The sequence below is a fragment of the Saccopteryx leptura genome, chromosome 2 (genome assembly GCF_036850995.1).
Source record: "Saccopteryx leptura isolate mSacLep1 chromosome 2, mSacLep1_pri_phased_curated, whole genome shotgun sequence".
NCBI classification, from domain to species: Eukaryota; Metazoa; Chordata; class Mammalia; order Chiroptera; family Emballonuridae; genus Saccopteryx; species Saccopteryx leptura.
In genome coordinates this window covers 383289875-383418174 of record NC_089504.1, presented here as the reverse complement: position 1 = coordinate 383418174, position 128300 = coordinate 383289875, and the positions used below count along the sequence as shown (strand labels likewise).

At 47.2% G+C, this 128300-nt stretch overlaps 3 protein-coding genes, 1 long non-coding RNA gene and 1 other non-coding gene across 13 annotated transcripts; 3 read left to right on the top strand and 2 right to left on the bottom strand.

The window, feature by feature from the left end:
• Positions 1 to 6733: 6733 nt before the first annotated feature.
• On the bottom strand, positions 6734 to 27812 carry LOC136393855 (uncharacterized). Its single transcript, XR_010749143.1, has 4 exons — positions 27389 to 27812; positions 13635 to 13762; positions 6962 to 7060; positions 6734 to 6811 (listed from the first exon to the last, which is right to left on the bottom strand). It is a non-coding gene; the product is annotated as an uncharacterized lncRNA (long non-coding RNA).
• An 8800-nt stretch (positions 27813 to 36612) lies between these two features.
• On the top strand, positions 36613 to 73315 carry UPB1 (beta-ureidopropionase 1). 2 transcript variants are annotated; one of them, XM_066365512.1, is made up of 10 exons: positions 36613 to 36812; positions 43485 to 43656; positions 45417 to 45504; positions 58803 to 58897; positions 61752 to 61913; positions 63828 to 63997; positions 68070 to 68151; positions 68937 to 68979; positions 70197 to 70351; positions 72371 to 73315. In XM_066365512.1, the coding sequence occupies exons 1-10, from the start codon at positions 36709 to 36711 to the stop codon at positions 72452 to 72454; spliced, it is 1155 nt and encodes a 384-aa protein (XP_066221609.1). In that variant the 5' UTR covers positions 36613 to 36708; the 3' UTR covers positions 72455 to 73315. The 2 variants fall into 2 exon arrangements, with proteins under 2 accessions (XP_066221609.1, XP_066221610.1); XM_066365513.1 differs by lacking the exon at positions 61752 to 61913.
• A 9271-nt stretch (positions 73316 to 82586) lies between these two features.
• GUCD1 (guanylyl cyclase domain containing 1) lies at positions 82587 to 100382 on the bottom strand. 7 transcript variants are annotated; one of them, XR_010748988.1, is made up of 7 exons: positions 99520 to 99736; positions 93557 to 93641; positions 92567 to 92732; positions 91036 to 91127; positions 88974 to 89215; positions 87631 to 88263; positions 82587 to 83026 (listed from the first exon to the last, which is right to left on the bottom strand). XR_010748988.1 is itself a non-coding variant. In XM_066365507.1 (7 exons), exons 3-7 carry the CDS (start codon positions 93565 to 93567, stop codon positions 88172 to 88174), a joined length of 603 nt encoding a protein of 200 aa, XP_066221604.1. In that variant the 5' UTR covers positions 93568 to 93641; positions 98493 to 98611; positions 100246 to 100382; the 3' UTR covers positions 85874 to 88171. The 7 variants fall into 7 exon arrangements, 5 of the variants coding, with proteins under 5 accessions (XP_066221604.1, XP_066221606.1, XP_066221603.1 ...); XR_010748989.1 differs by having other exon boundaries at positions 82587 to 82966; XM_066365507.1 differs by lacking the exons at positions 82587 to 83026; positions 99520 to 99736 and adding exons at positions 98493 to 98611; positions 100246 to 100382 and having other exon boundaries at positions 85874 to 88263.
• A 162-nt stretch (positions 100383 to 100544) lies between these two features.
• SNRPD3 (small nuclear ribonucleoprotein D3 polypeptide) lies at positions 100545 to 116974 on the top strand. 2 transcript variants are annotated; one of them, XM_066365511.1, is made up of 5 exons: positions 100545 to 100677; positions 101217 to 101259; positions 102169 to 102312; positions 114256 to 114448; positions 116765 to 116974. In XM_066365511.1, the coding sequence occupies exons 3-5, from the start codon at positions 102187 to 102189 to the stop codon at positions 116824 to 116826; spliced, it is 381 nt and encodes a 126-aa protein (XP_066221608.1). In that variant the 5' UTR covers positions 100545 to 100677; positions 101217 to 101259; positions 102169 to 102186; the 3' UTR covers positions 116827 to 116974. The 2 variants fall into 2 exon arrangements, with proteins under 2 accessions (XP_066221608.1, XP_066221607.1); XM_066365510.1 differs by having other exon boundaries at positions 100559 to 100681; positions 101225 to 101259.
• Positions 108855 to 108930, top strand: TRNAA-GGC (transfer RNA alanine (anticodon GGC)). The gene has a single exon. It is a non-coding gene; the product is annotated as a tRNA-Ala (tRNA).
• Positions 116975 to 128300: the final 11326 nt, after the last annotated feature.

Here is a 128300-nt window from a genome sequence, read left to right as displayed (position 1 = left end):
TCTCTCTTCTCCTCCTGTAACCAAGGCTCCATTGGAGCAAGATTGGCCCGGGTGCTGAGGATGGCTCCATGGCCTCCACCTCAGGCACTAGAATGGCTCCCATTGCAGCAGAGCAACGCCCCAGATGGGCAGAGCATCACCCCTGGTGGGCATGATGAGTGGATCCCGGTCGGGCGCATACGGGAGTTTGTCTGACTGCCTCCCCGCTTCTAACTTTGGAAAAATACAAAAAAAGGAGGGGGTGGGGAAGATAGGGCCTAATCATATGATTGGAAGGTTGGGGCCTTATATAAACTGTAGTTATTTTCTCTAAGGAAATATCATACAGATGACAACATGAATGGACTCAGTAGGTCCAACACTGGTTCTGTACTCCAAACTAAATTTCTTTTTTTTCATTTCAGTGAGAGGAGGGGAGGCAGAGACAGACTCCTCCCACATGCACCCACCTGGGATCTACCCAGCAAGCCCACTAGGGGGCGATGCCCTGCCCATCTGGAGCCCTTGCTCTGTGTATCTGGAGCCATTTTTTAAGCACCTGAGGCAGAGGCCCTGGAGCCATCCTCAGCACCAGGGGCCAATTTGCTCTAATTGAGCCTTGGCTGCATGAGATGAGGAGAAGAGAGAGAGGAAGAGAGAAAAGCGAGAGGAAGAAGGGTGGAGAAGCAGATGGGCGCTTCCCCTGTGTGCCCTGACCAAGAATCGATCCTGGGACTGCCACACGCCAAGACAACACTCTACCACTGATCCAACCTTCCAGGGCCCCAAGCTAAATTTCCTTAGCTATTCCTAGAATATGCTTCGAATCTCTACCTTTTGTGCCAGTGTTCATGGCTATTGTCCTTCACCTTGCTTTTAGTACAGCAAATCTTAATGATAAAATTCAAATTCAGCTTCCTCTTAAAATATCCATGGGTCTTTTTAATTCTGACATTACAAATGAGAAAAACAAGACTGCAAAGGTCAAGTCATGCCAAGTTCACCTAGCAGGTGAGCGGCAGAACTAGAACTGGAGTCTGGTCTTACCACCTAAGTCTACAGGAAATCTCAGAAAATGAGAAATACAGAACTCCTCCTACCTCCAAGCCTGGGACACTCTGTCCCTCAGACACCCCTGGATAGCTTTAGTCTCAGCTGCTACAACCCCTTAAAGATGGAGAAGTGTTTAGATCTGGCTTCACCACTAAATCTCTGCATGACTCAGTAAGTCAAACATTCTGTGCCTCAGTTTCCTCATCTGTTAGATGCCAATAATCTCAGCCTCGCTATCTCGCATGAGCTCATTGGTAGAATCAGGTGAGATAAAGGACAAGAAACTATAATATAATATAGAGTAAATGAGAAATCATTAACTTTTTATAATTCTCAGGATGCAGAAATGCCTCCTCTCTAAAGGATAATGGGAATCCTAATCTGGAAATAAATTTGATATGGACAATTTTGCTACTGAAGATAAATGAAGCATGGCAGAGGAGTTGGGGGTGCTGGCCTTAAATTCCAGAAACAGGACTCTGGAAGCTCTGCTCCCTTCTCCCGCCTCCCTTGCTTATAGTCTCTGTGCCACTGAATTCGCTGGCACAGGGGGACTAGCAAGCAGCCTGGGGTCCTTGGAGGCAGGGCCGTTCAGCCCTGACAAAATATTGACGTTAGCCAAGATGGTCTTCAAAATCTCTTCCCTGTGCCCTTTCTCCTTGTTAGCCTTCACGACATCTTTCCTGGGTTACTGGGGGTGTGTGTGTGTGTATAACTTCCTCCCCTCTACCAACCACGGTTAGGCTCCCCACTATTCAGGACCTACCAGGACCCCAAGGTTGGGGACCGTGCCTGGCCCCATCTTGGCAGCGAGTTTGTACTCAACAGATGCTGGACTGAGTCAAAGGGATGCCTGTGTGCCTTCCTCCTTAACCACAAGCTTTGTGCTGAGTTGGGCCTCCTGCTCACCAAGAAAGCATCTGATGGGTTGCTTCCCACACACTGTTGGGGACCGCTGCATGTGCCCTCCCCTCCCAGGCTCTGTGGATTTTCCAACAGACCTAAGGAGTGCGCTGGTAAACCTGGGGGGTGGTGACAGAGGGCAGAGCGGGGAGGAGTGCATGCGCCCTGACACCGCTCCCTGCCCTGTCCTCTGTGGCAGCCCAAAGGGTTCATGTCACTGTGTCCCCTGACGTGGGCAGGCAGGTGGCCTGGGGTCCCCAGGGACAGGGCTAGCACCAAGAAAGGCTTTAATGTTAAGCAGGTTATGCTACCTTTCTTTTCTCATTCTTAAAATGGAAAATTTCCTGTCTTCCTGCTTTACAGAGGCTGCAAGAATTAAGTGTGAATTAATTAACGAAGAATTAAAGAGTAAATGTGAAAATGAGTAAGAAGGGAGACAGGCAAAGCATCTCCCAAGCCAGGCTGATGTGCCAGGCTCTCCCGCCTGTGATTCTTGGGCTACCGCCAGCTTGGACTTAGGTCTGGCTGCGTGGGGCCACCTCTGGCGGCCTTCCTCTTGCCTGGAACAGGGACATAAGGGCTAACATGGGAAACCCTGCCCTCCTGAGTGACCTTTTATCTACACAGGATTGTTTCTCTGCCAAATAGACCAAAAGGAAGGAAAGCCAGTAAGATATTGGTTCTTTTCTTAGCTCCTAAATGGCTGACATTTCAGGAAACCCAAATTCTGAATGGGACCAAAGGGGATTTCAATTCATCCTGCCTGTCGGCAGGCATGCTTAGCCTTGTGTGAGGACTCAGCTACACAGAGCGTGCTTTTAGAGATTCAGGGAAGGCCCTTGTCCAAAAACCTCTTCCAGACTTACTTGCTCATGCTTGGAAATCCATCATGCAAGCTTTATTATTTCTTTGGCATAAGCCAAATGTGGTTTTTTGTCTTCTGTACAATAGTACAAATTGCACACATAACATCATATCAGTCACTTCAGTTGTGACTAGAATAAATTGGCCCTTTCCTCAGAGCAGGCTCAGACAGAGAGGAAACTAGAACATTGCAGGCAGCCCCTGGGGCTGGAACATGGGAAGCAGGTAGACGAGAAAGGGTACAGGGGGAGGTAGAGCTAATGACGCCTTCCATCTGGACAGTCAGGCATGGGCCCCAAAGTACCCACAAATCTATATGTAAAAACAAACAAACAAAAATAGATCACTTTTCTGATTCTGTTTATGCTAGCCAATGCAATTAATCTATAGTGGCAGCAAGCAGATCAGTGGTGGCCCAGGCAGGGCTGGAGGAGGCAGTGGGGAGCAATAACCAAGTTACATGGGGGAATTCTGGGGTTGAGGAATATCTAGATTATGATGAGAGTTTCAGGAATGTATATATGGTTAAAACTTATTAAACTGTACACTTCGGCCCTGGCCGGTTGGCTCAGCGGTAGAGCGTCGGCCTAGCGTGCGGAGGACCCGGGTTCGATTCCCGGCCAGGGCACACAGGAGAAGCGCCCATTTGCTTCTCCACCCCTCCGCCGCGCTTTCCTCTCTGTCTCTCTCTTCTCCTCCCGCAGCCAAGGCTCCATTGGAGCAAAGATGGCCCGGGCGCTGGGGATGGCTCTGTGGCCTCTGCCTCAGGCGCTAGAGTGGCTCTGGTCGCAACATGGCGACGCCCAGGATGGGCAGAGCATCGCCCCCTGGTGGGCAGAGCGTCGCCCCTGGTGGGCGTGCCGGGTGGATCCCGGTCGGGCGCATGCGGGAGTCTGTCCGACTGTCTCTCCCCATTTCCAGCTTCAGAAAAATGAAAAAAAATAAAATAAAATAAAAAATAAACTGTACACTTCAAACATGTATAGTTTATTTATAGTGTGTCAATTATATCTCAATAACACTTTAGAAAAGAGAAAAAAAAAGCTCCATGGCCCCAGCTGGATAGCTCAGTTGATAAGAGTGCTGTTTGGACATGCTGAGGTTGTGGGTTCGATCTCCAGTCAAGGCACCCACAAGAATCAACCAATGATGACATGAATAAGTAGAACAACAAATTGATGTTTCTCGCCCTGGCCAGATATCTCGGTTGGTTAGCACATTGTCCCAAAGCACAGAGGTAGCTGGTTCGATCCCCCGTCAGGACACATACAGGAACAGATTGATGTTTCTGTCTCTATTTTTCTATCTCTCCCCACCCTGCCTCTCTCACTAAAATAAATAAATAAATTGATGTTTCTCTGTCTCTGTCCCTCTCTCCCATCCTCTCTTTATCTGAAAATCAATAAATTAAAATTAAAAAAAGAAAAGTTACGTGAGTACAGTGTGTCTGCTGAACGGCTCATTTTACACACCTCCGGTTAGTTCCATCAGGAATGAGTGTTTTCCAATAGGACACACACCTCTCTGAGAATCAGGTATTTTCTCTGTAAGGTGGTATAGATGAATTAGATGTTCCTAAAGTTCTATCCAGATATCACAGTCTAGGTTGTAAGAGTCAAATATGTTAACTGATAGCAAACCATTATGAAGGCTCAAAGGCTTTGATACAACTATAGAGTAGGAATTATTAAATAACCAATTAGCCTGACCTGTGGTGGCACAGTGGATAAAGCATTGACATGGAATGCTGAGGTTGCTGGTTCAAAACCCTGGGCTTGCCTGGTCAAGGCACAAACAAGAAGCAACTACTCTGAGTTGATGCTTCCCATTCCTCCCCCCCCCCTTTCTCTCTCCTCTCTCTAAAATGAATAATAATAATAATAATAAGTAGCCGATTATATAGAGATACTGGGTAAAAATTATGGCTTAAACACATGCATTTAATTTCACTATATCTAAACCACCACCAGTAGGGATTTTTCTCCAGGGGTAAAGTCTCCAATGGGAGCTCTTAGAAACAAAAAGTATACCAGAGCCCTGGTCTGGTAGCTCAGTTGGTTAGAGCGTCATTCTGATGTGCCAAGGTTGCAGGTTTGATCCCTGAGCAGGGCACATACAAGAATCAACCAAGGGAATTTCCCAGAAAGTAGAGTAAAAAGAGACTAGAGACCAGGAAAGAACAGATGAGAAATTCATTCCAATAGCTGAATAACAAGAGTTTTAGAAACACAACAAAGAATATAAAATACTTCAAGAAGACACTCCAGAATCAAAGGAGAAAGATTTCAGATTGAAAAGGCCACCAAGTGGCCAGCACAGTACCTATATTACTGTAAAATTTCTTAACAGTGGGAACAAAGAAATCCTACAAGGTCACGTGCAAAGAAGCTTTGGCCTCAATAGCAACCCTAGAAGCTGGAAAACAATAAGCCACGCTATCAAAGTTCTGAGACAAATTGACTTCTTATCAAGAATTCCAGCCCTGGCCAGATGGCTGGGTTGGTTAGAGCATCATTCCAATACACAAAGGTTGTGGGTTTGATCTCTGGTTGGGAATCTCTGTCTGTCTGTCTCTCTTCCTCTCTTTCTCTCTAAATCAATAAATAAAATTAAGAAAAAAATTTCACATAACCTACCAAAAGTTGGACGTTTTCAGACATGCAAGATTTCAAAAAATTTTCCTCTCAGGCACTCTTAGGAAGTTCTAAAAAATATATGTCATCAAAAAGAGGGAAGAAAAGAAATGGGATCCAGGAACAGGGGAATTGACACAGGGCAGGGGCAAGGGGATTCCCTGGAAGACGGTCAAGGGGGCTGTAGGGTGGAGCCTGCTGCAGCACCCCACAACAGGAGAGAAGGCTGCGGAGACTTTCCCAGGAACATGTTGAGAGGAAACCCGGACAGCTGGCAAAATTTAGGGTTAATTTGTGATAAGAGTTTAGAAACCTAAGTGTGTGAAAAAACAAGATAATCAAAACAAAGATGTTGGAACGGAAAAAGGCGTCATAGTTGACGATATGGCTTAGTTGTATGTGGTATTTGCATTGCCATACTAGCACGTGCACTAATTACTGATCTAGCAGAAATGACACTATAACTACACTGGGAAGGAGGGGGCCTGGGAGGTGTGTATGTGTACAGGGTATGAGTAGAGACCAGGGCAAGGGTGCTGAATCCTCATCTCCCACTACAGGAAGTCAACAGATAATGCTGGAACTGAAAAATTAGGAAGTAGCAATATAAATATGTTATTTATAGATAGATAAGAGAGTTAGTTAAACAAGTTGAAAATGGTCCCTTTAGAGAAGGAGAAATGGGGGTGGGGGTGGGGGTGGGGGGAGGCTGAGGACCATGCTTTGTCTTGATAAAACTTGTAGAACTTAAGTTATGTGCCTATAAAACACTGATAAAATTTTAAATACAGTAATAATTTTAAAAATGAGTATGGTGCAGGGGTGAGGAAATTAACTATTGTGCAAACAGGTGTTCCACATATAGGTACCGACCTGCTATCTCTGGCGTTATGCCTAAGGGTGCTTCCATCTGGAAAGTAACGTGGGACCAGTCCCCTACAGGACTCGCTGACTCCCCAGTAAGTTCCATAGCCTGAATCTCAGTGTCTCCCCTTGAGGACCCAGATATAAGGAATGGTGAAGGTTTTGTGAGCAAATGTCTATAGCAGCGGTTCTCAACCTGTGGGTCGCGACCCGCTGGTCTATAGGATACCGAGTAGGCAGAGCCTAGATCTACAGCAAGCTGCTTCGGGTCCTCTGGAGAAGAGCCAGGGGTAGAATTGCAGTGAGTAGGACAGAAAAACATGTGATCTGCTAGTAGCAAACATGCTAGCCCCAGCAGCATGAGGAAAGCAAGGAGGAGGTCCTGCCTGTGGCTTGGCTGGCACCCTGTGTAACAGACCTTGATTCCTGTATACTTACTTGGGCCTTAAATTTCAGTGGAAACTGGAGCATTTCTGCTTCAGGATGTTGAAATAAGGACTGCAGGAGGGTGGTTTCTGAAAGAGAATCTTGTTGTCAGCACTGCGTAGGGCTCGATCACGGGCACAAACACCCTCAGGAGAAGCCACACTCTCATTAGCAAGCTGAGACAAACCATGCTTCGGGAAAACTCACAAGACAAGGTATAGTGTGGAAGAAAAACACACCCAGAACTAGGAACTCGGCTTCCAGGTCCCCTAGCCACTGCTTGCTTTGTGACGCCGGATAGGTCATTCATCCTCAGGATTCACATTTCTGTAGAAGGACTAGACAAGGGGTTTCAAGGGTTTATTCCTGGCACATAAGAAGGTAAACTCCATGAAGACAGGGACTGTGTCTGTCTTGTTCACTGTGGATCACATATTGCCCTCTGTAAACCTGTATGCTCCCATGCTGGGCTAATTTGCATGGTGGAAGAAGAAAGCAGAACCTTTTGTGGGAGCTTTTTTTTCTCCCTCCCTCCCTCCCTCCCTATCTTATTTTCCTTCCTTTGGGTTTCCTCTTCTTTTGTTGTTTCTGTTGGCAAGATACATCCAATGACTGTTTTTTTTTTTAATGAAAAAAAGGACCTCGCACAGTGCCTGCCACATAGCAGTTATTCCAACCATTTGTCCAATGAATAAAATGGAAGATAAAGACAAAAGACAGTTTATTAGACTCTTAAAACTGAAAAATGAGCCCCGTCAATGAAATTAATCCCAGATGAAGAAACAAAAGTCTAGTGAGGAGGGAAAATGTGTTTGTGGTCACCCCAGCTAAGTAGAAACGGAGCTAGCCTCAAGTCCCAACACTGGGAGCTCAAAGGAGGGTAGGTCAGGACAGACTAGCCAGAAGGGAAGGAGCCACATCTTTCACTATTTAGAGGAAAACATCAGTGTATAAAAAAATCTGAACTAGTAAAATTTGGAGCAAGATGTAATGAGAAGAGCATGCAGTACTTGCTTCAAGTCCCATCTGTGCTACTTAACTGTGTGACCTTGAGCTAAACTACCTAATCTCTGAGTTCATTTCTTTCTCTAAAAAGCAGGGGAAATAATAGCATCTATTTTACAGAACTTTCATTAAAATAAAAATAAGTTAGATATGGTATGTGAGGAAAATATTTTGCAAGCTACAAAATATCATATAGAGCAGTGTTTTCAACTACTGGCCCACCAGAAATTCGGTGCCAGTGTAGAACAATCTTCATACAACATCAAGGTGGTTAAGTCTTCTGCGGACTGGCGGTTCAAAACCACAGATACAAAATGTTAGTCTGTTTGGCCATGATCCCTCCTGAGTAATTTCTCACTCACTAACTAATCAACATGGATTATTAATGATGATTGTTTTTTTTTTCAGCCAGTTGTCACTTTTAAACACAAATGGTAAGGACCTTGGTGGGTGGGTAAATTTTGATGGAGTAGAGCAGGAGAAAGACGTGGGCAGTTAGAGTCTACGGGAGTTGGTCCTGTGTAGTTAAGAGCAGATAAAACTAAGGCAGACAACACCACAGAGAGGGCCGACCCAGGAGCCAGAACACTGTGATTGGGAGGAGGACCTGTGAATCCTCCTGGTTGGTCTCATCTGTTAAGGAGAAGTAACATTACCTCTGCTAACTTGGAGGCAGGCTATTGTAATGTCATGTGAAATGGTAGATGTGAAGAATTTTTAAGAATTATCCATCACCATCTCTGCAAATGGGAGATTAACATTTCTTTAGAAGAATATGGACGAGGGAATAGGAGGAGTCACATGCCTAATAAACCTTGACTACCATTATGGATGGAACTGAGTCCACTCCCTTACCCCCTCCCAATTCTTAGAGTAAAGCATTAACCCCCACTGTGACTGTATTTGGAGATAGGGCCTTTAAAGAGGTAATTAAAGCTCAGTCTTCGAGGTATTGGTGCTCTGTGGTGTTGGAATCTTGTTGCGTGTTAGCCTGTGTGCACATGCACCAACATGGCAACAACTATGCCCAACAAGCAACCCAAAGCTATGGGGCCTACCCCACCCAGCCTGGGCAGGTTTACTATCAGCAGAGCAATCAGCCCTATGGACAGCAGAGGTATGGTGGCGACAGCCAGTCAGGGGAGGCTTTAGGCTATGGCTAGAGTACCTGTGGTTCCAATGGACAGACCCAGGACACAGGCTATGGTACTCAGTCAGCTCCCCAGGGGTATGGCTCAACTAGTGGGCTATGGTGATGGCCAGAGTTCTTAGTCGTCTTGTGGGGAAGGAGTCCTACCCTGCCTGTGGCCACCAGCCCGCTCCTAGCAGTTATAGCAGTAGATAACTAATACACAAGACCTGGTTAAAATTGCGCCCCTGAGTTTTCTTTTACCCACCCTGGCCCAGAGCAACTTCTGCCTCCTTTGAACTTGATGTAGTCCTGTTCTTCTCATTGGCCATTTTATACTTTAACAACATTAGTTACCTTCTGTCCTCTGTGTTACTGGTCCTTTCCAAGTAACTCAAGATCAAGAACTGCTTAAATTTCCTGTGCTCCTGTTCAGAAGTATTTGGCAAAGTAGAGAAAGAGGCTTTGAGAAGGTAGAATTTTGTGTCAGAGAAGGGCTTGTAGTTCATGTCTGGTGGCGGATTGAAGTGTAAGTTAGAACAGGGACCATAGCTTGGGAAGAGCTAATTTTTGGTCTCTATCAAAGTGAGGCGTGAGCGGCCAATACTAACTGGCTAGTCCTCCTTGTAAACTCCTTCTGGCGATTTCCTTCTTATTGTGAAGAGCTTAGCCTTTTGTTGGTAGTTGGGAGAGGCAACAGAGAAAAGGCCGTTCTGGGGCATGGGGGTCAATTCAGAGGAGGGAAGCCAATTGTTTTCTCAGGGCCCCCGTCTCACGTTTATTCTTTCCAGGGCCTCTGCCTCAGGACTGTGCTGAGGCCCATTTCCTACACATAGCACCATTTATTGAAAACACACACCACATATACACAAAAAACCAAATGCAAAGGAAAAAGGGGGGAAAGGGCTGCTGAAGACCAGAGTCACAAAAAGTTCAGTCTAAGAATAGACAAGAAACTCTGAGAGCCGCTTGGCTATGTGACCTCCTGCAGGGGCCTGGCAAGAAGCCCAACCCAGCTTTGTTTTCTCTACAGCTTTACAAAGAAAGAGCACTAGCTTGGGAGTTGGGAGATCTGGGTTCTAGGCCTGGCTCTGCCAGTGCTTTCTTCTGTGGCCTGGGCGAGGCCCTTCTTCTCCAGGCCTCCGTGTCCCATTTGTGAAATGGAAGGGTTGGACCGGACTCCAAGGCATTCCAACTCCGATATTGAGAAGAACACAAAGGAAAACAGAAAGAATGCTGGCTAGCCTGAGAATCAGGAGACCTGACTTCATTTCTCCATTGCTTCAAAAAATATTTCTTGAATACCTACTATGTATCAGGCTTGGTGCCAGAGATATGATGGTGAGTCAACAGACATGGTCTATGTTCTCATGGAATTTCCAACTACTGGGGGTGCAGGGGAGGAGAAGGAGATGCACTGTAATCAGTCACAGCAATGAGGGTATTATTAGTGCTAAGAAAAGCACAACAAAGGAAAGATCAACTGGGTTCTTGGTGACAGGGATAGTTACAACCTTTATCATCAACTTCAATGTTCTGTGATCCAATCAATAGGCATATCTCTCTGGAAGGCTCAGAGACACTTTGAAGAACTCACATCTCATACCACAGTCTTTTTTCAGCTCAATTAGTCCAACCAACCAACAGCCATCTACTGGGTTCCTATACAAGGAATCAACAACCCAATTCCTGTCTTCCTGGAGCTTACCCTAGTGTGCAGAATGAACTCATTAATTGACAGAGCTATAAAATGTCTCACACCATTTTCTAATTGTCTGCTTTATTATTTTAAAATTTTTATTGATTGATTGATTTTAGAGAGAGAGAGGAAAGGAGGGAGGGAGGGAGGGAGAGAGAAATATCACTTTATTGCATTCATTGATTGACCTTATATGTGCCCTGACCAGGGATCAAACCTACAACCTTGGCATAATGGAATGATGCTCTAACCAACTGAGCTACCTGGCCAGGGCACTAATTGTGTGCTTTAAATAATAATGTTTATAAGAGTTAAGAATCAAATAGGGATTGGAATGTGCTAAGCAGGGGTCTCCAAACTTTTTACACAGGGGGCCAGTTCACTGTCCCTCAGACTGTTGGAGGGCCAGACTATAAAAAAAATATGAACAAATCCCTGTGCACATTGCACATATCTTATTTTAAAGTAAAAAACCAAAACGGGAACAAATACAATATTTAAAATAAAGAACGAGTAAATTTAAATCAACAAACTGACCAGTATTTCAATGGGAACTATGCTCCTCTCACTGACCACCAATGAAAGAGGTGCCCCTTCTGGAAATGCGGTGGGGGCCGGATAAATGGCCTCAGGGGGCCGCATGCGGCCCGCCGGCCGTAGTTTGGGGACCCCTGTGCTAGGGTAATCAGAGACACTTTCTTGGAAGTCAAAATTTACATATGAGCTGGAGGTTTGTTGCATGGTTTCAGGTAAGCAGAAACTATGATATTGGGGTACAGTTGCCCCATTCCCCACTTCTATACATTATAGGTACATAGGACATACAGAGAGATCTAAAGGGGGATATTCCTAAACCCTTTTTTTGGCAGGAGGGAGTCAAACCCTACTTTTGTCAAGAAGCAAGAGACCTTTTCTGTGACTGACTCTGAATACTGTCCCTTGGAGTGGGAGGCTTGCTTCTGAAGGACTTCCTGACTTGGGGTGGACACCTCACCTTTGTGAGTCTGTTATCTGATAAAGGGCTTAGATGTATCCAACATCCCTCACAGCCCCCATATAGATGGCTAAAATCTGAAACTTTTAAAGAATTATTATTATTATATTATAAAACTTGTGGTTACTGCCATGGAGTATGAGCTATGGGATCTCAAACAATTTATTTATTTTCTTTTCTCTTTTCCTTTTTATTGAATTTATTGGGGTGACACTGGTTAACAAAATTATACAGGATTCAGGTGCACAATCCCACAACACATCATCTATACACTGTATTGAGCATTCACCCCCCAAGTCAAGTCTCCTTCTAAGACCATTCATCCCTCATATCCTCCTTCCCCACCCCCATCCTCCCGGCAACTACCACACTGCTGTCCGTGTCCATGAGTCTTTTTCTCTTTTTTCTCAATCCCTCCAGCACACCCCATTCAGCCACCCGACACCTCCTACAGCTGTCTTAGTTTTCTAAACCTGATTTACTTTCTTTTTTAGTTTTAGAATAAAAAGTAATACAGGCACATGATTTGAACAATCAGACATTACAAAATACTATATAAAATGGTTGTAGTTTCTGTTTGAGGGATAGAAAAGGTTGGAAATAGTAATGATGGTTGCACAACATTGTGGATGTAATTAATGCTATGATAGGTATGCTTAAAGATAGTTAAAATGGCAAATATCATGTTAAATATATTTTACCACAATTAAAAAAAAACCAATGTAATAAAGAACAAACCTAAATGGCACACTTTAAATGATGTATTATATGACTTGTATCTCAATAACATTGCTGGGACAGGGAGAGAGTACACACACAAAAAAGAGCACCTTTTCTATCCCCACCCAGAACCTCTGTCCTGCTTCTCAAGAGGCAACTATTTGTTTCTTGCCTCTCTTTCTAGAAATAGCTTAGGCATAAACTAGTATGTTTTAAAATCTATCATATATTTTTCTTTGAAGACAAATGGAAGAAGTGGTATTCTGATTGGGACTGAGTTATTTCACTTAATACTGTATCTCAGTTTGCTGCATATGAGCACATGAAAATCCACGCCATTGCTTTCTGCTCTTGTGTCACCTTCCACTGTGGGGACCTATCACAATTTGTTTAATGAATTCCCTAATTGATGAACATTCTGATTGTTCTTAGTCTTTTCCTATAGTGAACAGTGTTACAACAAACACCCTGGCACACGGGGCTTGAGGCCCAGGCACAAATATGTCACCTATAGGATAAACTCCCCATTCTGCCATTGCAGGATCAGAAGGCCGATGTGTATTAAATATTAACATTGCTAAATTGACTTATCTAGAGTCTATACCAATTTATACTCTTGCCAGGAATTCATTCATTAACATTTAAAAAATATTGGAGTGCCTACCACGTGCCAGGCACCATTCTAGGCCCAGAACACTCAGTAAATGAACAACCACCACCAACAACAAAAGCAAAATCCATTTCCTAATGGAGTTTACAGTCTTGTAGGGAAAAGAGGAAATAAAAAAAGTAAAACACATAGTATTTATTTAGCTATGGCTAAAATAAAACTGAGAAAGGAGCATTGGTCAGGGGTGGGGGTTGATGATTTAAATAGGGTGATTAGGGCATGAGAACACTAAGCTTCAGTTTCCTTATCTATAAAATAGGATAATAACAATACCTATCTCATAAGGCTATTGAAAGAATTCAGTTAAATTATATCTGGTACATAATAGTAAACATTTCAGAAATAACAGCTATTGTTACTATAAACAACCTTACAGCTGAGAAAACTGTGGCCTAGGGAGGGACAATTTGCCTAAGGTCCCAAGGAAAATTAGCGGTTGGGTAAGAACCGGAACCCAGGCCTCCTGCCCCTCCACACCGAGTGCTTCTGAATATAGCGGGGGACCAAAAGCGCTAAGAAGACGTCCTCACAGAGCTATTAATGGGCAACATGATTTTAAGTTGAAGAGCTCTCTGAGAATGTGATTTTCAGTATCAGCAAAAGGGGAGGGAAGATAGGGGAGTACATGCGGTACTTCTAGCAGAAGCAGGCCAACTTCACTGCAGCCGAAGGCTGAGCCTGCTGGGGTTACTCACAAGACGTTCAGATCCAGGATGCTGCTCTCCGCCAAAGGCAACAAGCTTTCTGGCGGCTGCTGGCCCATCTGCTCTGATGAGACTCTCCCAAACCCTGATCTCCCATTGGTTTCATTCCAAGGAATCTCCTGGAGAAAAGATAAGCAGTAGTTAAATCACAGCTGTAGAAATATGTTCCAGAGGGGCACTTGTATCTGTTTGGCTGTGTGAGATTTTCAAGTGAGCCAAGTTTGTGATGGTTGTCTCTCAACTCTCTCTGTGCCTTTTCCTCGCCCTGTGGTGCCTTCTCTCTCTGTCCACAACCAGGTACCCGCTGCCCTCCTGCACCTTCTACATTCACAGAGCCCTCTTCCTGCCTGGGTTTTAACCTTCCTTCACCCCCATCCTGTCTTCATTGACTGTCTCATTCCCTCCACTCACCCTAAGCTTTTCTTTAAAAGAAGATGCTCATCCTGGCGGAGTAGCTCAATTGGCTAGAGTGTCATCAGCTATGCCAAGGTTGTGGGTTCAATCCCCAGTCAAGGCAAATAGAAGAATCAACCAATGAATGCATAAATAAGCGGAATAACAAATCACTTTTCTCTCTCTTTCTCTGTTCCCTCTTCTCTCTCTCTTTCTCTCTCTCTCTCTTAAATTAATAATAATAAAAAATGGTTACTAGTTTAACAGAAAGTATGGAGCAGGATTCAGAGAAGTCAGTATTCTGGGCTTGACCTCTGTATGAGTGCTCGTATGAACTTGGGCAAGTCAATTACATTTTCTGGGCCTCAATTTCTTTATCTACAAAAATGTTGTATATCATCTCACATTTCAATATCATGGAGTAGATTATTCTGCAAAGGGCAGAGACCCCACTGATCTACCTAAAGACAGAAGAGTACACTGGAGAGTAGTGAGGCCAAGGGAAGCAATGTTCAGAGTGGAGGCACCAGAACCAACAAACTGCTTTTAGAAGGTGTGTTATAAAGTTCACTAACTGGCAGACGGCATCCGGTATCTAATTCTGGGTCAGCGATAAGGGAGTTTGCACTTGGACAAGAGGCCTAGGTTTTGAAGTCTATTCTTGTATGTTACATGAATTGTACCACATTAAAGACTTCAATTCAAGACCTTGCCTGTGGTGGCACCGTGGACAGAGCATCAACCTGGAACTCTGAGGTTGTGGGTTTGAAACTCTGGGCTTGCCTGGTCAAGCAATACTACAAGCAATCAACTAAAGTGAAGCAACTGTGAGTTGATACTTCTTGCTCTCCCACCCCCTCTCTGTAAAATCAATAAGTAAAATCTTTTTAAAAAAATTAAAATAAGGACTTCAATGCAGGGGAAATCCAGACCATCTTTGGACCACACCATATCTACCCTTGAAAGGAAACAAGAAGTAAAAAGAGCTTTGGCCTAGATGACCAACAGTTAGTTGAACATCATGGCTCAGGGCTAGCTGCAAGTTTCCCTGCAAGGCTTAGAAGAGGAAAAGCGAGAAACATTCAATCAATACAGGGATGCCCTGGCCAGATAACTCAGCTGGATTATGCATTGTCCCCAAACAGAGATTATCAGTTCTATCCCCGGTCAGGGCACATACAGAACAGATCGATTTTTCCGTCTCTCTCTCTCCCCCTTCCTCATTCACTAAAAATCAATAAATAAAAATTTATAAATAAATAAATAAATAAATAAGTAAGTAAGTAAAAGGGATCTTAAACTCAAATTTGGGAAAGTGATATATGCAGATTGTTAGAATGTGTGAATTTCCCACTTCTGTTGAAACTGTAACAGTCACTGCATCATTGTTCCTGTCTGGAAAAACAACCCAGACCCCTCGCTTTTCTCCTTTGATGTCCCGCAGTTGAGTTGATAACAAACTCTCCGGGCTGAACGGGTCCTGCAGCAGTGCTGGTGCAGCAGCAGCACGGGCAGACGCCTCTCGTACTGGGGTTGGTAAACAGAGCAAGCCTGCTCAGACCCTCTCCCTGCGGGGACACAGACGCGGTCAGACCTCCAGAGTCAAGCGCTGCAGCCGAGCAGGGAAGCACTGAAGGGGAAGGGTGGCACTGTTTTCACGGAATCTTCAGTGACTTTCCACTGAGCTGTGGGAAAATTTGACAGTTGACTGTGGCTGAATCATAACCCAGAGGTCCTGACCACTCAGATCTTTGAAAATTCCTTTCATTCCTTTCCCAAAAGGGGAACCTGGCAAACTAATTGGTTAATTCCATTTACCTCTGTTGCAAGTACATGTAGGTGCAGAATTGTGTGCTTTCTTCAGTGGCAAAGGGTGTCAGAATAACAGCATCCACAATCTGTAACTAGTATGTCTTATCTTTATCTAGTACTTACTGTTGTCGGGTCCTGTGTGTGTGTGTGCGTGTGTGTGTGTGTGTGAGTGTGTGTGTGAGACAGAGACAGAGAGAGGGACAGATAGGGACAGACAGACGGGAAGGGAGAGATGAGAAGCATTAATTCTTCGTTGCGGCACCCTAGTTGTTTATTGATTGCTTTCTCATATGTGCCTTGACCTGGGAGGGGGGGGTTACAGCAGACCGAGTGACCCCTTGCTCAAGCCAGCAACCTTGGGTCCAAGCAGATGAGCCCATGCTCAAGCTGGTGACCGCGGGGTTTCGAACCTGGGTCCTCCACATCCCAGTCCAATGCTCTATCCACTGCTCCACCGCCTGGTCAGGCTATCAGTTACTTTTTATAAAAGGTTTCATTTCCCTGCTGAATCTTCATAATCACCCAGTGGAGTAGTTACTATTAGTATCCCTAGTTTACAGATGAGGAAACTGAAATCCAGAGAAGCTAGCAACTTGCCCACAGTCACACAGCTTGGATACGAGGTGTTGAGATTTAACGTAAGCATTCTGACTCCAGAGTCTGTGCTCCTAACCACTCAGTTGCACCGGATCCAAACACCAGCACAAGCATTCTGAACTCAAAGGCTCTTCAGATACAGCAGATCAACCCCCAGACTTTGCAGCTGAGAAAACAGACCTAATTAATGAGCTAATGGGAACTACCAAGTGACTAAGCCAGAATCTGAGGCAGTTCTCTTCACTCCAGAGCTCAAGGCTCTCTCTGCTGTATCAGAAGGCCTCGGGTTCTCCGAATCATCTTAAGATCTGGAGTTCTTTGATACTTTTTCCTTTATTCCTTAGGAAATGGAACTTAAATTTATAGAAACATAAAAATACTTTCACATAGTTTTTCTGCAATATACTGATCTCCTATTCCTCCCACCCCTTTTTAAAGGCTTTTTTTTTTAACTTGGCTCCTTTATGATGTCTCCTTTTTTTAAATCCCAAGAAATGACAACAGTTTCAGGTAATTTATATATATATATAATATATATAATCTATAATATATATAATCTATAATATATAAAAGATTATATATATATATATAATCTTTTAACCAAATTTTACATCTTTTACCAAACCCTGCTATTCAGCTATGATTTCAAATTGTCAATCATCCAATTAGTGTTTTTAATCTCACCCTACCCTCCTCTGCCTCTCCCTCTTAGGAGATGACCAGCTAAGGCTTAGTGTATCCCCTCAGTTCCTGTGTGCAGGCCTCATTTTGCACAAGTTGTTCCTTGCATTTTGCCTTCTGTCATGGAGAGAGATCTGTATTTCTCCCTGAATAGTCTGTATACCGTGACTTAGGCCCCATTTCTTCTCACCCTCCTCTATATCTAAACCAACAAATTATAAAGAGGTTGGGAAAAGCTTGGAGACAGTAACATGTGGCAGAAAGAGTTTGATCTTTGCAGTTACACAAATCTTCACCCATCTGGGCAAATTAGTTAACCACGTTGAGTCAAGTGGATAGGATAGCCCACTTCAAGTTGGTGAGGAGAATGGAATGAAAAAACGTGTAAAAGGTTAGTAGATCACCTAGCACAGGGAACACTGCATTCTCTCTTCTGGCTCCTCCTCCTTTCTACAAAAGTGTTCAAAAGAGCCTCATTTTTTAAAAAAATTGATTGATTTTAGAGGGACAGAGAGAGGAAGGGAGAGAGAGAGAAACATTCATTTGTTGTTCCACTTAGTTGTACATTCATTGGTTGCTTCCTGTATGTGCCCTGACTGGGGATCAAACCCATAACCTTGGCATTTTAGGACAATGCTCCAACCAACTGAGCTAACTGGCCAAGGCCAAGAGCTTCAATTTTTAAAAAACCCTATCGAGGCCCTGGCTAGATGGTTCAATGGATAAAGTGCTGTCCTGGTGCTACGAGGTCACAGGTTCAACCTTGGTCAGAGCACGTACGAGAAGCAATCAATGAGTACACAACTAAATGGAACAACTAAGTAGAACAAGTTGATGCTTCTCTCTCTCTCTCTAACCCCCACCCTCTCTTGGAATCAATGGGGTAAAAAAAAAATCCTATCTTATCCTCAAACAATGAACTATTCTTTTTCCTTCCTGTCATTCCAAGCTTATTCAAAGTTATCTTCACTGTAGTTCCTTCCTTCTCCCAATTCAATTCATTCTGGCCACTGTATACTGACCCACTAGGGACCAGCTTAGCATGTTTCAGTACTCTCCTGAACTCTGAATTCAGTACACACTTGTGAATTGACCCCAAAGCAGCATTAGGCTGTCAGCACCCTGACCTTGGGCAACCTACTCATTTCTGCATCTCCTCTAACTTCTCTGAACATTTCTGTCTCAGTCGCTTTCTTCCTTTCCTCACCCTGTGTCCTGTCTCTGGGTGATTGTTTACTCTCACTGTTTGCTAAGATTTCAAACTCTTGCTCTCTCTAGTCCAAATTCCAATCTTTAGGCCCCAGACCTGAGTTCCCATCTGTTCACAGAGATTTCTTTGGAGGTTCCATGGGTACATAAATCTCCAAATTTGCCTTTCCCCCCCTTCATGTCTATTTCCTGAATGGTGTCACCATTAAACTAATGCTCAAGCAAGAAGCCTAAATCATCTTGAATATTCCTGTCTTCTGTAGTCCATATTCTGTATTTGAGCGGCCAAATCCCTTTGATTTTTATTTCCAAAGAATCTGCTGAATTTACTCTATTTCTAGCGCCTTGGTTCAGTCTCAGCTAATGCTGCAGACTGGAAGCTCTCACTTCCAGTCACTCACCCTGCCGATCAGATCCATGATTTATCTAATTAATAGATCTGAGTATATTCACTACCTGCTCTAAAATCTTAAATAGCAGTGACCATATGAAATCCTAATATTTATATCTCTAGCTCCTTATTAGAATGGAGGCACCTCTTATTAATTATTGTATTGCATTGCATACTCGGGTACATTGAACATGCATCGAAAAAGTTTATTAAATGAATGAATACAGGCATACCTCAGAGATATTGTGGGTTCAGTTCCAGATCAACACAGTAAAGCAAATGTCACAATAAGTGATCTCAAAAAGGCAGGTAAATGTCACAATAAAGTGACCCTGGCAGAGGGTCTTGCTTTTAATTTGTAAAAAAAAATCTGTGAAACAGAGTGCAGCACTCTAGAACAAGGTATGCCTGTACCAGCCTAGTAGAGAATATGAAAGAAATATAATATGGTCCTTGTCCTCTAGGAGCTTATATTTCTTTGGAGAGACAAAATGAACACAAGAAACTATTAAACCCCCAAATTGAAACACAAATTCTAAATGCCAGAGACGTTCAGGAAAGAGAGAGGTGAGTGTGAAGTGGAGCTGCTGGTGAAGACTTCCCAGAGGAGGAGAGACTAGGGAGGATCTTAAAGACTGGGCGGATTTTGTACGGGCATGGTGGTAGGGGCGGGATGCTCCAGGACAGAACTGGCACAGTAAAAAGTACAGTGTTTGTTGGACAAAAAGGAGCCTGGCCTTTTATGTTAGGGAACATGACTCTATCCTAGAGATAAGGTGGGCCAGAAGACAGAGGACCTCAAAAGTCAGGAAAAAGGGCGTTTGTCTAGAATAAGAAAGTGGTCACTTTTTTGAGTGTTCTAATAAACCAAAAACTGTCATATACAAAAGATATAATTATACAAAAACTACTTTTTGATATACACACATGCACACTCCTTTAATGCTATAATCCTTTGAGATAGATGCTATTATCCTTATTTTACAGATAAGTAAATCGAGGCACAGAACCATTAAATAACTGTGGCTCAGGGCCACACAGCTTTGTGCAAGGTCCTGTACTAAGCACTACCAATACAGATAAATAAAACAGTTTATGCTTTCAAAGATCTCAAAAAGGCAGGTACACAAGTGACCCCCCCCCCTTATAAACAGTTACTTCTAAATCAGTGCATTACGTATTGTAACAAAAATACACACAAGATGAAAGTATCCTTTCAGGAAAATTAAAAGTATTAATTTAAAAGTTTCCATTGGAAGACAGAAACACTAAAATGAGAGAAATTAGCTTAAGCTAATACAGTAGTCCAGGCAAGACCCAGTGAGGAAGGCAATGATGGATGTTGCAGTCAGACCAGAAAAGAATCAGAATGCATTTCTAAAGCAGAAATGATAGTAACAGGTTTTTTTATTTTTGTTTTCGTTTCTTTTAGTGAAAGACAGAAACAGAGAGACAGAGAGAGGGACAGACAGACAGGAAGGGAGAGAGATGAGAAGCATCAATCTGAAGATAGACTGAGTTAAGGACAAAGTAGGGCTGCTCTGTTCTGGGAGAATGTAATAGGCCTTACCATAATAAGATTTAGAAATGAGACTTTTAAAATTGTTAGTACCCAGGCCTGAGTTGTATATAAAGAAAGAATTTTTAAATATTTTCATTAACTCTGTGGCAGCAGCATGACCTCTATGTATTGTCTATGGTTTTATTTGCTCCTCATGCTCTGTAGTCTCTATTAACAATTCTGCTTTGCATCATCCTCTCCGCAGGAATGAGGTGTGATTATAACGAAACAAAGCTGAAGTTTAAACATACAAGAACTTATCTAACCAACACTGATTCCAAAAGTGCTGCTTTTGCTCAATGCTTTTCTGAAACTCCTCTGTTGGAATTGCTCTTGGGGTTGATTTATAATCCAGACTTTATGGTCACACTTTGTTAACATCTCTAACTGATCACCCATTAACTTATCTCTGAGTTAACTTTGCTTGTTTTTTCAAAAACTAAATCTACCCTCAAAAAAATAAAATAAAATAAAATAAGCCCACTAGCTTTCTTAAGCACAACACTAAGATTATTGCAGAGGTTGGGCCACAGACTCTGTAAGCAACTTAGAGAGAGGCTTTCCAAATATTCTGAGTGGCAACACCACTGGGGGGAAGGGGTGCCCCTACCCAGAGTGGGGCAGTACACTGCTAATTGTTTCACAGACCGGCTTTCCATTTAATCCTTGGAGCAGCCATCGAAACAAGAACTTCAAGAACTGCATTATCGGCCGGTTGGCTCAGCGGTAGAGCGTCGGCCTGGTGTGCGGGGGACCGGATTCGATTCCCGGCCAGGGCACATAGGAGAAGCGCCCATTTGCTTCTCCACCCCCCCCCCCACCCCCGCTTCCTCTCTGTCTCTCTCTTCCCCTCCTGCAGCCAAGGCTCCATTGGAGCAAAGATGGCCCGGGCGCTGGGGATGGCTCCTTGGCCTCTGCCCCAGGCGCTAGAGTGGCTCTGGTGGCGGCAGAGCCACCCCCCCCCCCAGGGGCAGAGCATCGCCCCCTGGTGGGCAGAGCATCGCCCCTGGTGGGCGTGCCGGGTGGATCCCAGTCGGGCGCATGCGGGAGTCCATCTGACTGTCTCTCCCCGTTTCCAGCTTCAGAAAAATACAAAAAAAAAAAAAAAAAAAAAAGAACTGCATTATCATCTCATGTGAAAGGAGAAAGGAGGTCCAGAAAAGTGAAATAACTTGTTCAGGGTTATAAAACTAACATGCAGCAGGGTGAGACTTTAAAACCTTCTGATTTTACTACTCTATCATGGTGCTTCTGATAAAATAAGAACACTCTTCCCAAAGGATAAGAAAGTTACTAAATGGGATCGTTACTATGGCCATAGCTTTAATACTCCTTCATTTTCATTTGTTTTTCCACCACTTTCTGTATTGATTAAGTCAGGAAAATATTGAAGAAAAGATGAACAACCAGCCATGAAATTTTGTCACAGATTTCAAATTAAGTTCTACCTTGTAGAAATATAGAATGTTAGAAGTAAAAATGTCTTTAAGTCATCAGGTCTGACTCCCTCTGATTATAATATTATTAAATGGTTTAAGTATGTTATACTCCAGATCAAAAAGCAAATAGTATTTTCTTCTCCTTATGTAAGGGGTTCAACCGAAGGCTACTGTGTACTTACCATCAGGGGCTGTATTCATCACTCTCAGTTAAATACAGACAGTAAATTTTACTTATTCCTCCTTTAAATTCTCCTCATTCACCACTGGAACACCATACAGCTTTATATATAGAAGACGTTTATATTATCTTAAACTGGGTTGGAAGCCTGCAGGCTTGAATTATTTAAGGAAAAAAACATTTCCACTTGTCCTGCCAAATGCGTTGATCAATGCTAGCTTAAGTGATGTAATCATCCCCTCTCATTTTGTAAGATCTACTCTCTCTTTTCAAGTGACTAAGCAGTATGCAATCTTCCTTCCTTTAATTGGATGATTTTCAGGCTTGTCTTATCCTTCCGGTTTTCACAACTTCACACAATCACTTTCTCTTGGGAATACAGCAAAGGGTTTCATGGCTAGAGTCATTCTTTAGCATACATGTCTCTAGACCTCTCTAGATATCTTCATATGCTGGTGCAGTGCAACACTTTATCTACTGTTCCAGACAGACTGGCTACCCAGCAGTGACCACTTTTTTCTGCTTGCTGTCTTGCTTTTTCCTTCTTCTTGGATTGACCTTCCTGTGTCCTTCATACATCCTTCTAGCTCAGAAGTTTGTTCTATCACCTCTGGACTTTTGGTAATGTTGTCACCTAATAAAAACACAGCTACTGTTTATTAAGCACTTAACATGTGCTGTGTCTGCAGCCTTATATAATACAAACTATCCAGCTGTCCCTTACCCCTTCATAACACATCTCCTCTCTCCCCTATAAAGTCTGTCACTTATAGGTCTCGTACAGTGCTTGACCCACAGCAAGTGCTCAAAAAATAGGAGCCATTATTATTATGATTATGAGAACAAGCACCATATGACTTGATCATATTTGATCATAGTGCCTGGCCCTGTATCTAACACATCCAACACATCTTTATGAAACTAACCAATGAAGAGAACAAATGTTCGATGGCTATAAGATCCTCTGAGGAAAGCTGTGCAGCCTTCCATGGACTAATGAAACCAACTCTTCAGTCTGCACAGGAAAAGTACCCAGTTAACAGAGATGAGGCTGGGAGCCCTGAAACAGCCTTAAAGTCCAGCAGGCCATGTGGCACCAGGTTCAGGAAGGTTTTGTTGTCTAGTGGCTGCAGAGGCTGAGATGGGAGACAGCCTTCTGTAGATTGCTCCAAGCAAAGGCCTATCTCAGTTTGACTCCCTAAGAGCAGCCTGCATAGTCAGACCAACCCCTTGTTCAGGAGGAAACTTGGGATTATAAGAAAGGCTCCTGATGAAGAAGGGGTATAATTCTTAGAGAACTGAAGCCTACACCTGCAGTACCCACAAAGACCCAAAGGTAAGGTTCTGGGGCCTTGGGATTTAGCAGTGGCAGTCCAAGAAGTAATCTGTGTTAGAGTCTGGGAATAGCTAGCAGGGCCCAGCAAAAAGAGTGAGACTCAAATCCAAATTCAAGTCCTTGGTAGTGCTATGTTTAAAGGGGGCGGATTTTGAGATGCGTTTTCTAGAGATGGTACAGTACGGGACACAATTGGTTTGGCCTGGCTTAAGTATTTAATTCTTTCTATACACTTGCTTCACCCTTCCGCTGTTACAGCTGTGTACCTGCTCTATCTCTTCATCCCTATATGGTTATTCCTCCCCCCCGCCCCCACTGAGCCCCAGACACAACCATTTCTAAGTTGAAATTACTTTTTACGACTATGAGATGGTTGTTTCATCCTCTGATTCTGGGACCAGAACTCCTGTCACCACTCACCATTAGGTCCCAGAATCTAAGTCCACATACACTAGCAATGAAAGTGGCCCTTTTCCTTGAAAACAAACCAAACAAATACACTACTACTATTAATAATAATGAAATCTTTCTACCACTTGGTTTTTCAGTAAGATTATACTTCTCGACTTTCATTCCTTTATATTCTAAACTGCTCGTCTTATATTATTTTATGATCTGTTTGTGGTTCGTTGGACTTAATATCCCTGTTTTTTTGGTTCCTGTTAAAGCAATATACTGGTTCAACTACCCATCTGATGACTGATTTTCTTCTACAACACTCCCACCAAGTGGTCATTTGGGCAGTACTTGAACACCCAGATTGACTGGGAACTCACCGCCTGCAGAGGCAGTCTATTCATCTTTGGATCACCTGTGGGAAATAACTGTTTCGGGCTAAAACATGCCTGAGTTTCTATCCACTGACTCCAGCTTCTCTCTCATGATCCCTTCAGATATCCAAATAAAGTGAAACTATCCTTCCTAAGTTTATATGCTTTCTTTTGCTGGATAAATATTGTCAATGCTTTCAACCATTTGTTATTGTTATTAAATGTTCTCACCAAATCATCTCTTTTTATTTTTCTGGATGTATTTACTGGATCTGTATGCCTCCTATCCAGCCCAGAGCTAGATACATTCCAGGTGTTCTCTGGTCAGCATAGAACAGAGTAGGGTAGTCACCTCGCTTTTGTTCTGGACACTATGCCTCTCATAATGCAACCAAAAGACTGTATCAATTTTTTTTGACAGTCAACTCACTGTTGACTAATACTGAGCTTATAGATAACTGAATACCCCTAAATGTCTCGTATTGTTGCTAATATTGACATAATTGTTTTAGGAGGAGAAGAAAGAGATAGTGAAAAATGTTTATTTGCCACATAGATACTTCATGAAACTTGGGTCCCAAAAATTTAACCTGAGATTTTGCACTCTTTATTTACACTTATTTTTTAATTGAATGTATTGGGGTGACACTGGTTAGCATAATTATACAGATTTCAGGTGCCCAATTCTACAACACATTTCTGTACAGCATATTGTGTGTTTACTCCCCAAGTCAAGCCTTTGTCCGTCACCATTTATTTATCCCTCCTAGGGATTTTGCATTCTTAACGATACTTAACAAATATCTAATTATTTCTACACATTTAGGCTGTGTACAGCTGTGTACCTGCTGGGTCTCTTAAACCCCATAGTTATTTTTTTAGTTTCCTAGCCCAAATGATTAGACAAACTAGTGATGGGTCATGGACTAGATTTCAGCTTAGGCTAGTGTCAACCAATAGTTGTTGGTGCCAATTCAACACCAACAGGGATCCCCAATTTGGAGTGTGTTGAAGGAAATTTTATTTGGTACAAATAGCTCAACACTGTTGTGGAACAGCTCCACAGTGCTATAACTTGGCTGTGAAACAGGGTCAGGCAGCCCTGGGGCCAGGTTCCTCTCAGGTAGGCAGCTCCATTTGGTGATGCTTGGTAATGGTCTGATCTGCTCAGCTCTACTCTGCTCCACTCTAATCCAGCCACAGAAACAAGTCTTCAGTGGAAAATGCACTCCCATAGTCAGAGGAGAGCTGGCTTGTGTAGATAGATGGAAGTCCTGGGCCCTAGTATCAGACTGGTCTATCCTATGCAAATGAGGATGCTAAATCTTCACAGTTTGATTTGTCCAAAGGCACTGTCCTGAGTGGTCAGAATAGAGCTAGTCTGGTTGATCAGCTCTGATTGGAGAAGGAAAGCCTCAGTCCTATAGGTTTAAATAGGACTTCAGGAAGCCTTTATAAGGGCTAGCCTGCAGGGCAAAAACACAGTGCATACAGGCAGTTTGCACTGAGGTTTCTCCTGGAAGTGCAGTTTGTGTGAGAGGTCCCTGTGCAGAAATGGCTGCTAGACCCTGCTTATTTATTTATTTATTTTTACAGTTTGATCCCAGTTAGCCACCAGGAGCCCTTCTTAGTAGGTGTCCTTTTTAAAAAAAAATTTCTTCTCAGAGTTCACACTAATCAGGTTTGCTTTATTTCATGGCCTGGGACTACAGCCTTTTTCAAAATTACTCATCTTTCAAATGCATGCTATTTATCACCGGAAGAACTGGTAGGAAGAATATAAATGATTCAATGCAAAGCATTATTACCACTACAGAAATACCTCAAAGCTAAGTATTCAGTACATTAAGGATGGTATATTTATCATTTCCCATGGGAATATTATATTGAACCACCTTTTCCTCGATTAAAAGTAACATCTTATAGACATAAAGGTAACGCTGTATAGATTTTTCTAAGCTATTTTTAATTTTTTCCCCATTGATTTGAGAGAGAGAGAGTAAGAGAGAGAGAGGAAAGGAGAGAAGGGAGAGAGAGAGAAGCATCAACTTGCTCCACTTAGTGTTCCATTTAGCTGTGCACTCATTGGTTGCTTCTCATATGTGCCCTGACTAAGGATTGAACTTGTGACTTCAGTGCACCCAGACAACACTTATCTACTGAGCCACCTGGACAGGGTCTAAAATATTTTAACTTAGCTTATTTTGTTCTTTCAAATCAAAGAAAGTGGTTATATTATCCTTATTTATAGATGAAGAAACTGAGACTCAGAAAGTTCATGACTTGTCTATGGTCACATGGCTAAAAAGGAGTAGAACCAGCGCTGAACCTCGAGTCCTTCATTTCTAGTCCAGTGCAGTTCCCACTGACCCTGCGTGGCTCAGGTCTGGCCTTAAGGCACTAATATCCAAAGAGTTCTCCTCTAGTTGTTAGGCAATATGTGCTCTACTTGCCCTTCCATCCAGATTTTTAAAAAAGGATCTCAGTGAAAATAGTTGTTATAACACTTAAAAGATGTCAAACTCTAGAAATCATAAAATCATAGAATTCATGAGACTTAGGCCAATACCTTTAACTTTATTTATTTTTATAGGTTTTTAAAAAAGATTTTATTCATTCATTTGACAGAGGAGAGAGAGAGAGAGAGAGAGAGAGAGAGAAGAGAGACACAAAGGGGAGGAGCAGGAAGCATCAACTCCCATACGTGCCTTGACTGGGTAAGCCCAGGGTTTCGAACCTGAGCCCTCACCTTTCCAGGTCAAGGCTTTATCCACTGTGCCACCACAGGTCAGGCCAATACCTTTAACTTTAGAGATTAGAAAGTAGTATCAAGTAGAGCTCAAGCTCCAATGACCTAATAGCAAAACTGGCATTAGAACCTATTTATATACCCAATTCAATGTTTTTCTATCACACTATACTGTTTCTAGAAATACAAATAGGCAGCTATTACCTATAGTTAGGACATTTCTGAAAATGGGGTCTGATATGTTTATCTATAACTCAAGAATGTTACAGCCATAGATCCCACCAAACTTCTAATCCATAGGAATATGGGCCAGGAAGCTAATCAGAGAAGCATGAACTATGACATTCCGAACCAGCAACTTCCAAATAAACAAGGCTGTGTTATATGCAGTAGCCCCTGATGGTAAACTCCTTCCACCAGTATAAACCATTATTGGAGTCACTCAAGAAGTGGGACTACCTGTGTCCTAGATCAGTGATTTTCAACCTTTTTTGAGCCACGGCACATTTTTTACATTTACAAAATCCTGGGGCACACCACCTACCAAAATGACACAAAATGACACTAACACAGTACATATTATACATATAGTTAATAATATAGTTTCTAAATGTATTTATACTCACTTAGTGTGAAACCTGGGCCTGTTTCGATGAACACAAAAGGGATATCCTGGCAGGAATGGTAGAAAGACACACACAAAGCTCTTCCTCAACAGTTCTCAGTCTCTCTCTGTTTTTAGTTTTTATCGCAGTCAAGCTTGAGAAGCTCAGCTCACATAGATATGTGGTTGAAAATGGGAGCAATGTCAAAATAGCTTTGTTGGCCAGAATGGGGAACTCCTTGGCAACAGATAACCAAAAACTGCCCAAAGGAAGATCAGCAAACTTTAGCTTTAAACCACGATCTTGTTTCAGTTCAATGAGTTCCTCTTGCTCCTTCAAAGTCATGTCCTTTCCAGCAACGGATACTGAGCTGTATAGATCCCTAACCCAGTCAAGGCATTCTGTGAAGGCTGAAGAGAAATAAAATGACAACATCTTCTCAAGAGTTTTCAAATGTCTGCCAATTACTTCACACATTGCAGCAGTGTTGCCATCATGCTGTTTCTCGGTGAGCGGGAACATCTCAAGGTTGCCACGCTGCACATGTTGTTGCCAGAGCTACACCTTTAAACGGAATCTGTTCATTTTATCAGTGCTTGTAAGCAGGTTTTCATTTCCGCCTTGCATCCGTGTGTTCAGTTCAGTTAATGAAATATATAAGCCAGGTATGCCAGCTTTGCACACCACTCATCACTTGCAAGCAGCTTTGAGTAATCGGACCTCTCGTTTGTCAGAAATACTTTAAGTTCCTCTCGCAACTCATACACACGGGCCAGCACTTTGCCATGTGACAGCCACTGGATCTCCGTGTGGAGCAATAAGATTTTATGTTCCGCTCCCATTTCTTTACACAAAGACGCAAATAAGCAATATCTCAAAGGTCGCGTCTTCACAAAGTTCACTATGCTCACAACATCATCCAACACAGGAGCTAGATCTGCTGGTAAGGTCTTTGCAATGAGGGCCTCACGGTGCAAAAAACAGTGCGTAACAATAACATCTGGGTTTCTTTCTTTGACCCTACTTACGAAGCCTTTGATGCGCCCAAACATGGCTGCGGCTCCATCAGTGCAGACACCTGTGCAGTTTTCCCATGTAAGCCCACTTTTATCAAGATATTCCGAGGTGACCCGAAATATTTCCTCTCCTGTTGATTTTTCTGGCAGTGCCTTGCAAAATAGGAAGTTTTCTCTAATGGCTTCCCCATCCACAAAACACACGTTGGCCAAGAGCTGACAATGTCCACTAATATCCGTCGACTCATCAAGTTGCAAGGCAAATTTCTTACTGATGCGCACCTTTTCCAAAACAACAGTTTCAATGTCCGCAGATATGTCATCAATACGTCTGGCAATTGTGTTATCTGAGAGAGGCACTTTAGGTATCTCTTTGGCCGCAGTAGGGTCAAGCATCTCATTTACAATGGCTTTATAAGCTGGCAGTATTAATGTTTCTGCCACAGTGTGGGACTTTTTTTGATTTAGCTACGAGTTCAGCAACAAGGTAGCTAGCTTTGAGGGCTCTCTCGTTTACCTTTGTGGTTTTTCTCAAAAGAGTTGCCCGTTTCTCATTGTTTGTACATAAGTGGGCCATAGTTTGGGGACCCATGTTTAATTTCCCCATGGCACACCTGACCATGTCTCATGGCACACTAGTGTGCCGCGGCACACTGGTTGAAAAACACTGTCCTAGATGACCAGGATACAAATAGAACTTACTAAAAGAAGATAGTTATGAATCTGCCATAGCCAAAGATGGTCTTTTAAAAGAGCAAGCTAAATAAGCAGCTACTGAGATAATGTGTAAAAAGGATCTGGTAAGTGATTATATAAACACTTATAAATACTAATATAGTGTTCAATCTGGTTCAACAATAATTTATTGAGCACCAGTTATAGACAAATGCTGTAGATTTGAAGATATGCCATACTTCTATCCTTAAGAAACTTAAGAGATTAGCCTGACCAGGTGGTGGCGCAGTGGATAGAGCATTGGATTGGGATGCAGAGGACCCGGATTCGAGACCCCGAGGTCACCAGCTTGAGTGCGGGCTCATCTGGTTTGAGGAAAGGCCCACCAGCTTGAACCCACGGTCACTGGCTCCAGCAGGGGGTTACTCGGTCTGCTGAAGGCCCGCAGTCAAGGCACATATGAGAAAGCAATCAATGAACAACTAAGGTGTTACAACGCGCAATGAAAAACTAATGATTGATGTTTCTCATCTCTTTCTGTTCCTGTCTGTCTGTCCCTGCCCATCCCTCTCTCTGACTCACTCTCTGTCTCTGTAAAAAATAAATAAATAAATAAAAAGAAACTTAAGAGATTCAACATTAAGTCAATACAGAAGTGTGAACTTAAGCAAGCCTGAAGGAGCCAGGAAAGGTTTTATTGAAAAGGAGACACTTGAATCAAATCTTAAGGTTTGGGCCTGACCAGGCAGTGGCACAGTGGATAGAGCGTCGGACTGGGACACAGAGGACCCAGGTTCGAGACCCCAAGGTCGCCAGCTTGAGCACGGGCTCATCTGGTTTGAGCAAAGCTCACCAGCTTGGACCCAAGGTCGCTGGCTTGAGCAAGGGGTTACTCGGTCTGCTGAAGGCCCACGGTCAAGGCACATATGAGAAAGCAGTCAATGAACAACTAAGGTGTCGCAACGAAAAACTGATGATTGATGCTTCTCATCTCTCTCCATTCCTGTCTGTCCTTGTCTATCCCTCTCTCTCTCTCTCTCTCTGTCTGTGTAAAAACAAAAACAAACAAAAAAAAAACCCAAACACAAAAAACTTAAGGTTTGGGTAAGATTTATTAAGTGAAGAAAAAGCTGAGCAAAGACAAAGGCATTAACTGGTGTGAAGTGTGTGTGCAACTTGAAGCAATGTGACAATGCTGGAGTTCAAAGTATAAGGCAGAGAAGAGTAATACCATGATATGAGGCCAAATCTAAGGGCCTTATACCATGACAATCTGAGAGTGTCATGAACAGATCATCCTGGGAACCAAGACCAAGGAGGAATTTGAAATTGGGAGGCAAGAAGACTGATTATGAGTTGGTTAAAGTAATCTAGAAGATAATGAGAGCTTTTACAAGGAATGTATAAGTAGCAATAGGAATGTATAAGATGAATCAGATAAGCCATATTCCAGGGGGAAAATGAGGCTATTGAATGCTGTTCCCTGCAGGGTGGGGTCTTCTGATTTAAATATTTCTATCAGGGCCTCTCCTCATGCCTGGCACTTTGACCATCAGAAGTTCCTTCTGTAGGATCTTTAAGAGCTCCCTACTGGCCCTGGCCAGTTGGTTCAGTGGTAGAGTGTTGGCCTGGTATGTGGATGTCCTGGGTTCAATTCCCGGTCAGGGCACACAGGAGAAGAGACCATCTGCTTCTCCACCCCTCCCCTTCCTCTCTCTCTTTCTCTCTCTCTCTTCCCATCCCATAGCCATGGCTCAATTGGCTTGAATGCATCGCCTCTGTAGAGCCTCCACTTCAGGTGCTAAAAATAGCTTGGTTACAAGCATGGCCCCAGATGGGGAGAGCATCAGCCCCAGATGGGGGTTGCCAGGTGGGTCCCAGTTGGAGCACATGTGGGGATCTGTCTATCTCCCCTCCTCTCACTTGGAAAAGAAGGGGGGAGAGTTCCCTATTAAAATGGGGTCGATTGGTGCATTTTAATGTTGTTCAGCTAACATTAAGTGGATTATTAAAAAAAAAAAAGATAGATTGTGAAAGTTTACTGGGAATAGAGACCTTACAGGGAGGAGCAGGGCTAGTCATGAGGGCAAAGCAAGGGACCCAAAGCAAAAACAAGGGACAAAATGTTCAAGCTGTTAAGAGACAAAGAAACTTCATATGCTACCATTTTGGCTGGGCTGGTCCTGCTCTGCTACGATAAACATCTTCAGTCAGCTTGAGTGCATTATTCCCAAGCTCTTCCATGTGAGACTTTTAAGTATGCATAAGGATAATAATAATAATAATAATAACTATAAAATAAACACTAGCAAAGCAAGAACTATGACTTCTGAGCTAAGAAATCCTATGTAGAAACAAGTAGTTAACCCAGAAACTGGGCCTTTAGAAAGTTATTTTGAAATTGGGTCATCTCAGATCTTTTCCCCCTTGACTGTATTTTCATTTCCAGTAAGTGTCATGCTTAACTTGGAAATATGACAAATACTAAGAACCTTTACCCCATAGTTCACAGTATTATTGGGAGGATTAGATGGAGCAAAAAGAGGCAAAAACTTTTGTGTACTTTAAAATGCTAAATGAGGGCATTACAGTCCCTCTGGCTCACAGGATAAAAAAGGACAGGTGGGATCTTCTAGTTACAGCCCCTACAATCATTGTTCACCAATGATGATCATAAAATTTTAGACCTTCAGCCTGACTGGTGGTGGCACAGTGGATAGAGCATAGATCAGGGATAATGAAGTCCCAGGTTCAAAACCCTAAGGTCGCTAGCTTGAGCCCAGGCTCACCAACTTGAGCGTGGGGTCGCTGGCTTGAGCCCAAGGTCACTGGCTCAGATGGGCACCCTCTCCCTCCCGTCAAGACACATATGAGAAGCAATCAGTGAACAACTAAAGTGCCACAACTACAAGTTGACGGTTCTCATCTCTCTCCTTTCCTGTCTCTCTCCCTCTATCAAAAAAAACCCCAAAAACCTAGATCTTCAAATGTTGATGAGTAGAACCCACAGTACAGGGGTCGGGAAACTTTTTGGCTGAGAGAGCCATGAACGCCACATATTTTAAAATGTAATTCTGTGAGAGCCATACAACGACCCGTGTATGTTATGCATTATCCAATAAAAATTTGGTGTTGTCCCGGAGGACAGCTGTGATTGGCTCCAGCCACCTGCAACCATGAACATGAGCAGTAGGAAATGAATGGATTGTAATACATGAGAATGTCTTATATTTTTAACATTATATTTTTTATTAAAGATTTGTTTATGCCTGACCGGGCGGTGGCGCAGTGGATAGAGCATCAGACTGGGATACGGAAGACCCAGGTTCGAGACCCCGAGGTCACCAGCTTGAGCGCGGGCTCATCTGGTTTGAGCAAAAGCTCACCAGCTTGAGCCCAAGGTCGCTGGCTCGAGCAAGGGGTTACTCGGTCTGCTGAAGGCCCACGGTCAAGGCACATATGAGAAAGCTATCAATGAACAACTAAGGTGTTGCAACGCGCAACGAAAATGATGGATGCTTCTCATCTCTCTGTTCCTGTCTGTCCCTGTCTATCCCTCTCTCTGACTCTCTCTCTCTCTGTAAAAAAAAAAAGAAGAAGAAGAAGATTTGTCTGCGAGCCAGATGCAACCATCAAAAGAGCCACATCTGGCTCGCGAGCCATAGGTTCCCGACCCCTGCCACAGTACCTTAAATACCTTCCCTAAGGATTAAAATTAATGCCCATTGTGAATTTAACAGTAACACCTAACAATAGATACTAATACATTTTTAACAAATGCGCTCTTTCTATAAAACCAGCCTCTATAATGAAATTCTTTTGTTACAGATAAACATGGAAATAGAGGAATTTATATATGACTAGATTATTAGAATCATATTTTATTAGAATGAGGAAAGGCTAGATCATCTCTAATGACTGTCTTCCTATCTTCCTCCCCTCCTCTGCCTTTCTTATAACAGGATAACAAGTAATGGTAGAATCCAGACTAACCTGCAGATTTCCTGATTCCTGGTCTAAGACTCTCTTTAATAAAATAAATTTCAATAAAATATTTCAAACAAAGGAAAGTAAAATAACAAAAATGCAGAGTTTTAAATGTCGATATCAGCCTGACCAGGCGGTGGAGCAGTGGATAGAGCGGCGGACTGGGATGCAGAGGACCCAGGTTCAAGACCCCGAGGTCGCCAGCTTGAGCATGGGCTCATCTGGCTTGAGCAAAAAGCCCACCAGCTTGGACCCAAGGTCGCTGACTCAAGCAAGGGGTTACTCGGTCTGCTGCAGCCCCACGGTCAAAGCACATATGAGAAAGCAATCAATGAACAACTAAGGTGTCGCAACGAAAAACTGATGATTGATGCTTCTCATCTCTCCCTGTTCCTATCTGTCTGTCCCTATTTATCCCTCTCTCTGACTCTCTCTCTGTTTCTGTAAAAAAAAAAAAAAAAAAAAAAAAAGTTGATATCATATGCTTAGACTCTTTTTTTTTGTATTTTTCTGAAGCTGGAAACGGGGAGAGACAGTCAGACTCCCGCATGCGTCCGACCGGGATCCACCCGGCACGCCCACCAGGGGGCGACGCTCTGCCCACCAGGGGGTGATGCTCTGCCCCTCCGGGGTGTCGCTCTGTTGCGACCAGAGCCACTCTAGCGCCTGGGGCAGAGGCCAAGGAGCCATCCCCAGCGCCCGGGCCATCTTTGCTCCAATGGAGCCTCGGCTGCGGGAGGGGAAGAGAGAGAGAGAGAGAGGAAGGAGAGGGGGAGGGGTGGAGAAGCAGATGGGCGCTTCTCCTGTGTGCCCTGGCCGGGAATCGAACCCGGGACTTCTGCATGCCAGGCCGACGCTCTACCACTGAGCCAACCGGCCAGGGCTGCTTAGACTTTTTTTAAAAAGAAAACATTATATATCAGTACGTGATTCCCATTCCTCTGTCCCATTTCCCTACCACCTTCTACAACCACCATATTGAGGTTGTGGTGTATCCCATCCTTCCTGTTCATGTTTATATACACTTACCAAGTGATTAGATACCCATAAATCACGCTATGTTGCCACAGAAAGGGAGAGTCCCCCACCCTAGTATGTCTACATGCATTTAAAACCTTTGAGGTTTGGCTGGATATTTCAAAAAGAAACTAGGGCAAAGCTTAAAGTCTTTTTTAAATGATTGCCACAGAAGAATCTAGCGAAGTGTCTTATTATTTAAAAGTGAAAAATAAATTGGGAAAATATAACAATTTTAATACAAAGTTTTAAATCCTTCTCAAGTTAGAGTTTCATACTTGTGAAACCCTGCTTTATAATGGCCTAATATAAATGACCTGTCACCTAACAATAGGGAAGGATGAATTAAGCAATTTAACTAATAATAATAGTTTCTACTTCTGCTTCAAGGTCCAGCACAAATGTCACCACCTTAATGAATCTATCCTTGATCCCATCAGAATTAATTTCTTCAACAATCATTTACTGAGTGCCAGAGCCCTATATAAATATAAAAGCAGATCGACCCAGTTCCTGTGCAGAGCTCAGAAATAATTACACAATAGAGTTTGATAAATGCTCTAATAGAAGTATTCATAAAGGGTTAGTGGAGTCCAACTTTTCCTGAAGCAATTGGAGAAGACTTTCCAAAGGGAGTGATATTTGAACTGCATCTTAAGGATGAGCAGGAGTTCACAAAACAGAAGACAGAGGTCATTCCAGGTAGGGAGACATTGAATGAGAGGGTATAAAGGATGGTAAGATATTAACTTTAGAAAGACAACTAAGGATAGACATCAGAGGTGACTTAGAAGACTGGTAACATTCAAGCAAAAGATGATATGATTGCAAGCATGAAGTGGGAGGGGGAAGGATTTTAACAAAATTCAGGAGATAAATTTAGCAGAACTTGATGCTCGACCATATGAGGGAAAGAAAAAATGTGAAAGGAGTTGGGGATGACTTCTCAAGTCTTGGCAAATGGGTGGGCAGTGAGGCCCTTAACTAAACTAGGAAATACCATACAGAAGATAAAAGTAGTTGAAGTATTTTGAGTCAACAATGATGCCTTTTCACTAGGTCTTAAATGGTTTCTTTTTCTAAGCCAGAAATCACCCCTTCCTCAACTCCATAGCATACTGCATATTTTTTTCATATCAAATTATTTGAATCTGCTGTATTGTCCCTACCTTAAATCATGGAGAAAAAAAGCTAGGTGTTGATCATCTGTGTACTGCCCTTATTTCAGAGCCTTGTATACAAAAGCCTTCAGTCCAAGTTTGCATTCTTGAAAAGGCAGTTACTGGAAACGATCAGTTAACATTTAGCAAAAACAATGACCGAAAGCTGAGTTAGTGGCCTATATAAAATATCTAAAATATTTGGCCCTACAACACCTTTGTGCTTATCTTGCTTTTAAACAACCCTGCAAAACAGTTGTTTTCCTCTTTCACAGATAAAGCAACAGAAGCCCAGAGTGTCCGAATAACTTTCCTGGAGTCACAAGGTGTACAAATGGCTAAACTAGGATTTGGGCCGACTTGTTCTTTCACCACCTGCCTTCCCAGTGAGGCTGGCCTTCCCGTTCCGATTCTCAGCTGGGCTGAAAACAGGGCTTTCCTTGACTCCTGGGGGGTAGCATCCTCTGGTTCGGAGGGACCTGCACGAGGGTCCTCACACCCATCACATCAGCGACAGTCTCCAGCGCCGCCCTTTCAGGAAAGTGCCCACGTGGGCACACTCTGCAGACGGCAGAACTGAAGGAGCCCAAGGGTGCAGAGGGTGAGCCGCTGTGCGGGGACCCAGCATTTTGCAGTATTACCGTAACTTCACGAAAGCTATGGGATAACGAACTTTCACTCAAGCGCTGTAGGCACGGCCTGGGTTCGAATTCCAAAGCTCGGGGAAGGGGTGCGCGGCCGGGCACCGGCCAGCACTCCGAGCGTGGCCCCTCGGGTTTGTAAACTCTCAGAAATAAAGGGCACTGGAAGACCGAGGGGCAGCCTCCTGCCCTTGAGACACTGACATTCGTCCCGCACTGTCCTCCGCAGTCCCGTGCAGTGGGCCAACCGGCTTGCTGCCCCCATTCTGCGGGCCGGAGACTTAGGTGGCGGTGAGGGAGGCCCTGCCCACGGGCTGCGGCGGGAACTGGCCCCGCGATGACCCCAGAGGGCTGGAGCCGGGCCGCGGCGGGCTGGCCCTTTACCTCAGACCCGCGCCGTAGCCCCTCACCGCCTCTCCAGGTTCTCGGTCCCGCCCCGACACCTCGAGGCAAGTGAGAGGTGGCAGCTGAAGGCGAGCGAGAGCGAGAGGGTAAGAGAACGTCCCTGGAAATCCGCACGAGGGCCTCCGAAGGCGACGGGAGGGCGGCTGCCGAGGCGCGAGGGCACTGAACTGTCCCGCGGTGGAGGGGGCGTGTCCTGGCGCGTGCCGAAGGAGGTGCGAGGGGTAAGGGGCGGGGCCACTAGCGAAGTCCTGGAGCTCTGATTGGCTGCGTTCTGCGAAGGCGTGAGGAGGGGCGTGCCCTCAATGAGCACTTCAAGGGCAAAAGGGTGGGAGCGTAGAGGGGAGGGTACGTCCGCGGGCTTGGCCATCCTCCTTCTCCTCCCCCTGAGGGTAAAGGGCAGGCAGTTGGGGCCTGGACTTCGGAGGTTGCGGTGTCCAGCCATGTCGGGGCCTGAATGGGAGTCACTGGAGCAGTGCTTGGAGAAGCACCTCCCCCCCGCAGAGTTGCAGGAGGTGAAACGCATTCTCTATGGAAAGGAGACCAGGTCTGTGGCCCAGAGGCTGGGAGGCAGCTCCTTTGGGGCTAGTGAGTGTGATTCCGGGGAACCAGGGAGAGTGCTTCAGATTCCGAAGGGGGCTCTGAGAGGGTGAGCAGAGACCATAAGTGTAGATATGCCGGTTCTGGGGCGCTCAGGGGTTGCACAACGCTGGGCTGACCTTTACAAGCTAGTACTTCTCCCCTAACTGCCCAGAACCGGAAGGGCTCTTCATACCCCAAAAAGAATACCAGGAGGGGAAAGGACCATTTTTTTTTTTTTAACTCCTGAGGCTTTTTCTGTAGCCACTTAACTCTCCTCCATTTCCAGTGGTCAGAACTGTCCCCAATCCTGGTGTCTGTTTTGGTCATTGCCTCCAGCCAGAGCCACCAGCAAGTCAACTGATTGTCCAGCCCCTGCCCCTTTTTCTTGATGTGATCTGGCCTATGGCGGTCCATTGGAGGTAGAGGCCTGCTGAAACTGGTTGGTCAAGGAACCTTTCCCCGTTGGCAAGCTGTAGAAGTTAATTCCTATACTCAGTGCAAATGCAGTGATGCTGTGCATCACTAGGCCTTCCTGAGGGCAGTGCCCTGCTGGACATAGTGGGATACAAAGCAGGAAGACACTTCCCCTTCCACTCTGGTTTCTCTTCAGTTCACTTTTCTCAAAGCAACCAGAAAATGTAAAGCAAATGCTGTTGCTCCTCTTAAAAATCTCTGACCTCATGCAGCTTCTGACTAAATGTCCTTCGACTTCCTTGCCAATTGGTAGGCTCCCTGACCTTGGCAGTGACCTTAAGGCAGGAACCTGATCAACTTCCCAGAAACATGAGGGTGTTGATTGGATCAGTGGTTCCTAGCTACCTGTGTTGTGGGGTTACTGCAGGGAGATCAGACATCAATTCCAAAGGTGTTTTCACAGCTAGTGGATGATAAAGGTAGAACAGTTGCCTTTGGGTGTGGGAGCAGTACAGAACTTTGTCAAAAAGGACTCTTTATGCCCAAAAAAGAGTACCAGGACTGGATGACTTTCAAGGCCCCTCCAGTGTGCTCAGGCCATAATACCACTTTTCACCAAACCTGTGAAGGCTCATCACAGGGGAGGCCTCTCAGAGGTGAGGCTCCCAAAGAAGGTGTCAAGGTGCCTTAAAGTAAGGGCTGTCTCAGGCTACTGTTCTAAGGGTGAGAATAGGTTTGATTTAAGGGTGAGGTGGGCATGTTCTCCTGGGAAGAAGATGGAGAGAGCTTGTCAGGGAGAGGCAAAACACTGCTCTTAGGAAAAGAGAAGCAAGTTTGCCACATACGTGATTTGCTGAGGCACATTCTAGAAATCAGGGTGAGGGCTACCTTGTAAGAAGGACTTTACATGAGCCTTTGGGTTGCTCTAGATTGGGGAGGGATTGTAATGGCTGGTAAAGTGGGAGCCAACATTTATTGACCAATGACTGCCAGGACTCATCCTGGCACTTGGCTCACAAAAACTGAGTAAGTGGCCCCCCTTTTTTCTCTTTCCTATTCTCTTTTCTTGATCTGTTCCACTCAGCACTGAGCCCTTCCAGGCTTTACTTCCAGGGCATAAATGTTTATACTTGCTCAGTTCTTGTAATTGGGTGAGATTTGGCCATGAACTGGATTGTGAACTAAAGATAGAAATTAATCATTAAAAATGTTTCCTATTTAAACTCCTGTTGACTCCTTACAGCTTGATTCAGATATGGCCTTCTCTGTGAAGGTCTGATAGAGCCTGAGTCCTCAGCCCTTCCTTAGAACTCCCTCTGTGCTCCACAGACCACCTTCTGTTCTGATGACTTGCTGTGCCCTACAAAGATGATGCTTAGTAAATGTTTGCTAAGTGGATGAACTATATGGGCCTTTACCTGCGCTAGACATGAAATTCCCAAAGAACATGGACTCTCAGTTTTAAGACAGCCAGATCAAGAAGTATTTGTTCATTCAATAAATATTTATTGAGCATTTATTTTTGTTTTGGGCACTAGGGATACAAGAATGAGTAAGCCATGGTTCCAGCCCTTAAGGGGATTTCTTCTAATGGTTGTCTTATGTTGCGAGAAAAGGTTGCAGGGAGAACTGAAGAGTCTACATGTACAGTGTTGGAGCAGTTCAGGAAGACATCCCAGGGGTGCCATGCCTGAGCTGCATCCTAAAGGAGGTAGAGGAGTTGGTTTGGAGACAGGAAAGGCTCATCAGGTACTCTGGGCCAAGGCCCAGACCCAGAAACATGTCCATTTGGGGACTGAGAGTGGAGAGTGCTGTGGGGATCGCTCAAGAGAGTGGGCAGGAGTAACCCTGGTGGGTCCTGGGGGTTCTATATGTCATGCTGAGGCAGCAGGACTTGTCCTGATGGGGGGAGCCTTCCAAGAATTTGAAATGAGCAGGTGAAAGATGAGACATAAAACACAGAAAGCCAAGGGGTGAAGAGGAGGAAGGATTCGAGAAGTCTCAGGGTGGTTGACAGACAGTGTGGATAGCACCGACAGCAGGAGAGGCAAGGATCATTCAGGCTTCTGGCTTGGACCTGCAGGTGGTTGGTGGATTCTGATGGGGAGCAGCTTTGGGAAGAGCTGATCAATTGAATTGGGGATGCTATTTAGTTTCCTAGGGCTGCTGTAATAAATGATTGGGACCTGGTGGCTCAACCCAAAAGACATTTGTTTTCACAGTTCTGAAAATGAGAAGTGCAAAATCAAGATGTTGATAGGGCCACACTTCTCCAGGGGCACTGGGGAAGAATCCTTCCCAACCTTTTCTACAATAGTTTCTGGAGGCTTCTGGCGTTCAATGGCTTGTGGCAGCATCACTCCAATCTCTGCCTCTTTCTTCACATGGCCTTCTCCTTATGTCTCTCCTGCAGGCATTCTTTTACAAACACTGGATTTAGGGCTTATCCAGATAATACAAGATAGTCTTATCCTGATATTCTTAATTACGTTGGCAAAGATCCTTTCTCCAAATAAGGTCCCAATCACAGGTTTTGGCTATTAGGACATGGACATACCCTTTTTGGGGACACAGTTCAACCAACTACAGGAACCATAAAGAAATAGGCCTCAGGGTAGACATGGCTTGGGGTTTTCCTAGAGATGGTGGTTCCAGGTGGAAGAGGAGGGAGTACAGAGTGGGATTCTGGATAACCTGATGTTAAAGGGGTTAGAGGGAGGGGAGACTTTGTGGGAAACTCTAGAGGTGAAGATGGGGGATCCCTAGGGCAGGTAGCAAGGATGCTGAGTGGGACAGGAACAGTGTCAGATGGCATAAGGAGGTCTAGTAGGATGACAGCAGGGAGTATTCTGGCTTTAGTAACCAGAAGGCTGGTGACCCAGCGTGAGGCCTGGGCATGCTAGGGAACAGGGACCTGAGGAAGTTGTGGCAGGTGAGGATTGTAGGGAAGCTTCCGGTGGAGGGGAGAGGAGAGAATAAGGTAACAAGGGGACCTGTGTAGAGCGTGCTCTCTCTCTCCTTTTTCATTTATTTCCTATTTTTTAATGAGAGAGACCCAGCCAGCTCAGTGATAGATATGGTAGGTCGGTAGGAGACAGGAAGAGATGTCAGGCCTTAAATGAAAAGGGCAAGTGGGCCTAACTGTGGTGGTGCAGTGGATAAAGCATTGACCTGGAATGCTGAGGTCGCCAGTTCAAAACCCTGGGCTTGCCTGGTCAAGGCACATATGGGAGTTGAAGCTTCCTGCTCCTCCCCCTTCTCTCTCTCTCTCTCTCTCTCTCTCCTCTCTAAAATGAATAAATAAAATCTTTCAAAAAACCCATTAGTAAAAAGAAAAGAAAAGGGCAAGTGGTAGAACAGAATATACAAACTGACATTATTGTTTAGAAAAATACTGGAGCCCTGGCTGGATAGCTCGGTTGGTAAGAGCACTGTCCAGAAGCACAGAGGTTCCCAGTTTGATCCCCGGTCAGAGCACTTACAGGAACAGATGTTCCTGTTTCTCCTGCTCTCTCCCTTCCTCTTTCTAAAAATCAATAAAATAAACATTATTGGAAGGATACATAAAACATTGTTAAGAGGGGTCATCTCTGAAGTTTAGGACTGGGGCTAAGGAGTAAGATGGAGAGGAGAACTCATTTTTCATCCTATACCCTTTATCACTGTTTGATTTTTTTCCCCCATGAGCAGGTGTGTTTTTTGCAATAATGCTCTCATTTAATTATTTAAAACACCTGACCAGGCAGTGGCACAGTGGATAGAGCGTTGGACTGGGATGCAGAGGACCCAGGTTTGAGACCCCGAGGTCACTAACTTGAGCGCAAGCTCATCTGGCTTGAGCAGAAAAAGAAAAAGCTCACCAGCTTGGACCCACGGTCGCTGGCTCGAGCAAGGGGTTACTCGGTCTGCTGAAGGCCTGCTGTCAAGGCACATATGAGAAAGCAATCAATGAACAATTAAGGTGTCGCAACAAAAAACTGATGATTGATGCTTCTCATCTCTCTCCGTTCCTGTCTGTCTGTCCCTCTCTCTGACTCTCTCTGTCCCTGTAAAAAAAAAAAATTATTTAAAACGAGGGGAAAGGTGAAGTTCTAGAAGTGAGAAATTGCAGAGGAGGCAGGAGCTGGGCTCCCCCAGGTGAGGTCCCCGTTGACCGTGGGTAGAGAGGTGGGGGTCTAGGAGAAGGGCGGGGGTGGGGGTGGGCCAGGACAGGAAGTGATACAGTTTCCTCCTTGAAGTTGGAGGTGAGTCCATGAGAGGTGATGGCCTTAGTAGTAACAGGATGAGGGGTGGAGGGACAGGTAGCCACCTACAGGACCAAGGGAAGGTTGTGGGCAGCATGGATCCTCCACCCCTAGTGTGAAGTTGTGGCTCATTTGCTGGTCTCGGCCTTTCCTGGGTCTTGGCTGATCTGTGCCCTATCATATCCCAGAGCTAAACCTTTGGTGAGCACAGCTCATGTTTATGGAATGGGGTTCAGCTTTGACTGGGTTCTCCAAGGCTTGGCACTGGACCCCCTGGATAACACCAGGGCAGGGAAATCTTACTGTAGGGAGTATTGAGGAGAGGTAGAGTCCCAAAAGTGGAGGGGCTGGGCCTGCTAGGAGGGAGTGTCTGCAGGGAGCTGAGAGGTGGAGGGACGGAGGGATGGAGGCAGCATTCAGTATAGCTGGAGAGGAGGCAGGACGGCTGTAGTGGAGTAATGGAGCTGATGGTGGTGGAAAGGTGGGGAGAGCAGACAGCTATGGGCAGTGAATGGGGAGAGATGGGGAGAGGCAGAGGGACATCACTCAGGTGATGGTTACAGCCAGGCTTACAAGCCTGAGACAAGACCTCATCCACCTTCTCTCTTCCTGGCATGACTGAGACAAGACCTCATCCACCTTCTCTCTTCCTGGCATGAGACCTTAGGCTGAGGACCTCTCCCAAAAGGTGGTCTGGCTCCCTGGCTATGGGCCTTCCTCTCCTGCCCACTGCGGTGCTTATCCTGGGGCTGAGGACTGCCAGGATGGGGACCCTTTTCCTGGGGGCAGGAGGACTTGTCTCTGGGGCAATTACAGCAAAGGGAGGCGAGGTGTGGGCACTGCTGTTATTTCTAATGTGCTGAAGCTAATCGAGCCCTGACTACAGTTGAAAAGCAGGCTGATTGTCAGGGGCGGAACCCATCTCTGGAGCTGTCAAGCTGTCATATGGTACCTGCCTGGCAGGGGGCGGCGACAGGGGCTGGGGCTGACAGGGCTGTGATTTTGAAAGAAACATCTTTAAGAAAGTGACTTAAAGTAGGAGGGAAATATTATTATTAGATAATGATTGTCAGGTTATTTTTTGATGTATTCTCTGGGTATTTCATAACCATCTCATCCCTAGATGGTAAGGTCTTCCCAGCTGGGGGCCAAACCTCATGTCCCTTTGGGTTTCACCTTAGCACCAAGCATGTAACAGGTATCAGGAGGTGTTTGCCATTTGGCCAATGGTCATTTCAGTGGGAGGCTTTATAAATAATCTACTTGCTTTTGTTAATAAACCACAAAGCAAGATGAGCACTTGGGCCTTTGGTCTGGACACTTGGGCCCTCGCCCAGCCCACCCAGCACTGCACATGGAACCATCTCCCCTCCCCTGGTGGGAGCAGAAGCAGAATAGAACAGTGGGGACTATCAGAGATTTGTAATCCTTGGTAGCCACAGGACCCTCTGTCATACTATCAGTCCTGGCCTCACTACTCAGCCATCCCCTGAGCCTGGTTTTCAACAGCCCCTCTGTCTTATCACACCTACCCCACCCCCTGGGCTCAGCCGAGCCCCCTGATTCTAGTCCACAGACATTTTGGGGAATCCATTCCCTTACTCTGTGCTGATTACTGAGACTTTAATCCCCACCCTGAGTTCAGCAACTCTACAGCATCAACTCTTGACTAGTCACTCTGCTGCCCCCATCTGCCACCTGCTGCCTGCCTTGGCTAGGCCTGACCACTGCCCCCTACCTGCCGAAATTTCCCCAGTGACACTCCAGTGTGGTGTCTGTTCCCAGCCACCCAGGCCCTCCCTCTCCTCCAGGCCAAACTCCAGTTCCCCCGTGTGTGCCCTGGCATTGGACCGCTCTGTCTGCCTTCTTGTAGGATGCTTGACCTCTTCTCTACCTGATGAATGACTATGGGGTTGGGGGGAGTTTAAATTCAGCACACCTCAGCAAATCATCTCTCCTCTTCTCTCCTGCCCATTTAGGAAGCTCGACCTGCCCAGCAGGGCTTTCGAATTCGCCTCAGAAGGGGACTTTGAGCTGCAGGGATACGCCTTCGAGGCAGCAGAAGAGCAGCTGAGGGGACCTCGGACAGTGCGTGTGGGGCTTGTTCAGAACAGAATCCCCCTGCCCGCGGATGCCCCTGTGGCCAAACAGGTGCGGCTGCTTTTGTCCATAAATATATAAATGGACCATGGTCTGCTCTGTGTTTTTAACACATCTGCAGTCCCCTGCTGGCTGCTCAGACTGTGTTGGCAGGTACATCTAGTGATCAAAGGGTCACCTTGACACTTCTGCCCTTCCTGCCCCGCTAACCTCCTGCCTGTGTCTCAGGATCTTCTTTTTCCTCTGGCCCCTACCCTTTCTCCGCCTTCCTCTCACTCCTCACTACCCCTCTGCTTTTTCTTCTGCGATTGATCTGCTGTTCCATTTACCAATTGGGGTGGCGCCCTTTTGGCTGGCTCCCACTCTCTCCATGGAACTCTGCCTCTCCGTCTCCTGCCAGCACACACAATTTAGAACCTGTCCATTCACTCATGTGTCCCTCTGCCTTATTCCTAAGGGCGGGCTCATGAAACCCAGATGTCTATATGCTGATGGTGCCTGCAGGGTTGCAGGAATATGATAGACATTTGCTTATGACCTTACGATTAATATCAGTGGGTCAACATCCTGTCTTTCTGTAAAGAAACATGTCAACATGGACAGAGGAAGTGTGTTGTATACGCTTCACAGCTTTCCCCCAGCTGCTCAGACTCCCCAGACTTTCTCTGCAGAGGTGTCCTGCGGGTGCGGCATGCTTGAGAATTCTTAGGAATTCTTGAGAAACCTGAGGTCAATTGGATTCCAAGCCAGGTTCTGCATTGTCTTGCACATCAGTCCTCCCTCTGTTTTTGTTGGATGAAAAGATTTCTGTTTTTCAGATTAGCTGATTGTGAACATGTCTCCTTGACTGTCCCAGGTTCAGGTCATCGGGGCAGGAGTGCTGTTCTCACTCCCATAGCACCTACAAGCATGCTTTGCACACTGTCAGCCCCCAGCAAACGCCCGTGGAGCCCTGGTGTGCCCAGTGGGAGAGGCAGTTTGTGTTCTCTGGGTTTTCAGCCTGCCTGGTTCCCCTGGTCTTTCTTTGAACAAACACTTCAGAATGTCTCCTGGGAGCCAGCCATGGTGCTGAGGACACTTTCACCTTGTCCCCACGGAGCTCGTGGGGTCATGGGAGTGACAGACAGTGGGAAAATGTGCCAGTACATGAGAACAGCACCACTGTAGGGGCACACGTAGGCTCGGGAGTGCAGAGATACCTCAGTACACCTGGGAGAGTCTCCCGTCTGTGGGTGACACGTGACATGGATAACACATCCAGGGAGGGTTGGGTGGGGGAAGACAGCGTGATCATGGCCAGGGGCACATCTGAGAAAGGCAAGTCATTCAATGTTAACGTACACACAGGAATATAGAAGTGGCAGGACAGGCACCCCTGAAGCCTGGCATGCAGGACAGTAGGAAGTGGACAGTGTCCCGAGGCAAGGGAACAGTTGACCCAGGGGACAGTCCTGGTGTGCAGTAGACCCGCCGGGTGTGAGCCCCTCTTACAGGAACCAGCATCCTCATAGTAATACATCCTCTTAGCAACCGCTCAAGGCAGGCAGTATTCTCCCCATTTCCCAGTCAAGGAACTCAAGGCTCAGAAGGCAGTACTGAGGGTGTATGGGACCCCAGGGCTTCTTCAGCTCCCCTTTTTCATGCACACTTAGACCTGAGGACAGTAGGCAAAATCAGAAGCTCCCACCTTGCTCATCCTCTAACAGCTGACTGTGTAGGGGGTTGGCTTTCCATGTGCATTGGTATGACTTCTAAAATGGTCTCAGCCAATAGAATTAATGGGTTCCAATCCTCCATGTTTAAATTGCCAGGTTTCTGCCCTTCACAGTCGCATAGAGACCATCACAGAGGTAGCTGCAATGTGTGGAGTCAATATCATCTGTTTCCAGGAAGCGTGGAGTAAGTCTCTCTTGGGGGTGCTTTCTCTGTGGCCCTCAAACAATACTACATTCTCTCCATGTTGATAAGTGTCTTCTACCCTGCCCTGGTCCAAGGCACCAAGAGCTCTCATAGTGACTTCTGTATCGCCTCCAGCTGGTCTCCTGGTGCCCTCCACTCTGGCCCCTTCTAATGGGCTCTGCACACCTTCTAGAAAAGATCTTTTCAAAATGCAACTCAGCACTGCATAGTCTGTTTCTTCCTCTACCTTGCAGCCTCCTCTCTACTGGATTCTGCCCTGACCTTCCTCATCTTTCTCTCCCGTAAGGCACTCCCTCCCTCCTCCCAGACTAGTGCACCAGCTGTTCCCTCTCTTGCCTCATTAACCTTGCTCAATCTTCAGCTCTCAGCCCAGAGACCATCTCCCTATCTAAAGTTGTGCCCTATTATATACCCATGGTACCATGGGCCTTTTCTTTATTTCATTTTTATTTTTATCAAAGTCATATATGTTCATGGTTTAAAGTCAAAGGGGTCTACAAGGTTTGTTACCAAAAATTAGCTGTTGCCTAACCTGTGGTGGCTCAGTTGATAGAGCATCAACCTGGAGCACTGAGCTCCCTAGTTGGAAACCCCGAGGTCACTGGCTTGAGCCCAAGGTCACTGGCTTAAGCAATTGGTCTCAACTTGAGCCCCCTGGTAAAGACATGTATTAGAAGCAATCAGTGAAGCAACTACAAGTTGATGCTTTTCATCTCTCTCCTCACCCTCTCCCTTCCTGTCTCTCTGTCTCTTTTGATATCACAAATCAATAAAAAAATTAGCTATCCTTTTCCTCAGAGGCATCTACTTTTACCTCTTAGCTGGTTCCTTGGGAATTTACCTTTGTGTTGCTGCTTCCTAATTTTTCAGTTTTACATTATCTATTAATTTCCCACTATGGAAAAAGGCATTATTAGTCTTTTTCCTTCTTCTGCCCCCTCAACACATATGGGCCCTTCCTAGTCTATCCCTCTTTCATTCTCTGCCAAGCCATTTTGTAAACCTTGAATTCTTTCCCTGACCAGCTGTTTTCCCTGGAATTTGCTTTGTTTTCTGTGTACTTACCACAAATTCCACCCCAACTTTCTGCCATTTTCCTAAATCCCCTTAAGAAGTTTAGACACATAACAAGACACAAAACAAGTCTGTTGTTTTCATCTCCTAGAAAGCATGTGTCCCACAGCCTTCTGACTGCTCTGGTCTAAACTGATTGTCCCCTCTGCTGGCAGCACAGCTGTCATCCTGGTATTTCCCTTCCCCATCATCCTGTGAAGTCCCTTTGCCTTGCTCTTATGTTCTCCCATCTCACATCTTCTTCTTTCTTGGTTTACTACCTCATTTAGGTTGAGTACAGTTGCCCTTGAATAACATGGATTTGAACTGTGTGGGTTCAGTTATACATGGATTTTTTTAAAATCTCGTAAACAGACAACCTAAATTTACAGTTATCAATAAATACAGTTCAGTACTATGAATTTATTTTTCTTCTCTTTTCATAATAACATTTTTCTCTAGCTTACCTTATTGTAAGAATATAGCATATAATACATATAACTTACAAAGTATGTGTTAATTGACTTTTTATGTTATCATTAAGGCTTCTGGTCAACAATAGGCTATTAGTAGTTAAGTTTGGGGGTAATCAAAAGTTGTATGCATATTTTCAACTACTTGAAGAGTTGGTGCCCCTAACCCATATGTTGTTTGTTTTTTTAAAAGATTATTTATTTATTTATTTATTTATTTTACAGAGACAGAGAGAGAGTCAGTGAGAGGGATAGACAGGACAGACAGACAGGAATGGAGAGATGAGAAGCATCAATCATTAGTTTTTCGTTTCGCATTGCGACACTTTAGTTGTTCATTGAATGCTTTCTCATATGTGCCTTGACCGTGGGGCTACAGCAGACTGAGTAACCCCTTGCTCAAGCCAGTGACCTTGGGTCCAAGGTGGTGAGTTTTTGCTCTAACCAGATGAGCCTGCGCACAAGTTGGCAACCTCGGGTCTCGAACCCGGGTTCTCCGCATCCCAGTCCGATGCTCTATCCACTGCGCCACTGCCTGGTCAGGCCCTAACCCATATGTTTTAAGGGTCAACTGTAGTTCTCTGAGAAAGAACACATAGGAAGTAACCTTTTGGAACCTTGCATATCTGAAAATGCGTTCCTTCTACAACTTAGTTGATAGTTTGGTTGGGTATAGAATTCTAGGTTAGAAGTTATTTTCCTTCAGAAGTTTAAACACCTTGCTCCATTGTCTTCTGGCTTGGAGTATTTATCTCTGGAAGATTGTGGGAGCTTTTCTTTTTCTCTAATACTTTAAATTTTTAAATGATGTGCCATTGTATGTATCTATATTAATCCATTATTCTGAGCACTCCATGGGTTCTTTCAGTCTACAAATTTGGGCCCTTCGATTCTAGAAAATTTTCTTATATTATTTCATTAGTAATTTTCTTTTTTTTTAATTGTTTTAATTATTGATTTTATAGAGCAAGTGGAAGGAAAAGAGAGAGAGAGAGAGAAAAACATTGATTTGTGGTTCTACTTATTTATGCATTCATTGGTTGATTCTTGTGTGTACCCTGACTGGGGACTGAATCCATAACCTTGGTGTGTTGGGACAATGCTCTGATCAACTGAGCTACCAGGTCAGGGCTAATTGTGATTTTCTCCCTTCTTTTTTTCTCTCCTTTCTTCCTGATATCCTATTAGTATGTTGGAACCCTGGGCTAAATCCCTAATTTTTAAATGTATTTTTTTCTATTTACATCTCTTTGTCTTTTAATCAATTTTCTGGTAGATTTTATCTAATTTGTCATTTAGCCTTATATTCAGTCTTTGGTTTCTGCTCTCATTTTTTGAATTTATTAAAGTTCTTTTGGTGTGAAAGTTCCTGTGTTATCACATCCTGTTTTTATTTTATAGTTGTAATATCTTCTCTTATCTCTGAAGATATGAAGTAGTATTTTTTTTCTCCCTGCATAGTCCCTACTTACTCCAATTGGTCTTTTTTCCCAACTGATTATATTCTAAGAATTGGGGGTTAAAAAGCTGATTGCAGTCTCTAAGTTTGTGGGAGGGCTTCCTCCACTGAGCTTCATGATAGGATAACCCAATTTAGCTATTTGTTATGTAATCCCCCATGGTATCACCTTGGGTCATTCTTTCAGACTGGTCAGATTCTCTAGAGAAGATTCTTCTGATCTCCTGCCAAGAGAAAGAACAGGGATCCAGAATGCTGCTGTTTACTTAATTCCTCTGTTTTGGATACTACTTGCCTTTATCTCTCCTGGTTTACCCAAGGCCAGAAACCATCTGTTTAACTAACTATCTCTGGAGAATGAGCCTGTAGCCTTCCGCTGGGGTGGGAGGGCACATCCCAGCCTCTTACAATAGAGGAGGGATCTGGGCTTCTTAAACAGACTTTCAGCCAATCCTTCTTATTTGTTACCCTTTCCTGATTCCCTACCTTCAGAGCTCACAGTGCCTTTGGCTCTTGAGCTTTCAAGGGATCTGTGATGAAAAGTGAGGTGCTTCTAGGCCTCCTCCTCTGCTGGGAGGACTCAGTTTTTTCAGGCTTTTAAGATATCTATACACATCCCTTGGCTCTCCAGCATCTATGTGTTATTACTGTTGTCTCTCTCCCAGTGCCCCATCCTGGATGGTTTTTACCTTCACATAAAAATCCCTTAGTGACATGTTGGTGGGGTTTCCAGATAGAGCAAAGGTGTGACTCTAGTCTGCCATTTTCACCCAAAGTTTATCTCATTGTTTACATTTCTTGTTACACGTCGCTTTTGCTTTGTCTGCCTCTTCCATCAGACTGTAAGCTCCATGAAGCCAGCCTGGGTGGTGCTCATTTATTTTCCCCATCCTAATCGCCATCCCTATTTTTTAACATTAAAAAAATGTAACTGTGGCCCTAGCTGGTTGGCTCAGTGGTAGCGCGTCAGCCTGGCGTGCAGAATTCCCGGGTTCGATTCCCGGCCAGGGCACACAGGAGAAGTGCCCATCTGCTTCTCCACCCCTCCCCCTCTCCTTCCTCTCTGTCTCTCTCTTCCCCTCCCGCAGCCAAGGCTCCATTGGAGCAAAGATGGCCCGGGCGCTGGGGATGGCTCCTTGGCCTCTGCCCCAGGCGCTAGAGTGTCTCTGGTCGCGACAGAGCGACGCCCCGGAGGGGCAGAGCATCGCCCCCTGCTGGGCAGAGCGTCGCCCCCTGGTGGGCGTGCGGGGTGGATCCCAGTCAGGCGCATGCGGGAGTCTGTCTGACTGTCTATCCCCGTTTCCAGCTTCAGAAAAATACAAAAAAAAAAAATGTAACTGTGATAAAATATATGTAACATAAAATGTATTACTTGAGCCATTGATAAAGTGCACAATTCAGTGACATTAAATACATGCACAAAGTAGTGTAACCATCACCACTATCTATACCCAAAACTTTTTCATCATCTCCAACAAAAACTCTGTACTCATTTAACAATAACTCTCTCTCTTCCCTCGCTCCTGATAACCTCTGTTCTATTTTCTCTCTCTCCCTGTGAATCTGACTGTTCTAGTTACCTCATATAAATGAAATCATACAGTATTTTTCCTTTTGTGTCTGGCTCATTTCATTTAGCAGATTTTCTTTTTTAAAATGTATCCTTTTTTTTTTTTTTTTTTTGCCTGACCAGGCAGTGGCACAGTAGATAGAGCATCAGACTAGGACACAGAGGACCCAGGTTGGAAACCCCTAGGTCACCAGCTTGAGCACAGGCTCATCTGGTTTGCGTAAGGCTCACCAGCTTGAGCCCAAGGTCGCTGGCTTGAGCAAGGGGTCACTTGGTCAAGCTGTAGCTACACCCCCCCCCCCCCGGTTGAGGCACTAATGAGAAAGCAATCAATGAACAACTAAGGTGCTGCAATGAAGAATTAATGCTTTTCATCTCTCCCTTCCTGTCTGTCTGTCCCTATCTGTCCCTTGCTCTGTCTCTCTCTCTGTCTTTGTCACACATACACACACACAAAAAAAAATTCTTCTTTTTTTAACTTACTGATTTGAGAAAGCAATAAACAGAGAAACATCACTTTGTTGTTCCACTTATTTATGCATTCACTGGTTGATTCTTGTATGTGCCCTGACCAGGAATCAAACACACAACCTTGCTGTATCAGGACAATGCTCTAGCTACCTGGCCAGGGCTGATCATTTAGCATAATTCTTTCAAGGCCCATCCACATTGTTGCATGTGTCAGAATTTAATTTCTTTTAATGGCTTCATAATATTTTATTGTATGATGAACCACATTTTGTTTATTCATTCCCCCACCCTGTTTTATCTTTAGTGGGACAATCCCTTGTACATGACAAACACTAAAAAATATTTATTAGATGGTTCAACCAACTTCTTCCCTTTTTTGGATCTAGAAAACTCCCACTCATCCATCAAGACCTAGCACAGACACCTCCTCTGTTGAGGGGCCCAGGGACTCCCCTACATAGAACTGAGCATTCTGTGGTGTCATGTAGCCACACCAGATTATAATACAGCTCCTCTGTCTGGGCTGGCAGCCCCCAAGGGCAGGGTCGGTCTCGGTTTACAGCCTGCCTCTGGGGTGTTGGTTCAAGAGATGGGGAAACCCCTTCCCCTCTAAGTTGAAACTATAGTTGGGACTTAGCAACCACCTTCTCCACCCTCCATCTTCCTTCTTTTGAAAGTTTGTTTACATTGCAGTGGTTGTGCAAAAAGGAAAAAAAAGCCATTAAAATGGAAATGGAGAAATTTGGAGAGTGTATCAATATGAAATGAAATTGGAAAGGGAGGTTGTATTCTCTTGGGGCATTTAAGTCTATCCTAATGCTCTGAAAGCTGAGAATAAATGGTCATTAAGGATCGTTTTTGTTATCAAAGGCTTTTTTGGTTGGCTTCCTTAAAACAGTTCATCTCTCTTCACTTAAGAGGAGCCTAGGGAGTCTTGAGCCTGGTGCCAAGGCCCCTGGAGGCTGTTGTTGGCAGAGCTTAGTGCCCACTTAGTTACCTCCATGGACCACCGCCCTTGGTGGCTGAGATTATGGTGGTGCCACTGGTGGCTTCTTTACATTGAGATCATCTCAGTTCCAGGTTTCCTGGGCCTGGAAGGCATTGGGAGGTTAATGATTCTCTTCCTTCTCTGTGAAGTGAGGAGAGTCGCGCTACTTTGCAGGAGTATCTGGGACAAGCTGCCTATTATCAGGCTTGGCCCTATGCTGGGCACTTGGTCTGAGTTTGGGAAGGTTGGCCACAATTCATATCCCCAAACAGGTTGCAACTAGTTAAAGCACTCACCAGTCACATCACATAGCTTCCTGTAAACTCTCCCCACAGGGTGGCCTGAACAACAGCAAGTATCTGGAAACTTCTTTTAGGCTCATCTCCCTGAAAGAAATGAACTTGGGATATTAGGAGGGGGAAGATCTAAAGAGTTTGGAATTGGTCCAAACAAACAATTTGATTCTCCAAGAAGAAAAAGATAAACAGCTCAGTAGGAAATGGGCAAAGGGTACGAATAAGAAGGCCTAGAGGATGAATCTAGATGGCCAGTGACCACGTGGCAAGTTCATACCATTGGACTGGAGGGTATTGGAGAGTGTGGCTGAGGTTGTGATGTGATGAATCACACACAGCCAAAGGTCCCTGGTGTCCACCGTGGTCCCTTTCTTCTCTTGAATAGAAACTGCTATTTTGAACCTGATATGCAGTGTTCTTTGAACTCTTACTACATATGTATGTACCCACTATCTGAAAACAAAAGCAAACAAAAGTCAGTGAGTTTAATGGACTTTCCTATAGAATTAGCTCCCTGCTAGTATCTAGCCAGAGATACAAGTCATACGCCACATAATGGCGTTTCCATCAATGACTGATCACATGTAGATGGTGGTCCCATGAGATTATCATGGACCTGAAAAAGTCTTTTTTTTTTAAATTTCCTCATATTTATTTATTTATCTATTTATTTATTTATTTTGTGACAGAGGCAGAGACACAGAGAGATGGACAGAGAGGGACAGACAGACAAGAAGGGAGAAAGATGAGAAGCATCAATTCTTTGTTGCGACATCTTAGTTGTTCATTGATTGCTTTTTCATATGTGCCTTGACCAGGGGCTACAGTAGACCAAGTGACCCCTTGCTCAAGCCAGCGACCTTGGGTCCAAGCTGGTGAGCTTTGCTCAAACCAGATGAGCCCACACTCAAACTGGCAACCTTGGGGTCTTGAACCTGAGTCCTCTGCATCCCAGTTCAACACTCTATCCACTGCGCCACTGCCTGGTCAAGCTAAAAAATTCTTATTGTCTAGTAACGTCATAGCCATCATAACATCAGAGTGCAACATGTTAGCTGGATGACATTGGTGTAAACAAACCTATGCTGCAGTCATATAAGAGCATCACACACACCATTATGTACAATACATAGTACTTGATAATAAATGACTGTTTCTGGTTCATGTATTTTTTTTATTGATTTTAGAGAGAGAGAGGAAGAAATACTGATTTTAGAGAGAGAGAAAGAAATATCAATTTGTTGTTCCACCCATTTATGCATTCATTGGTTGATTCTTATATGTGCCCTAACCAGGGATCAAACCCACAACCTTGGACAACATTCTAACCAACCCAGCCAGGACTGGTTTATATATTTTTTATACTATACTTTTTACTGTTATTTTAGAGAATACTCTTTCTAGTTATAAAAAAGAAACTTGCTGTAAAACACAATGCCATGTTATGCTGGAATAGCCTCATGCACCACGTGTTTACGTCTTTTGACTGCATCCTTTTCTCGTGTGCTTGATTTACTCTCATGTCATTTTGTACAGTAGCATGCTCTACAGGTTTGTAACCTTGGAACAATAGAGTGCCATACAGCCTAGGTGTGTAGTAGGCTACACCATCTAGGATTGTATATGTACACTCTATTATGTTCACACAACAACAAAGTCACTGAAGGATGTACTTCTCAGAATGTACAGTGGTACCTTGAGATACGAGCTGACCAACATACTTTTTTAAGATGCGAGCTGAGACTTGGTCTGTATTTTTGTTCGAGATCAGAGCGAAATTCCGAGATACGAGTTGTGATTCGGTAAGCTGCTGCTAGTTGGCGCATTGGCGCACAGGTCCAGTATTGGCAGCACAACACCAGCATCTCATTCTTTCTCACATATTACCCACAGAATCAAGTCGAATCTCGTGTGCTGTACTCGTTCTTGCATCATTTTTGCATTTTTTACTACCTTTTTTTGTGTGCTATCATGGGTCCGAAGAAAGTGAGTATAAAGGACAGTGGTGAGAAGAAGAAGAGAATGATGTTGATAGAAGTAAAGCAAGAAATAATAGAAAAACATGAGCATGGTGTACGAGTGATTGAACTGGCAAGGCTGTACGACTGCAATACATCTACAATTTGTACCATCCTTAAACAAAAGGATGCCATCAAAAGCGCAAATCCAGCAAAAGGAACTACAATTCTGTCCCAATTAAGGACAAATATCCATGAAGAAATGGAGAAGCTTCTGCTGGTGTGGGTGAAAGAGAAAGAGCTGGCAGGATACAGTGACGGAGAATGTAATATGTGAAAAGGTATGTATTATTTACAGCAACTTGAAGAAGAAAGAACCATCAACCTCAAAAGAGGCAGCAGAAGATACGTTTAAGGCAAATCACGGCTGGTTTGAAAATTTCAAGAAGAGATCTGGCATCCAGTCGGTGGTGAGGCATGGTGAAGCTGCGAATGCTGACATAAAGGCAGCTGAGGAGTACATCGCATGTTTTGCTACACTTATCACAAAGGAAAGCTACATCCCCCAACAAGTGTTCAACTGTGATGAAACAGGATTGTTTTGGAAAAAAATGCCCCAGAGGACTTTCATCACTGCAGAGGATAAGAAGCTGCCAGGCCATAAACCCATGAAGGAATGTCTGACCCTTGTATTGTGTGCAAATGCTAGTGGTAACTGTAAAGTAAAGCCACTGCTAGTGTATCATTCTGAAAATCCTCAAGCCTTTAAGACTCACAAGATTCTTAAAGAAAAACTGCAGGTTATGTGGTGCACCAATGCTAGGGCATGGGTTACACGGCAGTTTTTTATTGAATGGGTAAATCTCGTTTTTGGTACTGCAGTGAAGAAATAGCTTCAAGAAAATAAACTTCTGGCCCTGGCCGGTTGGCTCAGTGGTAGAGCGTCGGCCTGGCGTGCAGGAGTCCCAGGTTCAATTCCCGGCCAGGGCACACAGGAGAAGTGCCCATCTGCTTCTCCACCCCTCCCCCTCTCCTTCCTCTCTGTCTCTCTCTTCCCCTCCCGCAGCCAAGGCTCCATTGGAGCAAAGATGGCCCGGGCGCTGGGGATGGCTCCTTGGCTTCTGCCCCAGGCGCTAGAGTGGCTCTGGTTATAACAGAGCGACGCCCCGGAGGGGCAGAGTATTGCCCCCTGGTGGGCGTGCCGGGTGGATCCTGGTCGGGCGCATGCGAGAGTCTGTCTGACTGTCTCTCCCCGTTTCTAGCTTCAGAAAAATACAAAAAAAAAAAAAAAAAAAAAACTCCTGATGAAAGCATTACTAATCCTTGAAAATGCTCCAGCCCACCCACCTGGTCTTGAAGATGACATTCTTGATGAGTTCAAATTCGTGAAAGTCCTCTACCTCCCACCCAACACGACTTCAATCTTGCAACCTATGGATCAGCAGGTCATTTCCAACTTTAAAAAGCTTTACACAAAGCACTTGTTCCACCGCTGCTTTTAGGCGATTGAGAATTACAAATCTAACCCTTCAAGAGTTTTGGAAAAATCACTACAACATCGTGATATGTTTATGCGTTATTGACTTGGCATGGCAAGAGGTTACAAGAACCTTGAACTCGGCATGGAAAAGTTACAGGGACTTCGAAGGATTCGAACCAGAAACTGAGACCGAGGTAGAAGCGTTGGAGGAGATTGTGTCCCTCGGAAAGTCGATGGGTCTGGAGGTAGATGAGGGTGAAGTAAATGAGCTCGTCAAGGAACATGAGGAGGAACTCTCAACTGAGGAGTTGAAGGAGCTACAGATGATGCAACGTACGGAGCTTTTGCAAGAGATTAGTAGTGAGGAGGAGGTAGAGTCGGAGGAAGTGATTTCTACAAGTGAAATTGAAGACATGCTGGCAATGTGGGAGAAGCTTTCAAGTTTCATTGAAAAGAAACACCCAGAAAAAGTTTCAACTAGTTGTGCTTCAGCACTTTTTAATGACATTTGTTTGTCATATTTCCGTAACATTTTAAAGGCAGGCAAAAGCAAACCCCTTTGGATAGATTTTTATTCAAAAGTCCTGCAAGTGAAAGTGCCGAAAGTGCAGCCAAAAGGGCAAAAACAGGTGATGATTAAATGAAAAATACGTAATGTTAAGCTTAGGTTAAGTTTAAAGTTAAGAAAGTGCATTTTTTTACAATTAAGTTTTTCTGGTTCCATTTTAAGTAAAGAAAGTACAGTTTTAGTTTTGTTTTTTTTTTTAAATAGACTTTTTAAATTTATTTATTCATTTTAGAGAGGAGAGGGAGAGAGAGAGAGAGAGAAAGAGAGAGAGAAGGGAGGAGCAGGAAGCATCAACTCCCACATATGCCTTGACCAGGCAAGCCCAGGGTTTTGAACCAGCAACCTCAGCTTTCCAGGTTGACGCTTTATCCACTGCGCCACCACAGGTCAGGCAGTTTTAGTTTTGTTTAAAGTAAAAAAAAAAATGCAGTTTTAGTTTACATTTAGTGTTAAGAAAGTGCAGTTTTAGTTTATGTGTCTACAGTGCCTGCATCCCTTCCTCCCTCCCTCTTCCTCTGCCATTCACCTCTGTTAGCTGCACTCATCTGTCTCCACGGTAAGAATACAGTGCTAAATAACACTTTTTTCTTTTATTTCATATAGTTTGTTATGCATTGGTAAAGTATACATGTGTGTTTCTTTTTTTTTTTTTTACAGAGACAGAGAGAGTCAGAGAGAGGGATAGATAGGGATAGACAGACAAGAACAGAGAGAGATGAGAAGCATCAATCATCAGTTTTTCGTTGTGACACCTTAGTTGTTCATTGATTGCTTTCTCATATGTGCCTTGACCATGGGCCTTCAGCAGACTGAGCGACCCTTTGCTCGAGCCAGTGACCTTGGGTCCATGCTGGTGAGCTTTTTGCTCAAACCAGATGAGCCTGCGCTCAAAATGGCGACCTTGGGGTCTCGAACCTGGGTCCTCCATGTCCCAGTCCGACACTCTATCCACTGTGCCACCACCTGGTCAGGCTACATGTGTGTTTCTCAATTAAAAACATGTCTTTTTTCATAATTTAGGATGGTTTGGGGATGTTTCACAGGGCTGAAACGAATTAAATCTATTTCAGTTATTTTAAATGGAAGAAATTTGTTTGATATACGAGTTGACTGACTTACGAGCTTGATTACAGAATGAAGTAAACTCTTATCTCAAGGTACCACTGTATTCCCATCATTAAGTGGCACATGACAGTAACATATTTATTATCCTTGGGGCTACTCAGCCCATGCAGTTGTTCCCAAACTCTTCCTATGAGGTCATTAAGTGAGTGGATTTTCTTTTCCTGAAGAAGCCTCCCTGACCCTAGAGTATTCCTATGGTGAGCCCCAGGCCCCAGTGTCATCCTTGGTGGCCCTCTGATACTTCCCCCAGGAGTCTTGACGGCTCTTACCCACCTGCAGATTAGCCAGCAGCTTGGCATCTGCTGGTTGGAAACAGCTTGGGGCTGTACCTTTTGTAAAATTTTATAAATATATATATGTATATGAACATATATATATATAGTGTGTCAAAATAGATATAACTTACTATTTTAGCTATTTTTAAGTGTACCGTTCTGTGGCATTAAGTATGTTTTCACTGTGCAACCACCGCCATCATCAATCTTTAGAACTTTTTCATCTTCCCAAACTGAAACTCTGTCCCCATTAAACAATTCCCATCCTCTCCTCCCTCCAACCCTGGCAACCAGTATTCCAATTTCTGTCTATGAGTTTGCCTGTTTTAGGGACCTCATATAAGTGGATTCATACAGCATTTGTCCTTTTGTGACTTTTTTTTTTTTTTTTTTTTTACAGGGACAGAGAGAGTCAGAGAGAGGGATAGATAGGGACAGACAGACAGAAATGGAGAGAGATGAGAAGCATCAATCATCAGTTTTTTGTTGTGACACCTTAGTTGTTCATTGATTGTTTTCTCATATGTGTCTTGACAGCAGGCCTTCAGCAGACTGAGTGACCCCTTGCTCAAGCCAGCGACCTTGGGTCCAAGCTGGTGAGCTTTTTTTTCTTTCTTTTTTTTTTTTTTTTTTTTTTTGCTCAAGCCAGATGAGCCCGCGCTCAAGCTGGCAACCTCAGGGTCTTGAACCTGGGTCCTTCTGCATCCCAGTCCAACGCTCTATCCACTGCGCCACCACCTGGTCAGGCACCTTTTGTGACTATCTTATTTCACTTAGTGCAATGTCCTAAAGGTTTATCCATATTGTAACATGTGTCACAATTTCCTGCCTTTTTAAGGTTGGGCCATCTTCTAATGTATGTATACACCACATTTTGTTCATCTATTCATCCATCAACGGACACTAGGGTTACTTCCATCTTTCAGCTCTTGTGAATAATGCTGCTACAAACAAGGGTGTGCATATGTCTGTTCGAGTCTGTGCCGCAGCTGCTTTTTTTTTTTTTTTCATTTTTCTGAAGCTGGAAACAGGGAGAGACAGTCAGACAGACTCCCGCATGCGCCCGGCCGGGATCCACCCGGCACGCCCACCAGGGGCGATGCTCTGCCCACCAGGGGGCGATGCTCTGCCCATCCTGGGCGTCACCATGTTGCGACCAGAGCCACTCTAGCGCCTGAGGCAGAGGCCACAGAGCCATCCCCAGCGCCCCAATGGAGCCTTGGCTGCGGGAGGGGAAAAGAGAGACAGAGAGGAAAGCGCGGCGGAGGGGTGGAGAAGCAAATGGGCGCTTCTCCTGTGTGCCCTGGCCGGGAATCGAACCCGGGCCGCAGTTGCTTTTTAAGACCATAGATAAGGCATTTGGCCTAGCTCCTTGTTTTTCTATGAAGCCTGAAAGGTTAGTGTCTGTTCTTTGTCCATTGCCAAGGATGGGACTTGGAAACCGCCCGACACACTCAGGGTCATGTGTTGTTGGAGAACCCTCTACTGCCAAGCCAAGAAGCTCCCCTCAGAGGATTAGTTCAGCATTTGGATACGATTTTGACCTTTCTCCTCTTCACAGCTATGCCCTTTGCTTTCTGTACGAGAGAGAAGCTTCCTTGGACAGAATTTGCCGAGTCAGCAGAGGATGGGCCCACCACCAGGTTCTGTCAGAAGGTAGGACATTAACTGCTCCACTGGCAGCAGCTGCTGGACATGTACAGGTCACAGAGCAAGGCCACAGCTACTGGGTGTGGCCCCTCACCATGGAAAATACACCTGCTTGGTGCTTGTTTTGCCAGATAAGATTAGATAAGACTATTTACTGCCCTTTTTTAGTGTACTTTCACTTAAAATCATAGTTTCAGAGCCAGAAGGGCCCTTAATGGCTTTTTCAGGTAAGGGAGCTGCAGCCAGGGAAGGGTGGCCGGGGTGACGTTATAGTCGGTTCTGTGGCGGCAAGTGGCAGAGCTGGCCATAGGGGGCCAGGGACAAAGTCGATTCTTTGTCCAGAACTCTGCTCCGCCACTTACTGTTTGCCTGAGTTACGTAAGCTTCTCTACGTGGCCTGTCGTTATCAGTGTAGAAATTGGTTTTCATTTTTCTTTATTAAGACTTCATAATACATGTTGTATGATCTCATTTATATGAAATATCCAGAATAAGCAAACGCACAGAGGCAGAAAGCAGATTAGTGGTTGCCAGGGGCTAGACAGGGAGAAGGGATGGAGAATGATTACTAATGGGTATCGGGTTTCCATTTGGGGTGATGAAAATGTTCTAAAATTAGATTGTGGGGATGATTGCGCAACTCTGCGGATGTACTGAAGACCACTGAATGACATACTTTAAAAGAATGGATTTATGCTATGTGAATTATATCTTAATAAACCTGTTATCCAAAAACCCTTAGCATTCAAAGAGGTTACAAAGAGTAGCTTATCCTTATTCTTATCGCCAACAAAAGAACTGCTTTTGTTTCTTCATATCCCAGTTCAGACTTTCTACATCTATTTAGGGGTTTTCTGAGCAGAACTGTGTAATCATGGTGATTCTCTCAATACTTAGTTGCGAGTCCAAACATCAGTGTTCTCCGGCTATAGGAAAAAAAAAATCTCGTATTCACCAGATTGTTGATTCTATGCTATGGAAGAAGAATGGGGCTGGTTAGCAGGTGATTTACATGCCTGAACCAGGGCCAGAGGAAGAGAAAAGGAAGAGAAGGAATGAGAAATGGTGCCTGGGGCACCTGTCCACGTCGAGAGGGGCCCAGGGACTCGTGGCCACCACTATATGGCTCATAGTATTGCCTTCCACCCTGTGCCTCCTCCCTCCCTCTGCCTGTCATTAAAGGCAGAAGTAATGACAGGCTAGTTAGATTTGAGGACAAATGATGGCGGGGGATGATTATCTGGCTGGTCACCAGGTCCTGATGCTCTTATTTGAGACAAAAGGAATTCAGTGTCAGAGAACTTTCGTATATATGTGAGAAGTATGATGATTATTCTTCTTTTATTTTTTTTACTGTGTTAGAAAACACCTAACATAAAATATACCATCTTAATCATGTTTAAGTATACAGATCAATATATATATTTACCATATTGTGAAACAATCTCAGTAACTTTTTTATCTTGTAACTCTGAAACACTATACCCATTAAGCAACTCCCCTCCACCCCCAGACACTGATAACCCAGGTTTCACTTTCTATTTCTGAATTAGAGTACTTCAGATATTTCACATAAATGGACTCACGTAGTACATATTTGTCCTTTTGTGACTGGCTTATTTCACTTAGCATAATGTCCTCAAGGTTCATCCATGTGAAGGATGACATTTATGTGACAGTATTTCTTTTCACTTTTTTTTTTTTTTCATTTTTCTGAAGCTGGAAACAGGGAGAGACAGTCAGACAGACTCCCGCATGTGCCCGACCGGGATCCACCCAGCATGCCCACCAGGGGTGACGCTTTGCCCTCCATGGGGCGATGCTCTGCCCATCCTGGGCGTCACCATGTTGCGACCAGAGCCACTCTAGCGCCTGAGGCAGAGGCCACAGAGCCATCCCCAGCGCCCGGGCCATCTTTGCTCCAATGGAGCCTCGGCTGCGGGAGGGGAAGAGAGAGACGGAGAGGAAAGCGCGGCGGAGGGGTGGAGAAGCAAATGGGCGCTTCTCCTGTGTGCCCTGGCTGGGAATCGAACCCGGGTCCTCCGCACGCTAGGCCGACGCTCTACCGCTGAGCCAACCGGCCAGGGCTTCTTTTCATTTTAAGACTGAACATTGCCTGACCAGGCGGTGGCGCAGTGGATAGAGCATCAGACTGGGATGCGGAAGGACCCAGGTTCAAGACCCTGAGGTCTCCAGCTTGAGCGTGGGCTCATCTGGTTTGAGCAAAAGTTCACCAGCTTGGACCCAAGGTCACTGGCTCGAGCAAGGGGTTACTCGGTCTGCTGAAGGCCCGCAGTCAAGGCACATATGAGAAAGCAATCAATGAACAACTAAGGTGTCGCAACAAAAAACTGATGACGGATGCTTCTCATCTCTCTCCCTTCCTGTCGGTTTATCCCTCTCTCTGACTTTCTCTCTCTGTCCCTATAAAAAAAAAAAAAAAAAAAAGACTGAACATTTATTTATCCATTCACTCATAGATGGACATTTGGGTTGCTTCTGCCTTTTGGCTATTGTAAATAATGTTGCTATAAACATAGATGTGCAAATATCTCTTTGAGACTTTACTTTTAATTCTTTTGGGTGTATACCCAGAAGTGGGATTACTGAATCAGAACTACCATACTGTTTCTACAGGGACTACAGCATTTTACAGTCCCACCAACAGTGCACAAAGACAGGGATTATTCTTATTTCTCTGAGCTTGGGCATCAAGACAACACTGGCATTTAGTCTTCCAAAAAACCAGCAATGGCTCTGAACCACGTCTAGTTATTTAGAGGAACCATTGAATTCTTCAGTAAAAATCTATGGCAGTTGATTTGAAAGTAGAACCCTGCTACATTTACCATTTTTCCAGCTGGCAAAGAAGCATGACATGGTGGTGGTATCCCCCATCCTGGAACGAGACGGAGAGCATGGGGACATTTTGTGGAACACAGCTGTAGTGATCTCCAATTCTGGAATGGTCCTGGGCAAGACCAGGAAGAACCACATCCCCAGGGTGGGCGATTTCAACGAGGTGAGCTGCCCCCAGCTTGCTCGCTTTTCCGTGCATAGATCTTAGTGTGTCTTTCTGTCCGGGAAGTTCTATGTTGGGTCATGTCGCATCATGTGATGCTGGAACGCAGTGTGGCTGCAGGACTCAGGGGCCTCCTCACATTGCCCTGTATCACATGAGGAGACAGGATTCAGGGGCAACTCCTGGGAGAATCCAAAAACACTTTTAGCACAGACGTTTTTTGTTTTTTTGTTTGTTCTTGTTTGTCTGTTTTTACTATTACCTGATTTGACTTCCTGAAATTCTTCTTTGAAGTAAGTAGTATATAAAATAAACCAAAATAAAGCATGCACAAATGTGAAATAATTCCTGCAGCCCCCTTTCAGGCTCTGAGCTCCTTGCCTTTCACAGGTTAGTCCTTGTTTGGAGGACAGGGATCCCTATCTGTAACTCACATGGGACCCGAGTCAGCTATTTCCACGTGTTGGGTGAATGTGTGCATCTATGCGTATGTACCAGGGGGGACTCCGTGCCCATGACCAGGGTCTAAGTCAGGGGATCTGTTTTGACTGGTTAATGCCAATTCATGGGTTGTGGGAGAGGATATTTGAAGGAGAGAAATGAGCTCCACCTAATACCTGAGATATGAAACCTGAACAATCGTTCGGGATATGATGTCCCCAGTCCAGCCACTCAGCCGGTCAGACAGATGAGAAAGGATCTGCAGAGCTAGCCGAGGTTCCCTGGGGAGAGAGAAGAACACAGTGTTTCTCAGTAACAGCTGGATGTGGGGGCAGGAAGATGTGCCCCTCACCTGTTTACCCTGGGATTAATCTTTAGCTCTGGGATTAATCTTCACTCTAGATAGTGAAGGGCTTATCTCAACACACCAGGGTCTGTCTGCTTCGGTGTCCACCACGTGTGTGCATCCTGGTTGCTGCCCGACCCTGGTGAATTTGGAAATTAATGAGAGGAAGCAGAATGCCCCACGAGCCGATCTGTTTAGGACCCCAGCCTGCCCTCTAGCCCATCCCCAATACTGACCATGAAAATACCCTAAGGCCAGCACCCCGAAGGGGCAGGGGAGAAGGGAGGGATGGCAGGACTATTTCCCACCTCTCTGCCCTATAGGGATCTCCATGGCCCAGGCAGGATCCCAGGGACTTGGTGGAGAAGAGCACTCTCAGGTTGAGTCCTAGTCTCAGACCCACCATCGTGAGCTGACAAGTCTCATGCCTACTCGGGCTCCGGTGTTCTTGCAGCAGGCAGGCGAGGGCTGCTCTTGGTGAGCTTCTGGTCCCTTCAGCTCTCTTCTTTTTATTTATTGATTCATTTTAGAAAGAAAGGAAGGGAGGGAGAGAAACATCAATTTGTTGTTCCATTTACTTATACATTCATTGGTTGATTCTTGTATGTGCCCTGACCAGGGATTGAACCCTCAACCTTGGTGTATTGGGATGATGCTCTAGCCAACTGGGCACCCAGCCAGGGCCATCTCTAATATTCTTTATAGGAACACATGACTGGTGAGGACATTGTCCAACTCATGTTAACACTGACCAAACCTCAGCCTTTAGTTGTGCCATGACTGAAACCTAACCAGAGTTTATCCTTAAAATGCTGTGGGAAGTTACTTTGGGGTGGATTGTTTTTTTGGGTTTTTTTGAACATGTCATAAAAGAAATTGTGGGTAAATGCATGAGCCACGGTGACTTCTCCTTGGTTGCCCTGTAGTTATTGTGTCTAGGGTTTCTCTGTGTTTTGGGGGGTTTTTTTGTTTGTTTTGGAGCATATTGGAATTTTGAACTTAAAGTAGAGTCATGTCAAGAGTGTCACTTTAGGAGTACTCAAAATATTTCATTTTTTTCTGCCAAGTCTAAGGAAAGGGAAATCTTACAGCTCTGAGGCTTCAATATACGGCCCTTTGTTTTTCAGTCAACTTACTACATGGAGGGAGACCTGGGCCACCCCGTGTTCCAGACGCAGTTCGGGAGGATCGCAGTGAACATTTGCTACGGGCGGCACCACCCCCTCAACTGGCTCATGTACAGCGTCAACGGGGCCGAGATCATCTTCAACCCCTCGGCCACCATCGGAACACTCAGGTGCGGGACAGTTGGGATTTGGGGGGATTTTTGGAGGTGGGTTTGGTAACAAGCAGTCGCAACCACCAGGACGTCTAACAAATCCGAGCCCTGCACTTGTGTGCTGTATATTTAACCAAATTTTCTGTGGAAAACAAGCAAACAAACATCAAAATGTCAGTTGCAATCCCCTTAAAGAGTTGCTGTGCTGTGAAATATTATCTTTTGCTATGATTCTGAACCCTGAGATGATAATAATCCCCCACTCACCACCATAATTGTCAGGATTCAAAAAGATTTCTAAAGTATCAGAGCAGCCCTAGACAGTAGCTCAGTTGGTTAGAGCATCATCCTGATATGCAAAGGTTGCAGGTTCAATCCCTAGTCAGGGCACATACAGAGACAGATCGATGTTTCTGTCTCACTCTCTCTCTCTCATCCTCTCTCTCTAAAATCAATACATAAAATAAAGTACCAGATCAGTAGGCATCTGGCCAGCGTTAGCTCCCCTCCTTGTCACAGCCACTGTGCTCCTGACAGGGTCGGGGTGAGGGGAGGAAGGGTTGACTGTGGATCCCTAAGCATGTCTATAGCATCCAATGCATGGAAGGCAGACATCTGGACAAAAAGAGCAAATGAAGGAGTCGGAGCTGAAAGGGTCCTTAATAGCCCAGACACGTGGCTCTGAAATCCGTTTTAACCAGCAAAGTGTTTTCTTCTTAAAACACCTAACACGTGGTCAGGTGTCAGCCTAATCCCAAAATAGATCAACTGTTCTGATCAAGACAGTGGGGCAGGTTTCCGCAGCCTCCATCCACCCCCACCCACCCACCCACCCCCACCCCGCTCCTGGGCAGGCCCCCTGGGTCCCTCATTCAATAGTGACAGGTGAACTAAGGGGACCCAGCTCAACTGCACTTCTGCTGCTTCTCCCTTCCCCTACGGCTGAGTATTTGGGTAGTTTCCAATTTTGTATCATTCACAAGTACCAGAGCTCTAGGAATTTGTGTGCAAATATCTTTCTCCCCAACTCTCTTCCTCTAAGGCAGGATGCGTGGGTCAGGTGAGGCTTGCACTCTCTGCTGTCCTGGTTGCCAGTTCCCCAGCAGGGCGAGGGCTGCAGGAGGTGTGGCTGCTCCCTCTGTTGGGGCAGCTAGGGGAGTTCTGGTGGTCAGAATGGAGTTTCCAGTGGCCCACAACTCTCACTCTTGTCTTTGTTCTACTAAATTTCAGTCAAACTTCCTCTAAATGTCAGAATGTAACATTTACTTTACCTTTTTTTAAAGCACAGTCCCCCTTCTCAAGAGTGACATCCCCTCAGCCCTCTGATTTGCACAGCAGGTCCGATCTGGAGACAGAGCCCAAACCCTGTCTGCCACCACAGGTCTGCTGCCCGATCTGTGCACCTGAAGGTTTTGTCTGTGTCCTTGGGCTCTTTTGGGTAGAGGAGAAATCACGGTTTGGATCTCCCCTCAGAGAATCTCCCCGGGGCCTCATGGCAACTTGGACACTAAGACACCATCCACTGGTAATTATGACAGGGTGGTTTCTGGTCCTCCAGCCACTGGGCCTGAGAAGAATCTCTAGGCCGCCCCCTTGAGTAGCCCCTTCCTGCTGACCACGTGTAAGCATTCAGCCAGCTCCGTCTCCATGCAGGGGCCGAGAGGAACCCGAAGCCCCTGGGCTGGCTCCTGGGCTGGGGAAGGCAAAGCTGTAGCCTCAGACTCTAATGGCCAGCTCCTTGACCCCGCTCCCCTTGATTAGCCCCAATTATGCAAACAGAAGCATCCCAATGTAATATGCACATAACTGCTTATGTTCTCAGCAGCCTATTAGGCTTAATAAAAATTATCAATTTTCCTTTCTCAGCCAACAGTCATCTAACTCCACCTTTCAAGGGTGTGCTGAGGCTGGTAGTTACAACGCAAACAGGTCTTTTAGAAAGCAGAATGTTTCATGAGCTACTAAATGTTCACACCCTTTGACCAGGTAATTAGACTCCTAGAACTTTACCTGAGGAGTGTCTAAAGGAGGGAAAGGTTATATGCCTGAAGATGATTCTGGCAGCTCTGTTTATAATACGAGAAAAGCTGGACGGGAGAGAAATGTCAGGGTTAGGTGAGTTTCAGCCCATCTCTCCCACGCGTTGTTGGACAGCCACTACAAAGAGTCCTTATGAAGACAATGCAGCATCATGACAAAAGCCTACGAGCAAAAACTGATGGATCCAGGCTGTGGTCAGAACTCTGTAAATATTTTTGGCCAAGGATGGTCATGGAATGTTGGAAAATTACAACAGATGTTTTATTAGGATGGTGAGATTCTGGGTGATTTTCTTGAAACGATAAAGGCTTATTTGTGGAACTGATGGTGAGTGGTTTTAAGTATAATGCTGGGCAAATTCCCGCCAGGTGCACACAGGCAGTGTCTCCCAGCTTCTGGAACCATCTCTCCCCACCCCGTGTGCTATAGGTTGGCAGGGTGTCCTCACACATTGGGGAAGGGGGTTTCACAGCTCTAAGTACACGATAGAGTTGAAGTGCTTTTTGATGAACTGAGGCATCCTAACAATCACATTCAGCTCATGTGGTCACCATGTATGTGTGGTAACCAGAAAGCCGCTGTCCCTTCCCCTCACTGCGTTTTGTCCTCAACCTCTGATTATTTTTAGGGCCTGTGTAGATGCACTGGGAATATGGCAGATGTCCCCTTATCCCCACTGAGCACTCCATGATTCCCGCACGTGCTGAGCTCTCACGAACCTCCAACTTCCTTTCCCTCACTTGTTTTGAGAGCCTAAGTTTATCGCCAGCTGTGGGTTTGAGTCCTACGCAGCACATCCTCCCTGGAGAATTGAAAGAAAGATGTTTTATGGCACTCGCCCTGCAACTGTCTATTTAATTCTTGAAAATGTCATTTACGGGTGTGTTTCTGTAAAAATCCTTTCTTAAAAGTTTTGTCAGCTTGGCTTAGCAGCTGGGAGAAAAAGGCAGCAAAATGAGTCCCCTCAATCAAGCCTGTGATTTATTTTTTTCCAGACTTGTAAATCCTCCTGAGAATTAGGCTTGTGACAAGCATCCACCCCCTCCACCTACTCACTGGTTTAAACCAGGTGCATGCTGACAGGAAGAAAGATTCCAGGGCATTTTGCTTCTAGTCACTCAGTATTTCCAAGTGGGCATTATGCCTGTCAATCCAGAATCTTAATGCTGTTGTTCCTCAGACAAGAGATAATTAGTGACCAGAATGGCACATTTTAGTTGATGGGCGGGAGAGGGCCAGGGTCTCGGTTAGGGGTACGCCTCCTGCCCCGTCCTCCCCTGTGCAGGTGCTGGACCACAGCTTGGCTGTGCCTGGAGACTGCCTCCTTCCTGGGCCACTAAGAGAACTGGGGAGCCCCTGCTTAGAGACTCAGGGTTCAGAAGAGAAAACTGGGCAGGCACTGGGAAATGGGGAGCAGCTCTGGGGAGCCGATAACTGCTACGTAATCTACCCCTCCCCCTTCCCTAAATTCCTTCAGCTTTACTCTGTTGCCTTGGCCTGAAATCTCTCCCTGGGGAGACTCCTTTGAAGGCAACATGCAGGGTAGGGTTGGGGCAGGCAGCGCCTTCCCAGGGCCATGCACCAGGCCCCCAGCTCTCTTCTGACATTTTCCAGGTGAGGTTCTGCCCAGCCTGGAAGGTGGGTTCCTCACCGACCTGGGAGGGGAAAGGAATAAAAGTAGCAGTTGTGGAGTTCCTGCCATGCAGCCCCTCTAGAAGCTTCACCTGCATGGCCATTCCGTCTTTACTCTCCATCTTCCTTGGAGGGGGTTTCTGAAAAGGAAACTGAGGCTCAGAGCAAGGATTTGACCTCAGGCTGCTTCTGCCTGCAGCCGGCCCTCCCCAAAGGGCTCCTTGGGGTTGAGCATGGGACAGACTGAGGACAAGCTGGCCTCCTCATGGGTTAAGGGTCAGCCATGGGCACACGTGTCTCCCTGGCCATCCCCACCAAAGGCCCGGAAGGCTGGTAGCCAGGCTGCAGCTCGGGGCCAAGCGCCCACCAAGTCTGGCTGGGAAGTCAGCAACCTGATTCCTTTCCTCTTCTCCCACAGTGAGTCCATGTGGCCAGTCGAGGCCAGGAACGCAGCCATTGCCAATCACTGCTTCACCTGCGCCATCAACCGCGTGGGCAAGGTAAGTCCTAGGCCACAAACTCTAGGGTCCCAGAAGGGGAGAAGCTGTCTGGTCTGTTACTTTGAAAGCTATCACTATGTCCCTCCTCTGTTTGTTGTCTGCATTTATTTTAATTGAATCCATTTTGAAAGGCTCTCATGCTATCACCACTATCTGATTTTGTATTTTCTCATTGGCCCCGTGCACTGAATGCTTCTGACTCCCAAACACAGTGCATTTATTACTTAATAATCTTCCTCCTTCTTATCAGATGTCAAAGTCTAATTAGAGCATCTGATGGGTCTGAAATAACCAAAATGTCTATACTAAGTTGGTCTAATTTCTGGCAACATAAAGAAACTTGGTGTTTTAATTAGCCTATGTAACCCCTCACAACTTGACGTCTGGTCTCCATTAGGCTTTGGGGAAAATACTGGAAACAGTATGTGGACACCCCCTGCTGCCATCACAGGCCCCAGGATGGGGCTTTATTACTCCAGGAGGCAAACCCCAACTGCCTTCAGGGTCCTGAGAATGTCTGCAATGTCTCCCAGCAGATTAGAATCTCCTCAAAGGCAAAATCTTGGTCTTTACTTGCTTGTGAAATTCCTCGCTGACTGCCTGGCCTGCATTTGTTTTGCTCAGTGCTGGGGACTCAGCAGGGACATTCAATAAATACTTGTTGAATGTCCAGTGAGAATAAGCCATGCCATTCTTAACTAACTCTGCCTAGCCTGACTTGGAGATGAACATAGTGGTAGTTAGTGCCACCTACAGGTATATCTTACCTTGGCTTTATTTCACAGGAGTACTTTCCGAATGAGTTTACCTCGGGAGATGGGAAGAAAGGTATGTTCCATGAATTTCCTCAGGGGCTACAGTTGAGGAGTGGGCTTCACTGTTTCCTTGTCTGCCTCCTCTGGCAGGGTCCGCCCCACGGACAGTGTCTGCACATCTGGCACGTGGGAGGGGCTGACTCCTCTCAGCTCTCTTGCCCACAGTGTGGGAGCCTGTCTGAGCGCCAGTGTGGGTAGGCAGTCCTGGGCTTGTGACCACTTCATTTCCTGCATGAGAATCGAATGGGATGGGATTGGATCCATCCCTTCCATGGGACTGGTGTGCAGAGAGGCTGAGAAGATGTATGGACCTTCTTGAGCTCCCTGGAAGAAGGGATGCTTCATCCACCCGACGACCTCACTTCGTCCTGTCCTCTGTCTTTGTCCGTCCCCACCCTCAGCTGTACAGATGCCTCAGGTCACAGCATGGATTGCCTTGGGATCCTATAAGACACAGCTTGTTTTGATCTGAGGTCAAATACCACCTTACCTCTGCAAGAACCCCCTCCTCCTGGTCCCATCTATCTGGCCAGGAATGTGGGAGGGAGGGGCTGCTCCCCTCACTGAGGAGGAGCAGGTTTGCTTCCCAGAAGAGTACTTCCTGAAAGGGTCCCAGATCACCCCACTGGAGGCCCAGAGTTCCAGAGTCTCCAATTCCAGTTACCTCCCTGCAGACAGAGGTGTGGAAGAGGCAGGGAAGCGAGGTCCACTGGGTGTCTGCTCTGTCCTGGCCCCTGCTAGGCCCTGCACTAGGCCCACCTGCTCCTTACAGGCCTATGGGGTGGCTGTTAGCCCCACTTTACAAGAGGCCACAGCGGGGAGCAAGGGTGTAGGTGACACAGCTGGCAAGGCGAGTGAAAACAGAGCCTCCAGCTCACTGTGTGGGCCACCCCAGGAAGTGGTTCACACAGGAAGCCCTACAGAGCCCCCTGTCTCCCTTGGGCTGTGAGTGGCTGACGCTGGGAGCAAAAGGCCAACACCTTTACAAGGGGACCTTTAGAAATGCTCCCAGAGGCAGAGGTGAGGTCTGTGAGGGTGACTTTTGCAGCAACTGGCTGGGCCTTCAGGGCTAAGGAGGGAGGCCATCCTCCAGCCTCAGCATTCGGCAAACACTGGGGAGGGTGGCATGGAGCCTTTATCCTGGGTGTCCCTCAAAGTGCCTGCCTGCCCCAATGCAGAGTCCACTGAATGCCTGCAAAGATCATACTGTTTTCCTTTTCTCCCTCAAAGCTCACCATGATTTTGGCTACTTCTATGGCTCGAGCTACGTGGCAGCCCCTGACAGCAGCCGCACTCCCGGGCTCCCCCGCAACCGGGACGGGTTGTTGGTTGCTGAACTCAACCTCAACCTCTGCCGGCAGGTGAATGATGTCTGGAACTTCAAGGTTGGTCCCTGAGTCCCCTGCCGTTGCTCTGCTCCTCTGCTTGATCCCCACCCTGTTCTCCAGGCTGGGAACCACAGCTGCTGGGTTTGACCTAGGGGCAGCACACAGGAGGCTCTGAGCTGAGCAGCAGCTGAGTCTGTGCCTCCTTGCAGGCCCTGGCCTGCCCAGCCAGGGCTACTGCACAGGGGAGGAATCATTAGATGAAACGATGCCCAGGCAGCAGGCCTCAATAAATTCTCCTCTCATTTGATTTAGATTCTGGGCGCCTTCAAACAAATTAATCTCAATTTCATTTGTCCAGAAAATAGAGTAGATTAGCTTCTGTGATCCTTTTTTCCTTTCCAGGTATTAGCACTTGTCACAAGATAAATGTGTGTGTCTGGCTCTGACTGTGGCCAGGCCCCACAGTCTAGGCCTGGACAATGGAGGGAAATGGGTCATGTAGAGAAATGGAATCTAGGCCTGACTTACCACTTCCTCGCTTGGTCAACTTAAGCAAGCCTCTCTGCTCCCGGGCCTTAGTGCTTTAATTTATAAAACTAGAGGCTTAACCTGAATGTCCTAAGCAGCTTTTGAGACCTAATACCTGTGACACCAGGAATAATGAGAGGAGTATAGGTGCCCACCCTCCTGGAACAGGGCAGTGGTAGCCGTGGACTGGAACCCCATGGAATGTGGCATCGCATCATGAGCACACACAGAGATTGCTGATTTAGGGTCAGGCAGTATTTTCACCAACTCAGCACCCATCTTTAAGTAAATCATACATGCAAATAAGTGACACATTGTCATGACTGAATGACTTTGCCCAGCATGCCTGGGAGGAACTAGGGCTTTGGATCCAGAAAGACAAGGGCTCCAGACCCAGTTCCCCATTTACCTAAACGTGGGTCCCTGGGCATTTTTCCTGAGTCTCAGATCCTCATTAGAAAAGGCATTGCCTGCCTGACCAGGCGGTGTTGCAGTGGATAGAGCGTCGGACTGGGGTGCGGAGGACCCAGGTTCGAGACCCCAAGGTCGCCAGCTTGAGTACGGGCTCATCTGGCTTAAGCAAGGCTCACCCAAGGTCGCTGGCTCAAGCAAGGGGTTACTTGGTCTGCTGAAGGCCCATGGTCAAGGCACATATGGGAAAGCAATCAATGAACAACTAAGGTGTCGCAATGCGCAACGAAAAACTGATGATTGATGCTTCTCATCTCTTTGTTCCTGTCTGCCCCTGTCTATCCCTCTCTCTGACTCTCTCTCTGTCTCTCTAAAAAAATAAAAATTAAAAATAAAAGAAAAGTAAAAAGAAAAGGCATTGCCCATGGGGAGGTCCCCTGGCCTGCCTCTCTTCTTCCTGGGAAATTCAGATTAATGAAAAAACCTACACAAATTAAAAGTTGGAACCAATAAACAAAATATTTTCTCATTAGTAACTTTTTGAAAACAGAAGTCTTCCTAAGCTGTGGTGACAGGAATGAGCTCCCGTCCAGCCTTTGGGAAGGAGGAATGCTGAGGTGGGAGCACTCTGGGTGGGTTTTCCAGTCCCGCCCCCACACTTCCCAGCCTCCATTTGTGTCCACGATGAGGGGCCATGTGGGGTAGACGGACCTCCAGACTCAGAGCCAAGAGACCATGGTGCAAGTCCCAGATGACTGCACTACTGGCTGGTGACCTGGAGCAGTTTATACCTCCCTCTGGGCTGTAGGCTGCTCTTCTGGACTGCCCAGAGCCACGGGACAGTCCTTCCTGCTTCAGGGCAGGCCACACCTTCTGTATGAATAGATCACAGAGTTCTTCCAGCAAAAGGGCTGGGGTGTGTGAGTCATATTGGCATCTGTGATCTTCACCACAGCCCGGAATCAATGCTGAGAGGTCACATGGATCGTTTCTCTGTACTATCTGAAATTGTCCTGCAGACCAACCTTCCTGATGTATTTCTGTCCTATGTCTGCCCTCTAGTGGCAGGAGGTGGTGGTGAGTAAATGTGGGGCGTTTATAAACCAGAAATCTCATATACACCTGTTTTGCTTTCAGATGACAGGACGATATGATATGTATGCACGCGAGCTTGCTGAAGCTGTCAAGCCTAACTACAGCCGCAACATCGTAAAGGAGTAGCCGGCCTTCAGCCCCTGCCTGCCATGGAGGGCACCTCTGCCCACAGCAGATCGGCAGCTGTGACAGGCTTTACACATCCAAGTTCTCCTTGACGATGCCCTAATAATGTTGCTGTCCAGATTGATTTTTAAATGTCCACATGGTGCCAATAGAATGAGGAATGACTGCTAGATGGCTACGAGGTTTCCTTCTGAGACAATGAAAATGTTATGGGGCCAGATAGAGGTGATGATTACACAAACTGTGAATGTACTAAAGACCACTGAATTGCAGTCTTTAAAATGATTAATTATATGTTTTGTGAACTTTATCTCCATTTTTAAAAATCCCAGATGCTGATTATGCAGATTGATTTGAAGTTAGATGGGATGCCCAGGCCTGAGGTTCTTTACTCCCCCGTTTAGACTGTTCCTAACGTAAGGGTAAGTGTGGGAGTGTGCGCCCAGCGGGCGAGGATGAGGCTGACCCAGAGTCACTAGAGGGCTGGGGGCTGGTGAAGGTCATTGGATGTGCCACCTTGGTTAAGCTACAGTCTCCAGTTCTTTAATCAGACACAATCTGGGTGTTCCTGTGAAATATTTTGTAGATGTGATTCAAGTTTATAACCAGTTAACTAAGCAAGTGAGATTATCCTAGATAATCCTAGTCAGCCTGATTCAATCAGCCAAACGGCCCTACAAGCAGAGCGGAGGCTTCCCCAACAAGAAAATTTTGCCTGTGGCAGCAGCTTCAGCCCACACCTGAGGGTTCCAGTTTGCCCTTCCTGGAGGCCTGCTCTGTGGACTTCAGACTTGTCTATCCCGCCCCTGTAATCATTTAAGTCAATTCCTTGCAATAAATCTCTTAATATATTCTACCATTGCTGCTTCTCTGGTTGGATCTGACTGATATAGATTTTGGTAATGGAAGTGGTTCTTCTTCTTTTGGATAAGTGTTCTGCATTGGTTTTAAGGTTTTCTGGAATTCTTCTCTAGTTTGCTTGGATTTAAAGTCCCTAAAGACTCTATCTGCAGTAGGAAAGGGGACAGTGGTGGTCCATGGTATGATGTGGCAATAGAGATTTTCATATTGGGCAGGCCGTCAGCCTGGGCCCAAGAGGTCCAGCCTCTTCCTGGCAGCCTGCCCTGTCCGTGGGTTTGGAGTTTGACTAACCGGCCCTCCATCCTCATGTAAGTCTTGCACCAAATCTCTATATATTTATAAACCTGTATATAGCGATAGATATACATATCTATTGCTATACATCCCCTATGATATACTATATTTATATCTCTTACTGGCTCTGCTTCTTTGGTTGAGCCCTGACTACCTGACTGGCATACCTGGTTACTCACCTCTTTGTACCTTGGTTCCCACATTTGTAAAGTGGGACCATAGTCCCTTTCCTGCTTTATGTCACAAGGCGGTGATGACAGATGGACTTGATGGGCTCTGTTCCTGGCACCACACAGTGGGCGTTCAACCTGTGAAGTCTCAAAGCGCTGTCGCTGACCTGAGTATTGGAGGTGGGGGTGGCGTCCTGTGGGTCTAGCTTTACTATTCCCGGTCAGAGAAGCAGCCTTGTCCCTTCCTGCCCTAGCAGCTGAACTGCAACTGAACAGCTACATGTGGGGGCTGGGGTGCTCCTGGACGCCACCTGGGGTAAGGAAGCCTGAAGGTGCTGCCTAGCCACAGCTCTGGGTTGACTCCTTTACCTTCTCTGAGCTGCAGGCTTTTCACTTCGCCTAATGGCCCTCTTTGTACCTTATTTTTTCATAGAATCTAGCCCTGCTGACACTGTGAACTTTTCTGTCTGGCCTTCAGTGTCCAAACTTTTGTGTCTGGTTTCTGAAAGGAGCGTGTAGTTAGCCTAAAACAGAGACCAGCTTAGGTGACAAGTTGGTGCATTTATGAAACAGGCACTAATGTACCAGAAACAATTTGACTATTTACACATCTAACTGCCTGGAAACAAAATGGTCAGGCCCACCTTAGAGTAGATGAACCCCGTAGAGGCAGAGTCATTTGAGAGTTTAATCCATGTCTGGAGTGTGGATGCTCAGCAAACATTTGTTGAATGAACCTAGGGTAGGAATTTTTGTTTCTATGTGATCACTGATGTCACAGGAGAGAAGTGGCGATGGTTCATTGTATGGGGCCCCTGTGTGATCTTGTGTGAAGCCTCCTGACCCCTCTGAGCCTCAGCTGTCTCACCTCTGAGATGAGAGGCGGCTGGTCGGAGGCTCTCCAGGAGCTCTGTAAGGCCCGCGGCTGGCTTATTGCTGAAATCTGGGGTGTGGAAGGAGGTGGCCAAAATCCAGCATGCCTGACAGGAAAAAAGAGCAAAGGCATAGATCAGATCCAGGAGAGAGCATAGGTTAGGCCACAAAAGAGTTAATAAATTTGAAAAAATTGAAATCATACTAAGTATCTTTTCCAATCACAATTAAAATGAAACTTAGAAACGGGTAGCAGAAGGAAATTTCAAAAATAGGTGAAAATTAAATCACGCATTTCTAAAGAACCAATACATCCCAAAAAATCACAAAGGAAACTATAAGATATCTTGAGACATGAAAACAAAAACAAAACACAGCAAAACTTACAGGACACAGCAAAGCAGTGTTATTGGGAAATGTATAGCTGTAGACACCTACATGAAAAAAGAAGAAATCTCAACAACAACCAAATTTTATATCTTAAGGAACTAGAAAAAGAAGAGCAGACTAAACCCAAAGATAATTGTAGGAAGAAAATAATAAAGATTAGAGCCGAGATCAGTAAAATAGAGGATAGAAAAATAGAGAAATTTAACAAACCCCAAAGTTGGTTTTTCAAAAAAGCAACAAAATTTGACAAATCTTTCACTAGACTAAGAAAAAAGAAGACAAGCCCTGGCTGGATAGCTCAGTTGGTTAGAGCATCGGCCCAAAGTGCAGAAGTTGCTGGTTCGATCCCTGGTCAGGGCACATACAGGAACAGATTGATGTTCCTGTCTCTCTCTCTCCCTTCCTCACTGGCTAAGATCAATAAATAAAAATAAAAGAACTAACACCAATCCTCAAATTCATCCCCAAAACATTGAAGAGGAGGGAACACTTTTTAACTCGTTGTATGAGACCAGCATAACCCCTACACCAAAGCCAAAGACATAGAAGAAAACAAAACTACAGGCCAATATCCCTTATGAATAATTGATGCAAAAATCCCCAACAAAATACTAGCAAACTGAATTCAACAATATATTAAAAGGATGGTACACCATGACCAAGTGGATGTATTCCTGGAATGCAAGGATGATTCAACATACGAAAATCTATGAACAATACACCTCGTTAACAGAATGAAGGGGAAAATCTCACATGATCATCTCAATTGATGCAAAAAAGTATTTGACAGAATTCAAAATCCTTTCGTGATTAAAAAAAGAAACACTCAACCTATTTGACCAGATTGTTTTAAAAAGTGTGGGAGTGAAGGTTCCCTTTTCTCACCAGAGTAGAAATCAGCCCTAAAGTCACCTGAGGCAGAGGGTCAGGCATTTAAAGGACTGTTTTTGCTCTGCCTGACGAAGACATGGGGAAGAGGGAAGTCTCTTCCTTCTGCCCCTCTCCCCTCAGAAGCTGCAGCCAGAGCTGCACCCCCTGACCCCAGCAAGGAGGAGAGAGCATCGCTGGGATCCAGACCAATTACCCCACCTCAGTGTACCTGCACGTCCCATGGGTCTCCTACTGCCATGCTTCCCCTCTGCCTCCCTTCCCCCATCCCTACAGCCCACCTCTTTCTAGCTTTCTACCCTAAGCCATTCCCGCTAGTGCTGGAAAGCCTGCAGGGTGAGTCAAGGGTCCTGGAATCAAGTGTCTGTGAGGTGTGGTCTGCCGGCTGGGCCTCTGCTCATGTTTCTCCTCTCCCCAGCTCTGGGCACACATCAGGCCCTCAGGGAAAATCTGCTGAACAAAGTCATACTTGGCTGGGTTAGGACTGCAGGCAGAGGCTACGGGACTATGGCAGTCAAAAGAGAAATCAGCTTCCTTTCCCTGGTTGTAGTGAGCAAGTATTTTATGGAAAGTAAGGAAAAATATGAAGGAAAAAACTCATCTCTAGTCTTCCAACCCAGAGGTAAACCATAGCTAACACTTGGAATAATGAGTTGATGCCTCCCTCCCTCTTTCTTTCTCTCTCAAATGAATGGAAAAATTTTTTGTTAACTGATTTTTTGGGGGTTGTTTTTTTTTTGCATTTTTCCGAAGCTGGAAATGAGGAGGCAGTCAGACTCCCGCATGCACCCGACCGGGATCCACCCGGCATGCCCACCAGGGGGCGATGCTCTGCCCATCTGGGGCGTCGTTGTGTTGTAATCAGAGCCATCCTAGCGCCTGAGTCAGAGGCCACAGAGCCATCCTCAGCGCCCGGGCTACTTTGCTCCAATGGAGCCTCTGCTGCGGGAGGGGAAGAGAGAGACAGGGAGGAAGGAGAGGGGGAGGGATAGAGAAGCAGATGGGCGCTTCTCCTGTGTGCCCTGGCTGGGAATCGAACCTGGGACTCCTGCACGCCAGGCTGACGCTCTACCACTGAGCCAACCGGCCAGGCCTGTTAACTGTTTTTAAACTCTTTTTACCAGCTGCATAATGTTTGACATGTGGATGGGCTCTTATTTATTTAATTATTCCCCTATATTAGATATTAAGTTATTCCTTCATTCATTTTTTCATTCATCCATTCATTGCTATAACAAATGATGCTGATATAAACATTTTAATGACTAAATTGTCTTATTTTTGTTAAGTTCTGATAGGTTTCAAAAAAATGGCCTGACCAGGCAGTGGCACAGTAGATAGAGCGTCGGACTGGGATGCGGAGGACCCAGGTTCAAGACCCCGACATTGCCAGCTTGAGCGCGGGCTCATCTGGCTTGAGAAAAAGCTCACCAGCTTGGACCCAAGGTCGCTGGCTCAAGCAAGGGGTTACTTGGTCTGCTGTAGCCCCACAGACAAGGCACATATGAGAAAGCAATCAATGAACAACTAAGGTGTCGCAACAAAAAACTGATGATTGATACTTCTCATCTCTCTCTGTTCCTGTCTGTTTGTCCCTATCTATCCCTCTCTCTGTCCCTGTAAAAAATAAAAAATAAAAAATAAATAAAATAAAAAAATGGAATTCAGGCAACTTCTCTGGCCTCCATCTTTCTTTCTTTGGGGCCAGGGAACCTTGCCGGGCGGGATGTGCGCTCTGTACTCAATAAAGCCTTTTGCTATTCCACACTTTGTGGCTCTAGCCCATTCCTTCCTTCTTGGCAGGGAAAAATACCTTACATTAAGACCCGGAAGGAGTTAGAAGTCTGCAAGGACCGCTCCTTTCCCCTCCCCTCCGAGAAAGAACCAGGATCTCCAACTTCCACCCACTTCGGCGCACGGTGATCGCCAAAAAAGCTGGGAACTGATTGGAGATCTCTTACATTCACGGCTTCTAATTATTCGCGCACCTGTCCTTAATCTCTGTGCCACCTGTTCCACCGCGCAGGCCTTTTTCTGGCCAGAGAAACCTCACCTAAAACCTCCACTCCTAATCTTTCCTTCTCCGCGGACTCCCAACTCTCTCTCCCTCCTGTCTGACCTCCGGGGGCGCACCTCTCTTGGGACTTTTCTCTGGTCAAAAAAAAAAAAAGTTAGAAAAAAAAAAAAAGGAATTCACTGTATTAAAAAGCATGAACATCTTGTTAAGAGCTGGGGAGAGTCTGAGATCCTACCCTGTTTGCAAGCTGACCAGTTCACCAACCTCAGTTCCATGGATGCTGACAGAAGACATGACGATCCTGGGTCAGAGACAAGGACTGTTTATTACAGCAGTAACAGCAGCCAGAGTGCCAGCAATTCCTTACAGCAATTCCCAAGCCTCAATTCCCACAGGGCAAAGCAAAAGAATGCCAAGTGATTCCTGTATGCTCAGTAGATCACATTAAGAGGAAGAGAAAAAGAGATAAAGAACTTAGAGAATTTGAATCTTTCATGCTGGGCAGTTAGTATCTACCCTTTGCTCTATCTTTTTTTTTTTCCTTTTTTGTTTTTTCCTTTTTTTTTTTTTTTTTTTTACAGAGACAGAGCGAGAGTCAGAGAGGGATAGATAGGGACAGACAGACAGGAACGCAGAGAGATGAGAAGCATCAATCATCAGTTTTTCGTTGTGACACCTTAGTTGTTCATTGATTGCTTTCTCATATGTGCCTTGACCGTGGACCTTCAGCAGACCGAGTAACCCCTTGCTCAAGCCAGTGACCTTGGGTCCAAGCTGGTGAGTTTTTCTCAAACTAGCTGAGCTTGTGCTCAACCCGGTGACCTCGAGGTCTCGAACCTGGGTCCTCTGCATCCCAGTCTGACGCTCTATCCACTGTGCCACCACTCGGCCAGGCTGCCCTTTGCTCTAAAGGCAGACACTATCTCTAACCACCAAGGCTGCAAGAACACGAACATGCTCCAGAGGGAGACCTAGCTTTGTTCTTCCAAGTTGGCTCCGCAAACATCTTGAAAAGATAGTCCAGAACAAAGACATTTATAGCTAGCTCACAACCTATCCAGAAATTTGGTAAATGTGAGAGACCCACAACAACAACTTCCAATAATATCCACCCCTCATTTCTGCACCATCTTGGCTTCTGGCAACTTTCCCATGAATGTATCACTCCACCAGTCATTCTGATTAATTCTAACTTCCAACAGAGGCTGGACCAAATCAGTCCGATTTGTCTCATGGCAGTTAATTCATTCCATTCACAGCACTTCAAAGAGCAGAATGAGCCCAGCCTGCAGTATTAACCTCAATCTGCCCCTCAGGGTCTTCGACCCAACAGGCTGCACAAATCCCATAAACCATCAAGGTCTACCTTTCTCAAATATTGACCTTTCCTCTTGGCCTCAGTCATTAATCCAGGAATAAAAGCATTTATTAGACATTGTCCAGTCTCTACTTTGGCCTACAAGGAGGAAGTCTAAGCAAATCCCTCATCTATACCAGCCCCAGGCAGTGAGTTGATATTGACCTGAATGCCTTCCAGGGCCAAGGTGGTACCACTGATCACTTCAGCTAAAGTCAAGGGCAAATGGTGCACCAACTTCTCTAATCAGATGACTACCTCAGGGATAGCTGCCCACAGAATGCACATAACTAAATCATTATGGGTCCAGGAAGCTCCCACGAGTAAGTTCAGCCTCATTTTAGTAAGATCTCCACAGTTATCTATGGGCTACCTAATCTATTGGTGATATTTATTTAAACACTTGAAGGTCTCTTATGACTACCATGTATCAATAGATGGCAAGTCACTGTTTTGGGGAGGTTGGCAAGTTAGTGCCTGGCTTTCACACAAGTATAATCATCAAGGTAAATGTGGTACCCCTAGAAAGAAAGTGCTTACAAGTGTTGAACCCCAAGTAGGACCTACATCAGTTGGGGCACAGGTTGATAGTAAAATTAATAGGAATGGTGATTACACTGTGGTCAAAGCCATCTGGTCAGGGTGAAGGCAAACCCTGAAATCAGTTACATTTAAGATGCTTGCAGAAGTTTGGGGGAGCCGCACCAGGGCCTGTTTGTGCATGAGGAAGGCTCCAAAGGCAATTACAAAACAAAGTCATTAATGATGAATGCCCCTCCCTATCTCCTGGGATCAGAGATGTTTCCTAGCTGGTGCCAAAGTTGCTGTCCCTCTCCAAAATCAGTATAGCTCAATGCCAGTAGCCAAAATATCACCTTTGTTATTTTTCCAGTTATCCCTTTCTCAAACTCAACCCTTTTGTTTGGAAGGGTCAGTTGCAAGGGGAATGAGGGCATTTTTATAAAATGCACAGGGACCCATTATGTTCCCCCACTATGTCCCACCTGAGCTGCCAGAAGGGGTCTCAGCAAGCAATGTACTCAAGTGGTCATTGTCTTTATGAGCTAAGGCCATGGCATTCCAATAAGAGAATTCGAGTGGCTGGACCAGAATCCAGTTTGAATATCTGGGCCCTCTTTCAGCTGGGCTGTCATCACCTAAAGATATGCTAACCAGGCCGGCCTGGAGTTGCTGTTAGGGAAGAGAAAGAAGCAACATGCCCAGGAATGGTCAAGTCTGAATCCCCAAATTTCAAAATAGGTCCTTATGACCCTCTTACCACTTTCATCCAGGTGTACTCAGGAAATAGCCTTTCTAGAGACAGCTGCATTCAGTGACCTACCTGCTTCCCAAAAGTGTGTGGACCAGGAAGGGGAGAGAGGGAGGGAGAATCAGAAACCTTTTTGAGTTATTTTGAGGAGGTGTTCCAGCACTGAACGGTTTCAGATGCCTGTGGATGGCAGGGAAAGGGGAGGACCCACTGAATACCTTGACTGCCCGCCCATTGTTGAGGAGCTTTTTAATCAAAGGTGCACTGTCATCAGACTGCAAATGGCCCAGAAATCCAAAAACAACACAAAGATCAGTTTCAAGGGCCACAATGATGTGCCTCAAGTTGGATGAATGGATGGGACAGCAACTCCATAACACCTGGAAAAGGTGTCAACAGTGGTGACCACCAACAGCCCCAAGCAGGTATCAGAGGTATAGAGTGAGCAAGTGGGGGCGTGCCCTGTGTAAGGTGACGTCCTTCTCTGCAAGAGGCCAGTGCTTGGCAGGAATCTCAAGCCTGGCATGTGGTGGTAGCCTCTGCATCAGGGACCGTTTTTTCCTTTGTGCTCAGTCCACAGTGGAACATGTGTCCCCATGCCCAGCACAATGATCTGGGTGGCAATCTGGCTGGAGCAGGTGGTGCAATCAACAGCCTCATTCTAGTTGGTCTCATCAGAGAAGTTTCTTATCATGGGCATCTAACATGAGTCAACCAGAGAGGTCAATCACAGCCACAATTTGTTTTCACAGCCTAAGGCCCCGAAGAGGGATATCTTTAATCTGCTGGTTTGAGGTTTTCTAAGTGGCAAGCCAAACAACTAGGCCATTGGCAACAGCCTGAGAGTCAGTAAAAACATGCCAAGGTTAACCAAGTGGAGTATTGGCCCAGGGCTATGAGATTGGCCCTGGCTTCTGTCTACTGAGTAGAGATTCACACCCATTTCAGATCTGGTTAGTGCTGCTGAGGGCAAACAGCACAGCAGCCCAGGGGACACCATCTGCTTTCCACTTAGTTGACTCACTGGTGAACCAGGCCCAGGTATTTCAGGAAACAAGATCACTGCTGAGCCAGTGATTTTGTTTTGGTGGAGTTGGAATGTAAGTTTCCCCAAAAGGATTAGCTGTCATTTTTTTTCCATGTATAGTAGAGGTGTCACTCAGGTCAGGCCAGCTGTTCTTAAAGGTGCTCCTTTAAAAGTGATGTCATTGGGGCCCTGGCCGGTTGACTCAGTGGTGGAGCGTCAGCCTGGTGTGCGGAAGTCCCGGGTTCGATTCCCGGCCAGGGCACACAGGAGAAGCGCCCATCTGCTTCTTCACCCCTCCACCTCTCCTTCCTCCCTGTCTCTCTCTTCCCCTCCCGCAGCCGAGGCTCCATTGGAGCAAAGATGGCCCGGGTGCTGGGGATGGCTCTTTGGCCTCTGCCCCAGGCGCTGGAGTGACTCTGGTCGCAGCAGAGCGACACCCCAGAGGGGCAGAGCATTGCCCCCTGGTGGGCAGAGCGTCGCCCCCTGGTGGGCATGCCAGGTGGATCCCGGTGGTCGGGCACATGCGGGAGTCTGTCTGACTGTCTCTCCCCGTTTCCAGCTTCAGAAAAATACAAAAAAAAAATAAATAAATAAAAAATAAATAAAATAAATAAATAATAAAAAAATAAAAGCGATGCCATTGGGCAGAGCCCAGCAGGAGGGCACAGGGGAGGAAACAGCAGGTGCAAAGGTCCTGAGGGAGGAAAGGACTTTGACAGGTGGGAGGTACCAAGAGGAGGCCAGTTTGGCTGCCTCGTGGTCTGTTATGAGGGTGGAAGGAGATGTAGACGTTAGATCAAGGGGCTCCAAACAGCTTGGGAAGACTGGTTCACTAGATCTCCCAGGCTGGGGAGACCCTCAGGCTTCAGTCTGGCAGACCTCGATTTATTGCACTTCACAGATGTGTGTTTTGTGTGTGAAGTGGGGGGTTGTTGTATTTTTTTTTATTTTTATTTTTTTTACATATTGAAAGCAAGACCCTCTAACAGCAAGAAGATTCTTGCTTTATTGTGATACTCACTTTATTGCAGTGGTCTGGAACCAAACACGCAATGTCTGCGAGGTCTGCTTGTACTGAGGATGCATGTCAGGAAAGGCAAAGAGGAAGGAAGCAGGGCGTGGGGGTGGGGAGGTGATGGAGAAACCCTGGAGAGGCCACCGTGCTGGGCCTGTGGCAATCTCGGTCTTCATTTCCTCGCACTGAAGTTTGTCCATGAATGCTCAAGTCCATGCAGGTCCCCTCACTCAGCCCCTGGGGATCCACACCTAAGCAGAATGACGTTTCTGTATCTTCCTGGTTTTCTCGATTCTGTTCTGAAGCTGGAGGGTGGGGGCGAGTCCATGATGTGCGTTTCTGGGCTGTGGCTGCAGCAGGTCATGGAGGCAAGTCAGCAAGGGGAGTAGTAGCTCCCGCAAGCATCTTTGCTGCAAGTATATTTGCCACATAACTAATTGGGCATGAGGCAATTTCATCGCAAACAATAGAAATAAATGAAACAATTAGTAACAAAAATTTTAAAACTTTTTTGCAAAATATAAAAATACATTAGTCTTTTGTCATCATTCTTTTTTTGCCTGTTGATTCATCTCCTCATTCAGCATCGTACTTTTTCTCTTTTCCGTTAACATTTCCTTCTTCATTAAGAGAGGTATCCGTTTCCAGCTGAAGAAGCAGCACTTAATGCTCTTGAAGATTGTTGTCAGTTTGCTGCAGCCGTTTTATGGTTGTCATAGCTTGGTAAACTTTTTTGGTTTTGAAAGGTGGGAGGGATGATTGTGGCCACCAAAGGATTTGCGAACATATTGAAATGTGACCATTTTTTAGTATTGTATACAATCTGGCTTTACACGTAGCTTTGTGGTCTGCCTTTATACGTGTTTTATTTTTTTAATCTTTATTTTATTTAGAAAGAGAGAGAGAGAGAGAGATACAGAGACAGAGACAGGAGCATAGATCTGATCCTATAATTGCCCTGACCTGGGATTGAACTGGCAACCTCTGTGCTTTGGGATGATGCTCTAACCAAGCTATCTGGTCAGGGCTATACGTGGTTGTTACCATCCATTATTTTAAGGCCACCACATCTGCTTGTCACTGTATAGGCCACTCTGAGGTCTAAGAGACGTATAATATAAAAATGGGAGTCCTATGACAACTTAGTCAATGGAGAATGAAACAAAACTGACAAAATACATTAAGTTTGCCAAGTGTAAACTGAACTGTCAACCAGTCACTTTATCTTTCATAGCAAAGTTGCCTTATGGCCAATTCTGCGCTGAAATGTTTGCAGTGAAAGTTCCTGTGGCAAACAAGCTTGAGGCAAATATGTTTTTGATGAAACTGGGGCCACACGCCAGGCTTTCTACCTGGAGGCAGGCTCCCAGCGGCCAGCGCCACGCTCTCTCTGGCTGCAGAACTCAGAGGTCACTTCCTGGCTCTTCTGGCGCTGGCTCACCCCTATCAGGGTCACCAGGGTTGCTTCTGACCATGGCTGGGGCTGAGGTCTGGAAAAGCATCAGTGATTGGCTCTCATTGTTCTAGAGCTCCTGGCTCTGTCTGTAGCTCCTTGAGTAATAATGACCTTGGGCCAGTTGCTCCCCTCTCTTGATTGCAGCCTTGCCCTTGACTAAACCAGTGTTCACTCAAGTGTCAATATATTTCATGAATACCAGCATTACACAAAGACAAACTGTCGCGAATTTGGGGAAACCCAAAATGAATGGGGTTCCCTTACTGCAGGATTATACCCAACCTTCCCTGCACATCCTAACTCCCGGAGGGGACTGCAGTATGCAGTGTTTGCCATGCTGACCTGACCAGGGCACCCCATTGTACAGAACTTCTCATTGTTGGCATTTTGAAGGGCACGGCTTGGGATGTGCTAGACAAGATGGTCCCGGATGGACGTCTGCTACGAGGTTTAAAAAATGGAACCACCCTACCTCCAGTAATCCCTGCCTACTGGTATTCATACTGTGTCATCCCTGGTGGGTGTGGATTTGTTTCTAACAAATAGAAAACCGCAAAATAATAGGATGTCATTTCTGAGATTAGGTTGAGCTTCTCTTTCTTTCTCTCCCTCTCTCCATTACCTGACCTGTCTGTCATTACCTGACCTGTCATGTCATGAGGACACTCAGGCAGCCCTATGGCCAGCAGCCCTACAAGTGAGCTTGGAAGCTGATGCTGCAGCCCCAGCTAATAGCTTGAGACCCTGGGCAAGAGGCACCTGCTCAGCTGCACCCAGATCTCTGCCTTGGCCTGGCCCCTGGCTCCCAGTGGGCCCCTCCCAGGAGTCCTCAGCCTGTCCCCTCCACCACCCCCACTCTATGTTCTGGGCAGCCAGCCGCACCCAGGACTCACCAGCTCTACTTCCATCCCTCCTGCTTCACCACCTTCTTCATTGTCACTTTTCTCCCATAATTGCATTCAACGACCACTGAGAGGCCCCAAACCAGTCACCCCTGCCTATCTCAACCTGTGATAAACCCATTCAGAAGGGCCCCTACCCCTTGGGTGGGCAGAAGGCTTATGAAGGGCAGATGGGCAAGCTCACTAGTGTTCATATGCTGCTGGCTGTATGCGTAGAACACCTGCCCAGCAGCCTGGCACACTGGCTGGGAACCACACCAGCTGGTCAACTCTGACTGATGGAGTAGAGTCCACGCTTGGTCAGAACTGCTACTAATAAGCCTAGACAATGTGGGCTTGGGGAGGGGCAGAGCAGCAGCCAGCCAGGGTGAGAGCACAGGCCAGAGACCGGGGCCCTGCCCCATGAGCCGGCTCTGGCTCCATCAGCTCCCTGTAGGACCCGGGGCAGGTCTGAAGCTGTCAGATAATGCAGGATTTCCAAACACTTCCTTTTTCAGAAGTAGAATTTTTATCAAATAAAATACTAAAAGGACCCAACAGCAGATAAGGGGAGCTGCTGGTTGGGATGGAGGGTGCAGGGAGGGCTGGAGACCCTCTATTCCCTCCTGTGGGCCCAGCTGCCCCCCTCACTTGACATTCCCCACCCCCTGCCCTCCTCCTGTCCAAGGCTTTACATCCTCCACGCCCTCTTGAAGAATCTCAGTCAAGCTGAGAAGGGAGGCCCTTCCACCTCCCACGTTGCCTGCCTCAGCCTTGGACAAGCATCAGCAGGGATGCAGGCCCCAAGAGCAGGAAACTGGGATCCAGCCCTAGCTAAAACCCAGTATGGCAAGGTAAGGACTTAGGCTCCCATCTTGTACCAGGACAAGCATTCACAAAGGCGGGCCAGGGGCTGCCATCATTTTGCAGTGAGAATAACATTTATTGAGAATGGCTCATTACAAACAAAATATATTTATGTATAAAATCTCTGCAATGCAAAAATCCCTTTTATCCCCATGTGGCTGGAGTGAATAAAGCCAACTGTCCACTGTGGCTTTGGGGGCTGTGCTAGACCCCAGCTGTGGACAGTGGGTCGTGGGTATCATGTGCTGTAGGCAGAAGTTCCTACAGCATGGGGCTTTTTCTCTGGCCCCATGTTCATAATTTTTCATTGTACAACAGCGTGATTTGCATCCTGCCTCCATGACCCTCCCCAGGAAGATGGCACCATCTCAGGGACAGGCAGCTTTCTTGTTAATCTTCCAGATGGGTGACCCCTCATTTGTGGCTCACCCTGAGAAGCCATCTTCCAAGCCCAGAGACTGAGCATTTTTAAATGCATGATAGACTGACGTGCTGTGACCAGCCTTCACGGAGGGTGTGCTCCGTGACAGCCCCAGCATGTGCACCGTGCCCCACTCACTCAGCCATGCCGAAAGCTTCACTTCCGGCTCCCCAATACATCTATCCTCACCCCAGTTTTACCCAGACCCCTTCTGAGAATGCCCAGACCCCAGAGCTGTCACACATGGTAATCCTGGGCCTGGGGCCAGAGCTCCCCGGGGTCCTGGGCCACGCAGCATTAAGGCAACAGAGATGAAACCAGTCTGAAGGTAATGCTAGTCTCACACCCGGGGGGCTGCCTGGCTGCAGCACCGCCCTCTCAGCCAAGGCTGCGTCTGGTGTTAAGGAGCTATACAGCTGGGTGGTCTGGCAGCCTGTGTAAGCAGAGCCCACCTCTGCCCCTCAGAGCAGCCACGGTGGGGAGGGGACAGCTGGTAGGTAGGCGCAGACACTGAGCGTGGTTCTCAGTAGGGGGGTGGGGGGCAGCAGCTGCCACTGCATCATGCCTCGGCCACTGGAGACCAAGACACAGGGGTGCAGGAGTAGTGGGGCTGTTGGGGCCCCTCCCCTTTGCCGGGGGCAATCCATGAGTGCGTGTCTCCAGCCCCTTTGGGAATGATCTACTCCCCTTGCTTTTTAGGTGCAGACTGGGTTCAAGACCCAGCTCCACCTGTCAGTCTCCTGCGCCAACATTCCCCAGACCGGGCCGGGTTCTGTCTGTATAAGGGGCCCTGGCACTCAGCCCGCCAGCTAGGAGTCCTCTTCTCTTTGAGAGAGAACGTGAACTGGCTTATCTGTTCTGTGAAGAGAGGCGTCAATGGTTCCAAAGTACCTACAATCTATTATTATCAAAGGTGATTCTCACCCCTAAAAGTAAAAACTTAAAATTTCAAAAAATCTATACTCCCCCCCCCCCAAAAAAAGAAAGAAAGAAGGCAACAATTCTAGTCCCTGCTCTATGCTGTGCTGGGGTCCTGAGCAGGCACTGCCCTTCTCTATCAAGACAGAATAGACCCAATATTCTGTGTGAAAGGTCCTGACATGAACAGGGTGGGTAGGAGGCCACAGGCTGACTCCCCACCACTGAGGAGCATAGGCCCCAGCACCCAGCATCCAGCACCCTGCAAGGCTTAGGGCTCCCTGTACTCAGAGGATGGGCCCCACTGCTGGGACTTAGGCTAATGTCAGGAGGCCTCCTGGTTCGGGGAGAGGATCTTTGGGGCCCAGGCAGCTGTCCCCGACCCCTCTGGGTCAGGCTTTCCTGAGCACACTCAGCACTGTGGGCCAACAAGAGCCAAGGTCCTGCCTATACTCTATAGAGCTGGAGTACCCGGAGAGCTGCGGGGGCCTCAGAGTCCTTTCTGCCTATGACCCAGTCCTCCATACGGGCCACAGGCCTTGCAACCAGCCAGGGAACGTGGGATCTCTGCAGCACTCCCAGGGAAAGGGTGACGACAGCTCCCAGCAAGGCCAGGGTCAGCTAGTCTCCAAACTCACAGATGCTGTCCTGACCAGCAACATCTCTCTCTAGTGCTCAGTCCCCAGACCTGTGGGAAGATGGGCTCAGGCTTCTTCCCCAGTCCCGCGTCTGGCTTGCAGGCAATACGGGCACCCTCGGGGCTGGATGTCCTCTGGGCATAGCTGGAATCAGGCTGGGGATCCTGGGGCAAGGTCTTTTCAGAAGCTCCAGGGATGTCTCCAGCACCCAGCAGGTGCTGTAGCCTCCCAGAGTTCCCTGGGGTTTGTCACATGGGCTGAGGCTGCAGCTGTCCTCTGAACTCCAGCAGCCTGGGGCCAGGGCCTCCTGAGGGGGTCTGGCTGGGGCAAAGCAGGGTGGGGTCTGAGGGCCTGGGCACACCAGGCTCCCGCTGTCAGCTGTCCAAGTAGACAAAGAGGATGTCCTCGTCTGTGCCGTAGCTGGTCCTGGCCTCCTCGAAGTTACTGACACTGGTGCTGCACATTCCTGCTGGGGCAGGTGGGGCACAACAGAGTCAGTGTGTGTGTGTGTGGGGGGGGGGGCGCACCTGCCTCATTGGTGCCCAGGGAAGCTGGGAGCAGTCTGACATGTCCCACCTCCCTGGCCACCCTTTGCCACCAAGTCTTCCACCCCCAGAAGCCCTCCTTGCCTACCGTGGCCTTCATGAGCTTGTTCCCAACCCCTCTCCACATTAGCGGATGAAGAAAGTGAGGCCCAGAGAGGAAGAAACATGCTGGAGAACACATGGGGTAAGTCTGTGCGAGCTAGGGTGGTCGTTCCCTGTCCCAGGGCATGGGGAGCCCTGGAAGGGTCTGAGAAGGGGCTGGGGCTGGGCGGACTTCCTGAGGGTGCTGTCTGTGGGGGCTGAAGTGAGGGAGAGAGGAAGGAAACTGCAGTCTCCACAGCATGAGAAGAGGCGGCGGGGTCCCGGGGAGTGGTGTGGGGCTGGCAAGTGGGAGGGAGAGATGGCCGGGCCTGCTGATGGCTGGGGTGTGCAAGAGGCCAGCGCAGCCCCAGGTTTGTCATTGGTTTGCTGCATGGCCAGGGGGATGGCACAGATGACAGGAGCCCAGGAGGAGCAGTGTCTTTGGATAGAAGACAGTGAGGGAGGTCTTGGCCCCACCAGGTTGAATGGGAAGGAATTGAGGGTTCCAGGAGCATGGGACTGTGAATGCAGCCCCAGCCACCACACTCACGGTCAGCGTAGGCTGGGTTGTTGTAAAAGACGGAGCCAGTGGCCCGGTTGTAGCCACGCAGCACGATGAAGTGGCCCTGGTAGTCGGGAGTGCGGCAGAAGCAGCGGTGGCCACGGGGGGCGAAGCAGCAGTACTTGGCAGGGCTAGAGCAGAGGTCGCAGTGCAGCACCCCCGAGTTCACCAACACAATGGCCACGTGGCCCTGTGCCAGGTGCGCCTGGATGTCCTGCATGCTCACTGTGCTGTGGGTGGGAGGAGGGTCAGCCGGTGACACTGGACCCCACTCCCCATCTCTCAAGTGAACCCCAGCTAGGACCCCTGTTCTGGCCTGTGTCACACAGCCTGGGGACATGGCTCACCTTCCCTCTACCCCGAGCTTTTTACAAGTGGGAATGTCCTGCTTTGTTACTGTGGTCCAGGCTCAGTCCAAGGCGAAGCACAGGACCAGTGGAGAGGGGCTCTGAGTGGGCCCAAGAACAAGCAGGCCCCATTAGGCCCTTCACTGGGTGGAGCAGGACATGGGACCCCACCTCCTGAACTGGTAAGTGAATTATTTTAGTTAAGCACCTCTATTGGTCTTTTACCCTAAATCATGTGTGATTTATGTTGGAAACTGTTGGGTCCAATTTAATTGCCCAATCTGAGGCAAGCATGGCTTTGCCCGTGTTAAAACCAAATGCTTCTCTGAAAGGGCTATTTTTCTTTTTTTTTTCCTATGGCTCCTTGTGGCAGAAGTGGCTGTCCAGGAAGGGCTGGTCAGCAGCAGTCCGGGGGAACCCCCAGGCCAGCAGAGCCAGCTGCCCCATGTGGTGTTCTCCAGAAGGGCAGCAAGTCCAAACAGGACCCCAGAAGGGGAGCAGGGGCTGGAGGTGGGTCCCCCAGACCGAAGGCTCCACCATCTTCACTGGCCCTCCTTCCTCAGCAGGCTCCTCAGGAGCGGTGGCCTGGCCCAGCTCCAGCCCACGGCCAAGTCACGGGGCAGTTTGGTTTGTTGCCTCAGCCTGGGGAAGCATGTCATTTTCCCATTTGGTCTTTGAAACAAAATACCTGGCTGGATTCCCAATGGTATGTACAAGAGTGGGATTTCAGCTGCAGGAAAAGAGCAGGGGCTGGCTGGAAGGAGCAGCAACAGGCTGCAGGGGATGTCTGCACGTGCCAGCGTCAGGTTCGGACACAGCCCGGCCAAGCTGCTGGGGGCCTGAGGGCGGCTCACGCCATCCCTCCCATCCCGTTTCCCCACCTGAGGAATGCGGCCAGCACCAGCTTCCCTCTCAGAAGGACAGTGCCTGTCAAGTGCCACTAAAGAAACATCTACTGCCTTTCCTTCCAACATGTGCTCGTATGGCCCAAGGATGCGTGGAGACTTTTCCCGTTTTCCAAACCACCTATAGTGTGGCTACATTGTGTTAATAATGAAAACAGAAATCTGGAAAGAACAGGGAGAGCTGAGAAGAGTGGGTTAGGAGAGCCCAGCTGCGAATTGAGCCATCAAGCCTGAGTGCAGTGCCCACAGTTAGCCCGGGGAAGAAAGTCACTCGCAACTGGGCAAGTTACTCCCAGACTCTGCCTAGATCCTGCCCCCACGTACAGAGAGGAAGGGAGACCCATGTCAGGTCACAGAGATTGCGAGATCTGGGAGCCAGGCCTCCCTAGACAGCCTACACACTGGGCTGTCCTCATCACACTCCATCACCAGGCCAGCACATTCCTCAGGCCGTCACCCCTAATTCGGGGTACTGTGTTCTGTCCCACGCCACCCTTCTGTGAGTAGCCCAAGGACTGGCTGGAGTCTGTCTGCTCACCTGTACCTCCAGCCCCAGCTCAGGATCCACCCCAGACCAGAGGTTTCTGTATAGTACATCATGTAGCCCCACAGGTCCCCTTTTCATGGATGATAAAACCAAGGCTCAGGGGGATAAGTCAGTGTCCACAGCCACCTGGGCAGGAAATCCCAATTCCTGACTTCTGAGGTCCTAGCCTTTCTCTCACCCCAGCCCGAGGCCTCCCCAACTGCAAGTCTATGGGTGAGAAGGTGCACAAGAAAGGGTGGGAGGAGACTCACCATTTCTCCACCAGCACCTTGCAGGCCTTGGCTTGTGCAAATAGCTGGTTCACCCGAGTCTCCTCTGTGTCAAAGTGCTTCCTGTAGAAGGACTGAAGAGAAAAAGGCAGGCTAGAGGGGCCGCCCACCCTGGCTGCCCTCACCCCATTGGAACAAAGAATACATTATGGAGTCCGAGATGGTAGGATAGTGGAGAAGCTTGGCCTACTGGGGCAGATGGCACATGCAGCGTGTGGGCAGAAAACTGACTGTCCCAAGGCATGGGACCACACAGAGGCACAAAGAGGGTGCTCAGGAGATGAGTGGGCAGCCAGGCTCAGATAGTCTGCCCAAGGAAGGTCAGTCAGCCCTGGGCTTGTGCTCCTGGTGGGCATGAGCAGGAGTCAGAGTAAATGAGCAAAACTGAACACTAAGCCACCACTTGGCTTAGCCAGGTGAGGTCCATGAAACATGCTTTGTTTGGCATAGGAATTTTAAAGGGCCAGAGTCCCCATGGAGGAGGCAGAAGTGACCCTGTTCTTGGGCCCCTTTCTCTGCCTTGCAGCCATGGTGACCAAACCAGACGAGAGCCTTCTTTCCTTTGCCTGGAAGGTTCAGGGGAAAGTTAGGTTGACTGGCCCTGGCCACCACACAACAGCCCTCTTGCCAAAGAGGCCGGCAGCGACTCTGCTCTGCCAAGTTTTAGAGCTTGGGCTGATATCTGCCTCACAGGCAGGCAACACTGGCTCTAGCTATGCAGGGAGGAAACGCACTGGTCTATCGGCCAGCCTGTCGGCATTCTTTTCCTTTCTTCCTTTTTTTATTTTTTAAAGTGAGAGGAGGGGAGATAGAGAGACAGACTCCCACATGCACCTTGACTGGGATACACCCAGCAACCCGTCTGGGGCTGATGCTTGGACCAACCAAGCCATTGGCTACAAGAGAAGAGGGAGAGAAGAGAGAGAAGGGGGAGAGGAGGGGGGGGGAAGGGGGAGAAGGAGGGCGAAAAGGACGGGGAGAGAAGCAGATGGTTACTTCTCATGTGTGTCCTGACCAGGGATCGAACCCAGACGTCCACGCTTTCTATCTACTGAGCCAACCAGCCAGGTCCCATTCTTTTTCAAAAAAAAAAAAGATATCTTGATTTTAATTCCAGAATATCAAATACCCAGCTTGGAACCAGCTGTTCCCATGAGAAGGAAGAAAATGGGCAAATGATGGCTGGATGAGGTCAGAGGGGTGTGCTGAGGGACAGCAGGGAAGGATGTGGGAGAGTGGCCTGGGACTCCTCTGCACATCTCCCGGTGCTGCAGAAGGCAGGTGGCAGGGTCCCCGGGGTGGGGTGCTGGGCAGAACCCAGCTCGCCGCTCAGATCCTTTGGGTGGGGAGACCTCAAGCTCACCTGGACTGACCAGCTCCAAGTCCTGCCCGTAGCACATGTGCCGCTACTCTCTGGTCTCTGCCCACCCGTGTGCCCACTCACGTGTCCAGGCCTTGACTGCACCCTCTTCCAACTACTGAAGCTGGTGACGGTCCAGTGGCCGGCACTCACCTGGTTCTTGTAGCCCTTGTCAACACCCAGGGTCTGGGTACAGAAGCGGTGCCTCACACCAAAGTGGCGCATCAGGTAGGCCAGGTCAATGGTCCAGATGCTCCTGGTGAGCCGCAGCTCCTGCAGGGCACTCTCAAACTCACCGTCGTCCAGCTGGCCCAGGTACCTGTGGGCAGACAGCCTGCTGAGGTTGGCTCACCATGGAGGGAAGCTGGTTCGGGTCACGCTTCACCTGCAGGCCCGTCAGCCATTGGCAGAGCTCCCATTCCCCAGAAGACTTCATCCTTTGTCACAAAAACTTATGTCCTGTCCACACATCGCCCGGGCACAACCTGAAGCTGGCTGGGTGCCGTGCTGTCCCTGCAGTCCAGGGCCTAAATTCTGTTTCTCACATCTCTTGTGGGCTGTGTGACTTTGGGCAAGTCACCAACTTCTCTGGCCTCATTAGCTTCATGTCTAAGATGGTGCTTGGACCATATCCAGGGTTTTCTGAGTTTCAGAGAATTCTTTTGGTGAAGCGTATCCTGCCTGGAATTCCAGGATGTCCAATGGGTAAGGGGGAAGCTTCTCTGGGAAAACTCCTCCTGCAAGGTGATGGCAAACGTCCCTCCAGGCTCGGATGGTCCAAGTTCCAGTGATGCTCACATAGCCTCAACTCACTGGTTGGCTCCCAGCGACCCAGTCTCCCAGGAGCCTGAGGCTGGAAAGGTGGAAGGCCCTGTGTCCCAGTCATGGGGTCACTCTGTGAGCCAGGCCTGAGCAAGAAGAATGTCTCTGGCCATCCTCAGAGCCCCAGGCATTCCAGAGTGGACACCTGGAAGGCCTGGTCCTACCACTTGTTTGCTTTTGCAGATGGCACTGAGCCTCGATGGAAGCTGGGCCTCCCACAGCCCCAACCAAGGATGATGAATCCCACCCGGGTCTGCCCCCGTGTCTCCCCCAGCCGGAGCGTGTGCTGTGGATGGCAAGGGCCTCACCCTGCCCACTCACCGCAGTACCATCCTGGAGCAGGCCAGGCCACAGTCCCAGTGGTACAGCTGCTGGATGATGGGCACGGGCAGCTGCACAAAGTCCCCTGCATGGAAACACAGGGCGGTCACAGATCCTTGGCATAGTGCCTGTCACTGCCACCCCCACTGGCATCACTGTCATTGGCGCCTGCCCAGATCTTTTTTTTTTTTTTTTTTTTTTTGTGTGGATTTTTCTGAAGCTGGAAACGGGGAGAGACAGTCAGACAGACTCCCGCATGCGCCCGACCGAGATCCACCCGGCACGCCCACCAGGGGCAACGCTCTGCCCACCAGGGGGTGATGCTCTGCCCCTCCGGGGGGTCGCTCTGTCACGACCAGAGCCACTCTAGCACCTGGGGCAGAGGCCAAGGAGCCATCCCCAGCGCCCGGGCCATCTTTGCTCCAATGGAGCCTTGGCTGCGGGAGGGGAAGAGAGAAACAGAGAGGAAGGAGGGGGTGGGGGTGGAGAAGCAAATGGGCGCTTCTCCTATGTGCACTGGCCGGGAATCGAACCCGGGTCCCCCGCACGCCAGGCTGACGCTCTACCGCTGAGCCAACCGGCCAGGGCCGCGCCTGCCCAGATCTTGCAGGGGCTATTCAGGGGCTGACCCACAGCCTTTCAGGCCTCTCACTCCGTTCCCCTTACCACAGCAGTGACTCCCCAAAACACCAATCAGAGCAGGTCAGCCCCACACGAAATCCTCTAGTGGGTTGGTTCCTGCATCTCAGGACAATGACTTCAGGGCTGCTGGCCCAGCACCTCCTGTCTCCTCACCTCCACTTGTCTTTACCAGGCCACCCTCCAGGCAGAACCCTCACCTGTCATGGATTCCCTGTGCCCCAGGCCTTTGGACACCTGCTCCCTCTGCCTGGCCTCCCGAGTGCCTGAGAGCTAACTACTATCTTCAAATGTCCCTTCTTCATGACGCTACCCCTGTCTGCCCAGCCTCCCCCCCCCCCCATGTGCACTCACAGCCTCACAGGCCTCTCTCAGAGCCCTCTTTTTGGTGGCAGCTCAGAGAAGGCAGCGACAGGGAGAGTACACGAAGAGCGCTGAGCAGATATTCACATCTGAATTCATGAGGCCCCTGGAGGCTTGCTCGACTTAGGCCCATCAAGGTGTGAGGACCATGGTGAAGAGAAGGGAACTGTCATGTAATCTGTGTATGTCAGGGGTCCCCAAACTACGGCCCACAGGCCGCATGCAGCCCCCTGAGGCCATTTATCCGGCCCTTGCCGCACTTCTGGAAGGGGCACCTCTTTCATTGGTGGTCAGTGAGAGGAGCATAGTTCCCATTGAAATACTAGTCAGTTTGCTGATTTAAATTTACTTGTTCTTTATTTTAAATATTATATTTGTTCCCATTTTGTTTTTTTACTTTAAAATAAGATATGTGCAGTGTGCATAGGGATTTGTTCATAGTTTTTTTTTATAGTCCGGCCCTCCAATGGCCTGAGGGACAGTGAACTAGCTTCCTGTGTAAAAAATTTGGGGACCCCTGGTTTATATGGAATGCTACCCTGGGCAACCTCTCAGTATGTCCCTGCCAAGCAGTGAGGCGGGGCAGACCTAGGCGTTCTAGCCCCGGCTTAGCCGCCAGCTGGCTGTGGGCTGAGCCACTGACTTCTTCCGCTGGACTGAGTCGGGCCATCTATAAAGTGGGGACTTTGGTCTCAGTCATTCAATCAACAAATATTTCCCAAGAGCCTAGCAAGGGCCTGGCATGTTTACAGGAGATACAGCGATAAGTGACAACTCCCTGTCCCAGTGGACTGCAAAAACAAGCAAGTGTAAGAGAAAACAGGGCCAGGCTAGGGAAAAGGGTGGGGGTACACCCCAGAGAGCAAAGTCAAGAAGCACAAGACGGAGAGAGAACAGCATGTGTGGAGTCGCTGAGGTGGGGGCGAGCTGGCGCCAGCCTTCAGAACCCTCCTATTCGGGCATTCCATGAACCTGGACAAAGTTCAGAGTCTGAAGAACCAGGAGGGACTTCCCTTCAGTAGTCACCATCACTCACTACTCATTCATGACACCCGTTCAGCACATGAAAACCCAGCCTACATTGCTTCCTCATCTCAGGGGTCCCTGGGGTCGTTCTTAAACCCAAGACCAGCCTATGCAGCGCTGCCCCAGAACCTGGCTCCCATGCATTAGATCTGGAGCCTATCCTGACCTTCTGACCTGCCAGCCTTGTCTGGGCAGTCCCTTGCCTGGAGTGGGTCCCAAGCTCCTACTCTAAGTCTAAATCCTTCCCAACAGATGCCACCAGGTGCAGGGCCTTCCCTGAGCCCAGGCTGGCCATCCTTTATCTGAACTCCCACCAGGCCCAAGTTCACGCTTTGCCTCACAGAGGGGACCCTTGCATAGAGCTTGTCTGTGCCCTTCTGGGCTGTTGTACATTCCCAGGAGGCAGGGACATGTGCCTGCTCCTTTGCTGCACCGCATTGGTTTCTCTCCTGCTACTCCTCCCCTCTAGATTTTTTTTTTTTCATTTTTCCAAAGCTGGAAACGGGGAGGCAGTCAGACTCCTGCATGCGCCCGACCGGGATCCACCCAGCATGCCCACCAGGGGGCGATGCTTTGCCCCTCTGGGGCATCACTCTGTTGCATCCAGAGCCATTCTAGCGCCTGAAGCAGAGGCCACAGAACCATCCCCAGTGCCCAGGCCATCTTTGCTCCAATGGGGCCTCGCTGCGGGAGGGAAAGAGAGAGACAGAGAGGAAGGAGAGGGGGAGGAGTGGAGAAGCAAATGGACGCCTCTCCTGTGTGCCCTGGCCGGGAATCGAACCCGGGACTCCTGCACGCCAGGCCGACGCTCTACCGCTGAGCCAACCGGCCAGGGCATACTCCTCCCCTCTAAGGGCACGCAGCAGCATGGAAGGCAGGGTGGCATAGGCAAATGCAGGCCACCTGCTGGCTGAGTCACCTGAGAGGCACCTGACCTCTCTCTGCCTGTTTCTTTCTCTACGAAACGAACCATCACAGATGCCAACCTGTGTAGTGCTGTGAACACTCAGGGAAAAATGTGTGTAAAGCCCTTTTTGGGTGCTGATGTGAACCCTGCCTTCCTCCATCCAGCTGACTGGGACCTGGTGCACTGAGCCCAGGCCGGGCTGAGGCTTTGTTCCCTCCATCCCGAGCCCAGGTAACTTCAGCCCTTCATTCAACGCCTTTGCACATTCGCCTCCTTTTACTGCCGTGGATTCAGTCCTGAGGGTTTAGTCCAGCCTATCCTCTGCTCTAAATTCCACCCCCAGCTCCGCTCCCATCTCTGTACACAGAAGCCAGAGGGACCCCATCTACAGCTTCCTATTGCTCGTAAAATAAAGCTGTACCCCTTACCAGGCCTGTAGGACTCTGCCCTACCTGAGCCCCACCAGCCTCACCTTGGTCCTTACCCCTCACTCACCCTGTTCCTATTTTGCTGGAAACCCATCAAGTTTTATTCCACTCCAGGGCCTTTGTACACAGGGCTCTGTCTGGAACTCTCTTTCCCTTGCTGCTCTCAAGACTGCCTTTTACTGTCATTCGGGTCCCAGCCCAAGATCTCTTCCTCTGAGGTTTTTTCTGACTATGCCTTTAGGGGAAGGGAGCCCTCTTTCACCCACAGCATCCTGTTTGTTTCCTATCACAGTACTTAGCAAAAGTAACAAAATAATAATTATAATAATAAAGCTACTGTCTCCCACTAGACTGTAACCTTCCTGATGGCAGATAATTTGCTAATCCTGTTCAATGCTACTCCCATTGCCTGGTGGCTGGTGCTTAATAGTACCCCAATAAACATTTATCAGAAAAAATGAACTTATTAAGTGTGCACTGTATACTAGGCTCTGGGAATACTACAGTGACTAAGACTCAAGCCTTTCCCTCCAAGGATTCATATTCTAAAATAATTCCTCCCACTGGGCTGAGCGGAGGGAGAGTTCTGTACAGGGTGTTGTCCCCTCATAGTGCCGTGCCTCCCTTGTCAAGTACTCCTCACTGTGGCCATAAACTGCCCTTTCTTTTTATTTGTTTATTTATTTTATTGATTTTAGAGAAAGAGAGAAAGGATGTTGGGGGAGAAACAGGAATCATCAACTTGCTTCTCGTATGTGCCCTAACCGGGCAAGCCAGGGTCTCGAACCAGCGACGTCAGCACTGCAGGTCGACACTTTATTCAATGTGCCACCACAGGTCAGGGCTGCCTTTTTATTTTTCTTTACACAGGCTGTTTACTCCTCAGACTTTGCTCTTGTATACCCCTTAATCTGGAACGCTGGCTCCTATCTCTAAATGTCCAAATGCTCTAGTCCCTTCCCTCTCTGAGCCCTTCAACATCGAGTATTTGAGGTGGTGTTTGCATTCCCCACTGTAAAGACAAAGAATTCCTCACTGGCACGTAGGGACTAGATGACATTTACCTCCTTCTAGCCCTCAGGCCAGAGCAGGTACGCAGAAATGCTTGGTGAATGAAAGGTGTTTTTCTTTAAAGGCCTTATCCCTTGAGATACCCTGGGCCTCCCTTGTCACTGCAATGCCCAACACCCCTACCCCCAGGCTTCCAGACTACAGCACTCCCTCCATGTATGTACATGGCTCCCTCCTTACTTTGTGGGCTGGGCTCTAGTACTGATTAGCTGGGCTTTAAGTCTGTCTGTTCTTTCCCCTATGCCCAGCTGTAAATGTGGCACAGGTCAGCTGCTCTGAACTCTGCTGTCCCTTTTCTTCTTGCACTGATCCTTGGAGCCCCTCAATCCCCAGGCCCTGAAGAGCTGCACATTCCCACATGGCTGTCCTCAGTCTTGGCATCAGCAGGTCAGCCCACAGAGACCCAGACATATTCCACTGGGGGATGATAAGGGTAGAGGAGGCCTTCCAAACCCAAAGCAGCTGCTAGGTGTTGATGCCTGGAACAGAGGGACTGTCCCACCTGAGAGCTAGGGTCTGCCTAGAAGGCCCTGGCTGGCTTCAGTTGGCAGCTGTCACCAAGGAAGGAAGGCAGCTCATTGGCCCTGAATATTTAACGCCCCTCAGCATCAGTCAGCTCATCTGTAAAAGTGAAAACAACAATGGTAACCTACTTCCCAGGGTGGTTACCAGGATTAATGAGGCACTGCATGTAAACAACTCAGCACAGTGCCTGCTCAGAGAAAACTCCCTGTAAAGGTGAGCCATTACGCCACTGAGGCTCAGGGAAGACAAGTGCCTGAAACTTGCAGGATATAAATCCCATGAGAGCATCAGACCCTATTCCTTGCTACAAACACAAAGGAGACCACTCCCTGGGTGTGACAATAAGGTCTCACTGATGCCTACTATCAGGGTCTCACATGCTCTTGACCTATACCATTGGTTGGCACCTCAGTTCAAAATTTTCTAGTACTAGCACTTTCTCATCAACCCTGTACTTTAAGCAGAGCAGAAGTCACTGTTTCTCCCCCCCCCCCCCCCTTAGAGAAGCAAACTGAAAATCATGACACATCAGTCTTGGTTTCTGCGCCAAAGGAACTCAGGCCACCTTGGGGCAGAAGGAACCAGAGAGTGAAGAACTGTACAAGACAAAGCGTTGAGTCTGGGAGGCTAGAGGAAAGGTCCTGCCATTGCTCTGTGCTCTTAGCAGTTCCCTGTGCTTCTAGGCCTCAGTTCTCCCAGGGGTCAGGATCTTCCAAGGCAGGACTTTCTGCTTCTGGAGAAGGTAGCGCTCCTGCCTTAAAACCTAGGACACTCCCGCCACGACGGCTATCAGAGCTGACTGTATCTGGAGTATCTGGAATACCCAACTGACCGAGGCTGGGGGCCAAGGAGGCTGTGTACACCTGGCCAGGTTTCGCTTGAAGCGTATAGCTCCTCCGCAAGCGGCGGTCGGCCCAAGGTCGCGCGTTCAGACCCTGCTCCACGCTAGGGCGGGGTGCCCCACGTTCCCCAGGGTGAGGGCTGATCCCTAGGGGGGCACTAACCGGGCTCGAGCGGCGGCCCCGCTGCCTCCGCCTCCGTCCTCATGACCCGGGCGGCGCGGGGCGCCCATGGCCCCGGCCTGGCGCCGGCTGCAGCTTCAGCTTCGGCTGGGGCAGGAGCGTGAACCTTACGTGCCGAGTTCTCCTGCCACCACCTCCACCACCACTGCGGCGGGGAGAAGTGGAAGTGGAGGCGGGAGCTGGACTGCCCCAAGCCCCGCCCCGTTCCCTCCAGGCCTGGGATCAGGGGACCCTGACCCTTCCTGAGGCCCCGCCCCTTCCCTGGGTCTCCAAAGAGGCCCCTCCCTTTCCCTTCTCCGGATTCCAATTCCGAGAGGCCCCCCCCGCACCGCCTACAAGGCTAAGCCCGCCCCGACCATTCGTAGTTTCGGCTTTTGGTGACCCCACCCCTTTCGCAGTCCTCGCGCAGACGCGCGGGCCGTCTCCGCCTCTGCCTCCAGAAGCCCCGCCCCCCACGAGCCCCGCCCCGAAACACTGGCGTACCACAACCTTTTCCCTTCGCAAACTCAGCTTCTGCTCGGCCCCGCCTCTTTGTCAGCTTCAAGTCCAAGGTCTGATCCTGCCCCCCACACCTCCAGGCTCCAGAAGACTTAACCCTATGACCCTACTCCGAATCCCTTCAGGGATGACCCGTCCTCCCTCTACTCTATACCTCAGTTTCCCCATCCGTAAGGTGAAATACCTCGCCTCGGTCTGGGCGCCTCTTACCTGGATGAGCCGCGTTAGCCTTCGGCTTCACTGCCTGCCGCCCGCTATCTGAGGGCCCAGGCCCCAGATCCCTGCCTTCCGGTTCAGGCTGTCCTTGGTATGGAGTGCTTGGAAACGCTATTACACCTCTCCCCTTGCCGGCCTGAGGGTTGGTATTTCCGGTGGCACCTGGGCCCGGTCATCAGCCCTCTTCCGGGAGCGGAACGATCCTACCAGAGCCCACGTTTCCCAGCCGGCGGGATAAGGAGGGAACGGAGGCGAGACCGAGCTCATTGCTAGGAAAAGGAAAGGGACGGACTCTGCGCGCGGCATTTTGGGAACGCGTGGTATTGTGGGAGCGCGGGACCGCCATTCGCTCGCTTCACACCCTCGCATTCGCTTGAGTTGCTGCCACTGCCGCGGGACCAGTGAGGAGACCGGGGTCAGGGAAGGGTAGGTCGAGGCATCCGTGAGGGACCGGGGCTGGAGGAGGGCACTCTGCCGTGTAGCTCTGCGGAGTTCGGGGAGGGAGAAGAGCGGGAAGCGCGGGCCACTCAAACATCAGCATCGCCTTACTAGCGCCTGGAAGTGAGTTCATTAGCTTCACCCCAAAGTACATGCTCTTCACTTTCTGTACCTCTCTGGGCCAGTGTTTTTCGACGTATGCAGGCCATAGTCTTGGGGTCATTTTTGGCTGATTGCTTCCATCTCCGCCCTCAGGCTATGGTACCCTCATGCTTTACACACCGTTACATATTAATCAGGTTCCCCTGTTTCTAAACTGTTAGATATATTTTGTAAGTTCTGTTGCCTTTTCATTGAGTCATTCCTTACCTACAACTTCGCAGTGGTTCCCCACTGTCTTCAGCATAAAACTCAAAGGGAGGCTGTCTTTCCCAACCTCATGTTCCCTTTCCTCTTGAACACACACCACGAGTCCTAATCTTTAGTCATTGCTCCCTAAAAATTCACCACTTGTCTTTTTTAATTAGGTTGTCAGACGGTTGGTTGCCCAGTGATTGTTTTTTCTCCAAGGTAAGCATTTCCTGCTTATGGCACATTGTCACTTTGTGAACACTTTAATATTTTCTTTTTAGTTTTGATGGTGAAGTGGAAGGTCAAAGGGCATTGAAGGGGTTGATTTAAATGCACAGCCCCTTCTAGGTTTGCCTGGATTCTTGGTTTATATCTGCAGTGGTCAATACTATATATATTTGTACCAGGATAGCCACACTGTTGAGGATTTGAAATGTGTCTAGTGTGAATTTCTAGTTTTTATCTCATTATAATTAAGTTTAATGTAAATAGCTACATGTGGACAGTAGCTGCTGTATTGGACAGGATAAGTCCATATCATGGGTTCCCAAAAGGGTATTACCCACAACTGTGGGTTGACAGTACATTGAAAGGTATGGGCATTACAATACCTTACCCCCAATACATGCAAAGTTGGTTATTTGTTGAAGATACAGGACATACGGTAGCAGGGAGGGAGATGGAATGTCAGGCCTTATGGCAGGGGTAGTCAACCTTTTTATACCTACCACCCACTTTTGTGTCTGTTAGTAGTAAAATTTTCTAACCACCCACCGGTTCCACAGTAATGGTGATTTATAAAGTAGGGAAGTAACTTTACTTTATAAAATTTATAAAGCAGAGTTATAGCAAGTGAAAGCATATAATAATAATTTTTTACCAAGTACTTTATGTCGGATTTTCACTAAGTTTGGCAGAATAAATTTTTATAAAACAAACTTACTATAGTTAAATCTATATTTTTATTTATACTTTGGTTGCTCTGCTACCGCCCACTATGAAAGTTGGAATGCCCACTAGTGGGCGGTAAGGACCAGGTTGAGTACCACTGCCTTACTGGAAGCATGGTGTGTGCCACATGCCTTCTCAGGCTCTGAAAGATGGACTGACTTGTCTCTTTCACTGTAGAAATCTCTTCTTGCCAAGATGTCTATTGGTGTGCCGATCAAAGTCCTACATGAAGCTGAAGGTCACATTGTAACATGTGAGACAAACACCGGTGAGGTCTACCGAGGGAAGCTCATTGAAGCAGAAGACAACATGAACTGCCAGGTATCCTGCTTTGCACTTAGCACTGTAGGGAAAATGTGTGCCTCCATCTTGGAGGACAGAAAGATGATGATTGGAGGGTCTCTTTGAAATTGTTCTCATTGAACAGTTATTTACTCAGTGTCTACTGTATGCTAGTGACTGTTATAGCTTCAGGGATGTGGGCATGAATAAGAGCCATTTGGAATTTTGAAATATTTGTTCTTTGTTTTCTTCATTCCATAATCATTTTCTTCCATATTTTGGGGACCTATAAAAGAGAAGTGGCACTACTCCCTTCGCTGGAATCTGTCAGGTTCAGGCCATTATCCACTTGGCTCCACATGTTTACAGTTAATATGTGGATACAGTTAATAATGCTTTGCAGTTAGCAGAACTTTTTATTCACATACTATGTTTATTTGCTATTTTTCTTGCAGGGAAGAGTCTCATTTGGTTATAGTAAGTACCTTTTGAGATAAGTGGTTTTGGTGAGAGTTGCCATCCATAAAATAGAGAGAATAAGAGTAAAGGATTTGGCCCTGGCTGGTTGGCTCAGTGGTAAAGCGTCAGCCTGGCGTGCAGAAGTCCCGGGTTCGATTCCCGGCCAGGGCACACAGGAGAGGCGCCCATCTGCTTCTCCACCCCTCCCCCTCTCCTTCCTCTTTGTCTCTCTCTTCCCCTCCCGCATCTGGGGCTCCATTGGAGCAAAGATGGCCCGGGCGCTGGGGATGGCTCCTTGGCCTCTGCCCCAGGCGCTGGAATGGCTCTGGTCGCTGCAGAGCGACGCCCCGGAGGGGCAGAGCATCGCCCCCTGGTGGGCGTGCCGGGTGGGTCCCGGTCGGGCGCATGCGGGAGTCTGTCTGACTGTCTCTCCTCATTTCCAGCTTCAGAAAAATACAAAAAAAAAAAAAGAGTAAAGGATTTGCCTGACCAGGCGGTGGCGCAGTGGATAGAGCGTCGGACTGGGATGCAGAGGACCCAGGTTCGAGACTCTGAGGTCGCCTGCTTGAGTGCGGGCTCATCTGGTTTGAGCAAGGCTCACCAGCTTGAGCCCAAGGTCACTGGCTCGAGCAAGGGGTCACTCGGTCTGCTGTAGCCCCCCGGTCAAGGCACATATGAGAAAGCAATCAATGAACAACTAAGGAGCCACAAAAAAGAATTGATGTTTCTCATCTCTCTTCATTCCTGTCTGTCTGTCCCTATCTGTCCCTCTCTCTGACTCCGTCTCTGTAACAAAAAAAAAAGAGTAAAGGATTTATCTATTGAATGTTACCCTGCTAATGTTAGAGCAGCTTCCTGATACAGTGTCTGTCCCTTGGTACCATGCTTTTTGCTAAAATCACATGAATTTGTATGACATTACGAAGTGTATCAGAACATTTTCTCTTTTTTATTTTTTATTTTATTTTATTTTTTTCTGAAGCTGGAAATGGGGAGGCAGTCAGACTCCCACATGCGCCTGGCCGGGATTCACCCGACACGTCCACCAGGGGGCGATGCTCTGCCCATCTGGGGCGTTGCTTTGTTGCAACCAGAGCCATTCTAGCGCCTGAGGCAGAGGCCACAGAGCCATCCTCAGCGCCCAGGCCAACTTCGCTCCAATGGAGCCTTGGCTGCGGGCAGGGAAGAGAGAGACAGAGAGGAAGGAGAGGGGGAGGGGTGGAGAAGCAGATGGGTGCTTCTCCTGTGTGCCCTGGCCAGGACTCGATCCCGTGACTCCTGCACGCCAGGCCGACGCTCTACCACTGAGCCAATCGGCCAGGGCCTCATTTTCTCCTTTTTTTTTTTAAAAAAAAAATTATTTTAGAGAGAGACAGAAACATAAATCTGTTCCTATATGTGCCCTGACCAGGGATTTAACTGGCAACCTTTGCACTCAGGATATAACATCCTAACCAACTAAATTTCCTTTGTTCTGAAAACCATCAGTTAAGAGCTTGGACTTTATGATCAGATGTTGAGTCTTACATTAGGCATGTTAATCATCTCAGTTTCTTCATCTGCAAAATGGGAATAGGTGTTATTTTTGGTCTTACGTGGTACCTAGGCTGAAGAGTCTAACATGGTATGGGAATGGCCTGGCCCTAGTACCCCCATTCTGGTCAGTCATTGGCTGGCAGCCTGACCTCAATGTGAATGCTGTGGTGGATCCCAAAGGTGTCAGCTGGAGGCTGGCAGCTCCTTGCATTCCTTCCAATCTGTTGTCTCTTTGAAGGGAGGTCTCAGCAATAACACCTATACCCCAGGGCTGTTCTTTTGGGGGTTTTTTAATGATTTTTATTGATTTTACAGAGGGGGTGGGTGGGAGAAGAGATGTAGCTTTGCTGTAGCTGGTCTTTGGTTGCTTGTCGTATGTGCCTTGACCAGACAAACTCAGGGTTTTGAACTGGCAACCTCAGCGTTTCAGGTCAGCACTCTATACACTGTGCCACCACAAGCCAGGCAGGGCTGTTTTAAAGATCATCTAAATTATGTGTGTGCACCAGCTCAGTACCTTGCACATTATAAATTCAACATATGATACCTGTTAACATTTCCCAGGTGAGAAAACTGAAGATCAGAAAGATAAAGTGACATCCAGGGTCACACTGTGGATCAAGTGTCTTAACTATTTATTTCTTCTCGGGGTCATTTATTTGTGATTTCTTTGTAGGTTTGTACATCGTCTTTCTGCCAGGTTGACCAGCTGGGGCCATTTCTTGGCATCAGGGAGATAGGCATCTAGTAACAGCAGTTTTATCTCAGTGTTGATGCCATGGAGATGGGTGATGCGGACTCTCTAAAGGTCCTGTGGGGCTTGACCTCCTTTGCCTTTGTGAGGTACCACTGTTATAGATCGGGTTCTCTGGCTTAGGGCATCCTCATCCATTTTAACATACTTTAATTTGGTGAGTAGAATGCAAGACTGGGGGTAGAGAATCCTGCTGTGTTCATTCAGCTATTTAGTTGGACAACTTACTGAGCTTCAGGGCCTCAGACTCTCATGTGACCTTGTGGTTTCTCAGATGCAGCCAGTGTAGGGTAAAGCACACAGACCTTCATGATAGACATATCTGGATTCAGGTTGCAGCCTGCCACCTAGTGTGATATGGAGTGAGCTTTGGACCTCCCTCACCTTCTGTTCCCTCCATTCTAAATCAGGGATGAAAATAGCACCTTGTTCTGAGGACTGTAGTTGCAGAATAGATAAGCAGATGATTATCACAAACAGTGGGGGCCAGCCACCTGCCTGTAGCCCATAATAATTTGCTACGGCTGCCATAACAAAGTTCCACGCTTGGTAACTTAAGCAACAAAAATGTATTCTTGAGTTTCTGGAGCCTAGGATGCCAAGATCAGGATGTTACAGGTTTGGATCTTCTGAGGGCATGAAGGCTTATAGATGGCCGGCTTACTCCTGTGTTTTCACGTGGTATTCCTTTGTGTGGGACTATATCCTAATCTCTTTTTATTAGGACTCAGTTACCTCTGTAAAGATCTGGTTTCTACATTCTGAGATACTGGGGAGTTAAGACTTCAGCATACAAATTGGGAAAGGAAGGGCACAGTTTAGTCCATAACACTGCCAGTGGAAGGTGCGAGGCTTCATTGGCTCTACCTAAATCTGGCACAGTGGATAAAACCAGCAGGCTGTGGCAGAGCTGAACCTGGCACCAGTGAACATAGAGCATGGCTCACTCACAGCCCTGGGTCCTGCAGTGCCCACTGGCTCCAGTTGGCAGCTCTGGGGATAAGAATATCCTCTTAGAACGTTTTCTGCTTGTTGTATACTAAGGCAGCTGAAGTGTAGTGTTCATTATTTGATATAGGATTTTTTTTTTTTTTTCATTTTTCTGAAGCTGGAAACGGGGAGAGACAGTCAGACTCCCGCATGCGCCCGACCGGGATCCACCCGGCACGCCCACCAGGGGGCAACGCTCTGCCCACCAGGGGGCGATGCTCTGCCCATCCTGGGGGTCGCCATGTTGCGACCAGAGCCACTCTAGCGCCTGAGGCAGAGGCCACAGAGCCATCCCCAGCGCCCGGGCCATCTTTGCTCCAATGGAGCCTTGGCTGCGGGAGGGGAAGAGAGAGACAGAGAGGAAAGCGCGGCGGAGGGGTGGAGAAGCAAATGGGTGCTTCTCCTGTGTGCCCTGGCCGGGAATCGAACCCGGGTCCTCCGCACGCTAGGCCGACGCTCTACCGCTGAGCCAACCGGCCAGGGCTGATATAGGATTTTAATAGTATTTTCTAATGCAATTTGGTTTCCCAATACTTGTGCTGTTGCCCACCCCGCTTTTGCATTAGAAAATACTATTAAAATTCTAAAAATGATATAGGATTTTAATAGTATTTTCTAATGCAAAAGCGGGGTGGGCAACAGCACAAGTATTGGGAAACCAAATGAGAGAATCCTGCTTCCCACTACAACCACAGTTGGCACGGACTTTTCCCCTAGGGATGTATCTTAGGATTTTATTTCTTGATTTTTATTCTATCCATTTGCAAAAAGAGTTGGAGGCCTCCTGACCAGTGATAGCGCAGTGGATAGAGTATCGACCTGGGATGCCGAGGACCCAGGTTCAAAACCCCGAGATCACTGGCTTGAGCAAGGGGTCACTGGCTCGGTTGGAGCACCCTGGTCAAGGCACAGATGAGAAGCAATCAATGAACAACTAAAGTGACACAATTATGAGTTGATGCTTCTCACCTCTCTCCCATCCTGTGTTTCTCTCTCACTAAAAATAAAAATAGAGGACAGTTATTTATTCATTTGTTTGTTTAGAATATTCCTTGATTGGGGTTTCTCTGATGTTTTCTTCATTTTTAGATTTGGGTTATGCTTCTTTTGCCTGTTACTATGTAAGTAATATTTTGTCTCTAGGCATCATACCCAAAAGCCCAAAACGCCTTTTTGCCCCTTATTGGTGATGTTAACCTTGAATATGTGATTAGGATGTGTGGGCTTTTCGCTCTATATTGTTTTGCCTTTTTTTAACTACTAAGATTTTTTTTTTTTTTTTTTACAGAGGCAGAGAGAGTCAGAGAGAGGGATAGACAGGGACAGACAGACAGGAATGGAGAGATGAGAAGCATCAATCATTAGCTTTTTGTTGTGCATTGCGACACCTTAGTTGTTCATTGATTGCTTTCTCATATGTGCCTTGACCGTGGGCCTTCAGCAGACCGAGTAACCCCTTGCTCAAGCAAGCGACCTCGGGGTCTCAAATCTGGGTCCTCTGCATCCCAGTCCAATGCTCTATCCACTGTGCCACCGCCTGGTCAGGCAACTACTGAGAATTTTGTGGAGAGATTCTTTCAGTATGTATCTTGTGAGCCTGACTGGTAGTGGCACAGTGGATAGATTATCAACCGAGAGACACTGAGGTTTCTGGTTTGAAACCCCTAGGTCACTTGCCTGAGTGCAGGCTTGCCAGCTTGAGCATGGGATCATCAACATGATCCCAAGGTGCTGGCTTGAACAAGGGGTCACTGGCTCGGCTTGAGGAGACCCCCCCCCCCTTCAAGGAATGTGTGAAAAGCAGTCAATAAACAACTAAAGTGAAGCAACTATAAATTGACACTTCTCATCTCTCTCCCTTCCTGTCTTTCTCTCAATTATATATATAATCTTGTGGTATTCTGTTTCTCTTCAGCACATACCCCCCCCCCCCAGCTCCCTATCCATTAGCATCCAGGGAAGGTGACTTTTAGAGAAAAAACAGCAGTCCTGGCCGGTTGGCTCAGCAGTAGAGCGTCGGCCTAGCGTGCGGAGGATCCGGGTTCGATTCCCGGCCAGGGCACACAGGAGAAGCGCCCATTTGCTTCTCCACCCCTCCGCCGCGCTTTCCTCTCCGTCTCTCTCTCCCCCTCCCGCAGCCAAGGCTCCATTGGAGCGGAGATGGCCCGGGCGCTGGGGATGGCTCTGTGGCCTCTGCCTCAGGCGCTAGAGTGGCTCTGGTCGCAACATGGCGACGCCCAGGATGGGCAGAGCATCGCCCCCTGGTGGGCAGAGCATAGCCCCTGGTGGGCGTGCTGGGTGGATCCTTGTCGGGCGCATGCGGGAGTCTGTCAGACTGTCTCTCCCTGTTTCCAGCTTCAGAAAAATATAAAGAAAAAAAAAAAAAAGAAAAAACAACAACTCCATCATTCTTTCTGTATTTATTAGGTCTGCTCTATGGAAGAGGCTTCCCCTTATTCCCCATTTATTTATTCATTTATTATCAATATGGGCTATGGGTTTCTGTTCCAATAAATAGGTTATATAATCTGTTACCATCATTATTTTGATGTTCAAATTATTCCTGATTTGGTCACAGGAGTCCCCTCAAGCTGACTCCTGTGCCCTTTGATATGCTCTGGTCGTTTTGGGGAAGCACATTCTTACCTTCTGGCACAAGATATTTATGACAGAGTCATCTTTTACTTTTTCTAACCGAGCTCTGGAATCAGTTATTTCTTCAAGGAGCCTTGTTACCTTCTATGTTAACAATAGAATTTAGAAGCAAGAATATGGGCTCTGTTAAGTATTTCAAGTCTTAGGATTTGTCAAGCTAGAATGTATCTTCAAAAGGCTGTGTGCGGCCCTGGCTGGTTGGCTCAGTGGTAGAGTGTCTGCCTGGCGTGCAGAAGTCCCGGGTTCGATTCCCGGCCAGGGCACACAGGAGAGGCGCCCATCTGCTTCGCCACCCCTCCCCCTCTCCTTCCTCTCTGTCTCTCTCTTCCCCTCCCGCAGCCGAGGCTCCATTGGAGCAAAGATGGCCCAGGCGCTGGGGATGGCTCCTCGGCCTCTGCCCCAGGCGCTAGAGTGGCTCTGGTCGCAATAGAGCGACGCCCCAGAGGGGCAGAGCATCGCCCCCTGGTGGGCGTGCCGGGTGGATCCTGGTCGGGCGCATGCGGGAGTCTTTCTGACTGTCTCTCCCCGTTTCTGGCTTCAGAAAAATACAGGGGGAAAAAAAAAAAAGGCTGTGTGCTTATCCTGACCAGGCAATGGCACAGTGGATAGAGCGTCGAACTGGGATGCGGAAGGACCCAGGTTTGAGACCCCAAGGTCGCCAGCTTGAGCGCGGGTTCATCTGGTTTGAGCAAAAGTTCACCAGCTTGGACAAGGTCACTGGCTCGAGCACGGGGTTACTCGGTCTGCTGAAGGCCCACGGTCAAGGCACATATGAGAAAGCAATCAATGAACAACTAAGGTGTCACAACAAAAAACTGATGATTGATGCTTCTCATCTCTCTCTATTCCTGTCTGTCTGTCCCTGTCTATCCCTCTCTCTGACTCTCTCTGTCCCTTAAATAAATAAATAAATAAATAAATAAATAAATAAATAAATAAAGGCTATGTGCTTAATAAAGTACTGGAAGCTTTTGTTCATTGTAGGCTTATTCTGTGCCAGGCACTAGGCTAGTGTTTTTACATGTAGTAGATTCTTCAGTCATCCAGGAACTCTCTGAGCACATGCTTCTAGATTCCCAGGGTGACTGGCCAAGCTTGGAGGAGCTGATCTACACCCAAGTCTGTGATTTTAACCAGTCTCTAAAGATGAGGCATAGCCCTGGCTGGATAGCTAGCTCATTTGGTTAGAGCTTCGTTCCAAAGCGCAGAGTTTGCCAGTTCAATTCCCAGTCAGGGCACATATAGAAACAGATCTATGTTCCTGTCTCTCCTCCTTACTCTCTCTCTAAAATCAATAATATTCTTTTTAAATTACAGATGAAGCATAGAGTAAACCTGTTAGCCACTGTTGCCTTTGGATGTGTCAAAACCTCAGCTTTGTCAGATTTCAGGCAGGAAAATAAGTAAAAGGGATCAGAGGAAAAGAAGGAGGCTCTTCTGTTTTGTTTTTTGGGTTTTTTTTTACAGAGACAGAGAGAGGGATAGATAGGGACAGACAGACAGGAACAGAGAGAAATGAGAGGCATCAATCATCAGTTTTTCATTGCGACACCTTAGTTGTTCATTGATTGCTTTCTCATATGTGCCTTGACCGCGGGCCTTCAGCAGACCGAGTAACCCCTTGCTTGAGGTGAGCCTTGCTCAAACCAGATGAGCCTGCGCTCAAGCTGGTGACCTCAGGTCTCGAACCTGGGTCCGCTGCATCCCAGTCCGACGCTCTGTCCACTGCACCACCGCCTGGTCAGGCCGGCTCTTCTGTTAATGGCAGGGCAGAGTGCTTGCTATGTGCCCCACAACAGGAATGCTATGATTGCCCTTCTGAGGAACCACCATGGCTGTACAGCCCTGGAGTTCATGCTGTCTCAGCTCCAGGTATGGGGAAATTCCACAACTTTGTACCGTAGTCCCTGCTTAGCCAAGGGGCTACATTACATGCCCCACCTGCCCCCCGCCAGAAGATGCTTGAAACCGACGATCATACCAAACCCTAAGTATACTAGATTTTTTTCCTACACATGTGGGGTGGGCAAAAGTGCGTTTACAATTATGATTGTGTGAAACATAGTTTATTCTGTATTATTATTATATTATTTTCCATATGAACAACTGTAAACCTATATTTGCCCATGCCTGTATATGCCTATGATAAAGTTAATTTCTAAATTAGGCAAAGTAAGAGATTAACAACAATAATTAATAATAAAATAGAACAGTTCTAAAATATACTGTATTAAAACTTTGACTTTGGGGTCATTATTAAGTAAAATAAGGGTTACTTGAACACCATGACAGTTGATCTGATAACCAAGATGGCTACTAAGTGACAACAAATGATTAGAGTATACATTGTAGATGGACTAACAACTGTATGATTCATGTCCTGGTGGGACAGCAGGGTCGCATGAGATTTCATTATGCTACTCAGAGTGGTGCACACATTAAAACTTCTCTATTGTTTATTTCTGAAATTTTCCATTTAGTATTTTCAAACTGTGGGTAACCGTGGGTACTACTGTACTAAGATCTCTCCTCCAGGATGTCAATGAAGTTGGGCACTTGGCTTGCTAATGCCATCTGTGTTTCATTGTGGTTTTTGAAAAAGTTGAATAAACTGGGTGTTCTTGCCTGACTTTCATTAAAACCTAGTTCACTCCAGTTATTGCCTTTGGCTTATGATGGGAACATAGCTCAGGCTTATTAACCAGTTGTGTGGTGTGTGGGCATTGGGACTGTGGGGCTTTGTACACAGCACAGTCATTTCTGCTCGTGTGGCAGGGAGGGCGTGAGAGTAACAGCTGACCTGGTTCTTAGGTTTCTAATAGGAGTCAGATGGTACCGGGCTCTTCCTGCTTCAGCCAGGACACATACTGTTTGTGAAAACACTAATCTTACACAACAGTCTCTGTCAGGGATTTCCAAAAAGGGTGAGGGAGATTCTGAGAGGAAGGAATGAGATATACCAGTCTGTGCTGGAGGAGAAGTAACTTGGCAGCAGCACAGCCCCCAAAATAGACTTTTTTTTAACTCTCAAATGCTTCCCTCAAAATTGACATTTTCTTTTTTTTTTTTTAATAAATAAATTTTTATTTTAATGGGGTGACATCAATAAATCAGGGTACATATATTCAAAGAAAACATTCCCAGGTTATCTTGTCATTTAGTTCTGTTGCATACCTATCACCCAAAGAGAGATCATCCTCCGTCACCCTCTATCCAGTTTTCTTTGTACACCTCTCCTCCTCCTCCCCCTCTCCCTCCTTCCCTCCCCCCACCCCTAAAATTGACATTTTAACTGTCATTTATATTCACCATTTACTGAGGTTCTATTATGTTCTACACTATAGGAGCAACTTTTAGATATATTTGTATGATTTAATTTTCTCCTTAGTAGTTGTAGGAAGTATGTGATGGTCTGATGTATGGGTGACATTGTGGGTTTAATCAGATGGGCCTCAGTTCAAACCCCAGCCAGGCCACACAGGGCAGTGTGACCTCAGGCAGGGAAATGGAGAGCAGGTGAGGACTGGCCTTTGGGGACAGATCAGCCTCTGATGGGCTGTGCCATGTCTTCTCTAGTGGGGAGGGTGAGAGTGTCCAGCTCATAGGATTGTATGATATAAAATTGTTGCTGCCTGACCGGGCGGTGGTGCAGTAGATAGAGTGTCGGACTGGGACACAGAGGACCCAGGCTTGAAACCCTAAGGTCGCCGGCTTGAGCATGGGCTCATAGACATGACACCATGGTCACTGTCTTGAGTCCATAGGTTGCTGGCTTGAGCAAGGGGTCACTTGCTCCTCTGTAGCCCCCCAGTCAAGGCATGTATGAGAAAGCAATCAATGAACAACTAAGATGCCAATGAAGAATTGATGTTTCTCATCTCTCCCTTTCTGTCTGTCTGTCCCTATCTGTCCCTCTTGCTGATTCTGTCAAAAAAATTTTTTGTTGCTGTGTGCAATCTGGGACACTAGTACATGTTCAGCAAGTGTTTGCTTTATTATGATATATTTTTCCTCACTCTGTAGGGGAATGAGGCTCAGGGGAGCCAGGAGACTTAGCCAGGGTTACATCCCTAACAGATGGTGAGGCTGTGCCTCAAAGACCAGTTCCCAGGTCTGTTCTGTCTTCCATGGCGTCAGGGGTATAGCAGGTATTGTGAGCTTGGATCAGATCCATGGTAGTCTGACCACACCTGATGTGCATTTGTGGCACCAGAGGTTATGATCTTCAAAGCAAGAACAGGATGGCAAGGACTTACAAACTTTGTGGAAATCTAGTAAGAAACTGGGGGTCCTGAGCTTGAAGCAGAAGATTTATGAGACACTTGAGCCCTGTTGTACCTGAGGGCCATGTTATACAGGGACAGGAGGTTGGATCTCTAGAAACTATCCCAACTCACAGATACAGTGGGGGTGGCCCTAGAGTACTGTTAGTCTCTTAGGCCTCTGGGTGTCCAAGCGTAGGCTGGGTGGTCAGTTAGCACTTAAAGAAAAGAGCGAGTGAGGTATAAGATGGCAACAAGCTAGTCAGAAATCTGGGGAGACAGCACACCTCTCTGCAGTGGGGCCTGGGCCCATTCTGAATAAATTGTAATCTTTCCTCCAGGAGACTCATAAAATCAGCTACTTTTTCTGGTAACTGTAGTACTGTTGAGATTGGCATTAGCAAATTTGTGTCAGCTTCTAAGCCAAGCTTTCGTTGCGACACCTTAGTTGTTCATTGATTGCTTTCTCATACGTGCCTTGACTGTGGGCCTTCAGCAGACCGAGTACCCCTTGCTTGAGCCAGCGGCCTTGGGATCAAGCTGGTGAGCTTTTTGCTCAAGCCAGATGAGCCCGCGCTCAAGCTAGCGACCTTGGGATCTCAAACCTGGGTCTTCCGCATCCCAGTTCGACGATCTATCCACTGCACCACCTCCTGGTCAGGCTTCTAAGCCAAGCTTTTTCTGGTAAATGTGGTACTGTTGAGATTGGCACTAGCAGGTTTGTGTCACCTTCCATGCTAAGCCAGTCGCCTAGCTGGTCTCACCCGTCAGCTCCCTGCCTCTCTGTCCCACAGTTGATCTATGTTGGCATATTCATCTGGGAGGATAGGAATCGCATGTGATGCATGCTTGTGACCTTCATGGTGCCTCTGCAGTCCATGTGCTGGGCAGATGCAGGTGAAGACACAGTTTGGACAGGCAGATCAAAGGCGTGTCAGTTAAGTTTCTCACCGCTGCAAGCACTTCACATGCTGACAGGGAGGCAGTGAGCTCTGGAGCCAGGCCAGCTGGACTTGAATCTGGAGTCCCTGCATTCTGGCTGTTTGACTTTGGACAAGTGCCTTAGAATTTTTTATCTGTAAAAATGGTAAAGCTCATACCCACTCTGGAGATGCTGTCAGGACCATATATGTAATGTCCTTAGCATAGTCCCTGACACACGCAGCTGGTTCTTGCATTCCCCTGCTTGGCCTGGTTCCTTTATTTCATGCTAGTCTGTGCATTTCTGGACTTGCCCTCCCACCAGCCAAGGCTCCCCCTTTTTGTGTGCCCCTGTCTCCACTGGTGCTGTTGGCCCTTACTGATAAGCTGCTGATTTTCTCCCAGATGTCCAACATCACAGTCACATACAGAGATGGCCGAGTGGCACAGTTGGAGCAGGTGTACATCCGTGGGAGCAAGATCCGCTTCCTGATTTTGCCTGACATGCTGAAAAACGCACCCATGTTAAAGAGCATGAAGAATAAAAACCAAGGCTCAGGGGCTGGTCGGGGAAAAGCTGCTATTCTGAAAGCCCAAGGTAGGTGTTCCTTGTGCACTGGTTTTAACCTACGGTTTGTTGCATATCTTTTATGAAAGGGGTTTGTTATTGCCTGGGCATAGAGGTGGATCTGACTTCAGCCATTGTCACACCCACTGCTACCCCTTTTACCCAGAGTTTTGTGATTCCCATCTGGGAGGGACTTGAGGCTTTGTCCTGCCCTCTCTGTCTTGCGTCACTTGGTTACATTCATATGGCTTATGTACAATCTGACGTGGCTTCTTAGGAAAAAGATCAAGACTTTGCCTCAAACGAAAGATTAGGTAAGTCTCATTTCTAGGAAACCCTTTGTTTCCAGAATTATGCTCAAGGGACCTGGGGGAAGCTTGCTCTTTCCTAGTTTGCTTAGCATGGCACCATGGTGTGGATTAACTGGAGTTCTGAAGCAATGGGGCAGCAAGTCCCAGAGATCCTAGGGATGTATATTGACACTCAGCATAAACTGGGGGAAATGCTGATGGTAGGGATTCATTTTCAGACAAGTAAGCAGTTTTAAGCCATCCTTTTCCATTAAGGGGACAGACTTCTATTTTCAAAGCTTCTTCTATTTGAAAATAAATTCTTTCTGTAGCATATTCTGAAAGTGAGACTAGCCTTTTCCCAGTGACTTAGTCTGGCCTTTCTTCTGTGTTAGCCCAATCAGAGGCATTTATTTGGGTCTGTGGAAAGTTCTGCCACATTGATTAGCTAAAGAAAGCAAGTGTAGTCTGACCAGGCGGTGGCGCAGTGGGTAGTGTGTCGGACTGGGATGCCGAGGACCCAGGCTCGAGACCCCGAGGTTGCCAGCTTGAGTGCGGGCTCATCTGGTTTGAGTAAAGCTCACCAGCTTGGACCCAAGGTCCCTGGCTTGAGCAAGGGGTTATTCGGTCTGCTGTAGCCTCACGGTCAAGGCACATATGAGAAAGCAATCAATGAACAACTAAAGCACCACAATGAAAAATTGATAATTGATGCTTCTCATCTCTCTCTGTTCCTATCTGTCCCTCTCTCTGACTCTTTCTCTGTCTCTGTAAAAAACAAAAACAAACAAAAAAAAACCTGAGTCCTTGCCTAACCTATGGTGGTGCAGTGGGTAAAAGTGTTGGCCTGGAACGCTGAGGTCGCCGGTTCAAAACCCCAGGCTTGCCTGGTCAAGGCACATATGGGAGTTGATGCTTTCTGCTCCTCCCCCCTTCTCTCTCTCTGTCTCTCTCTCTCTCTGTTTCCTCTCTCTCTCAAAAAAAAAAAAAATGAATAAATAAAAAAAAATCTAAAAAACAAACAAAAACCTGAGTCCTTCGTGTCCCAGTCCAGTACTCTATCTACTGCACCACCGCCTGGTCAGGCAGTTGTTTTTTTGTGTGTGTGAGAGGTTTTTTTTTTTTTTATTTTTTATTTTTCTGAAGCTGGAAACGGGGAGAGACAGTCAGACAGACTCCCACATGCACCCGACCGGGATCCACCCGGCACGCCCACCAGGGGCGATGCTCTGCCCACCAGGGGGCGATGCTCTGCCCTTCCGGGGCTTCGCTCTGCCGGGACCAGAGCCACTCCAGCGCCTGGGGCAGAGGCCAAGGAGCCATCCCCAGCGCCCCGGGCCATCTTTGCTCCAGTGGAGCCTCGGCTGTGGGAGGGGAAGAGAGAGACAGAAAGGAAGGAGGGGGTGGGGGTGGAGAAGCAAATGGGCGCTTCTCCTGTGTGCCCTGGCCGGGAATCGAACCTGGGTCCCCTGCATGCCAGGCCGACGTTCTACCGCTGAGCCAACCGGCCAGGGCCTTGTGAGAGGTTTTTTGTTTGGCGGGATTGTTTTGTTTTGTTTAGTTTTTGCTGTTATAAAACATTTCGTATATGCAAAATCACTCAAAGAAGAATAAAACCCTTCACCCACATTTAACAGATGTTAATATTTAACTGTATTTGTTTCAGAATTTTAAGTGTTAATTGACTGCATCTGTCATGTTTTATGAGTTCATGCTAGGTTGGCTCTGGGAATTCATCTTTTCTGTGGTTCTCAGACTTGCTCCCCAAACCCTTCACTCCCAGTGCCCTGCCTGTTAGCCTCCTATAGAGAGCAGTGCTGAACGGGAAGGTAGGAGTCTGGTGCTTACTCCAGCTCTGATGCCCAGTGCCAGTCTGTGCTCCTCTCGGTATTTCCGCTTTCCCTTGTGAAATGCAAGAAGGACCAGTATGGTGTTGAACCAGGTGGCCTTGTAGGCCCTTACTGTGCCAATGTCCCAGGGCTCCAGCTGCTTTGTGGCATGAGTACTCACTGACCATATTGACCTGGACTTATCCTCTCTCTTTCCCAATTTTCAGTGGCCGCAAGAGGAAGAGGACGTGGAATGGGACGTGGAAACATCTTCCAGAAGCGAAGATAAATTTTGCTGAACAGACCTTTGCCTTTATTTTTTTTCTTTTAGGTTATTTGAGTCCGGTAGAATGTGTGCTCATGTATGTGTCCTAGGTTTATTTTGGCATCTCTCTTTTTAGATCAGGTGAAATGTTAAATAAATGTGGCTGTGGTGATGTCTTTGGTTTTTTGGTTTTTTATTTATTTGTTTATTTATTTTTCATTTTTCTGAAGCTGGAAACAGGGAGAGACAGTCAGACAGACTCCCGCATGCGCCCGACCGGGATCCACCCGGCACGCCCACCAGGGGCGAAGCTCTGCCCACCAGGGGGCGATGCTCTGCCCATCCTGGGCATCGCCATGTTGCGACCAGAGCCACTCTAGTGCCTGAGGCAGAGGCCACAGAGCCATCCCCAGCGCCCGGGCCATCTTTGCTCCAATGGAGCCTTGGCTGCGGGAGGGGAAGAGAGAGACAGAGAGGAAAGCGCGGCGGAGGGGTGGAGAAGCAAATGGGCGCTTCTCCTGTGTGCCCTGGCCGGGAATCGAACCCGGGTCCTCCGCACGCTAGGCCGACGCTCTACCGCTGAGCCAACTGGCCAGGGCATGTCTTTGGTTTTTTGTTTTTGTTTTGAGAAAATAGGGCTTGTGTGTTCATTTGGGGGTTTCGTGTTCTGTTTGCGTTGGCAGCAGATTTAACTTTGCCACCCTGGGAGATTTCCTGGGAAAATGCCAGCACTTTGAAGTAGCACAATTATTGATAAAAGTTTAAATTGTTGTTCCAAGCCAGTTGACTGGCTTAAACCCTTAGACAAGTTCTGCAAATGCACAAACTGTCTCACTTATCTTCAGACATAGGCACTATATGGTGCTTTGTTAATGTTAAGGTAACCTTTGTGGAAATGTTATTAGTTCAACTTGAAAAACACAACAGGGGTGGTCTTAGCCCTTGACAAAGTCCAGTACTCTGACCTATGAGCCTGGAAACGAATGGTTCCACATTGGGCAAAAGTAATCTAATATTAACAGGTTAAGTAGCCTGACTGCTGGTGGTACAGTGGATAGAGTGCAGACCTGGGATGCTGAGGACCCCGGCCCGAAACCCCAAGGTCACTGAATTCAGCGTGGGATCATAAACATGATCTCATGTTTGCTGGCTTGGGCCCAAAGGTTACTGGTTTGAAGCCTAAGATCACTGGCTTGAGCAAGGGGTCACTGGCTCAGCTGGAGCCCCCCAGTCAAGGCACCAAGAAAAGATAATTCAGAGAATCCTAGTGACCAACATCTGTGGTTCCCATACTGGCTTCTTAAGCAGTTTTGTGGGGGACAGGTCTTGTGAATTTATCAGAGTGTCTGTCTCATCGACTGGCAGAGCCACAGCTTTAAATGTAGCAAAGGTATAGAGGGCAGGGTATGCAAAGCAAAAAACTGACCAAAATAAATTGGAAACGCATCCTGAAGAAGTCAAATACAGAGAGGAGGTCTTGCCAAGGGTTCAGTATCGGATAGTCTACAGCAGAAATTGTTGAAGAAAAGGGATCAATTATCAGCCCTTAGAATATTGCTTATTGAACAGATTGTTGAAGTAGTGGAAGAAGAGGAAGAAGAAAATCCAGCACATCTGTTAAGCTGGCATCAAATAGTGATTCTTTCAACAAGCTTTACTTTATAATCATGATATTACTAAGAGTACAGACCCTGTATTGTTCCTGTAATAAAGAACTAAGGAGCAAGCAGCAGGCATTGCCACAGGCATAGCAAGTAAGGCTTCAGAGACAACCCCTGGAGAAGCCTGTGTCTTGCTCCAGTACCCCAGCTCCTCTAACACTTGGATGAAGAGTGGCTGGTGGCCCCCTAGGCAGCACTGCTCCGGGGAGGGGCTCCTGGATACACAGCCATGTCAAATGAACTTCTTCCCTAAATGGAGTATGTTGTAGGTTTGACAAATAATGATTGTTTCTGGTAAGAAAAACTTGTTCATTGGGTTTCATACATAGCCTGGCCAGATAGCTCGATTGGTTAGAGCATTGTCCTGAAGCACAGAGGTTGCCAGTTTGATTCCCAGTCAGGGCACATACAGGAACAGATGAGTATTACTGTCTCTCTTGCTAAAATAAAAATAATTTTTTTTGTTTTGTTTTGTTCTTGTATTTTTCTGAAGCTGGAAACGGGGAGAGACAGTCAGACAGACTCCCGCATGTGCCCGACCGGGATCCACCCGGCACGCCCACCAGGGGCGACGCTCTGCCCACCAGGGGGCGATGCTCTGCCCCTCCGGGGCGTCGCTCTGCCGCGACCAGAGCCACTCTAGCGCCTGGGGCAGAGGCCAAGGAGCCATCCCCAGCGCCCGGGCCATCTTTGCTCCAATGGAGCCTTGGCTGCGGGAGGGGAAGAGAGAGACAGAGAGGAAAGGGGAGGGGGGTGGAGAAGCAAATGGGCGCTTCTCCTATGTGCCCTGGCCGGGAATCGAACCCGGGTCCCCCGCACACCAGGCCGGCGCTTTACCGCTGAGCCAACTGGCCAGGGCCTAAAAATAATTTTTTTTAAGTTTCATAGAGTAGTGGTTTTTTTGTTTAAGTCTTTGGTATCCTGCGTTAGCTATTTTGCTGTTTCTGGGCTGGTCATCTTGATTTACAGACATTTATTTAGCTTATTAATGAAGCCTCCTGAAGGATTAATATAGCAAGTGGGAGCGGTGGTTTTCAGGATCAGCTAGGGATCCTGTTAGACATGAAGATTCCAAGGCCTCTCCCCTAGAGATGGTGGTGAGTTGATCTAGAGTATAAGTGGTTTTTTGTTTTGTTTTCCCAGCTAGGTGATTCTCATTTAGTATATCTGAGGCCACATTTTGACCCTGGGCTAGAGTATGTTTTTGTGTGATCACTATTAAGTTGTACTTTGTTGCCTGACCAGCCGGTGGCGCAGTGGATAGAGCGTCAGACTGGAATGTGGAGGACCCAGGTTCGAGACCCCGAGGTCGCCAGCTTGAGCGTGGGCTCATCTGGTTTGAGCAAAACTCACCAGCTTGGACCCAAGGTGGCTGGCTCGAGCAAGGGGTTACTCGGTCTGCTGAAGGCCCGCGGTCAAGGCACGTATGAGAAAGCAATGGATGAACAACTAAGGTGTCGCAACGAAAAACTGATGATTGATGCTACTCATCTCTCACTGTTCCTATCTGTCCCTGTCTATCCCTCTCTCTGACTCTCTGTCTGTCCCTGTAAAATAAATAAGTTGTACTTTGTTGTAAAACAGTTCACATTACCCCTCCCGCAGCCAAGGCTCCATTGGAGCAAGGATGGCCCGGGCGCTGGGGATGGCTCCTTGGCCTCTGCCCCAGGCGCTAGAGTGGCTCTGGTCGCGGCAGAGCGACGCCCCGGAGGGGCAGAGCATCGCCCCCTGGTGGGCAGAGCATCGCCCCTGGTGGGCGTGCCGGGTGGATCCCGGTCGGGCACATGCGGGAGTCTGTCTGTCTCTCCCTGTTTCCAGCTTCAGAAAAATACAAAAAAACAAAAACAAAAAAAAACCAGTACACATTACACTTCGTCGTGAATTCCATCCAGAATCTGAAAAGCTGGCTTTGGACATGGTTCATTCTGGAAACCATGCATGAATATCAGCCTTGCACAATTCTACACACAGTGAACCCTACCTAGATTCTGAAAAGTGAAGGGGGTTCTCATAGTTTTTTTTTCTGAATGTTCACAGTAAAAAATCTTGGAAGTTATAAAACCTGAAAATACAGCTTTATAAAGTTTTATATCCTGCATTTTAGAAGAAAAATCAGTTACTTGCATTGGAAGAGCAAATAGTTTACAAGGTTTAGTAAGAAAAACAGCAGTCCTCCTATCCTACCTTTCCTGTCCTATTTCCCTGCCTGAAGTAGTCCCCTTTCGATCTCTTGGCAGATTCATTTGTTTTAAGCAAGTTTCCATGGCTCCTTGATGTTTTATTTAAGGCATTACCTTTTTTTTTTTAATTTTTATTTTATTTATTCATTTTAGAAAGGAGAGAGAGGGAGAGAGAGACAGACAGACAGACAGAAAGAAGGGGGGGAGGAGCTGGAAGCATCAACTCCCATATGTGCCTTGACCAGGCAAGCCCAGGGTTTCGAACGAGCGACCTCAGCATTCCAGGTCGACGCTTTATCTATTGTGCCACCACAGGTCAGGCTAAGGCATTACCTTTTGACTTGAGTCTTTCTTGCCCACCCTGCACACACTCGCCCCACCCATCTCCCTCATACTGTAGTTCTGTTCAGATCATACTCTGTTTACATTATTATGGCTGGGTGTTTAACTCCCAGCTGAGTTGTGTAGTGGACTATATGACTTTCTTGCAGAACTTTGTTTTCCCTTGAATTAATTTTCCACTTCGTTTTCTGTCCCCTTGTCACTAATTCAACTCCACACTTCCCTAAAGACATTAGCACATCATCTATTTTATCAGTTTCTGGACCTGTTCCAATCTGGACTGGCTGTCCCTTGGGCCTAATGTGTTGCTGTCATTGTGGGCTCTCCCCACACCTCTGTTGAATCTCCTGTTTTTTGTGTAACCCCTCTTGGCTAATTACTGCATGCTGGTAGAGTCCTGCTGTAGAAGGGGTATGTAGGAAGTACAATAGTTTTTTGAGGCTGCATGTCTGAAAGTGTCTCATGCTTGTTTTGATTGGGTATGAAATGCTAGGCTGGGATTTTCCTCTAGAATTTTGAAGGCATCATTTTTTATCTGGCATCTTGTGCTGCTTTAGAGAAGTCTGAAGCTGTTCCGAGTCCTGACTCTTATATGACTCTTCTGTTACCAGTGTTCTGAAATTTCACAGTGACTTGCCTTGGGGAAGGTCTGTTTTCATGCATTTGCCAGGCCCTTGATGAGAACCCTTTCAGAATGGACTCTCATCCATTATTTTTTTTTAATATTTATTGATTTTAGAGGGGGGAGAGAGAAAAGTGAGGGTTGGAGTGGAGTAGGAAGCATCAACTTTTAGTTGCTTCTGGTATGTACCTTGACAGGGCAAACCCAGGGTTTCTAACCGACAACCTCAGTTTTCCAGGTCAACACCTTAACCACTGCACCACCCCAGGTCAGGCTCATCCTTTATTTTGGGGAAACTTTCTTGAATTATTTTTTAATGATTTTCTTCCTTTGTTTTTCTGATTTTTCTTCCTGGATTTCACATTAAGGCAGATGTTGGATCTCCTGGACTTGCCTGTGTTTCTTTCCTCTCCTCTGCCTGCACTCCTCATTTTCTTATCTGATTTCCTTCATGGATGATTTCCCCAAGCTTATTCTCTGAATGTTCCTTTTAGTTTTTTTCTTTTTTTTTTTTTTTTAAAGATTTTAAAAACAATTTATTTTAGAGCAGAGAAAGAGAGAAGGGGGGGAGGAGCAGGAAGCATCAACTCCCGTATGTATCTTGACCGGGCAAGCCCAGGGTTTCAAACCAGCAACCTCAGCGTTCCAGGTGGATGCTTTATCCACTGCGCCACCTCAGGCCACATGTATTTTTTTTTATTAGTACCCTGTAGGAGGGTTCCAGTATCTTATCTCTGAGGATATTAACATGTTTTGTTAAGCCCTTCACCTCCCTGCCTGGTATGTTTTCTCCCTTTCATTTTTGTTTCTGTTTTGTTCCTTTTTTTTTTAATTTTTTTTACAGGGACAGAGAGGGAGTCAGAGGGATAGATAGAGACAGACAGACAGGAACGGAGAGAGATGAGAAGCATCAATCATCAGTTTTTCATTGCGACACCTTAGTTGTTCATTGATTGCTTTCTCATGTGTGCCTTGACCGTGGGGCTACAGCAGACCAAGTAACCCCTTGCTCGAGCCAGCGACCTCGGGTCCAAGCTGGTGAGCTTTTTTTTTTTTTTTTTTTTTTGCTTGAGCCAGATGAGCCTGCGCTCAAGCTGGCGACCTCGGGGTCTCGAACCTGGTTCCTTCCACATCCCAGTCCAACGCTCTATCCACTGCGCCACTGCCTGGTCAGGCTGTTCTGTTTCTTAAGATTTTATTTATTGCCTGATCAGGCAGTGGTACAGTAAATAGGGTGTCAACCTGGGATGCTAAGGACCTAGTTTTGCAATCCCAACGTCACCAGCTTGAGCACAAGCTCTTCCAGCTTGAGCGCGGAATTGGCAGCTTAAGCCCAAAGGTCGCTGGCTTGAGCAAAGGGTCTCTGGCTCATCTGGAGTGCCACTCCCCCCCCCCCCACACACACACTCAAGGCATGTATGAGAAGCAGTGAACAACTAAAGTGCAACTATGAGTTGATGCTTCTCATTTCTGTTCTTTCCTGTCTGTCTGAACATTTGTCCTTTTCTGCTAAAAAAAAAAACAATTTTATTTCTTGATTTTTACAGAGAGAAGAGAAGGAGACACAGGGAGTAAGAGGTATCAGTTCATAGTGGCTTCAGTTTAGTTGTTCATTGGTTGGTTGATTGTGGTATATGCCTTGACCAGGCAAGCCCAGGGTTCCAAACCAGTGACCTCAGCATTCCAAGTCGATGTTCTATCTACTGCACCACCATAAGCCAGGTGTTGTGTTTTTTTTGTTGTTGTTTTTTGTATTTTTCTGAAGTTGGAAATGGGGAGGCAGTAGTCAGACAGACTCCCACATGTGCCAAACCAGGATCCACCCGGCATGCCCACCAGGGGGCGATGCTCTGCCCATCTGGGGCGTTGCTCTATTGCAACCAAAGCCATTCTAGCGCCTGAGGCAGAGGCCACAGAGCCATCAGTGCCCAGGCCAACTTTGCTCCAATGGAGCCTCTGCTACGGGAGGGGAAGAGAGAGACAGAGAGGAAGGAGACGTGGAGGAGTGGAGAAGCAAGTGGGCGCTTCTGTGTGCCCTGGCTGGGAATCGAATCCGTATTTTTGTTTTTTATGTTAGACTTTTCTTAGCTGCCTGGCAATCATTGGTAGTGTAATTATATTTAAGAGTAGGGTAGCCTGACCAGGTGGTGGCACAGTGGATAGAGCGTCGGGCTAGGATGCGGAAGGACCCAGGTTCGAGACCCCGAGGTCGCCAGCTTGAGTGCTGGCTCATCTGGTTTGAGCAAAGCTCACCAGCTTGGACCCAAGGTCGCTGGCTTGAGCAAGGGGTTACTCGGTCTGCTGAAGGCCTGTGGTCAAGGCACATATGAGAAAGCAATCAATGAACAACTAAGAAGTCGCAACGAAAAACTAATGATTGATGCTTCTCATCTCTCTCCGTTCCTGTCTGTCTGTCCCTGTCTATCTCTGCCTCTGTAAAAATAAATAAATAAAAATTAAAAAGAAAAAGAAAAACTATTTAAAAAAAAAAGAGTAGGGCATTAAAAAGAATATGTATATGTAAGGTGATCAGATTGAATTTGGGGGGTAAATTCCTAATGTCCATACCTTTAGGACTTCCTCTCAGGCTGGTCAGATTTCCTGGAGAAAATGTCCCATTTATTGTCAGGGGGGAGAAGGCTGGGGAGTTTCTGAATTGTACGATGTCCAGATTCACATAGTCTTGTGGGTCTCTGGAAGGGCCGCCTAGTCCAGAAAGCTTTAGCCCCCTAAAGGATAAGGTTCCAACTTTGGGGAGGAACAGTCTCAAGATCATATGGAAGTCTGAATATTTAAGCAAGTTCTTTTTATTTTTCAATTACAGTTAACACAAGTTCTCTTTTTTTTTTTTTTTTTTTTTTCTGAAGCTGGAAACGGGGAGAGACAGTCAGACAGACTTCCGCATGCGCCCTACTGGGATCCACCCGACATGCCCACCAGGGGGCGACGCTCTGCCCACCAGGGGGCAATGCTCTGACCCTCGGGGGTGTCCCTCTGTTGCGACCAGAGCCACTCTAGCGCCTGGGGCAGAGGCCAAGGAGCCATCCCCAGCGCCCGGGCCATCTTTGCTCCAATGGAGCCTCGCTGCGGGAGGGGAAGAGAGAGACAGAGAGGAAGGAGAGGGGAAGGGGTGGAGAAGCAGATGGGTGCTTCTCCTGTGTGCCCTGGCCGGGAATCGAACCCAGGACTTCTGCATGCCAGGCCGACGCTCTACCACTGAGCCAACTGGCCAGGGCACAAGTTCTCTTTTTAAAAAACTTATTTTAAAATATATATATTACTTTATAATGGAAAACAACTTGGCAAGATAAGATCTTGAACAGCCTGACCAGGCGGTGGCACAGTGGATAGAGCATCAGACTGGGATGCCAAAGACCCAGGTTCGAGACCCTGAGGTCACCAACTTGAGCGTGGGCTCATCTGGTTTGAGCAAAAGCTCACCAACTTGGACCCAAGGTTGCTGGCTCGAGCAAGGGGTTACTTGGTCTGCTGAAGGCCTGCCATCAAGGCACATACGAGAAAGCAATCAATGAACAACTAAGGTGTCGCAATGCACAACGAAAAACTAATGATTGATGCTTCTCATCTCTCGGTTCCTGTCTGTCTATCCCTCTCTCTGGCTCTCTCTCTGGCTCTGTAAAGATAACTCTCTCAAATCAATAAAATAAACAAAAAACCCCTGATTTTTTCCCCCCTGCTTCTGGCCTACATGGAGGTAATACCTGCATTTACTCTAATGATAAAAACTACAAAACTCAGACACTGAAAGAGCCAAGGGTGGGAAAATATCGTGTGGCACCCTGATTGCTGACCTGGGTTGAGTCAGAGCTGAGTTTAGAGAGGCCCAGGCAGCTGGAGTTCACTGGGCAGAATACTAGAGATGAGAAAGCTACACAGGGCCAGATCTACAGAAGGTCCCTCTTGAATATTCAAAATACTGACCAGCACATGAGTGTAAGAAATGTTAAGGCCCTGGCTGGTTGGCTCAGCAGTAGAGCGTCACCCAGTGTGTGGAAGTCCCAGGTTCGATTCCCCGCCGGGGCACCACAGGAGAAGCACCCATCTGCTTCTCCACCCTTTCCCCTCTCCTTCCTCTCTGTCTCTTTCTTCCCCTCCCGCAGCCAAGGCTCCATTGGAGCAAAGTTGGCCCAGGTGCTGAGGACAGCTTCATGGCCTCTGCCTCAGGCACTAGAATGGCTCGAGTTGCAGTAGAGCAAATCCCCAGATGGGCAGAGCATCGCCCCCTAGTGGGCATGCCGGGTGGATCTGGGTTGGGCGCATGTGGGACTCTGTCTGCCTCCCCCTGCTTCTCACTTTGGGGGAAAAAATGTGTTCACACCTGTAGAGAGTGTTTATTACTAGAGTTTGAGACCCTGGCTAGGTCACTCAGTGGATAAATCATCATCCTGGTGTGCCAAGGTCACGGGTTTGATCCTGGTCAGGGTACCAACAAAAAGCGATCAATGAATGCACAACAAAATGGAACTGTAAAGCCAGTAGACAGGGCCACCATCACAGCTGCCTGGCCTGTGCAGGTTCGCATTTGATTCGGACAGATGACGGTAATGAAACAATGGAGCCAAGAACTGGTGGGCCATTACCTTTTAATTCTAGCTTGCACCCAGCAGGCAAGAAATACACACAGTGGGAAAACACTTCCCTTTCCATTCAGGGCTCCCAAAGCTACTGACTTATCCGAGTTTCCTAGAATCAAAGGTTTCTAGCTCACCAGCTTTATTCACCTCTGTTCTCCATCTCTCTGCAAAAACTCTGCACTAACTGGCTTCTCCTTCAGCACTCTGCCATCTTGGCTGCTTCTCCTTGCCTCCCGTGGCCTTTCTCTGCTCTCCTGCAATGCTAGTTTCAGGAACTGAGCGAGAGAGCAAGCCCCAGTCTACCCCATCTTATAGTGTAGAAATCAAAACCTTTAAGCCAATGTACAAATAAGAAAGTCTCTGATACAAAGCCACTTATCTGAGGCATAAATGGGATTCCTCATGAGAGTGCACCACCCCTATCATGCAACAGTCAGGGGTGTGGGGAAAAGCTTAATGTTGAGATCTTAGTATTAAAAGGGTGGGAAAGGCTTAGTCTTAAAATTAAGCCTTAGGTACCTGACCAGGTGGTGGCGCAGTGGATAGAGCGTCGGACTGGGATGCGGAAGGACCCAGGTTCGAGACCCCGAGGTCGCCAGCTTGAGCGCGGGCTCATCTGGTTTGAGCAAGCTCACCAGCTTGGACCCAAGGTCGCTGGCTTGAGCAAGGGGTTACTCGGTCTGCTGTAGCCCCACAGTCAAGGCACATATGAGAAAGTAATCAATGAACAACTAAGGTGTTACAATGCGCAATGAAAAACTAATGATTGATGCTTCTCATCTCTCCATTTCTGTCTGTCTGTCACTGTGTATGCCTCTCTCTGTCTCTGTCTCTGTAAAAAATAAATAAATAAAAATTAAGCCTTAGGCTATAACAACCCTGCCTGCTTACAGCCTGTCCCCCATACTCAATGCAAACTATAAGTGAGCAAACATATATATCATATTTACAAACTTATTTGACCAACAACAACTAAGTGGAACAAGTTGATGCTTCCTCTCTCTCAAAAAAAAGTTTAAAAAGAAAAGGTTGCTGTTGGGCAGATGAAATATATTATGCTCACTTTGTTAAACATGGCGCTGCCCACGTGGAAGCCTTCGCCCAGGTGATATTAATGTGTGTTGGGGGCGGGCTGTGGGCAGGCAGGATCCTTGTAGCCTGGGGCTTGGTTTTAGGACTAAGCCTTTCCCACCCTTTTTTTTTTTTTTTTTACAGGGACAGAGTGAGAGTCAGAGAGAGGGATAGATAGGGACAGACAGGAACGGAGAGAGATAAGAAGCATCAATTAGGGGCCTGACCTGTGGTGGCGCAGTGGATGGGGTGTCGACCTGGAGACGCTGAGGTTGCCGGTTCGAAAAGCCCTGGGCTTGCCTGTCAGGGCACATGTGGGAGTTGATGCTTCCTGCTCCTCCCCGGAAAAAAAAAAAAAAAAAGCATCAATTATCAGTTTTTCATTGCCGTTGCGACAACTTAGTTGTTCATTGATTGCTCTCATATGTGCCTTGACCACAGGCCTTCAGCAGACTGAGTAACCCCTTGCTCAAGCCAGTGACCTTGGGTCCAACCTAGTGAGCTTTTTGCTCAAACCAGATGAGATTGCCGCTCTCAAGCTGGCAATCTCGTGTCTCGACCCTGGGTCCTCTGCATCCCAGTCCGACGCTCTATCCACTGCGCCACCACCTGGTCAGGCCCCCACCCTTTTTGATGTGGGGTGGACTTAGTATCAGAGACTTCCCTATTTTGTATATTGGATTAAAGGTTTTGATTTCTGCACTATAAAGTGAGGCAGACTGGGAGCCTACTCTCTCAGTTCCTGAGATTAGCATTAGAGAGTAGAGCAGAGAAAGGCCACGTGGAGGAGGCCAGGAGAAGTAGCCAAGATGGTGGAGTGCTGAGTGAGAAGCCAGTGTGCAGGGAGAAGGAAGGAGATGGGGAACAGAGGTGAATAAGTCTGGTGAGCTAGAAACCTTTGATTCTAGGAAACTCGGATAAGTCAGTAGCTTTGTGAGCACTGAATGAGTGGGTTTTGGAGCCCAGTGTGTGTTTTTACTTGCCTGCCGGGTGCAAGCTAGGATTAAAGATGATGGCCCACCAGTTT

What these genes read in the sequence shown, in the direction of transcription:
- UPB1 (XM_066365512.1), top strand. Translation starts at nt 36,709, where the DNA reads ATGTCGGGGCCTGAATGGGAGTCACTGGAGCAGTGCTTGGAGAAGCAC. An exon ending in CTGTTTCCAGGAAGCGTGGA is followed by an intron (nt 45,505 to 58,802) that starts GTAAGTCTCTCT and finishes TCCTCTTCACAG; the next exon opens with CTATGCCCTTTGCTTTCTGT. An exon ending in CTCGGGAGATGGGAAGAAAG is followed by an intron (nt 68,980 to 70,196) that starts GTATGTTCCATG and finishes TCTCCCTCAAAG; the next exon opens with CTCACCATGATTTTGGCTAC.
- GUCD1 (XM_066365509.1), bottom strand. Translation starts at nt 99,562, where the DNA reads ATGAGGACGGAGGCGGAGGCAGCGGGGCCGCCGCTCGAGCCCG. An exon ending in AAGGTGCTGGTGGAGAAATG is followed by an intron (nt 89,216 to 91,035) that starts GTGAGTCTCCTC and finishes TCCCACCCACAG; the next exon opens with CACAGTGAGCATGCAGGACA. An exon ending in CAACCCAGCCTACGCTGACC is followed by an intron (nt 88,890 to 88,973) that starts GTGAGTGTGGTG and finishes GGTGGGGCCAAG; the next exon opens with ACCTCCCTCACTGTCTTCTA.
- SNRPD3 (XM_066365511.1), top strand. Translation starts at nt 102,187, where the DNA reads ATGTCTATTGGTGTGCCGATCAAAGTCCTACATGAAGCTGAAGGTCAC. An exon ending in AAGACAACATGAACTGCCAG is followed by an intron (nt 102,313 to 114,255) that starts GTATCCTGCTTT and finishes ATTTTCTCCCAG; the next exon opens with ATGTCCAACATCACAGTCAC. An exon ending in TGCTATTCTGAAAGCCCAAG is followed by an intron (nt 114,449 to 116,764) that starts GTAGGTGTTCCT and finishes CCCAATTTTCAG; the next exon opens with TGGCCGCAAGAGGAAGAGGA.